The sequence below is a fragment of the Hyla sarda genome, chromosome 1 (genome assembly GCF_029499605.1).
Source record: "Hyla sarda isolate aHylSar1 chromosome 1, aHylSar1.hap1, whole genome shotgun sequence".
NCBI classification, from domain to species: domain Eukaryota; kingdom Metazoa; phylum Chordata; class Amphibia; order Anura; family Hylidae; genus Hyla; species Hyla sarda.
Window position 1 is genome coordinate 10,364,074 of NC_079189.1, and position 144,179 is coordinate 10,508,252.

At 45.2% G+C, this 144,179-nt stretch overlaps 2 protein-coding genes and 1 long non-coding RNA gene across 13 annotated transcripts; 2 read left to right on the forward strand and 1 right to left on the reverse strand.

Annotated features, from left to right (window-relative positions):
- Positions 1–5,268: 5,268 nt before the first annotated feature.
- On the reverse strand, positions 5,269–30,036 carry LOC130301647 (zinc finger protein 391-like). Of its 8 annotated transcripts, none has more exons than XM_056551642.1 (8): positions 29,571–30,036; positions 23,248–28,635; positions 15,184–15,320; positions 15,003–15,094; positions 12,749–12,824; positions 8,792–8,883; positions 8,537–8,648; positions 5,269–6,845 (listed from the first exon to the last, which is right to left on the reverse strand). In XM_056551642.1, exons 3-8 carry the CDS (start codon positions 15,269–15,271, stop codon positions 5,848–5,850), a joined length of 1,458 nt encoding a protein of 485 aa, XP_056407617.1. In that variant the 5' UTR covers positions 15,272–15,320; positions 23,248–28,635; positions 29,571–30,036; the 3' UTR covers positions 5,269–5,847. The 8 variants fall into 8 exon arrangements, with proteins under 8 accessions (XP_056407617.1, XP_056407610.1, XP_056407634.1 ...); XM_056551635.1 differs by having other exon boundaries at positions 23,248–28,651; positions 28,797–30,036; XM_056551659.1 differs by having other exon boundaries at positions 23,248–23,448; positions 26,269–30,036.
- Positions 30,037–30,062: 26 nt separating this feature from the next.
- LOC130301200 (zinc finger protein OZF-like) lies at positions 30,063–83,927 on the forward strand. Of its 4 annotated transcripts, XM_056551614.1 has the most exons (6): positions 30,394–30,419; positions 32,861–32,902; positions 33,155–33,281; positions 71,917–72,957; positions 77,809–77,932; positions 81,739–83,927. In XM_056551614.1, the coding sequence occupies exons 3-6, from the start codon at positions 33,204–33,206 to the stop codon at positions 82,644–82,646; spliced, it is 2,151 nt and encodes a 716-aa protein (XP_056407589.1). In that variant the 5' UTR covers positions 30,394–30,419; positions 32,861–32,902; positions 33,155–33,203; the 3' UTR covers positions 82,647–83,927. The 4 variants fall into 4 exon arrangements, with proteins under 4 accessions (XP_056407602.1, XP_056407584.1, XP_056407589.1 ...); XM_056551627.1 differs by lacking the exons at positions 30,394–30,419; positions 32,861–32,902 and adding an exon at positions 30,063–30,268; XM_056551609.1 differs by lacking the exon at positions 32,861–32,902 and having other exon boundaries at positions 30,342–30,419.
- Positions 83,928–95,324: 11,397 nt separating this feature from the next.
- On the forward strand, positions 95,325–99,843 carry LOC130302501 (uncharacterized). Its single transcript, XR_008852750.1, has 3 exons — positions 95,325–95,387; positions 97,995–98,062; positions 99,683–99,843. It is a non-coding gene; the product is annotated as an uncharacterized LOC130302501 (long non-coding RNA).
- Positions 99,844–144,179: the final 44,336 nt, after the last annotated feature.

A 144,179-nucleotide genomic window follows, 5' to 3' on the forward strand; every position in this document is an offset into this window, starting at 1 on the left:
ACCTCTGGTAGGCTGTGAGAACTTGGGACGGTTGATGTGGCAGCTCCTACACCACCAGGCACCTGGCTGCTGTTGCTGCTACCTGTACTGGTGCTTGTATTGCCACCAACATTCTTATTGGCAGAGGACATGGCAGGGGTCTTTTCTCCTCTATTCCGCCCAACAATTATTTTACCAAACATAGTTTTGGAGGTTAGTTTTCTTGCAACTACCTTCTCACAACCAAGTAGGCGTTAGTGTGATTAACCCAAAAATGTAAACGTTCAGTCGCTTTAGAAGGCTTATGTGTGTGGAATGCAGACGCCTTTTAGTGGGCTAATATGTCCCAAACAGGAAGATATAATGCGTGTTGGATGAAACCAATAATATTCACATGTTACATGCACGTCATTTTTACTTTGCTGCTATTTAACAACTAGGGAGATATAATGCGTTTCTTTGAACAAGAAAAATAAACTGTGCAGAGGAAAAAGGTGTCTAGTTTCCCATAGCAGCCAATCAGATTGATTCTTTCATTTTGCAGAGGCCTTGTTATTAATAAAAACAATCTGATTGGTTGCTATGGGCAACTGAGCATATTTTTTTCTGCAGTTTTTGATAAATCTCCCCCAGGGTCTCTTTAGAAGGCTGGTGCATTTTAATTGCACACGCTTTTTAGTCCGCTGCTATGTAACAACCAGTCTGTATACTGTTTTTGCAGTAATCCCTGTAGATGTGAGTAAAGGTGCTATGCTATATAGGCACAGGAGGGTGGGGCTAGAGCAGAAAAGGGGTTAATCTGCTTTAGTTTCACAATCTATATACTACTGCTGCTTTGCTTCTCTCTCCTCCGATCACTGAACTAGCGAGACACTGCTACCAGGCCCCACCTTAACTGAGAGACAGACCTATAGGAGCGATCACTGGCGGGGGACTGCTGCGATTGGTCCATGGCCGGCTTTATCATAATCATGTTACCACCTTCCTTAACGTACGTGTAAGTAATTTTGTGGGAAGAGGTTTAAGGGAGTACTCTGGAAGAAATAAATGTTTTCAAGTCAACTTGTGCCATAGGTTTGCTATGGGGATTAACAAGTTCAGATATTTAAAAGTTGTGTGTCTTTGCGTGTGTATATGCATGTGCCCAGGTCTGCAACGATTTATCAATGTTTTCGATTAAAATCGATAATGAAAATAATTCTCAAAAATTTCCATCAGGAAATTGGCTGTAGCTAGGGAGCCTGGTCATTAGGGGTGTGGCCTAGCAACTAACAGATTCTGAGACCACGGCCTGGAGTGCAGTCTGGAAGCCGATGCCAGAACCATCAGTGCCACAAGAAGTCTTCGCTCCTGGCACCTGCCAGAAGGTCTGTGAACTGTACCTTCTGCCTTACAGTGAGGATCTGCCTCATAGGTTAACCCTTCAGGGCTGTCCCCTCTATCTTATCCCCATTAACTATTCAGGTACTATCCCCTCTCTTTCTCCCCTGTTAACCCTTTGGGTCTGTCCCCTCTTTCTCCCCTGTTAACCCTTCAGGTGCTGTCCCTTCTCGTTTCCCCATTAACGCTACATGTTGCGGTTTCCACTTCCTCCTTTAAGGCTTTTTGAGCAAAAGTCAGAAGTGGATCAAGCATGTATACGTCTTTCATTTATATTCTCCAATACTTTTGAATATATTTCTGGCTTTGGCTTAAAAACTGCAATGGTAGATGTACAAAAAAAAAAAAAAAAAAGCCAGAAAAAACCTGTATGGAAACGTACATATAAAATAAAATTAATTTCTACTTACCTCCAGCGTTCCCGCTATGCCTCAGTTGTCCTACTCCGGTACTCTTCCTGAGATGCAGCGTGATGCTTGGGCCCAGAGTGTCATACTGCTACAGTGATGGTGGGCTCGACTAGTTATTGACTGAGTGGTAATATGAGACACTGGGCCCCGGTGACACTCTGAGCCCAAGCATCAAGCTGCAGTTCAGGAAGAGGATAGCAGTCGGGGACCGAAGTTGGCCCCCAGGGCACCAGAGAAGTGATGATGGGTCATGTGACTATACAATAAAGATGGGAACACTTATTTATAATTGTACTCGGGGCTTCACTCGTGCTTGTGGCTGCAGGCGTTGCATACAAACTTATGTATATAAACATTAACTTACCGAGCAGTTTGAGTTTTCCATTAACCCCGTCCGAGGGTACGCCTATAGAGGGAAAAGATCAACCTAGTAGGATGAATGACAATGTAGATGGTTATGACAACAAACTCAACACACTAGCCGCATCAAGCATCCCTTACCCTGTACTTAACTCTACCTTGCGTGACAGAAAGGTTGCAACTAGCAACCATGTGAGGCGGTACCTGTTACTGAGAAGCTGTAGTAGTCACGTCCGATCTAGGAATGACCCAACACTAAAACAGGACCAGGCTGACCTACTGGCTGATAAATACATATTACAAACTTACCTCTGACATTATGGCAAGAGGAAAACCGATAGATGCTTGTCAAGCATAACATAGCCCCTGCTATTAAGAGGCAAAATGGCACAGTTAGTTAAATTGACAAGCAAAGGACCTAACTACATGTCAGACCTTTGGTGATAACGATTTTGTGGCGCCATAACTCCCGAAGACCAAACAACTGATGCAAGCCCCTTACATGGAGACTTAACCAGACAGTACCGTCTGTCACGCCCTAAACTGTACATTACGGCCCAAACTGGTCTCGAGAGTGATGGGCCACTGCAGGTGACGGGTCCCTTTTTCACCATCGTGCCTGTAAAATTGAAAGGCCTTGTGTAACCATTGAGCCTGTAGACTTGACAGGTATTTGTATAACCACTGTGCCTGTAGACATGACAGGTCTTTGCATGACCATCGTGCCTGTAGATGTAACAGGTCTTTGCATGACCATCGTGCCTGTAAATGTGGCATGTCTTTGAATAACCATCATATCTGTAGACATGATAGGTCTAGCCATGTTTTTTTTTTTTCCCCCACCTGTGAGTCATGAAAATATCGCTCTATAACCTTGTGTCAGGAAGAAAACTACGCAGTATGCATAGTATGATACTACAATGCTATGATTGCATGCACAGTATAAATGATAAGGACGTGAGCATAGTAGGAATGATATGACCGTATACACAGTATGGAAGCTATAAATGTGTGGACAGTATAAATATACAGTGTAGATGCCCATTATAGATACTATGCATGTATACATGATATAAATCATATGAATTAATGCACAGTATGAACACTATGAATGAATGTGGTATAACGCTATGAACTAATGCACGGTATAAATGCTATGAATGAATGCACAGTGTAAATGCACGGTATAAATGCAATGAGCGAATGCACGGTATAGATGCAATGTATAATGCTATGAATAAATGCACTGTATGAATGCTATGAGTGAGTACATGGTATGAACGCAATGTAAAATGCTATGAATTGTGTAAGGTATAAATGCTATGCATGGTTTAAATCCCGATATAAAGTTATGAGTGAATGCACAGTAACATGCAATGTATAATGCTATGAATTAAGCATGGTATGAAAGCTATGAGTGAATGCGCAGTATAAAAGCAATGTATAATGCCATATATTGTGTATGGTATGAATGCTATGAGGGAATGTCCAGTATAAAGCATGGTATACATGCTATGAATGAAAAAACACTGTGTAAATGCCCTGTATAATGTTATGGATTAAAGCACGGTTATAAATGCTATGATGAACGAAATGTGCAAATACTATGAACTGATGCACGGTGTAAATCCTTATAAATGAAAGGACATCATAATGCTATGAAATGAAAGCACAGTGTAAATGGACCATATAAATGCTACAAGTGAATGCACGGTATAATGCTGTGAGCGAATCCACAGTATAAATGCAGTAAGCGAAACACAGGACCGATGCTTGGTGTAAATGCGCCATATAAATGCTATGAGTAAATGCACGGTGTGACGCTATGAGTGAATGCACATTATAAATGCTGTGAGCGAATGAACAGTATAAATGCGTGGTATAATGCAGTGGATTAATGCACATTGTGATCCATAGGTGCAGGTCCTCCACTCCAATGTAGGTGCACAACTGCACTTGGAGTTGAGCACTTTGTATCACCTTAGATCACATCAAATTAATGCAGTAAATGCATGGTATAGATGCTACAAATGAAATGCACAGTATAAATGCCCCATATAAACGCTATGAGTGAAGGCATTGTATAGATGCACTGAATGAATGCACTGTATAAACCTTATGCAATGAACGCATGCTATAGATGCACATTATGTAATGGTGAGAGAAATGCATGGAATAAATATTTAGAATGAATGAAACGGTATAAATGCAATTTCAATGCTAATAAGCGTATGAACCGTACAAAGCTGCAATCTTGAATACAGAAAAACTACCAGCGAGTGCAGTGTTAATGCAATGAGCATCTTGAACAGAATAAAACTACGAGCATGTGAACAGCTAGATGCTACAGGTATGTACCGCACAAAACGCCACCAGCGTATGCACAGCACAAATACCATAAGCGCATGCACTGCAATGCTACACAACAATATAATAATACACTTTATATATATAGTACTATTTAACATTATTAGCTTAAATGCAGTGCCGTGGAGTGGCCACTAGGGGCTGGAGTAGAGACAGGCGCCGTTCTGATAAGGCTGGACCGCTGCCGAGCCCTGGACGGACGGGCGGGACAGACAGACAGACAGACAGACAGACAGACAGACAGACAATCTCCCTGCTTGTGCCTAAGAACCAGCAGCGAATGCCTAAGTGCAACCTGATTTAAGACCCCCGCCGAGAGGACGGACCCCGCAGCTCAGCCAGATAAGCTACAGCATTATTAAGAACAGTCACCAGCTGCCAGAATACCCCCGCACTTTCTGTGGAGCATGCGGCCGCTCACCCCATACCCGTTGCGGCAGATTTAAGACCAAAAACTCCGCTGCTGTGGTACACCACGGAGCCCGGCCTCTCCCCCAAGCTTAATGCGGTCAGAAAGTACTACCGATACATAGAAAGATCCCACCTGTTATGGGGAGACCACTACCGCTTGCCTGATTGTGTCTCCCGCTTCTGACAATGTATTCGGAACTCCCGCCAGCTCAGAGTCCTTCCGCAAAGCGTCACGTACGCCCCGCCTGGATGGTGCAGGGGGCGTTTATATACTCACGCCCCCTGCATGCTTCCTATACGCCCCTCGCACAAATACAGCCTCACAGGCTTAAAGCCTATAAAGAGGTAAATGATTTTAGTAATAAGAAAAAAAACAGGCAACATGTGTTTTTTATTGTTACCTACAAGTAACGTCTCCATCTCGACAAGGACTCACAGTGACCACCTCTTAGTTATAAAGGCCGGGTTCATCAAAGGATTGTACTCAGAATTTCTTAGCCAAAAACAGGAGAGAAACCGACACCAAGAAAAACTAGAATTTAAAAATTTGCAGATTTTTCTGTGTTTTGAACCCATTCCTGGTTTTGCTTAAAAATACCGACCACAATTCTATGTGCGACCCTGGTCTAAGGTTTATTGGTGACATTCCAGAAGTCTAATCCTCACAGGACTGAAATGACACATGACATACAATCACTTATAGGAGGTAATACATAATAATCCACCAAACATATAAATCATCCAATAATACTGAACAGCTAAGTCCCTACTACATGACACATAATAGTATTACATTACATATTACTGTTATTTACCTATGAAGGTCACATGACCCCAGGGTGTGCTGACCAAGAGTTTATGTTGGATTTAGCTTCTGCTTAGGTTTAAATATGAAGTTTTTCATATGCCATAAACGGTAATGATCACAGCAATTCATGGGTTAAATAACGGATATCAGCAAGTCTCTTGTGTGAATTTTCTCATGTTTAAGAAGATGTGATGTATCTCCAAAAGTTTTCCCACATTCTGAACATGAATACGGCCTCTCTCCTGTGTGAGTTCTCTCATGTATAACAAGCTGTGCTTTCTGTATAAAACATTTTCCACATTCTGAACATGAATATGGCTTCTCGCCTGTGTGACTTTTCTCGTGTGTAACAAGATACGATTTACGTGCAAAACATTTCCCACATTCTGGACATGAATATGGCTTCTCTCCGGAGTGTCCTTTCTCATGTCTACCAAGATCGGATGTACTTGTAAAACTCTTCCCACATTCAGAACATGAATATGGCCTCTCTCCTGTGTGAACTCTCTCATGTATAACAAGATGTGATTTCCGCAAAAAACACTTCCCACATTCTGAACATGAATATGGCTTCTCTCCTGTGTGACTTCTCTCATGTATAGCAAGCTGTGATTTCTGTATGAAACATTTCCCACATTCTGAACACGAATATGGCTTCTCTCCTGTGTGAATTCTCTCATGTTTACCAAGATCTGATTTACTTGTGAACCATTTCCCACATTCTGAACATGAATATGGCTTCTCTCCTGTGTGAGTTCTCACATGTATTACAAGATTTGCTTTCTTGTTGAAGTGTTGCCCACATTCTGGACACACATACAGCTTCTTTGTGTGACTCTTTTTGTGTGTGACAAGAGCTGATTTTTTTCTAAAAAGTCCTCCACATTCATCACAATGAAAACCTTTACCATGTATTGGATCTTTCCTTGTGTTAACAATGTGTGGTTGGTCAGGAGAAGGTTCCTCATGATCAGGGGGATTATTATGAGATAGATCTGTACTGTGAAGTTCTGGATGGACATTAGGGATAAGGAGGTCTTCTCCTGAGGAACGGAGCATGATATCTTCATCTTCTAATTTACAATTAAGGGATAACATGAAATTTCCCTCAGGGTTCCTACTGAGATTCTCTGTTGGGATAAAAATGTATTATAAAACTTTTGGCCTAAACCACAAAGTAGAGAAATGTATAAAATATTATTAGGGTGCGTTCACACGCTAGTAACCAGCAGCGGGTTTCCCGCTGTGAGTTATGCTATCATTCATTTGAATGGGTCAGCGGACAGTCCGCAAATCTGACACTATTGCGGACTGTATGTGGACTAATTTAAATAAATGGTAGCGTAACTCACAGCAGGAAACCCGCTGCTAGTAATAGCGTGTGAACGCACCCTTAGGTTGGAAACACACGAAGTTCTGATGCAGTTTTTGTCCACCTGACCCCAGAAGAGAATACAAAAGAGGAGATGATCCCCCACTTTATAGATTCATTCTTTTTGAGGTAACTCCTGGCCTTGACTATAGGGAATGTTCACCTGAGATTTTTCTGTTTATAACAGCATTTACATATATCCCCGCCCATGAGGAACCAATAGACTGGAGGGGGCCCTAATGACTTCTTTTCGAGGCATGCTTTGTGACCTGTATTCAAACCTTTGGCTATAATACATGAAATTTAGTGCTTGGCTCCTCCCGTTTGGAAAGGCAAAGCCCTGTTTATATAAGGTCTCACAGCTGACAATACATATTAGAACAAAGACCAAGCCAAGAGCGGGAAAGGACTGCCCATTGAGCTCAGACACTGGGTTGTGTGGAGGCACAGATCTGGAGAAGGGAATAAAAACAATTCTGCTGTACTGAAAGTTCTCAAGAGCTAAGTGGCCTCTATAATTCTTACACTGGAGAAAGAGGAACAATCAGGATTTTTCCTCAAACTGTCGTCCAACTAAACTAAGTAACCAGGGAGAAGGGCCTGGGCAAGAGAGAAGACAAAGAACCCAATGGTCACTCTGCCAGAGCTTCGAAAGATATTGAAAACAAATAGGAGAAACTTTCAGAATGTCAACTGTCCTGTGATGGTTGACCTTCTGAGATGTTCTCCAATCTAGAGGAAAAACATCCAATGAACTCTTGATTTTTGTTGATTTTAGCACAAGGAGTAGCATAACAAAATGTGAGAGAAGATAAAGGGTCTAAAGACCTTCCAAATGCATGGTACATATATTGTGACTCTCGAGAAGGCATAAGTATGGCTCCCATTCCAAGCCCTCTATGCCTTCCTGAACCAAATTAGGCTAAAAGGAGTCACCAGAGGGAGCTATGTAAGGGAAGGCTGAGCACCAGGAGCAACTAAGTAAGAAAAGGCCGAGCCACCAGCGGTAGCTATGTAAAGGAAGTCTGAGCCACCAGGGGGAGCAATGTAAAGGAAGGCTGGGCCACCAGGGGAAGTTATGTAAAGCAAGGCTGGGCCACCAGAGGGAGTTATGTAAAGGAAGGCTGGGCCACCAGGGGGAGTTATGTAAAGGAAGGCTGGGCCACCAGGGGGAGTTATGTAAGGAAAGGCCGAAGCAGCAGGGGACCTATGTAAGGGAAGGCTGAGTCTTTTAGGTGACAGGTATGTTAGTTGAAGGCCAGAGAGCTTGGAATTATTTTGCAACTGATGTGTGAACTGTGACCCGTTTACTTTGTTCATATACGCACATCTCTAGGATCTCACTCTCCAGGTTATTTCAGGTGGAGCCTCCCCTGAAGAAACCTCTGAATTCCTATGTAAATCCATTATTACATACCTGGGGTAACACCTGCTGGAATTATTACATACCTGGGGTAACATCTGGAGTTTCCTCCTTCACTTCCCTCATACACAGGTGATGGCCCCACGTTCTCTCTTCTTCTGCTTCCTCCTCCACTTTATTATAAGTCAAATCTCCCCCCTGATGTGACATATAGAACAATTCACTACAATACAGCAGACAGGAGGAAACATCTAACACATCAAGACCCCCCCAAATCTATCCCCACATCTATGACTGCAGGACCCCCTATAGAGATGTGGTATAGGATCAGCCTCACCTACCTGATGGTTCTTTGGGACATTTGCCTCTGGACAGTCCTGGGAATACAGAGGACAGGGCCACCTCTCTGGTGGATTTCTATCCATGACTCCATCTGTAGGGAACACACAGTGATGGAATAGATTGTTTGCGTGCGATGATAAAATGATGTATCTAGGGGATCCTCAAAAAGTTGGTTAAGACTTACCGGTAATACGGTTTCTATAAATCCTGCATGACAGCACCCTAGGATTTACACCTTCATTGAACTTAGGTTATTGCAGGTAATTCAATTCCTTGAGACCTGTAGTGGTTTTATATCAACTAAGGAGGGATCATCCAATATTGTCAAAGATGGCCTATCTGTTGTGATAGGTACGAGAAAAATAGTTTTTCTTGTTCTACTGTTGATGGTTGTTGTAAAGTGTAAATTAAAATTTAGTAAGACCTTACAAAACTAGGTTTAGATCCCACTTAGGCACCAGATTTGAAGCTCAATTCGATAGCTGCGAAGCTCTGGGTCCACCTGTGGGATGCAAGCTCGGAGTCTTATTATTTCTGAAAGGGCCGACATTTTTTACCTTCACATTGTTTGTCTTCCAGCCCTTTTTTTAAAGGCCTGCTTGAGGCAAATCCTTATTTTTTTGAAATATCAGGTTTACTTATTGCTGAGGATGAAAGAACACAAAAAGATACAAATATATAAAATTATATATATATATATATATATATATATATATATATATATATATATATATATATGTTTTGCTGCTGTAACTGGTTTATGGCTCGTTTGTAGAGTTTCTATGACCTTTGCTTAGAGTCTCTGACTTAGAAGTCTGGGCTTCCCAGGATCTAGGCAGAGACATTAAAATTCTGGGATTCTGCATGTCGAACTGGATCCTGCCTCAGAAGATCCTTGTTGAGAGGTAAGATCAGCTATAGACAGCTTTTCAAATGCCCCTGAACCAACCTCTTTTTGGCCAAAGTGGACATACTAGGATTATGGTTGTCCTTCCTATTCAATTTTGAATTACTCTTGTGAGAAGTGGTGTGGGAGGAAGGGCGTGAATGTCTACCCCACGTGTTCTCAGGAACACCTTTTGATTTTCCGAAGTAAGGCAAGATTTTTCCATATTTGCTATTCTTTCCAAGAAATTAAGGAAATTCCTTGTTTGAGAGACATGGGGGGGGTAGTCTGCTATCAGTAGAAGATTAAACAAAGAAACCATGAAAATAAGCGTGTAGCGATCAAATTGGTATAAATTTTATTAAACATATACAGTGGTCCCTCAACATACGATGGTAATCCGTTCCAAATGGACCATCTTTTGTTGAAACCATCGTATGTTGAGGGATCCGTGCAATGTAAAGTATAGGACAGTGGTCTACAACCTGCGGACCTCCAGATGTTGCAAAACTACAACACCCAGCATGCCCGGACAGCCGTTGGCTGTCCGGGCATGCTGGGAGTTGTAGTTTTGCAACATCTGGAGGTCTGCAGGTTGAAGACCACTGGCATAGGAAGTTGTACTCACCTGTCCCCGCCGCTCCGGAAAGTCACCGCTGCCCTGGATTGTCGCCTTCCATCGCTGTCGCCGCGACCCCGGGGTGTCACCGACGCTCCGGCAAGGCCTCGGCTTCCCCGGCATCCTCGCTCTCCGTCGCCGCCATCACGTCGCTACGCACGCCGCTCCTATTGGATGACGGGACGGCGTGCGCAGCGACGTGATGACGATGATGGGGAGCGCCGCCGATGCAGGGGATCCCGAAGAGGACGCGCTGGAGTCCCAAGGACAGGTAAGTGATCGTCAGTGGACCACACGGGGCACTGTAAACGGCTATCCGGTGGCAGCTGAAGAAGTCTGCGCTGCCGCATAGCCGTTTATGCGATGGCCCCCGACATACAAAAGCATCGTATGTTGATGCTGCCTTCCACATGCGTTGGCTTCGGAGAGTGATCGTATGCTGAAATGATCGTATGTCGGGGCCATCGTAGGTCGGGGGGGGGGGGGGGGTCACTGTATTATGTTAGGGACTGATGGTTCGAATCAGAAGATTGTCTATATAAGGAAATACGTGAATGTTTGGTAAATGTAGGGCCGCCATCACTTCTGCCATATTTCGGACGTCGTACACATGAAAATGGTGGAGTCTCATAAAATTCATAAAAACCCCAAGTTAGTTTTGATATTTTGTACAGTTTGGAATGTGGTAGTATGTGAATTGAAGATCTATTGTAGACATTGCCGCATTCTGATCAGCGGTATTGTGGGTTTTAGAGACTCCACCTTGAACCTTCTGTGTACAAAAAACCGACTGAGAGGTTTTAGGTTGATAATTGTTCTGAAACTGTTTCTCAGTAGAAATAGGGAAGAATAGGGATTCGTTCTTCTTCTGATGGAACTGAAGGTATAGCTTTCTTTTAGGAGTTTGAAAACTCTTCAGCTTTACCTTGAAGGATGGAAGAGGAATGTTTTACACATTTTCTTGGAGGTAAAACTTGAATTTGAACCCCTCCTGAATCCCCTGAAGAACCACGAAATATTGTGCCAAAGTGAAAGGTGCACTGAGACTGGTTTCTTTTCGGGCACCTAAAGAACCCCCATAAGCATTTCGGTATAGAAATAGCATAACGTGCATGCAGCATTATACTCACAGCACCCTGGGTTTTCGTTTCTGCTTTATCCCATATGGAGGGTTCAGATTTGGGCATAATACAGGTGACCCCCTAACTTAAAACATCTTCCTTAAATATATTTACCAGTCAGGCGGTTTGAAAATGTGCGCGAAAGACCAGAATTAAACGCAAGGGACCACGGAAGACTCACCATGCATAACGGTCTTAGGGATGTGCGCGCATGTCGTAGAGGAAGCAACTGCGCGGACGGCGCACACATGATGTCAGACACCAACCAAGACTCCTGGGATGTCGGTGGTGACCTCCAGTAATGCCCATACACCCCCCCACCCCCCCGCAGTGGGAGGCTCCGAACGCTAGAGCCGGGAGCTCTTGATGTCACAGCCCCACCCCCTCATGATGTCACACCCCGCCCCCTCAATGCAATTCTATGGGAGGGGGCGTGACAGCCGTCACGCCCCCTCCCATAGACTTGCATTGAGGGGGCAGGGCGTGACGCAGACCAGAAAAACACACGGGACCCCGGAAGACTCACCATGCATAACGGTCTTAGGGATGTGTGCGCACGTCATAGAGGAAGCAACTGTGTGGATGGCGCACACATGATGTCAGACACCAACCAAGACTCCTGAGATGTCGGTGGTGATCTCCAGTACCGCCCGTACACCCCCCCCCCCCCCCCCACCGCAGTGGGAGGCTCCAAACGCTAGAGCCGGGAGCTTGTGATGTCATAGCCTCACCCCCTCATTATGTCACACCCCGCCCCCTCAATGCAATTCTATGGGAGGGGGCGTGACAGCAGTCACGCCCCCTCCCATAGACTTGCATTGAGAGGGCAGGGCGTGACGCAGACCAGAAATAAACACACGGGACCCTGGAAGACTCACCATGCATAACGGTCTTAGGGATGTGCGCGCACGTCATAGAGGAAGCAACTGCGTGGATGGCGCACACATGATGTCAGACACCAACCAAGACTCCTGAGATGTCGGGGGTGACCTCCATTACACCCACCCCCCCAGTGGGAGACAATGGATAAACATTCAGGAGGAGGGATTAAGATCACCGTCCACAGAGAGATACTAGCCTGAGCCCCACTCTCTCCCACTGCTGGTAATTCTGTTATCTTCAGGGATTCCATAACAGGTTCTCTCTTGTGCCAGTCCCTATTAGAAACAGCAAAAAACACTGGTGATGGTCCTAAGGGGATGGGGTTTTAACCTCTTGTGCGTTTTTCCTGTCCCTTCTAGGACTAATCGTGTAACTCTTAGGGTGCTGTCATGGAGATGAAGTGTTAATCCGGTTTTACTTTAACAACCATTGAAAGCCTCCTCCTTACACTGCTGATGGGCCCAGAAATCAGTCTCCTCCTCTTCTTCTTCTTTAACCTCAACCTTTATAATAAGATTTTCACCCTAAACATACAAGAAAACACATGTTTAATGGTCATCTTCAGTTTAATTGCTTTATGGCAGTGGTTCTCAACCGGGGGTACAAGTACTCCCAGGGGTACTTAGCAGTTCTCCAGGGGGTACTTAAAAGGGGTACTCCCATGGCAAACATTTATTTTATTTTATTTTTTTAAATCAACTGGTGGCAGAAAGTTAAACAGATTTGTAAATTACTTCTATTAAAAAATCTTAAACCTTCCAGTACTTATTAGCTGCTGAATACTACAGAGGAAATGGTTTTGTTTTTGGAACACAGAGCTCTCCTCTGACATCACGAGCACAGTGCTCTCTGCTGACACCTCTGTCCATTTTAAGAACTGTCCAGAGTAGGAGAAAATCCCCATAGCAAACAAATGCTGCTCTGGACAGTTCCTAAAATGGACAGAGGTGTCAGCAGAGAGCACTGTGGTCATAATGTCAGCAGAGAGCTCTGTGTTCCAAAAAGAAAATAATTTCCTTTGCAGTATTCAGACCCTAAAAAGTACTGGAAAGATTAATATTTTTTAATAGAAGTAATTGACAAATCTGTTGAACTTTCTGGCACCAGTTCATTTAAAAAAAAAAAAAAATCAGTAATGGCAGCCACAGCCACTGGTTACTGGTCTGGACCACTTTGAAAGAAATGGTAGGCTGATGTCACTGTACCGAGGAGCGGAGAGGAGGACAGGAATGGGGAAGCGCGGGCACCCGGCTGCTGTGGGCAGTAACTACAATCAGCTTTGTTGCTCCACTGCCCCTGCAGACCGGGACCGACTGTTATGAGCCACAGCAATAGGTCCCCAGACCAGAGGAGCAGTGGAGCACCAAAGTGGGAGAGTATGGCGGCCTACAACTATATATGGGGGCCTACAGCTATATTTGAGGGCACAGAGGGGGCCTAACAACTCTATGAGGATTCCCCCTGAGGAAGCCTATGTGAGCGAAACATATGTTGGGGTTGTTACATGACTGGTAAGGCTTGTTTGACTCATAGACACTGGGATCTCCTTATGCTATTATACTACTCTTTCATAATACTTGACTATTTCTATGTCTTTATGTATTAGCTATGCATATTCCTGCGTGTGACCATTATGGAATGATATATCCATCTCCCACTAGCGGTATCATGTCATGTAATTCAGAGAAGTTGTTATAGGGGCCAAATTTATTTTAATAGCTTTTATAAATTGTTTGTAATATGTCTTATAAAGATTCTTGATTTTTGAGCATAACTTTTGTGATAGTGTTTGCATTTTTGGGGTAGAGTTGTTTACATAACACTTCACTAACCTACTCTGACAGGGGTTGTCTATACCCCGATTGTTCTCTTTTGGGTGTATACCTTTATGGGGATGCAAAGTGGGTACTGTTCCTGTGTGTGACAAACATGGGGAGTCTGTAAATATTTGGGTATTGTACTGCAGAAAGAAGCCTAAAATGTTTGGGTTCTGTGGAGAAGTCTTGTATGGGTGAAATCTTAAAGGGGTATTCTGGGCAAAAACCATCTTATCCCCTATCCAAAGGATACTGGATAAGATGTTTGATCGCGGGGGACCCCCTGCGATCTCCCTGCAGCACCCGCATTCTATGGAGGCGTGACGTAATGCCCCACCCACTCCATTCATGTCTATGGGAGGGGGCGTGATGGCCATCACGCCCCCTCCCATAGACATGAATGGAGAGGGCATGGCATGACGTCACGTCCCCAGTTCCGGAAACACAGAGGTTTCCGAAACTGGATACGCAGCCCCGCATAGAACGCAGGTGCTGCAGGGAGATAGCGGGGGTCCCAGCAGCGGGGCCCCCGTGATTAGATATCTTATCCTCTATCCTTTGGATAGGGGATAAGATGTTTTTGCCCTGAATACCCCTTTAATGGCAGTCTAGGCCAGATAGTGAAGAAAAGAAAAGTAAAGTAAACAACTCCGGTTAGACAAGATGTCACCAGTAAAATTGGGGGATTGGGGAGATAGGGAGAGGAACAAGGGGCCTGTTATAGAGGAAAGTAAAGCATATGAATTATACTATAATCATTACAAAATGTCACTAATATGGGAGGTACAATTTTTTGGGAATGAGCTGTCAAGGGGTACTCAGGCAAAGAAGATTGAGAACCACTGCTTTATGGTCATATTTTGGGAAGACTTCAACATCATCTACCTGATGGTTCTCTGGGACATTTCCCTCTGGACAGTCCTGGGAACACAGAGGACGGGGACACCTCTCGGGTGGATTTCTATCAATGACTTCATCTGTGGGGAACACACAGGGAATGAATACATCATCTGCTGGACAGATTTCTATGGTACTAGATGATATCTATATATATGTCTCTTCTTACCTTGTGATGTGAGGGGCCGGTGATCCTCCATCATGACTACGTCCAGGAAAAGATCCTTGTGTCCTTCTTCATGATCCCACTCCTCCATGGAGAAATAGACAGCGACGTCCTACTGGGGTCAGTTCTGGAGACCTCACCTACAAAAATACATAGATATAAAAGAGCGGGTCCAAAGACAAAGACTCATGAGAAAATTAGGGAAATTACAGTAAATGTGGCTAAACCTGAACCTGTACCTAGCAGCTTAGCCCATTATCCCTCATACTATTTGATTTACCATATATACTCAAGTATTAGCCGTTCCGAATATAAGCCAAGGCCCCTAATTTCACCCCAAAAACCTAGGAAACGTTATTGACTCGACTATAAGCCTAGGGTGGGAAATACATTATCCCCCTCATATCATCCCCCCATCATCATCCAGACCCCTGTCATTAACACCCCCTTCATTATCACCTCCATCGGCTGTCCGGGCATGCTGGGAGTTGTAGTTTTGAAACATCTGGAGGTCCGCAGGTTGAAGACCACTGCGGCCTTCGTCATCATCCAGACCCCCCTTTTGTTTTCTACTCACCTCTCCACAAAGGGTGAGCTGGTCCGGGCCTTCCATCTTCGGCCATCTATGCTGCGGTGACCGTCCAGTGGGGAGGGTTAGTCGTTCCGGGCTGTCCACCTTCACCGGGAGGTCCTCTTCTCCGCTCCTGGCCGGCCACGGACTGGTGATGTTGCGTTGACGACAATGCGTAGGGACGTCCGTCCGCGGTGGCGTCAATGAAGCGTCACTAGTTCGGGGCTGGCCTGGAGCGGAGAAGAGGGCCTCCCGATGAAGATGGACAGCCCGGAACGACTAACCCTCCCCACCAGATGGTCCCTGCAGCATAGATGGCCGAAGATGGATGGCCCGGACCATCCCCTCAAAGCTAAGCCAGAAATTTTTTTTGTTCAATTGAGTATAAGCCGAGGGGGGAGTTTTCAGCACGAAAAATCGGCTTATACTCGAGTATATACGTTAGTTTAATTCAAATATTGGTGATCCCCATACTTGTGCTTTGTATGCGGATGACATTTTGAAACCTCTCTGTCCCAAGTCTCCATACGTGACAACTTACTAGATGATTGAACTGCAGTAAATCCAAAAGAGAACATAAGGAAATGTCACACAGGGGCCTTTATAGGTGGCAGAATGGTAATAACTGAAGGATTTCAAAGAAGTAAAAAAGGCAAAAAAGGTCAAATCTTAACCCCTTAAGGTCTCCGTCCATTTGGGCCTTAACCTCTTAAGGACTCAGCCCATTTTGGCCTTAAGGACTCAGACAATTTCATTTTTACGTTTTCATTTTTTCCTCCTCGCCTTCTAAAAATCATAACTCTTTTATATTTTCATCCACAGACTAGTATGTGGACTTGTTTTTTGCGCGACCAGTTGTCCTTTGTAATGACATCACTCATTATATCATAAAATGTATGGCGCAACCAAAAAACACTATTTTTGTGGGGAAATTAAAACGAAAAACGCAATTTTGCTAATTTTGGAAGGTTTTGTTTTCACGCCGTACAATTTATGGTAAAAATGACATGTGTTCTTTATTCTGAGGGTCAATACGATTAAAATGATACCCATTATTATATACTTTTATATTATTGTTGTGCTTAAAAAAAATCACAAACTTTTTAACCAAATTAGTACGTTTATAATCCCTTTATTTTGATGACCTCTAACTTTTTTATTTTTCCGTATAAGCGGCGGTATGGGGGCTCATTTTTTGCGCCATGATCTGTACTTTTTTTTGATACCACATTTGCATATAAAAAACTTTTAATACATTTTTATAAAACATTTTTTTAATAAAATGTATTAAAAAAGTAGCAATTTTGTACTTTTTTTTTTTTCGTTCACGCTGTTCACTGTACGGGATCATTAACATTTTATTTTAATAGTTCGGACATTTACGCACACGGCGATACCAAATATGTCTATAAAATTTATTTTTTACGCTTTTTGGGGGTAAAATAGGAAAAAACGGACGTTTTACTTTTTTATTGGGGGAGGGGAATTTTCACTTTTTTTTTACTTTTACTTTTACATTTTTTTTTACACTTGAATAGTCTCTATAGGGGACTATTCATAGCAATACCATGATTGCTAATACTGATCTGTTCTATGTATAGGACATAGAACAGATCAGTATTATCGGTCATCTCCTGCTCTGGTCTGCTCGATCACAGACCAGAGCAGGAGACGCCGGGAGCCGCACGGAGGAAGGAGAGGGGACCTCCGTGCAGCGTTCTGAATGATCTGATCCCCGCCCTGCGGGCGATGCGATCATTCATTCAAATCGCGCACTGCCGCAGATGCCGGGATCTGTATTGATCCCGGCACCTGAGGGGTTAATGGCGGACGCCCGGGAGATCGCGGGCATCGGCCATTGCCGGCGGGTCCCTGGCTGCGATCAGCAGCCGGGATCAGCCGCGCATGACACAGGCATCACTCCGATGCCCGCGGTTATGCACAGGACATAAATGTACGTCCTGGTGCGTTAAGTACCACCTCACCAGGACGTACATTTACGTCCTGCGTCCTTAAGGGGTTAAGGACCAAGCGTTTTTCCGTATTTTGCATTTTCGTTTTTTCTTCCTCACCTTTTAAAAATCATAACCCTTTCAATTTTGCACCTACAGACTCATATGATGGCTTGTTTTTTGCGCCACCAATTCTACTTTGTAATCAGCCATTTTACCCAAAAATCTACAGCGAAACCCAAAAAAACATTTGTGGGACAAAATAAAAAAAAAATTATGTTGTAGGTTTTGGGGGCTTCCGTTTCTACGCAGTGTGTTTTTCGGTAAAAATGACACCTTATTATTCTGTAGGTCCATACGATTAAAATGATCCCCTACTTATATAGGTTTGATTTTGTCGCACTTCTGGAAAAAATCATAACTACATGCAGGAAAATGTATACGTTTAAAAATGTCATCTTCTGACCCCTATAACTTTTTTTATTTTTCGGCATACAGGGGACTATTTGATCACCTTTTATAAAAAATTTTATGGTATAAAAAGTGACCAAAAATACGCTATTTTGAACCCCATAGGGTACTATAAACATACAATACCTAGATTGCATACACTGATCAATGCTATGCCATAGAATAGCACTGATCAGTGTTATCGGCGCTCTGCTCCTCCAGCCTGGATCTCAGGCACGGAGCAATGGATTGGCAATCGGACAACGAGGAGACAGGTAGGTACCCTCCTCATGTCCGTACAGCTGATCGGGACACCGCGGTGGTCACGCTCAGCCCAGCTGCTGGGAATGTTTTTTTATTTTTTTTAACTTTAGAAGCGGCGATCGACCGCATTGGAAGGTGTTCTTTTCCATGCAGTGCACACTTTTCGGTAAAAATGACACATTGGCCCTGATTTACTATTGTAAACCCGACTTGTTTTGTCGGGTTGTGCGCCAGAAACTTGCGCATTGCACCAGAAATTCTGTCTGCGCCAGAAATGAAAAACCTGACTAACTCTCCATTTTACCGAGAAAGCCCGAAAAAGGGGCATGTCTGTCGGGAAAGGGGGCACGCCCCCTCCCATAGTCTTGCATTGAGGGGGTAGGGTGTGACATCATGAGGGGCGAGGCTATGATGTCACAAGCTCCCGGCGCCGGCTCTAAGCATTCGCTGAGCAGCGGAGTACCCCTTTAACTCTTCAGCATTGATCAGTGTTATCAGCGCTCAATGGAAAACTACAGCCTGTCCTCGTGGGGGTGGAGCCTCGTTCTGCCGGATGTTGACCTGGTTGGCCGGGAAACATGTTTTGGCCCTGACCTTAGTTACTACTCCAGGTATCTACTGTGACATGCACTGTGCTGTATACAGACATCTGCCTGCAGTGGGCCACCCTCTCCGCCACATGATTAAAGGGGTTCTCCGGTGCTTACACATCTTATCATGCACTCGGCACCCCGTTTGTAATCAGTCCCCGGAGCGTGTTCATTCCGGGTCTGATTAAGGTCGACCACAGGGCCAGCGGTGTGTGACGTCACGCTCCGCCCCCGTGTGACGTCATGCTCCGCCCCTCAATGCAAGCCTACGGGAGGGGGCGTGATAGCTATCACGCCCCCTCCCGTAGGCTTGCATTGAGGGGCGGAGCGTGACGTCACACGCCGCCGGCCCTGCGGTCGACCGTGGGACTGATTACAAACGGGGTGCCGCCTGCATGATCCAGGGGGTCCCCAGCTGCGGGATTCCCGCGATCAGGCATCTTATCCCCTATCCTTTGGATAGGGGATAAGATGTGTAAGCACTGGAGTACCCCTTTAAAAAGGGTGTTCCTGTCTTGCACAGAGAACTAATGGTGACCAGGTAGGTACTACATGGAAGTATCCCATTAGTTGCCTTAAAGGGGTTCTCCACCATAAGGTGATTTTAGTAGGTACCTGGCAGACAGTAATGGACATGCTTAGGAAGGATCCGCACTTGTCTTGGGGATAAATGGCTATGTTGTGAGATTACCATAACACTGGGGCTAGCTTTTTGTGAACTTGTATTTCCTGTTTGACTAATGTTTTTTTGACTACAAATCCCACAATGCCATTTCCTCCCTCCCACACATCAGCCACCTCACCCATTGAAACAAAAGACCTGTGGTTTTCAATCAGGGTGCCTACAGCTGTTGCATTAGTTGCAGATTGATCCCTCCACGCATTGAAGCAGACAGGCTCCCTGTCATCAGCTGACTAGTGAGTCAGGTCTCGGCCGCATTGCAACCTGGGAAAAATCCAAGACAACAGTCATTTTGTATGCTGGTAAAAATAAATATTGGGGTGAAAATCACAGAAGAATTGTGAGAAAACTGTCACACACAGGTACAGACACTATATTGTGAACTACACCAACTTTACAGCCACTGTAGCATAGTCAAATAAAAAAAATTCTGGAATACCCCTTTAAGGTTGTGGAGACAACCAGATCTAACGGCAGCAACTGCAACAACTTGGTAGAGGACCATAAAGAGCTGAAAGTACACAGCCTGACAGCCGTGCTCTGACCGTGCCCCACTACCCACCTGCTCCGACCCTGTCCCCACTACCCACCTGCTCCGACCCTGTCACCACTACCCACCTGCTCCGACCCTGTCACCACTACCCACCTGCTCCGACCCTGTCACCACTACCCACCTGCTCCGACCCCGTCACCACTACCCACCTGCTCCGACCCCGTCACCACTACCCACCTGCTCCGACCCTGTCACCACTACCCACCTGCTCCGACCCTGTCAACACTACCCACCTGCTCTGACCCTGTCACCACTACCCACCGGCTCCGACCCTGTCACCACTACCCACCTGCTCCGACCCTGTCACCACTACCCACCTGCTCCGACCCTGTCACCACTACCCACCTGCTCTTACCCTGTCACCACTACCCACCTGCTCTGACCCTGTCACCACTACCCACCTGCTCTGACCCTATCACCACTACCCACCTGCTCTGACCCTATCACCACTACCCACCTGCTCTGACCGTATCACCACTACCCACCTGCTCTGACCGTATCACCACTACCCACCTGCTCTGACCGTATCACCACTACCCACCTGCTCTGACCGTATCACCACTACCCACCTGCTCCGACCCTGTCACCACTACCCACCTGCTCTGACCCTATCACCACTACCCACCTGCTCTGACCCTGTCACCACTACCCACCTGCTCTGACCCTGTCACCACTACCCACCTGCTCTGACCGTATCACCACTACCCACCTGCTCTGACCGTATCACCACTACCCACCTGCTCTGACAGTATCACCACTACCCACCTGCTCTGACCCTATCATCACAACCCACCTGCTCTGACCCTGTCACCACTACCCACCTGCTCTGACCGTGTCACCACTACCCACCTGCTCTGACCCTGTCACCACTACCCACCTGCTCTCACCCTATCACCACTACCCACCTGCTCTGACCCTGTCACCACTACCCACCTGCTCTGACCCTGTCACCACTACCCACCTGCTCTGACCATATCACCACTACCCACCTGCTGTGACCCTGTCACCACTACCCACCTGCTCTGACCCTGTCCCCACTACCCACCTGCTCTGACCCTGTCCCCACTACCCACCTGCTCTGACCATATCACCTTTACCCACCTGCTCCGACCGTGTCACCACTACCCACCTGCTCCGACCCTGTCACCACTACCCACCTGCTCCGACCCTGTCACCACTACCCACCTGCTCCGACCCTATCACCACTACCCACCTGCTCTGACCCTATCACCACTACCCACCTGCTCTGACCCTATCACCACTACCCACCTGCTCTGACCGTATCACCACTACCCACCTGCTCTGACCCTATCATCACAACCCACCTGCTCTGACCCTGTCACCACTACCCACCTGCTCTGACCGTGTCACCACTACCCACCTGCTCTGACCCTGTCACCACTACCCACCTGCTCTCACCCTATCACCACTACCCACCTGCTCTGACCCTGTCACCACTACCCACCTGCTCTGACCCTGTCACCACTACCCAACTGCTCTGACCCTGTCACCACTACCCACCTGCTCTGACCCTGTCACCACTACCCACCTGCTCTGACCCTGTCACCACTACCCACCTGCTCTGACCCTGTCACCACTACCCACCTGCTCTGACCCTGTCACCACTACCCACCTGCTTTGACCCTGTCACCACTACCCAACTGCTCTGACCCTGTCACCACTACCCAACTGCTCTGACCCTGTCACCACTACCCACCTGCTCTGACCCTGTCACCACTACCCACCTGCTCTGACCCTGTCACCACTACCCACCTGCTCTGACCCTGAAACCACTACCCACCTGCTCTGACCCTGAAACCACTACCCACCTGCTCTGACCCTGAAACCACTACCCACCTGCTCTGACCCTGTCACCACTACCCACCTGCTCCGACCCTGTCACCACTACCCAACCTGCTCCGACCCTGTCACCACTACCCACCTGCTCCGACCCTGTCACCACTACCCACCTGCTCTGACCCTGAAACCACTACCCACCTGCTCTGACCCTGAAACCACTACCCACCTGCTCTGACCCTGAAACCACTACCCACCTGCTCTGACCCTGTCACCACTACCCACCTGCTCCGACCCTGTCACCACTACCCACCTGCTCCGACCCTGTCACCACTACCCACCTGCTCCGACCCTGTCACCACTACCCACCTGCTCCGACCCTGTCACCACTACCCACCTGCTCTGACCCTGTCACCACTACCCACCTGCTCCGACCCTGTCACCACTACCCACCTGCTCCGACCCTGTCACCACTACCCACCTGCTCCGACCCTGTCACCACTACCCACCTGCTCTGACCCTGTCACCACTACCCACCTGCTCGGACCCTGTCACCACTACCCACCTGCTCCGACCCTGTCACCACTACCCACCTGCTCCGACCCTGTCACCACTACCCACCTGCTCCGACCCTGTCCCCTCCCCAGCACCACATCATAGTCCTCCTCATCATCCCTGTCCCTCCTCTCATCTGTTCTCGCCGGCTCCTTTCTCCCTCACAATACCCACCTCCATGACGGACACTATCTACTGCTGCCTATACTGGGCCTTGACAGGTGTTACTGCGAGCAACACAATGGGGGAGATCAAAACCTGTCCAGAGGAAAAGTTGCCCATAGCAACCAATCAGATCGCTTCTTTCATTTTTAGAAAAGACCTCTGAGGAATGAAGGAAGCGATCTGGTTGCTATGGGCAACGTTTCCACTGTACAAGCAATGATAAACCTCCCCCAATAAAACAAAAACTCCTCATAGAAACTCACCACCTCTTCTCCTCTATGCAGCTAGACTCCACCCACTCCAGTCACATGATCGTGACATCGGCACAGGTCCTTCACCACTTATGTTCTCCTAAAGCTGAGCACCAACCCCCTCCTCTGACATGAACATCCTCACAGGTCCTTCAGCACCACTTATCTTCACTTAAGGCTGAGCTCCGCCCACTCCTGTCACATGATCAACCTCACAGGTTCTTCATCAACACTTACCTTCTCTTATGGCTGAGCTCCGCCCACTCATGTCACATGACAATCCTCACAGGTCATTTGGACAAAATATCTTCTATCCTGCTGAGCTCCGCCCCAACATCTACTGGTCACATGATTATGACATCATCACAGGTCCTGCACCTCCATGATGTAGTATACACGGAGCAGGTCCTGGTCGAGCAGCAACTTCTGTTGTGTGTCCTCCTCATATAATCAATCTCCTTACTACTGGGGTGACACACTGTAACAAACCTCCTTATGTAATCACCTTACTACTGGGGTGACACACTGTAACAAACCTCCTCCTCGTGTAATCTCCTTACTACTGGGGTGACACACTGTAACAAACCTCCTCCTCGTGTAATCTCCTTACTACTGGGGTGACACACTGTAACAAACCTCCTTATGTAATCACCTTACTACTGGGGTGACACACTGTAACAAACCTCCTCCTCATGTAATCTCCTTACTACTGGGGTGACACACTGTAACAAACCTCCTCCTCATGTAATTTCCTTACTACTGGGGTGACACACTGTAACAAACCTCCTCCTCATGTAATCTCCTTACTACTGGGGTGACACACTGTAACAAACCTCCTTATGTAATCACCTTACTACTGGAGGGACACACTGTAACAAACCTCCTCCTCATGTAATCTCCTTACTACTGGGGAGACACACTGTAACAATCCTCCTCCTCATGTAATTTCCTTACTACTGGGGTGACACACTGTAACAAACCTCCTCCTCATGTAATCTCCTTACTACTGGGGTGACACACTGTAACAAACCTCCTTATGTAATCACCTTACTACTGGGGTGAAACACTGTAACAAACCTCCTCTTCATGTAATCTCCTTACTACTGGGATGACACACTGTAACAAACCTCTTTATGTAATCACCTTACTACTGGGGTGAAACACTGTAACAAACCTCCTCATGTAATTTCCTTACTACTGGGGTGACACACTAACAATCCTTATCATGTAATCTCCTTACTACTGGGGTGACACACTGTAACAAACCTCCTTACGTAATCACCTTACTACTGGGGTGAACCTCCTTATGTAATCACCTTACTACTGGGGTGAACCTCCTTATGTAATCACCTTACTACTGGGGTGACACACTGTAACAAACCTCCTCCTTATGTAATCACCTTACTACTGGGGTGAAACACTGTAACAAACCTCCTCCTCATGTAATCTCCTTACTACTGGGGTGACACACTGTAACAAACCTCCTCATGTAATCTCCTTACTACTGGGGTGACACACTATAACAATCCTCCTCCTCATGTAATCTCCTTACTACTGGGGTGACACACTAACAATCCTCCTTATGTAATCACCTTACTACTAGGGTGAAACACTGTAACAAGCCTCCTACTCATGTAATCTCCTTACTACTGGGTGACACACTGTAACAAACCTCCTCCTCATGTAATCTCCTTACTACTGGGGTGACACACTGTAACAAACCTCCTCCTCATGTAATTTCCTTACTACTGGGGTGACACACTGTAACAATCCTCATCATGTAATCTCCTTACTACTGGGGTGACACACTGTAACAAACCTCCTTATGTAATCACCTTACCACTGGGGTGAAACACTGTAACAAACCTCCTCCTTATGTAATCTCCTTACTACTGGGTGACACACTGTAACAAACCTCCTCCCCATGTAATTTCCTTACTACTGGGGTGACACACTGTAACAATCCTTATCATGTAATCTCCTTACTACTGGGGTGACACACTGTAACAAACCTCCTCATGTAATCTCCTTACTACTGGGGTGACACACTATAACAATCCTCCTCCTCATGTAATCTCCTTACTACTGGGGTGACACACTGTAACAATCCTCCTTATGTAATCACCTTACTACTAGGGTGAAACACTGTAACAAGCCTCCTACTCATGTAATCTCCTTACTACTGGGTGACACACTGTAACAAACCTCCTCCTCATGTAATCTGATTACTACTGGGGTGACACACTGTAACAAACCTCCTCCTCATGTAATTTCCTTACTACTGGGGTGACACACTGTAACAATCCTCATCATGTAATCTCCTTACTACTGGGGTGACACACTGTAACAAACCTCCTTATGTAATCACCTTACCACTGGGGTGAAACACTGTAACAAACCTCCTCCTCATGTAATCTCCTTACTACTGGGTGACACACTGTAACAAACCTCCTCCTCATGTAATTTCCTTACTGCTGGGGTGACACACTGTAACAATCCTTATCATGTAATCTCCTTACTACTGGGGTGACACACTGTAACAAACCTCCTTATGTAATCACCTTACTACTGGGGTGAACCTCCTTATGTAATCACCTTACTACTGGGGTGAAACACTGTAACAAACCTCCTCCTCATGTAATCTCCTTACTACTGGGGTGACACACTGTAACAAACCTCCTCCTCATGTAATTTCCTTACTACTGGGGTGACACACTGTAACAATCCTCCTCATGTAATCTCACTACTGGGATGACACACTGTAACAATCTTTATCATGTAATCTCCTTACTGCTGGGGTGACACACTGTAACAAACCTCCTCCTCATGTAATCACTTTACTACTGGGATGACACACTGTAACAAACCTCCTCCTGATGTAATCTCCTTACTACTGTGGTGACACACTGTAACAAACCTCCTCCTCATGTAATCTTACTACTGGGGTGACACACTGTAACAAACCTCCTCATGTAATCTCCTTACTACTGGGGTGACACATTGTAACAAACCTCCTCCTCATGTAATCACCTTCCTACTGGGCTGACACACTGTAACAAACCCCCTCCTCATGTAATCTCCTTACTACTGGGGTGACACACTGTAACAATCCTCCTCATGTAATCTCCTTAATACTGGGGTGGCACACTGTAACAAACCTCCTCCTCATGTAATCTCCTTAATACTGGGGTGACACACTGTAACAAACCTCCTCCTCATGTAATCACCTTACTACTGAGGTGACACACTGTAACAAACCTCCTCATATAATCTCCTTACTACTGGGGTGACACACTGTAGCAAACCTCCTCCTCATGTAATCTCCTTACTGGGGTAACACACTGTAACAAACCTCCTCCTTATGTAATCTCCTTACTACAGGGGTGACACATTGGAACAAACCTCCTCATGTAATCACCTTACTACTGGGATGACACACTGTAACAAACCTCCTCCTCATGTAATCTCCTTACTACTGGGCTGACACACTGTAACAAACCCCCTCCTCATGTAATCTCCTTACTACTGGGGTGACACACTGTAACAATCCTCCTCATGTAATCTCCTTAATACTGGGGTCACACACTGTAAAAAATAAACCCTCCTCATGTAATCTCCTTACTACTGGGGTGACACACTGTAACAAACCTCCTCCTCATGTAATCTCCTTAATACTGGGGTGACACACTGTAACAAACCTCCTTACTAATGGGGATGACACACTGTAACAAACCTCCTCATGTAATCACCTTACTACTGGGGATGACACACTGTAACAAACCTCCTCCTCATGTAATCTTACTACTGGGGTGACACACTGTAACAAACCTCCTCATGTAATCTCCTTACTACTGGGGTGACACATTGTAACAAACCTCCTCCTCATGTAATCACCTTACTACTGGGCTGACACACTGTAACAAACCTCTTCCTCATGTAATCTCCTTACTACTGGGGTGGCACACTGTAACAAACCTCCTCCTCATGTAATCTTACTACTGGGGTGACACACTGTAACAAACCCCCTCCTCATGTAATCTCCTTACTACTGGGGTGACACACTGTAACAATCCTCCTCATGTAATCTCCTTAATACTGGGGTGGCACACTGTAACAAACCTCCTCCTCATGTAATCTCCTTAATACTGGGGTGACACACTGTAACAAACCTCCTCCTCATGTAATCACCTTACTACTAAGGTGACACACTGTAACAAACCTCCTCATATAATCTCCTTACTACTGGGGTGACACACTGTAGCAAACCTCCTCCTCATGTAATCTCCTTACTGGGGTAACACACTGTAACAAACCTCCTCCTCATGTAATCTCCTTACTACAGGGGTGACACATTGGAACAAACCTCCTCCTCATGTAATCACCTTACTACTGGGATGACACACTGTAACAAACCTCCTCCTCATGTAATCTCCTTACTACTGGGCTGACACACTGTAACAAACCCCCTCCTCATGTAATCTCCTTACTACTGGGGTGACACACTGTAACAATCCTCCTCATGTAATCTCATTAATACTGGGGTCACACACTGTAAAAAATAAACCCTCCTCATGTAATCTCCTTACTACTGGGGTGACACACTGTAACAAACCTCCTCCTCATGTAATCTCCTTAATACTGGGGTGACACACTGTAACAAACCTCCTCCTCATGTAATCTCCTTACTATTGGGGTGACACACTGTAACAAACCTCCTCCTCATTTAATCTCCTTACTAATGTGGATGACACACTGTAACAAACATCCTCCTCATGTAATCACCTTACTACTGTTGTGACACACTGTAACAAACCTCGTCCTCATGTAATCACCTTACTACTGGGTTGACACACTGTAACAAACCTCCTCCTCATGTAATCTCCTTACTACTGGGGTGACACACTGTAACAAACCTCCCCCTCATGTAATCTCCTTACTACTGGGGTGACACACTGTAACAAACCTCCTCCTCATATAATCTCCTCAATACTGGGGTGACACACTGTAACAAACCTCCTCATGTAATCTCCTTACTATTGGGGTGACACACTGTAACAAACCTCCTTACTAATGGGGATGACACACTGTAACAAACCTCCTCATGTAATCACCTTACTACTGGGCTGACACACTGTAACAAACCCCCTCCTCATGTAATCTCCTTACTACTGGGGTGACACACTGTAACAATCCTCCTCATGTAATCTCCTTAATACTGGGGTCACACACTGTAAAAAATAAACCCTCCTCATGTAATCTCCTTACTACTGGGATGACACACTGTAACAAACCTCCTCCTCATGTAATCTCCTTACTACTGGGCTGACACACTGTAACAAACCCCCTCCTCATGTAATCTCCTTACTACTGGGGTGACACACTGTAACAATCCTCCTCATGTAATCTCCTTAATACTGGGGTCACACACTGTAAAAAATAAACCCTCCTCATGTAATCTCCTTACTACTGGGGTGACACACTGTAACAAACCTCCTCCTCATGTAATCTCCTTAATACTGGGGTGACACACTGTAACAAACCTCCTCCTCATGTAATCTCCTTACTATTGGGGTGACACACTGTAACAAACCTCCTTACTAATGGGGATGACACACTGTAACAAACCTCCTCATGTAATCACCTTACTACTGGGGATGACACACTGTAACAAACCTCCTCCTCATGTAATCTTACTACTGGGGTGACACACTGTAACAAACCTCCTCATGTAATCTCCTTACTACTGGGGTGACACATTGTAACAAACCTCCTCCTCATGTAATCACCTTACTACTGGGCTGACACACTGTAACAAACCCCCTCCTCATGTAATCTCCTTACTACTGGGGTGACACACTGTAACAATCCTCCTCATGTAATCTCCTTAATACTGGGGTGGCACACTGTAACAAACCTCCTCCTCATGTAATCTCCTTAATACTGGGGTGACACACTGTAACAAACCTCCTCCTCATGTAATCACCTTACTACTAAGGTGACACACTGTAACAAACCTCCTCCTCATGTAATCTCCTTACTGGGGTAACACACTGTAACAAACCTCCTCCTCATATAATCTCCTTACTACAGGGGTGACACATTGGAACAAACCTCCTCCTCATGTAATCACCTTACTACTGGGATGACACACTGTAACAAACCTCCTCCTCATGTAATCTCCTTACTACTGGGCTGACACACTGTAACAAACCCCCTCCTCATGTAATCTCCTTACTACTGGGGTGACACACTGTAACAATCCTCCTCATGTAATCTCCTTAATACTGGGGTCACACACTGTAAAAAATAAACCCTCCTCATGTAAACTCCTTACTACTGGGGTGACACACTGTAACAAACCTCGTCCTCATGTAATCACCTTACTACTGGGGTGACACACTGTAACAAACCTCCTCCTCATGTAATCTCCTTACTACTGGGGTGACACACTGTAACAAACCTCCCCCTCATGTAATCTCCTTACTACTGGGGTGACACACTGTAACAAACCTCCTCCTCATATAATCTCCTCAATACTGGGGTGACACACTGTAACAAACCTCCTCATGTAATCTCCTTACTATTGGGGTGACACACTGTAACAAACCTCCTTACTAATGGGGATGACACACTGTAACAAACCTCCTCATGTAATCACCTTACTACTGGGGATGACACACTGTAACAAACCTCCTCCTCATCTAATCTCCTTACTACTGGGGATGACACACTGTAACAAACCTCCTCATGTAATCACCTTACTACTGGGGTGACACACTGTAAAAAACCTCCTTATGTAATCACCTTACTACTGGGGTGACACACTGTAACAAACCTCCTCCCCATGTAATCACCTTACTACTGGGGTGACACTGTAACAAACCTCCTTATGTAATCACCTTACTACTGGGGTGACACAGTATAACAATCCTCCTCCTCATGTGATCACCTTACTATTAGGGTGACACACTGTAACAAACCTCCCCCTCACGTAATCACCTTACTACAGGGGTGACACACTGAGGAGCAGAGATCTCCACACAACCCAACAGCAGTGACTGCAGACCAGGACCTGCTCCGTATATACTACATGAGGAGGTGTAGGACCTGTGAAGATGTCACAATCATGTGACCAGTACATGTGAGGCGGAGCTCTTCCCGGTAGAAGAGGTTTTTGCTAAAGGACCTGCGCGGATGATCATGTGACTGGATTGGGTGGACCTTAGGAGCATAGAAGAGCTTTTAGGCTAAAGGACCTGTACGTATGGTCATGTGACATGAGTAAGCAATAGTAGAGGAGATTGCAGCTAAAGGACCTGGGATGATGTCACAATCATGTGATCTGAGTGGTCGGAGCTTAGCTGTGTAAAGGAGACATCATGAGTTAAATATGTTTATAAGAGGAGAAGGTTTGTTTCATTGTGTTGCTCTTCTGTGATTCAGGTTTCTCCTCTTCTTCTAGGTTAGAGTCCTCAGCTGACCCAGTTCTCTCCTCTTCTTCTAGGTTAGAGCCATCAGCTGACCCAGTTCTCTCCTCTTCTTCTAGGTTAGAGCCATCAGCTGACCCAGTTCTCTCCTCTTCTTCTAGGTTAGAGCCATCAGCTGATCCAGTTCTCTCCTCTTCTTCTAGATTAGAGTCCTCAGCTGACCCAGTTGTCTCCTCTTCTTCTAGGTTAGAGCCATCAGCTGACCCAGTTCTCTCCTCTTCTTCTAGGTTAGAGTCCTCTGCTGACCCAGTTCTCTCCTCTTCTTCTAGGTTAGAGCCATCAGCTGACCCAGTTCTCTCCTCTTCTTCTAGGTTAGAGTCCTCAGCTGATCCAGTTCTCTCCTCTTCTTCTAGGTTAGAGTCCTCAGCTGACCCAGTTCTCTTCTCTTCTTCTAGGTTAGAGCCATCAGCTGACCCAGTTCTCTCCTCTTCTTCTAAGTTAGAGCCCTCAGCTGACCCAGTTGTCTCCTCTTCTTCTAGGTTAGAGCCCTCAGCTGACCCAGTTCTCTCCTCTTCTTCTAGGTTAGAGTCCTCAGCTGACCCAGTTCTCTCCTCTTCTTCTAGGTTAGAGCCATCAGCTGACCCAGTTCTCTCCTCTTCTTCTAGGTTAGAGCCATCAGCTGACCCAGTTCTCTTCTCTTCTTCTAGGTTAGAGCCATCAGCTGACCCAGTTCTCTCCTCTTCTTCTAGGTTAGAGTCCTCAGCTGACCCAGTTCTCTCCTCTTCTTCTAGGTTAGAGCCATCAGCTGACCCAGTTCTCTCCTCTTCTTCTAGGTTAGAGCCATCAGCTGACCCAGTTCTCTCCTCTTCTTCTAGGTTAGAGTCCTCAGCTGACCCAGTTCTCTCCTCTTCTTCTAGGTTAGAGTCCTCAGCTGACCCAGTTCTCTCCTCTTCTTCTAGGTTAGAGCCATCAGCTGACCCAGTTCTCTCCTCTTCTTCTAGGTTAGAGCCATCAGCTGACCCAGTTCTCTCCTCTTCTTCTAGGTTAGAGCCATCAGCTGATCCAGTTCTCTCCTCTTCTTCTAGGTTAGAGTCCTCAGCTGACCCAGTTCTCTCTTCTTCTTCTAGGTTAGAGTCCTCAGCTGACGCAGTTCTCTCCTCTTCTTCTAGGTTAGAGCCATCAGCTGACCCAGTTCTCTCCTCTTCTTCTAGGTTAGAGCCCTCAGCTGATCCAGTTCTCTCCTCTTCTTCTAGGTTAGAGTCCTCAGCTGACCCAGTTCTCTCCTCTTCTTCTAGGTTAGAGTCCTCAGCTGACCCAGTTGTCTCCTCTTCTTCTAGGTTAGAGTCCTCAGCTGACCCAGTTCTCTCCTCTTCTTCTAGGTTAGAGTCCTCAGCTGACCCAGTTCTCTCCTCTTCTTCTAGGTTAGAGCCATCAGCTGATCCAGTTCTCTCCTCTTCTTCTAGGTTAGAACCATCAGCTGATCCAGTTCTCTCTTCTTCTAGGTTAGAGCCATCAGCTGACCCAGTTCTCTCCTCTTCTTCTAGGTTAGAGCCATCAGCTGACCCAGTTCTCTCCTCTTCTTCTAGGTTAGAGTCCTCAGCTGACCCAGTTCTCTCCTCTTCTTCTAGGTTAGAGTCCTCAGCTGACCCAGTTCTCTCCTCTTCTTCTAGGTTAGAGCCATCAGCTGACCCAGTTCTCTCCTCTTCTTCTAGGTTAGAGCCATCAGCTGATCCAGTTCTCTCCTCTTCTTCTAGGTTAGAGTCCTCAGCTCACCCAGTTCTCTCCTCTTCTTCTAGGTTAGAGTCCTCAGCTGACCCAGTTGTCTCCTCTTCTTCTAGGTTAGAGCCATCAGCTGACCCAGTTCTCTCTTCTTCTAGGTTAGAGTCCTCAGCTGACCCAGTTCTCTCCTCTTCTTCTAGGTTAGAGTCCTCACCTGACCCAGTTCTCTCCTCTTCTTCTAGGTTAGAGTCCTCAGCTGACCCAGTTGTCTCCTCTTCTTCTAGGTTAGAGCCCTCAGCTGACCCAGTTCTCTCCTCTTCTTCTAGGTTAGAGCCATCAGCTGACCCAGTTCTCTCCTCTTCTTCTAGGTTAGAGCCCTCAGCTGACCCAGTTCTCTCCTCTTCTTCTAGGTTAGAGCCCTCAGCTGACCCAGTTCTCTCCTCTTCTTCTAGGTTAGAGCCCTCAGCTGACGCAGTTCTCTCCTCTTCTTCTAGGTTAGAGCCATCAGCTGACCCAGTTCTCTCCTCTTCTTCTAGGTTAGAGCCCTCAGCTGACCCAGTTCTCTCCTCTTCTTCTAGGTTAGAGCCCTCAGCTGACGCAGTTCTCTCCTCTTCTTCTAGGTTAGAGTCCTCAGCTCACCCAGTTCTCTCCTCTTCTTCTAGGTTAGAGTCCTCAGCTGACCCAGTTCTCTCCTCTTCTTCTAGGTTAGAGTCCTCAGCTGACCCAGTTGTCTCCTCTTCTTCTAGGTTAGAGCCATCAGCTGACCCAGTTGTCTCCTCTTCTTCTAGGTTAGAGTCCTCAGCTGACCCAGTTCTCTCCTCTTCTTCTAGGTTAGAGCCATCAGCTGACCCAGTTCTCTCCTCTTCTTCTAGGTTAGAGCCATCAGCTGACCCAGTTCTCTCCTCTTCTTCTAGGTTAGAGCCATCAGCTGACCCAGTTCTCTCCTCTTCTTCTAGGTTAGAGTCCTCAGCTTACCCAGTTGTCTCCTCTTCTTCTAGGTTAGAGCCATCAGCTGACCCAGTTCTCTCCTCTTCTCCTGAATGAAGGATGGAGGAGGACAGGAATGAGAAGACTAAGAGGATATTACACTTCATCTTGGAGATCCTCCACCTGCTGACTGGAGAGGTGAGGTGACCCATCTACGTTTATATCATCTTTATCATTTTCAATTCCCGTCCTCTCAGATGGGGGAGGGTAAGGGTTCATTTAACTCTAATACGTTTTAGTTGACATTTCATGGGAATATATCCATTTATTTGGAAGTCATGCTGGAGCACACATCCACACATACACCACACTCACTTCACAAAATCACCCCCCCCCTCACACACATTGCACACCCCCCCCCCTCACCTCACACACTCACTTCACACTCACACACACCCTCACACACACATTGCACACACTCGCCTCACCCCCCCCATCACACACATACACATTGCACACACAACCTCACACACAAACCCCTCACCTCACACCCCCCTTCACACACCCACACCCCTCAAACTCACACCTGTCGGACACACAACTCACACCCCACTCACCCCCACACCACTGACACACCCCCTCACACATACATACACACTCACCCACACCCCTTGAACACTTACACACCCCTCACACATACATACACACTCACACCCCTTGAACACACACACCCTTCACACATACATACACACTCGCGCACACACCCCTCATACAGACACTACTCTCACACATACATACTCACATACACTCGCACACACATGCCCACACACACCTCACACTGTTCTGTATAAGATCTTTAGGACATCCAAAGTGAAAGGAAGAACCGAGCAGCAGAAAATGTGAAGATCAGCACCGATATTGTCAGTCAGGGATCAGGAGAACTAATGGACCAATAGTGATGTTATGGGAGAAATGAGAATGGCAAGTAGGGAGGATAAACAGAGGAGGAGAGGAGCAGGAGGATCAGATGGTGGAGTGTGACCTGGAGGAGAGGACCTCCATCTATCGAGAGATGGAAGATGATGGAGGAGGAGAGCACATGGTCCATCTGTATATAGATAGAAGATGATGGAGGAGGAGAGCACATGGTCCATCTATATATAGATAGAAGATGATGGAGGAGGAGAGCACATGGTCCATCTATATATAGAGATAGAATATGATGGAGGAGGAGAGCACATGGTCGTGATGATGGAGGAGGAGAGTACATGGTCCATCTGTATGTGGATAGAAGATGATGGAGGAAGAGAGCACATGGTCCAGATGATGGAGGAGGAGAGTACATGGTCCATCTATATATATATAGATAGAAGATTATGAAGGAGGAGAGCACATGTCCATCTATATAGATAGATCGAAGATGATGGAGGAGGAGGAGAGCACATGGTCCATCTATATATAAGATAGAAGATGATAGAGGAGGAGGAGAGCACATGGTCCATCTATATAGAGATAGGAGATGATGGAGAAGGAGGAGAACACATGGTCCATCTATATATAGATAGAAGATGATGGAGGAAGAGAGCACATGGTCTAGATGATGGAGGAGTAGGGCACATGGTCCATCTATATAGAGAGATACAAGATGATGGAGGAGTAGGGCACATGGTCCATCTATATAGAGATAGAAGATGATGGAGGAAGAGAGCACATGGTCCAGATGATGGAGGAGTAGGGCACATGGTCCATCTATATAGAGAGATACAAGATGATGGAGGAGGGAGCACATGAGCGCATATTTTATATAGAGATAGAAGATGATGGAGGAGGTGAGCACATGGTCCATCTATATATAGATAGAAGATGATGGAGGAGGCGAGCACGTTACCTCTTGTCTTTCATATTTTATATAGACTTGTGCAGAGAAAAAGTTGCAGTTGCCCAACAATCAATGAGATTCCAGCCTACATTTTTCAGAGTTCCTTTTCTACTATTCCTCTTCATGAGTTTTGATGCCCACCCCTCCTAATACTGTTCATTTTCCATTCACATTGTCACGATGCCGGCTGGCAGGTAGTGGATCCTCTGTGCCAGAGAGGGATTGGCGTGGACCGTGCTAGAGGATCGGTTCTAAGTCACTACTGGTTTTCACCAGAGCCCGCCGCAAAGCGGGATGGTCTTGCTGCGGCGGTAGTGACCAGGTCGTATCCCCTAGCAACGGCTCAACCTCTCTGGCTGCTGAAGATAGGCGCGGTACAAGGGAGTAGACAGAAGCAAGGTCGGACGTAGCAGAAGGTCGGGGCAGGCAGCAAGGATCGTAGTCAGGGGCAACGGCAGAAGGTCTGGAATCACAGGCAAGGAACACACAAGGAACGCTTTCACTGGCACTAGGGCAACAAGATCCGGCGAGGGAGTGAAGGGGAAGTGAGGTGATATAGGGAAGTGCACAGGTGTAAACATTAATTGGAACCACTGCACCAATCAGCGGTGCAGTGGCCCTTTAAATCGCAAAGACCCGGCGCGCGCGCGCCCTAGGGAGCGGGGCCGCGCGCGCCGGGACAGAACTGACGGGGAGCGAGTAAGGTACGGGAGCCGGGGTGCGCATCGCGAGCGGGCGCTACCCGCATCGCGAATCGCATCCCGGCCGGAGGTGGTAACGCAGCGCCCCGGGTCCGTGGAACCGACCGGGGCGCTGCAGTGAGGGAAGTGTAGCGAGCGCTCCGGGGAGGAGCGGGGACCCGGAGCGCTCGGCGTAACAGTACCCCCCCCCTTGGGTCTCCCCCTCTTCTTGGGGCCTGAGAACCTGAGGATCAGACTTTTGTCCAGGATATTGTCCTCAGGTTCCCAGGACCTCTCTTCTGGACCACAACCCTCCCAATCCACTAAAAAAAAAGTTCTTCCCCTGACCTTTTTAGAGGCCAAAATCTCTTTAACAGAGAAGATGTCCGAGGAGCCGGAAACAGGAGTGGGAGGAACAGATTTAGGAGAAAAACGGTTGAGGATGAGAGGTTTAAGAAGAGAGACGTGAAAGGCATTAGGGATACGAAGAGAAGGAGGAAGAAGAAGTTTGTAAGAGACAGGATTAATTTGACACAAAACTTTAAAAGGACCAAGATAGCGTGGTCCCAACTTATAGCTCGGGACACGGAAACGGACATATTTAGCGGAGAGCCATACCTTGTCTCCAGGGGAAAAAATGGGAGGAGCTCTTCTTTTCTTATCTGCGAATCTCTTCATGCGAGAAGAAGCCTGTAAGAGAGAATTTTGGGTCTCTTTCCATATGGTGGAAAGATCACGAGAAATTTCATCCACAGCGGGCAGACCAGAGGGCAAGGGGGTAGGGAGGGGGGGAAGAGGGTGACGGCCGTACACCACGAAAAACGGAGATTTGGAGGAAGATTCAGAGATTCTGAAATTATACGAGAATTCGGCCCAAGGTAGAAGATCTGCCCAGTCATCCTGGCGGGAGGAAACAAAATGTCGTAAATAGTCACCCAAGATCTGGTTAATTCTCTCTACTTGTCCATTGGATTGAGGATGGTATGCAGAAGAAAAATTTAATTTAATCTTGAGTTGTTTACAGAGAGCCCTCCAGAATTTAGACACAAATTGGACGCCTCTATCCGAGACGATCTGTGTAGGCAACCCGTGAAGACGAAAAATGTGTACAAAAAATTGTTTAGCCAACTGAGGCGCTGAAGGAAGACCAGGAAGAGGGATGAAATGTGCCATTTTGGAGAATCGATCAACGACCACCCAAATAACAGTGTTGCCATGGGATGGGGGTAAGTCAGTAATAAAATCCATACCAATCAGAGACCAAGGTTGTTCGGGGACAGGTAGAGGATGAAGAAAACCAGCGGGCTTCTGGCGAGGAGTCTTATCCCGGGCACAGATAGTGCAGGCTCGCACAAAGTCCACCACATCAGTCTCTAGAGTCGGCCACCAATAGAAGCGAGAGATGAGTTGCACAGATTTCTTGATGCCCGCATGACCTGCGAGATGGGAGGAGTGACCCCATTTGAGGATCCCAAGGCGTTGGCGTGGAGAAACAAAGGTCTTTCCTGGAGGAGTTTGCCTGATGGAGGCTGGAGAAGTGGAAATCAGACAGTCAGGAGGAATGATGTGTTGAGGAGAGAGTTCAATTTCAGAGGCATCTGAGGAACGAGAGAGAGCATCGGCCCTAATGTTTTTATCAGCAGGCCGAAAGTGAATTTCAAAATTAAATCGGGCAAAGAACAGAGACCACCTGGCCTGACGAGGATTCAGCCGTTGGGCAGACTGGAGGTAGGAGAGGTTCTTGTGATCGGTGTAAATAATAACTGGAAATCTTGATCCCTCCAGCAGATGCCTCCATTCCTCAAGTGCTAATTTAATGGCTAGAAGCTCTCGATCCCCGATGGAGTAGTTCCTCTCCGCCGGAGAGAAGGTCCTGGAAAAAAAACCACAAGTAACAGCATGCCCGGAAGAGTTTTTTTGTAGAAGGACAGCTCCAGCTCCCACTGAGGAGGCATCAACCTCCAATAGGAAGGGTTTAGATGGGTCAGGTCTGGAGAGCACGGGAGCCGAAGAAAAGGCAGACTTGAGTCGTTTAAAGGCGTCTTCCGCTTGAGGAGGCCAAGACTTGGGATCGGCATTTTTTTTTGTTAAAGCCACAATAGGAGCCACAATGGTAGAAAAATGTGGAATAAATTGCCTGTAATAATTGGCGAACCCCAAAAAACGTTGGATGGCACGGAGTCCGGAGGGGCGTGGCCAATCTAAGACGGCAGAGAGTTTATCTGGGTCCATTTGTAGTCCCTGGCCAGAGACCAAGTATCCTAGAAAAGGAAGAGATTGGCATTCAAACAGACATTTCTCTATTTTGGCATAGAGTTGATTATCACGAAGTCTCTGAAGAACCATACGGACATGCTGGCGGTGTTCTTCAAGATTGGCAGAAAAGATCAGGATATCGTCCAGATATACAACAACACAGGAGTATAGTAGATCACGAAAAATTTCATTAACAAAGTCTTGGAAGACGGCAGGGGCGTTGCATAGACCAAAGGGCATGACCAGATACTCAAAGTGTCCATCTCTGGTGTTAAATGCCGTTTTCCATTCATCCCCCTCTCTGATGCGGATGAGATTATAAGCACCTCTTAAGTCCAGTTTGGTAAAAATATGGGCACCTTGGAGACGATCAAAGAGTTCAGAGATGAGGGGTAGGGGGTAGCGGTTCTTAACCGTGATTTTATTAAGACCGCGGTAGTCAATGCAAGGACGTAGAGAGCCATCTTTTTTGGACACAAAGAAAAATCCGGCTCCGGCAGGAGAGGAGGATTTACGGATAAAGCCCTTTTTTAAATTTTCTTGGACGTATTCAGACATGGCAAGAGTCTCTGGGACGGACAGAGGATAGATTCTGCCCCGGGGTGGAGTAGTGCCCGGGAGGAGGTCAATGGGACAATCATAAGGCCTGTGAGGAGGTAGAGTCTCAGCTTGTTTTTTGCAAAAAACGTCCGCAAAGTCCATATAGGCCTTAGGGAGACCGGTTACATGAGGAAGCACAGGGACACGGCAAGGTTTACTGGGAACCGGTTTTAAGCAGTCCTTGGAACAAGAGGGCCCCCAACTCTTGATCTCCCCAGTGGACCAATCCAGGATTGGGGAATGGAGTTGAAGCCAGGGAAGTCCAAGAAGGATTTCAGAAGTGCAATTGGGGAGGACCAACAGTTCAATCCTCTCGTGATGAGATCCGATGCACATTAGAAGGGGCTCCGTGCGGAAACGTATAGTACAGTCCAATCTTTCATTGTTTACACAATTGATGTAGAGGGGTCTGGCGAGACTGGTCACCGGGATGTTGAACCTGTTGACGAGAGAGGCTAAGATGAAATTTCCTGCAGATCCAGAGTCCAAGAAGGCCACAGCAGAGAAGGAGAAGGCAGAGGCAGACATCCGCACAGGCACAGTAAGACGTGGAGAAGCAGAGTAGACATCAAGGACTGTCTCACCTTTGTGCGGAGTCAGCGGACGTCTTTCCAGGCGGGGAGGACGGATAGGACAATCCTTCAGGAAGTGTTCGGTACTAGCACAGTACAGGCAGAGATTCTCCATGCGGCGTCGTGTCCTCTCTTGGGGTGTCAGGCGAGACCGGTCGACCTGCATAGCCTCCACGGCGGGAGGCACAGGAACAGATTGCAGGGGACCAGAGGAGAGAGGAGCCGGGGAGAAGAAACGCCTCGTGCGAACAGAGTCCATATCCTGGCGGAGCTCCTGACGCCGTTCGGAAAAACGCATGTCAATGCGAGTGGCAAGATGGATGAGTTCATGTAGGTTAGCAGGGATTTCTCGTGCGGCCAGAACATCTTTAATGTTGCTGGATAGGCCTTTTTTAAAGGTCGCGCAGAGTGCCTCATTATTCCAGGATAATTCTGAAGCAAGGGTACGGAACTGTACGGCATACTCGCCAACGGAAGAATTACCCTGGACCAGGTTCAACAGGGCAGTCTCAGCAGAAGAGGCTCGGGCAGGTTCCTCAAAGACACTTCGAATTTCCGAGAAGAAGGAGTGTACAGAGGCAGTGACGGGGTCATTGCGGTCCCAGAGCGGTGTGGCCCAAGCCAGGGCTTTTCCAGACAGCAGGCTGACTACGAAAGCCACCTTAGACCTTTCAGTGGGGAACTGGTCCGACATCATCTCCAAGTGTAATGAACATTGGGAAAGAAAGCCACGGCAAAACTTAGAGTCCCCATCAAATTTATCCGGCAAGGATAGTCGTATTCCAGAAGCGGCCACTCGCTGCGGAGGAGGTACAGGAGCTGGCGGAGGAGATGATTGCTGGAGCTGTGGTAGTAACTGTTGTAGCATAACAGTCAGTTGAGACAGCTGTTGGCCTTGTTGCGCAATCTGTTGTGACTGCTGGGCGACCACCGTGGTGAGGTCAGCGACAACTGGCAGAGGAACTTCAGCGGGATCCATGGCCGGATCTACTGTCACGATGCCGGCTGGCAGGTAGTGGATCCTCTGTGCCAGAGAGGGATTGGCGTGGACCGTGCTAGAGGATCGGTTCTAAGTCACTACTGGTTTTCACCAGAGCCCGCCGCAAAGCGGGATGGTCTTGCTGCGGCGGTAGTGACCAGGTCGTATCCCCTAGCAACGGCTCAACCTCTCTGGCTGCTGAAGATAGGCGCGGTACAAGGGAGTAGACAGAAGCAAGGTCGGACGTAGCAGAAGGTCGGGGCAGGCAGCAAGGATCGTAGTCAGGGGCAACGGCAGAAGGTCTGGAATCACAGGCAAGGAACACACAAGGAACGCTTTCACTGGCACTAGGGCAACAAGATCCGGCGAGGGAGTGAAGGGGAAGTGAGGTGATATAGGGAAGTGCACAGGTGTAAACATTAATTGGAACCACTGCACCAATCAGCGGTGCAGTGGCCCTTTAAATCGCAAAGACCCGGCGCGCGCGCGCCCTAGGGAGCGGGGCCGCGCGCGCCGGGACAGAACTGACGGGGAGCGAGTAAGGTACGGGAGCCGGGGTGCGCATCGCGAGCGGGCGCTACCCGCATCGCGAATCGCATCCCGGCCGGAGGTGGTAACGCAGCGCCCCGGGTCCGTGGAACCGACCGGGGCGCTGCAGTGAGGGAAGTGTAGCGAGCGCTCCGGGGAGGAGCGGGGACCCGGAGCGCTCGGCGTAACACACATCTCTTACAATTTTGCTTTAATATCTACTTCTGTACACACAGGATTATACAATAGTGATGAAAACATTGGGTGAATATGGTGCCTCCAGTGACCATCTTCATGAGTCAGGAGGATGGAGCAGGGCACGGGGACTCCTCATGGAGCCTTCACCTCACTCACTGATACATGAGAGGACGATCCTAGAACTCACCCACAGGATCACTGAGCTGCTGACTGGAGGGGTGACACTGCTGGGACATTATACAGTAATGGGGGGTCTGGTGATGACTGGAAAGGTGACAGTGCTGGGGCATTATACAGTAATGGAGGGGTCTGATGACTGGAGAGGTGACACTGCTGGGACATTATACAGTTATGGAGGGGTCTGGTGAGGATTAGAGAGGTGACACTGCTGGGACATTATACAGTAATGGAGGGGTCTGGTGATGACTGGAGAGGTGACACTGCTGGGACATTATACAGTTATGGAGGGGTCTGGTGATTAGAGAGGTGACACTGCTGGACATTATACAGTAATGGAGGGGTCTGGTGATGACTGGAGAGGTGACACTGCTGGGACATTATACAGTAATGGAGGGGTCTGGTGATGACTGGAGAGGTGACACTGCTGGGAATGCTGGGACATTATACAGTAATGGAGGGGTCTGGTGATGACTGGAGAGGTGACACTGCTGGGACATTATACAGTAATGGAGGGGTCTGGTGATGACTGGAGAGGTGACACTGCTGGGACATTATACAGTAATGGAGGGGTCTGGTGATGACTGGAGAGGTGACACTGCTGGGACATTATACAGTAGTGGAGGGGTCTGGTGATGACTGGAGAGGTGACACTGCTGGGACATTATACAGTAATGGAGGGGTCTGGTGATGACTGGAGAGGTGACACTGCTGGGACATTATACAGTAATGGAGGGGTCTGGGGATGACTGGAGAGGTGACACTGCTGGGGCATTATACAGTAATGGAGGGGTCTGGTGATGACTGGAGAGGTGACACTGCTGGGACATTATACAGTAATGGAGGGGTCTGGGGGTGACTGGAGAGGTGACACTGCTGGGAATGCTGGGACATTATATGGGATTTTCAGAGGAATTTCAGAGGTTTCTTCAGGGGAGGCTCCACCTTAGAGCTACATTACAGTAATATTACTGATGGATTGTAACTGGTCAACCACGAAGTGCAGTTTGAGGGTCTCATCTGTCCTCTCACCAGTGACCATTGTCACCTCCATGACCACTGGGTCTATTACATGGGGCTGATCATTGTCCCGAGGGCCTGAAGCCACTATAGTTCCTCTTTATCGTTTGAGCCTATTTTTACATTAGAGGCCATAGGAATTTTGTTATTTTCCTATTGCTGTATCCAGAGAGCTTTACAATTATTAATGTTCAATTATGTTTTTTCATAAATTCAGTCTTTTTTAGACACGAGAAAATTCACACAGGTGAGAAATCATACAGGAGAAAAGCCGTATTTATGTTCAGAATGTGGGAAATATTTTACCAGTAAATCCAATCTTGTTAGACATGAGAAAAGTCACACAGGGGAGATTCCATATTTATTTTCAGAATGTGGGAAATGTTTTACAGATAGAGCAAAGCTTATTGAATTATTTTTTTCATTTCCTCTAGAGGACTTTACATTCTGTCTTTAGTAAAACAAAACAGTATTGCCAGTTGGTGACAATCTGTTAAACCAAACCTTTTTGACATCTTCCATCAGTAATAAACTTACCCTCTCATGTCTGTGTGACGCTACTAACTGTGATATCAAAGGGATGTAAGAACATGGATGAGTGTTGTCATTGATCTCGGCCATTGCAGCGGGTTGTTGGTTGTATATTACAGCCACACCTATTGCTCATAGCTCCTGTGCTGGTGCCATCCAGGGCCAGCCCTACAATGGGTCCCGCTGGGTCCATTGGACCCAGGTGGCACCTTCAGAGGGGCAGAAAATTGCCACCCCAAGATTTTTGACGCCTTCACAACCCATGATGTACCTAGTCCTTCATGGTGCCACTCAGGGTGTATGGAGCGGGCTCCTGACTTGTGCCTGCTCCATACCCAGCGCCCCCCAGCTGATTCCTGTGGCTAGGGACCCGGGGCGATCGCCGCGGGCAGCTATTAACCCTTTAGATTGCCGCTGTCAAAGCTGACAGCGGCGTCTAAAGGGAGCTTTAAATAATCCACTGTAGAGGTAGCCGGAGGAGTGGAGTGCAGAGCACACAGTGGAGTGCAGAGCACACAGATCAATTGAGTTCAATAGAACTGCATTGATCTGTATGAGGAAACTAATCATTCCTCCAAAAGTCCCCTAAGGGACTAATAAAGTAAAAAAAAAATAATAATAATTAACCCCTTCCATATTAAAATTCCAAATAACCCCCTTTCCCCATTTTTCACATAAAAAACATGTAAACATAATAAAAATAAACATATAAGGTATCACTGCGTGCGTAATTGTCCCAAATATCAAAATATAACATAAATCCAGTACGGTAAATGACGTATACCGTATTTTTCATCCTATAGGACGCACCGGCGTATAAGGCGCACCCAATTTATAGGTGCAAAATCTAAAAAAATAAAGATTTTGAACCCAATAGTGGTCTTCAACCTGCGGACCTCCAGATGTTGCAAAACTAAAACATCTGGAGGTCCGCAGATTGAAGACCACTGCATAGGAGGTAATACTCACGTGTCCCTGCCGCTCCGGACCCGTCACCGCTGCCCTGGATGTCGCCGTGCATGCTGGGAGTTGTAGTTTTGCAACATCTGGAGGTGCACAGATTGAAGACCACTGCATAGGAGGTAATACTCACGTGTCCCCGCCGCTCCGGACCCGTCACCGCTGCCCGGGATGTCGCTCCATCGCTGTCGCCGTGTCCCCGTCGCTCCGGAACGTCTCTGCTGCCGGCCGGGTATCCTCGCTCTCCGTCGCCGCCATCACGTCGTTACGCACGCCGACGCACGTACGCGACGACGTGATGATGAGGAAGGAGAGCGCCGGCCATACAGGGGATCCCTGAACGGAGAAGACACCGCGGAGGCAGGTAAGGTCCCTCCCGGTGTCCTGTAAGAACTAACCCGGCTATTCAGTCAGGCTGTTCGGGACCGCCGCGGTCCCGAACAGCCCGACTGAACAGCCGGGTTAGTGTCACTTTCCCTTCAGAGGCGGCGGTCAGCTTTGATCGCCGCGTCTGAAGGGTTAATACGGGGCATCACCGCGATCGGTGATGTCCTGTATTAGCCGCAGGTCCCGGCCGTTGATGGCCGCAGGGACCGCCGGGATAGGGGTGTATTCGCCGCATAAGACACACCGACTTTCCCCCCCCCAGTTTTGGGGAAGAAAAAGTGCGTCTTATATGGCGAAAAATACGGTAAGTAACAAAATACAAAACCCCAGAATTGCATTTTTTTGATCATGTCCTCCTAAAATGCAATGACAGGACCAATCCTTTTGGTAGACGACAGACTCGATGGCCTGACCTGGTTTTACCTTCCTAAATTTTAATTGATAAAGTCTAGGTATATGTAATAAATGTGGCCTTTGGGTTAGGCACAGACTCCTGGGAATTGTAGTTGACAGATTTTGAAGTATTATGCAAAGCTTTATAAGGCTGAAACCACACATGCAGATTTTTCTTTTGCATTTTTGATGCAGTATTTTTAGCTAAAGCAGCAGTGTGTTTGAAAGATATGGAAAATATAAAAGAAGAGAAAGAAAATAAGAACTCTGGTGGAAACTTGGCATCATCTCTAAATTGTACAGTAGAAGATGAAGATATGATGGAGCGCTCCTCAGGAGAAGACCTCCTTACCCCTTATGTCCATCCAGATCTATCTTATAATATTCCCCCTGATCATGAGGAACCTTCTCCTGACCAACTACAGATTGTAACCACAAGGACCGAGAAGAGAGGGAAGAAAAGGTTTCATTGTGGTGAATGTGAAAAAATGTTCAATAAAAGATCAAATCTTGTTACACATGCGATAAGTCACACAGGAGAGAAGCCCCATTCTTGTCCAGAATGTGGAAAACGCTTTACACATAAATCATCGCTTTTTAGACATGAGAGGTTTCACACAGGAGAAAAGCCCCATTCCTGTCCAGAATGTGGGAAATGCTTTACATATAAATCCGATCTTGATAGACATGAGAGAATTCACACAGGAGAGAAGCCGCATTCATGTCCAGAATGTGGAAAATGCTTTATTTATAAATCAGAGCTTGTTAGACATGAGAGAATCCACACAGGAGAGAAGCCATATTCATGTCCAGAATGTAGCAAATGTTTTACAAATAAATCACAGCTTGTTGTGCATGAGATAATTCACACAGGAGAGAAGACATATTCATGTTTAACATATAGATCTAATCGGGCTGCACATGAGAAAATTGGCACAGTGGAGAAATCCTATTCATGTTCAGAATGTGGAAAAAGCTTTACATATAAATCAGAGCTTATCAGACATGAGAAAATTCACACAGGAGAGAAGTCATATTCATGTCAAAAATGCGTAAAACTCTTTATATATAAATCGGAGCTCGTCAGACATGAGATAATTCACACAGGAGAAAAGCCATATTCATGTTCAGAATGTGGGAAAGGTTTAATACATAAATCACATTTGGTTAATCATGAGAGAATTCACAAAGGAGAGAAGCCACATTCATGTTCAGAATGTGGAAAATGTTTTATAACTAAAGAAAAACTAAGGATGCATCAGAGAAGTCACACAGGAGAGAAGCCATATTCTTGTTCAGAATGTGAAAAATGTTTTGCACATAAATGTAATCTTGTTAGACATGAGAAAAGTCACACAGGGGAGAAGCCATATTTATGTTCAGAGTGTGGGAAATGTTTTGTAACTAAAGAGAAACTCATGATTCATCAGAGAATCCATACAGGTGAGAAGCCATATTCATGTACAGAATGTGGAAAATGTTTTGAAGATAAATTCAATCTTGTTAGACATGAGAAAAGCCACACGGGAGAAGCCATATTCATGTTCAAAATGTGGGAAATGTTTCGCTCGTAAATCCAGTCTTGTTAGACATGAGAAAAGTAACACAGAGGAGATGTCATATTCATGTTCAGAATGTTGAAAATGTTTTACAGTTAGAGCAAAGCGTATTGTTCATCAGAAAATCTGCACAGAGAAGTTATAATCATGTTCAGAATGTGGGGAATGTTTTAATACCTGAGGCTAACTGAACATCAGAGAATTCACACAGTTGAAAAGCAGTTTTGATGTTTTACTTTTAATATATGTGGATATATATGTATTTGAATTTTATGTATACAGGACATAAAGATCACAAGAAACAACAATTCAAATTTGACTTTTTTTCTGTGGCTCATTCACATTTGTGTATTTTGGCATTTGTATATTTTTTTAGGGGACCTAGATCATTCTTTGCACTTCAGCTTGTTATATATGTACGGGTAGAGAAGAGCGAGCTGAGCCTGGCAAACCTAGTCTTGCTTTATTCTTTAGGCAAAATGAGGCTCCCCAACACTAGAACTTTACCAGGCTTGGATCCCGAGTCTGGCAATGGTGATATTATAGCAGAAGGGATGAGGAACACATGTTGTTTTGGTGCCAAGTCAGCTTAAAGGGGTACTTTGTCCCTAGACATCTTATCCCGTGTCCGAAGGATAGGTTATAAGATGTCTGATCGTGGGGGTCCCACCACTGCGTTTGTTTAGAGCTTCGGGTGCAGCGCTGGAGGCCCGTTATGTCGCGAGCCTCATCGCCAGTCATCCAGCATGGAGCGAAGTTCGCTCCGTGCACCAGATATCTGGGGTGCCGCAGCCAAGATCGCGAGGGTCCCCAGTGGCGGAACCCCTGCGTTTAGACATCCTATCCTTTGGAAAGGGGATAAGATGTCTATGGGCAGAGTACCCCTTTAAAATGTTGAAATAGGAACACTGAGACGACATCAAGGTAGCCTAGCATACTTTACATTTAGTAGCAAGATCACATGACCGCAGGTTAGCCAAATCATTACTTGCATGCAGCTCTCTGGCCAGGTAACATAGGAGTGGGTCTAAGACTCTATGCACTACTTTTGGGCCACCATCTTGGAGAGGAAGCTAACCAGTGAGTAGTGCACAGAAGAAAGTAATAATTATACCAGCGCTTCCTATGTGGAATACCCTAGAAAGAGATAGCTGCCAGGTATTTTTATGGATCCCTGTAGAGTGTAGCTCTAAAAATAGATAAAATATCAGTGCTATATAAATAATCAATATGTTTTATTTTATTTGAGAGAAAATGATAAAAAGATATGAAATATCTACAGTAGCAACAACGAGGAGGGGTGATGTAGGGCTCAATTAGCCAATGTTATTCCCGATGGTTGAAGTGAGGTAGCTACAAAGGGATAAATATTGGGAATGAGTGAGAATTAAGTTACTCTAGAGGTGTATATATAACAATGCTAATATAACAGTAGAGGTATGTTTACATACCTAGTTGGGCGATGGACTTATGTGGCCACTAATGTCCCTACTGAGGAAGCTGCATACAGAGGTAAGAAGGTGCAAAAGTGCGAGCCTTAATGAAAATAAATAGATATAAATATGCAATGTTCTCCCAATTTTATAAGTGAATAGGTTAAACCCCCCCAAAGGACGAGGGGGCACTCCCCCCGTCTGGAGAAGAAAAGGTTTAGTCTCAAGGGGCGACACGCCTTCTTTACCATGAGAACTGTGAACTTATGGAACAGTCTACCTCAGGAACTGGTCACAGCAGGAAAAATTAACAGCTTTAAAACAGGGTTAGATACATTCCTGGAACAAAATAACATTAATGCTTATGAAGAAATATAAAATCCCATCCCTTCCCCAATATCGCGCCACACCCCTACCCTTCAATTCCCTGGTTAAACTTGATGGACGTATGTCTTTTTTCAACCGTATTAACTATGTAACTATATATATATATATATATATATATATATATATATATATATATATATTTTTTTTTTTTTTTTTTTTAAAGCAAGTCTAAATCCTGTAATCCGTACCTATTGTTGCCATAAGAAGATAGGACAACAAAAAGCACGGTATTTTTCCAATGTTGATAGTTGGGATGTTCTGCAGTGGATTTATCTATAAATGATGTAGGATTTTAGTTTTATAAACAAGCAGTGATTAAAAAAAAAAAGGGAAAATGTCTACCAAAAAGCCACGTACTGTAAGCATGGGCGACTATGGGGGTAGGGAGAGGGCAGATCACAGGGCCAAACTACTGGGCGATAACTTCAGGGGGGCATGGGGAAGCAAAGGAGTCTTAACTCTGCTTCTTCATCGACATCCTTGCTGTCCAAGATGACATAGTCTCCTGCAGCAGTCCTGGACAGACATGTTCTCCCTATTGATGATGAGTCTGTTCCTGGCCAGCCAAACAGCGCCCTTAAAACAGTTCATAAGTCCTCTTGGAGACCGTTGAGCACCAAATAGTACGATAGGCTCATAGACAACCACCCACGATCCCAAAAAAAGAGATAACTTTTTAGTGCTTACAAAAGCAAATTCTTTTGGACTATTTTAAGACACCAATCTTGCTGCTACTCCCAAAAAGGGAGAATCTTAGGAAAATGCCGTTGCATTTTCCGATACCTACGTGTGCATTTAACACCGGCAGGCATCTACCGTCAACCAGGGATACTTTATACAGCTAAAAAGCATACAAAATCCGCTAGCACAGTGCGTAAAGCCAAAAGATGGAGTAGGTCCTAAACAATGAACATATGCAGATGTTTTCTTTGTGTTTTTTTTTCTGCTTATCTTTCAATCCTCATTAGGTGTTGCTGCTACAGAAATGTACACACATAAGGTAGACAACGCAAGTATAGGGGATAAGATGTCTGATCGCGGGAGGGGGCCACGCATTTGTTCAGAGTGTCAGGTGCAGTACCGGAGGCTCGTTGTTACATCACGGCCACGCCGAGCTCGTGACGTCACAGCCACGCCCCCTCAATGCAAGTTTATGGCAGGGGGCGTGACGTCCGTCACGCCCCCTGCCATAGACTTGAATTGAGGGGGCGTGGCTGTGATGTCACAAGCTGGGCGTGGTCATGACGTCACAAGCCTCTGGCCCGCATCGCCAGTCATCCGGCACGGAGCGGAGTACCCCTTTAAGTAGACATAAAACCAATGGGGATCTTATAAGTAGCATAAATCATTATGGTTGGAATACCGTATCTGATGTTGTTGATGGACTTTTTTTTTTTTTGTCTGGCGTGGGTAATAATTTTATACTATTTATGTGACAAAACTATTACGATGCCTTAAAACAAGCAATTCATCCTCTCCCCTCATTTGACAGGACTTCTCTAGTTTTGCACCCTTCCTGCAGAAGTTCTTGGTACACACCATTCTAGCCTTCTGAAGTAAGCCCTAAAACTCATTTCATAACTTGTCGTATAAACATATACAACCAGACATGGTCAATGTATTTCCACTCAGTGTCCTTATGTCACCTTGTTACATAACTCTGTACTTTAACCCTTAAGGACCGACCGTTTTTCCATTTTTGCACTTTCATTTTTTCCTCCTTACCTATTAAAAATCATAACCCTTTCAATTTTGCGCCTAAAAATCCATATGATGGCTTCATTTTAGCGCCACCAATTCTGCTCTTTAATGACATCAGTTATTTTGCCCAAAAATCTATGGCGAAATTAAAAAAAAAATCATTGTGCGACAAAATTGAAGAAAAAAAAGCCATTTTGTAACTTTTGGGGGCTTCTGTTTCTATGCAGTACATTTTTGGGTAAAAATAACACATTATCTTTATTCTGTTGGTCCATATGATTAAAATAATTCCCTACCTATAGGTTTGATTTTGTCTTATTTTGTCTTATTTCTGGAAAAAATCAACTACATGCGCGAAAAATAATATGTTTAAAATTGTCATCTTCTGACCCCTATAATGTTCTTAATTTTCTGCGTATGACCCTGAATGCTGGCAACACCACCTCCCACGTCACTCTCCTCATCACTACTTGGCCACCTAGCGGAGGAAGCGGCAGATGTCTCCTGTCCAGTAGCTGCTGACTGCAGATGTCACGTGTGATGAAGTGGAGGACCGTGTTAACCAATCGATGATGGCAGATGGATTGCGGGTCGAGACACGACCTCTAGCTGATACCGGGAGATCAGGCCTCTCGCTTCGACTCCTGCCCCTAGTCTGCTGCAACCTCTGCCTGCGCCTGAAGTATTTAGGCCTCTTCCACTCCTCTGTGCATGTCCTGGCGCTTCTCTGCCTGACATACTTAGTGCGTATATGAGGGGAGTACAATACGCTTCACTACACTTACAACAGTATTTGTCTAGAACAGCAGCAGGTGTGTACTTTCAGCTGGCTTTTTACAGTAACTAGGCCCTTAAGACTTTATCAGGAACAAAATGGTACAAAACTTAGATGTACATATGTGGTATGCATTTAAGAGGGCAGTAGAATGCGCTCCACTACGCTTAACAGCATTTGTCTAGAACAGCTGCAGGTGTGTACATTTGGCTGTCCTTTCACAGTATCTAGGCCCTTGAGAGTTTAACAGGTACAAAATAGTACACCACTTAGATGTAGGTTTGTGATATGCACTTATGAGGGCAGAAAAATGCGCTACAGTACACTTAAATAAGTATTTGTGCACAATACCAGCAGTACACAACAGTGCTGCAGCACACAGTCGCTGTGTACTAAACCCAAAATTGCACTCTCTCTCTCAGTCTCACTCCCTTCCCTATCAGTGTTTTAGGCAGGATGTGTGCTTGAGCTGAATTGCTGCTGTTGTTCTGTGCAACACACAGCTCTCTGCCCCTCTCTGTTATACCTCAACAACACCAAAAAAAGTCCCCAGAGGATCTGAGGGACAACTATAGAAAATACAACTCCTTGGGGAATTACTCCCTCAGGGATAACCTTCACTAAAGACCCACCTAAATAATATTTAAAACTTAACCTTTATTTTAATGGTAAAAAGCTGAAAAAATGTGCCCAGTGGCCACTAGATGGCAGTGGTGGTTTAAAATTACAACTACTGTGTACTTTTTACGTTCCTCTAATCAATTTCTTTTGAGTCTGTTACACAGACTATTAGGAATGGACTGCTGGGTATGTATTATACCGTTTACAGACTAGTATAACCAGCAGACCATTTGTTGTGGAACAAAGACACAGAGTTGTTCTTAAAACATATTCCTCCCTCCTCTCCTAACGTTTCTCCAGCTGAGCCAGCTTGTCCAAACTTATGAGGCAACACACAGCTCTCTGCCCCTCTCTTTAATACAATGCTGTAGAAAGTGACTGGGAGGTTAATCGCTGCAGTAAGAAATATTTTCTGTGAAAAACACACTGCTATCTGTCCAACAGAACGTTGAGGTGACTAGGAGGTGAAACGCTGCTGGAAAAAGCTTTTCTGTGTAACACACAAAGCGATGACAGTCCTATCTCTCTGCAGTAAAAGGATGAAGCGACTAGCCGGAATATGGCTGCAGATTATATAGGGCTGTGACATCACAGGGGTGACTGGCTGCTGAGGCTGCATCCTGCATGTGATTCAGGGTCATCCCTCCTAACCTTGTTCCCGCCTTCCCAGGATCCCTTGCCGCATGTCCCCACATGTGGATCCGCCATTTTAGATGCCCTGGAGCCTGGACTGCACTAAATGGAGTTTAATGAACCGATTTGCGTGATTCACATTTGTTACGAATCATATTTTTCATGAAATTCGTAAAAACAAATTCGTATTCGGCAGATCTGATTTGCTTATCTCTATTTATAACATAGAAACATAGAATGAGTAGGCAGATAAGAACCATTTGGCCCATCTAGTCTGCCCAATAATCTGAATATTATGAATGGTCCCTGGCCCTATTTTATATGAAGGACAGCCTTATGCTTATCCCATGCATGCTTAAACTCCTTCACTGTATTTGCAGCGACCACTTCTGCAGGAAGGCTATTCCATGGATCCACTACTCTCTCAGTAAAGTAATACTTCCTGATTTTACTTTTAAACCTTTGCCCCTCTAATTTAAAACTATGTCCTCTTGTGGTAGTTTTTCTTCTTTTAAATATGCTCTCCTCCTTTACCGTGTTGATTCCCTTTATGTATTTTAAAGTCTCTATCATATCCCCTCTGTCTCTTCTTTCTTCCAAGCTATACATGTTAAGGTCCTTTAACCTTTCCTGGTACGTTTTATCCTGCAATCCATGTACTAGTTTAGTAGCTCTTATTTGAACTCTCTGTAGAGTATCTATATCCTTTTGGAGATATGGCCTCCAGTACTGCGCACAATACTCCAAGTGAGGTCTCACATAAGGAAAATCAGGGCCGCCATCAGGGGGGTACAGCCAGTACTCCAGTAAGGGGCCCCGGCTGCTCCCCCCTGCAGCAGCCCCAGCACAGAATACTGCTGTTTTCACTGGCAGCTGCAAAATACTTCCTGCCATCTGTCCTCTCCTCCCTGGATAAGGCTCTTACAGAGGACAGCAGCACAATGGAGCGATAACTGCCGAACATCGGGCCGTGTATGGGAGGCAGAGGACCTTTGGTGATGTAATTACCATGTGATCAGTCACATGGGTGGGAGGAGCCTGACTACTATGCAATGGAGGCCCAGGAAGAAGTTCCTGTATAGGGGAATGTGTATCATGTGAAGGTAACCTATACTACATACTCACATACAAACTACTATGTCTGTGTTTTCCAAACAGTGTGCCTCAAGCTGTTAAAAGACTACAACTCCCAGTATGCCCAGAAAGCCAACAGCTGTCTGGGCATGCTTGGAGTTGATGTTTTGCAACAGCTGGAGATACATTGTTTGGAAAACACTGCACTATATAATTCCCACACACTGCATTTAACACACCCACCACATTTATTGATTTAAGAATCAATAAATAAATGTCCAAACTATTCCAATATAACGTTAATTATCCCACACGGTCAATGGCATAATTGTTAAAAAATACCAAAGTCCACAATTGCTAATTTTTAGTCATTTCATATTCCGTAAAAAATAAATTAAAAAAAGCGATCGAAAAGTCGCATCAAAACAAAAATGGTACCAGTAAAAACTACAGATCAAAGCGCAAAAGATGAGTCCTCACACATCCCAGTATATGGAAAAATGCTAAAGTTATAGGGGTCAGAAGAGGCGGATTTTAAGTATATTACTTTTTGTATAAACGGAAGCCCCCAAAAGTTGCCAAATGGCGTTTTTTTTTTTACTGTGTATTTCATGGTAGCATGATTGATGCCATTACAAACTAAAATTGGTGGCACAAAAAGCAGCAAGCCTCATATAGGTCTGAAAGTTGAAAATGAAAAGTATTCTGGCTGTAATACACAAGTGGTATAAATATCATGGTCGCAGCTGTCACAATCATGATGGCGCCCCCTGTGACCGCCCACCACTGCTGCCACAATATCTGGCTGATCTGAAAGCGACTGTAAGGCTGGGTTCACACTACGATTTGTAACTACGGTTCCCGTATACGGATGGGAGGAGGGGGGGCGCGGCTTAATTGTGGTCGACCACGTTTTTGCCTGCGGTCGGGCAGGGGGATCAGAGGGGGGATAAAGTGGCAGGGGGGGATCAGTCGGGGGGGAATAAAGTGGCAGGGGGGATCGGGGGGGGGGATAAAGTGGCAGGGGGGATCGGGGGGGAATAAAGTGGCAGGGGGGATAAAGTGGCAGGGGTGGGATCAAAGGGGGGAATAAAGTGTCAGGGGGATCAGAGAGTGGAAATAAAGTGGCATGGGGAGGATCAGGGGGGTGGCAAATGATATAGCACATTGGGGAGTGGTTGAAATGGCACAGGAGGTTGATCAAGGGGGAGAATGCATGGGGGTAGCAGCCCAATTTGTAATGCTGATACTGGTATCATGTTATACGTCGTAGGACGCGCAACGCAATATGTGCAATTGGCGGTACTGTGAGGGGTGTCCAGGGGGCCCAGGCCTGAGCTGTGTAAGGGGCCCCGAAATTTATGATGGCAGCCCTGAGGAAAATGTATTTCTTTTTATCTTCTTCTTTTTCTTCAATTCTCTATTGTAAGGACAGTTTAGGCCACGGTCATCTGGGAGCAGATCCAGAATAATGTGTGATGAGATCAGACAATGTAAAATATTTCCCATCCAACTGTATAAGAAGAGGAGAGATGAGATCAGTCACCATAATATCACTGATACTATGAGCTGCCGTCTTCTCTGTGTCTCTGATGTTCTTCTTACTTCCATTCACCATTTATTACTTAGAATACTTTATACTTTATCATCCTTTCACTATAAGAAGACATATATTTTCCACCTTATGTTGGTTCTTCAATGGCTTCATTCAACACAATCGTCCTGTAATCTCTTCATAAGAACTGTTGGTAATGATTTACAGGAATGTTACCGGGATGGAGACCTCATCATTGGGGGATTGCTCACACTGTATACAATTACAATAGATAATGAACATCCAAGGACATTTTACACAGGGATACTATGTGCAGAGTAAGTCATATCTCATGTATGTATTGTCTATAGGAAGAGTGATGAGAATAATGTGACTGCTGCAGACAAAGCTTCACAGATCTATAGACACAGCTCAGACTTTTCTGTTTATGTCCCAGTAATAAATGATGAGGTTTATGGGTCCAGGGTTGGCAAAGAAGAAAAAATGATATGTCTGTGATTCCAGAGGAGCTTGTGCAGTTTATTGTGATTGTAACAAGTGTGGTATGGGGTCTGAGATTCAGGGCAGATGGAATTACCCTAGGGGCAGATGGCATTAACCCCTTGTATTCGTAACGCATGGGCGTGGTTTATCCTCAATACCACCCGAAGGTATACCGCTGGATCCTGGGCTAGGCACGGGGGCTATAATGATTGTGACGCAAAGTTGCGGACAACGGTAACTTTACTGAGTGACAGATGGTACAGTCTATACAGTGTAGTCGGGCCCACGGAGATGACCAGTGACTTCAGAGACCTTAACCCCTTAAGGACTCAGGGCGTACCTGTCCCGTTCTATAATGCTTAGGGTGGCCCCGCCTCATAGCGGGTCGGGCTCGGCCTCTAACAACGAACGATACCCGTGGCTAACAGCGCACGGCACTGATCGTGGTGCAGCGCGATATTAACCCTTTAGACACGGCATTCAAAGTTGATCGCCGCGTCTAAGGGGAAAGTCAACTATCCCCGGCTAGCTCAGCGGGTTGTTCGGGATCACCACCGTGAAATTGCGGCATCCCGAACAGCTGTAGGACATGAGGAGGGTCTCCTACCTTGCCTCCTGGTGTCGGATCGCCGAATGACTGCTCAGTGCCTGAGATCCAGGCAAGAGCAGTCAACGTCAGAATCATTGATCAATGGTTTCCTATGAGAAACCATTGATCAGTGTAAAAGATCAGTGTGTGCAGTGTTATAGCCCCCTAAAGATCATTTAACACCTTCCCTAATAAAATTTTAAATAAATCAGTGTAAATAAAAATAAACATATGTGGTATCGCCGCGTGAGGAAATTTCCAAATTATAAAAATATATTGTTAATTAAACTGCACGGTCAATGCTGTACGCGCAAAAATTTTTTGGGGTAAAATGACTTATGTCATTGCAAAGTAGAATTGGTGGCGCAAAAAATAAGCCATCTTATGGATTTTTAGGGGCAAAATTGAAAGGGTTATGATTTTTTAAAGGTAAGGAGGAAAATACGAAATTACAAAAAAGGAAAAACGCTCAGTCCTTAACCCTTTAAGGACAAGGCCCATTTTGGCCTTAAGGACCAGAGTGTTTTTTGCACATCTGACCACTGTCACTGTTTAAGCATAAATAACTCTGGGTGCTTTTACCTTTCATTCTTATTCCAAGATTGTTTTTCGTGACATATTCTACTTAATGTAAGTGGTAAAATGTAATCGATACTTGCATCATTTCTTGGTGAAAAATTCCAAAATTTGATGAAAAAATTGAATTTTTTTTATTTTTCTAACTTTGAAGCTCTCTGCTTGTAAGGAAAATAGACATTCCAAATAAATTATATTTTGATTCACAAATACAATATGTCTACTTTATGTTGGCATCATAAAGTTGAAATGTTTTTACTTTCGGAAGACATCATAGGGCTTCAAAGTTCAGCAGCGGGCGAACTACAATGCTCAGAAGAGAAGGATTCACATTTGGCTTTTGGAAAGCAAATTTTGCTGAAATGGTTTTTGGGGGGGCATGTCACATTTAGGAAGCCCCTATGGTGCCAGAACAGCAAAAAAAAAAACACATGGCATACTATTTTGGAAACTACATCCCTCAATGAACGTAACAAGGGGTACAGGGAGCCTTAACATCTCATAATTGTTTGATGACTTTTTGTTAAAGTTGGATGTGTAAATGAAAAAAAAAGTTTTTTCACTAAAATGCAGTTTTTTTCCCCAAATTTAACATTTTTACAAGGGGTAATAGGAGAAAATGACCCCCAAAATTTGTAACTCCATTTCTTCCGAGTATGGAAATACCCCATGTGTGGACGTCAAGTGCTCTGCTGGCGAACTACAATGCTCAGAAGAGAAGGAGCGCCATTGAGCTTTTGGAAAGAGAATTTGTTTGGAATGGAAGTCAGGGGCCATGTGTGCTTACAAAGCCCCCCCCCCCCCCCCCCGTGGTACCAGAACAGTGGACCCCCCACATGTGATCCCATTTTGGAAACTACACCCCTCACAGAATTTAATAAGGGATGCAGTGAGTATTTACACCCTACTGGCGTTTGTCAGATCTTTGGAACAGTGGGCTGTGCAAATGAAAAATTGCATTTTTCATTTTCACGGACCACTGTTCCAAAAATCTGTCAGACACCTGTGGGGCGTAAATACTCACTGCACCCGTTATTACATTACGTGAGGGGTGTAGTTTCCAAAATGGGGTCACATGTGGGGGGGGGGGTCCATTGTTATGGCACTATGGGGGTTTTGTAAACACACGTGGCCATCAATTCTGGACAAATTTTCTCTTCAAAAGCCAAATGGTGCTCCTTCTCTTCTGAGCATTGTAGTTCGCCCGCAGAGCACTTTACATCCACATGTGGGGTATGTTCTTACTCAGAAGAAATGGGGTTACAAATTTTGTGGGGCTTTTTTCCTACTTTCCCTTGTGAAAAGGAAAAATTTTGGGTAACACCAACATTTTAGTGAAAACATTTTTTTTTCATTTTCTCATCCAAATTTAACGAAAATTTGTCAGACACCTGTGGGGTGTTAAGGCTCACTATACCCCTTGTTACATTCTATGAGGGGTCTAGTTTCCAAAATGGGGTCACATGTGGGTATTTATTTGTTTGCGTTTATGTCAGAACCGCTGTAAAATCAGCCAACCCTGTGCAAATCACCAATTTAGGCCTCAAATGTACATAGTGCGCTCTCACTCCTGAGCCCTGTTGTGTGTCCACAGAGCATTTTACGCCCACATATGGGGTATTTCTGTACTCAGGAGAAATTGCATTACAAATTTTGGTAAATAGAAAGTATGGGGCAACACCAGCATGTTAGTGTAATTTTTTTATCCTTTTTACACTAACAGGCTGGTGTAGACCCCAATGTTTCCTTTTCATAAGGGGTAAAAGGAGAAAAAGCCCCCCAAAATTTGTAGTGCAATTTCTCCCGAGTACGGAAATACCCCATATGTGGCCCTAAATTGTTTCCTTGAAATACGACAGGGCTACGAAGTGAGAGCGCCATGCGCATTTGAGGACTAAATTAGGGATTGCATAGGGGTGGAAATAGGGGTATTCTATGCCAGTGATTCCCAACAGGGTGCCTCCAGCTGTTGCTAAACTCCTAGCATGCCTGGACAGTCAGTAGCTGTCCGGAAATGCTGGAAGTTGTTGTTTTTCAACAGCTGGAGGCTCCGTTTTGGAAACACTGCTGTACAATAAGTTTTTCATTTTTATTGGGGGGGACAGTGTAAGGGGGTGTATATGTAGTGTTTGACCCTTTATTATGTATTAGTGTAGTGTGGTGTTTTTAGGGTGCATTCGCACTGGCGGGTTACAGTGAGTTTCCCGCTAGGAGTTTGCGCTTCGGTGAAAAATTTGCCGCAGCTCAACATTGAAGCAGGAAACTCACTGTAAACCCACCGGTGTGAATGTACCCTGATGGGGAGTGACACCCGCTGTGATCTGTCCTCAACTGCAGGTACTACTGCTCCCAACATGGAGCACACTCTGCTCCATGCTGGGAGCTGTAGTACCTGCATTAATAGACAGATCGCAGCGGTTGTCACTTCTGACACCTGTTGCGATCTGTCTATTAATGCAGGTACTACAGCTCCTAGCATGGAGCAGAGTGTGCTCCATGTTGGGAGCCATAGTACCTGGAGGTAAGGAAAGATCCTGTCACTCCTGACACCCACTACGATTGTCCTGTATAATGTATAGATGTGGGTGGCTGGCCGCTCTTCTCTGGTCCCACTGTAGTATGAGCATATGCTGTATATATACCTATTATTCATATTTCCCACAGAGAGTTGTGATTGGCTTGCACCATCAGGCCAATCACAGCTCTCTGTGGGAAATATGAATAAATGATGTTCAGAGATGCGAGCGCAGGAGATATCCGCTCCATCTCTGCAATAGAAAGGACAATTGCATCGGGTGTCAGGAGTGACAACCAAAGCGATCAGTCTGTTCCATGCTGGGAGTAGTAGTACTACCTAAAAAATTTTTTAAAATATTGAAAAAAAAGTGAAACACATACACACACTTTATTAAACTTACTATTAAAATACATTACTAACAAAAAACATTTAAAAAAAATTATTATTAAAAATATATTATTTTTACATTTAAATGGCCCCTTTCTACATTTTTATTATTGTCGGCATTTTTAGGTCCCTGCCCATCCACATAAATTGATCCCTGTTTAAAAATTAATATTATCATTTTTTTTTCTTTCAATTTTTGGAGTGTGCAGGGTCCGGAAAATTCAGCGCTCAATATTAAAAATGAATAAGGAGTGCAGTTCATAATTTTTTTTCTAGTTTTCGTTCTAAATCATAATTTTTTTTTTCACTTTTTTTTTCACTTTACGTTTATAGCCCCATTTATTTTATTTTTTCTGGTATTTAGATGTGCTGTCATGAATAATTGCGGGGGTCAGAGACGAGATGAGGACAGGGACATCCGTAATACGTATGATACAGTAGGCATAGAAAAGTTTCCCTAATTTACCAAAAATCCATAAATTTACAGAGGTCTTCTATCAAAAATTAGAGATACTTCAAATTGTAATTTGTGGAGGCAGATGGCCGGGACAATAATGTATGTATGTATTTAATATAATTGTGAAGGACGATGTAATTGTAATTATACAATATGAGCTTGTTTTAAATGACAAATAACTGCAAAACTGGATGGATGGGAGCTATAATTTCAGTAGGATGGAAAGGACTTTTTTGTTGCTGTAAGCTGTAGAAGGGAATATGTAACCATGGATGTGGGATGTGGGATTACCATTTTATAAATGTGAAAAATCATTTAATTTTTATGTAGGGGATGATGGGAGTTGTATGGGGTTTGACCATAATTGGCTGTGGTTTCATTATTCAATTAATGCCTTTCCCTCCTATTTCCTGATCTTTATTCATCTGTCTGCTGTGTGAGCGAAAAAAATAAATAATATATATATATATAGATATATGATTTATATATGTATCTATCTATCTATATGTTCTGTATATGTATGTATATATATATATATATATATATATATATATATATATATATATATATATATAGCAAAAAATGGAAGCTAGCGGCACTCCAGCATTCAGTGAAAACCCAGTGAGGGTGTATTTATTCACACATCTGTACACATTCACATCTGTATTGCAGATGTGTGAATAAATACACCCTCACTGGGTTTTCACTGAATGCTGGAGTACCCACGTGGATCTTAGAATCCTTGGCTACAGCCACGCATGGTGCTCCTTCTCCTCCATTTTCTCTCTCTCTCTCTCTCTGTATATATATATATATATATATATATATATATATATATATAGATATATATATAGAAAAACAGATTTGCTGCAACACGCGAAAGTAGTGACAAGTGGTTTATTTCATTCCAATTGCTACGTTTCAGCCACGCATGCGGCCTTTTTCAAGCACAAGTGAACAGTGACCATAGGGCAAGTTATATGCAGTGTTTAATAAAACATCAATTACATAATTAAATATGACAAATATACAAAAAACATACATGACAAGTGTACAAAAGATGCAATACATATAGTATTACAATTCAGTGGGTACACCATATATGTACCCATAAAGTGCATGGCAATATATGTCAAAACTGTTGCAGGACCCAGCATATTGAGTATATGTGCCATATGAATAATATGTAATAATATATACTGTAGATGTATGTAGATGTAGACTTTTACATCTGATTATATATATATATATATATATATATATATATATATATATATATCCATATATCTATATGTCTCTCTCTCTCTCTCTCTCTCTCTCTCTCTCTCTCTCTCTCTCTATATATATATATATATATAGATAGATAGATAGATATAGATATATAATCAAATGTAAAAGTAGATAGATACAGTATATAAATCATATATCTGTATATATATAAATCTTTTCGCTCGTGTAAATGTAGATGTAAACTTTGACTTTAGATATATATATTGTGGCAGTGTGGCAAGGAAAGGGTGTATTTCCTTGGCTCACCCTGCAGAAGCTCTCGCCTGCTTCTTAAGTAATGAGGCAGGAGGGAAGGGAAGTGTATATGAGATGGAGACTCAGTGTAATGGGGGCTCTTCCTAGGAGACAGCATGTGGGCTGTACGGGAGAGACAGAGCCTGCTGAGGAGTACACAGCCCGAGCTATGAGTGGCTCAAAGAAAGTGATAAGAAATGTGAGTAGAAGGTTGCAGGGGACATATGTTTAACCGGCTGAGGGAAGGTCAGCGGTTGTTAGTCAGGACAAGCTGATCTGTTTAGTCAGTGACCAGACGGTCTAGGATTTTGTTTTGTTCCTGCTTTTTGTTTATTTTTTTCCCTGCAACCTGTCTAATAAAAACTGGCAAGGTGCCAGATTTGCATTATAAGCGTTTGTTTGCTGGTTTATTGAGAAGAAACGCATCCTGTGGCGTGGTCCAGGACGATCCCAGAGCTAATCCCCAAGACGGATCGTCACAATAGATATATATATTTATATTTTTTTTATTTTAATTTTTTTTCGCTCACACAGCAGACGATGAATGAAGAACAGGAAATAGGAGGGAAAGATCTTAAAGGGTTACTCCGGTGAAAACCTTTTTTCTTTTAAATCAACTAGCGGCAGAAAGTTAAACATATTTGTAAATTACTTCTATTAAAAAATATTAATCCTTCCTGTACTTATTAGCTGCTGAATACTACAGAGGAAATTCTTTTCTTTTTGGAATGCTCTCTGATGACATCACGACCACAGTTCTCTCTGCTGACATTATTATTATAATAATAATGCTTTATTTATTGTTGTCCTTAGTGGGATTTGAACCCAAGTCCCCAGCACTGCAAGGCAGCAGTGCTAACAACTGAGCCACCATGCTGCACTTAGCATACATCTGCATGGATGCTAAAATGGACAGAGATGTGAGCAGAGAGCACTGTGTTTGTGATGTCATCAGTGTTCCAAAAAGAAAGGAATTTCCTCTGTAGCATTCAGCAGCTAATAAGTACTGGAAGGATTAAGATTTTTTAATAGAAGTAATTTACAAATATGTTTAACTTTCTGCCACCAGTTGATTTAAAAGAAAAAAGGTTTTCACCGAAGTACCCCTTTAATTATATAAGGAAACCACAGCCAATTATGGTCAAATCACTTGACCTGCATTCCTTTGTTCTCTTACCTATTTGACCTTAATTGGCCGTGGTCTCATTATTCAATTAACCTTAATTTGCTCCAATTAGAGCAGCTACTGTATATTTCAAAACTTTCTTTCTTCCATTCATACGGTCCCAGTGACTCCCTGCCGCTCCCCGCTGCAACCACTTTGATTGCAAGTGGGTAAAACTGGAATTCAAGAATTACAACTCCCATCATCCCCTACATAAAAAATAAAAGATTTTTCACATATATAAAAAGGTAATCTAACATCCATGGTTACATATTACCTTCTATAGCTTACAGCAATGAAAAGTCCTTTCCATCCTACTGAAATTATAGCTCCCATCCATGTTTTCCTGCATATGCAGATACATTGGAATTACAAGAAGAGTTTTGCAGTAATTTGTCATTAAAACTAGCTCATATTGTGTAATTACAATGACATTGTCCTTCGCAATTACATTAAATACATACATACATTATTGTCTCGGCTATCTGCCTCCACAAATTACAATTTGAAGTATCTTTAATTTCTGATAGAAGACCTCTGTAAATATATGGATTTTTGGTAAATTAGGAAAACTCAACCTTTTTTTGCCTACTGTACTATACATATTACGGATGTCCCTGTCCTTGGCTCATCTCTGACACCCACAATTATTCATGGCAGCACATCTAAATGCCCAAAAAAACTGCCCGAAAGTGTTTTCTAACCAGGGGGACTCAAGCTGTGGCAAAAATACAATTACTTGCAGAATGACCTCCCTCTTACTCAGCTTTCGCTCCACCCATCGAAGCAGGACAGGCTCCTTGTTATCACCTGACTAGTGATGTAATGTCTCAGGCTGCACTGCAGCCTGGGAAACCTAAAACGATGCTCATTTTTTATGCTGTTAAAAATAATCTTTGAGGCAAAAATCACAAAAGAATTGCAAGACTACCATGAAACACAGGTACACACTATATTGTGAATTACACTAACTTTAACCTCTTGGGGACGCAGGGCATACGGGTACACCCTGCATCCATGATCCTTAAGGACTCAGGGCGTACCTGTACGCCCGTGGGAATTCCGGTCTCTGCCAGTCTGCTGAAATCGTGCCAATGCCTGGGGGGGTCCTGAGTCAGTTCAGAACGGTGATCTGAGGAGATTAAAGTTTGGTTCCCCCTCTCTGCCCACCCAAGGTATTCCGGGCAGAGCAGAGCGGGGGAACTGTCCTGTGAGCGGCAGCTGAGGTCCATTACCGGCGGCGAGCGGCCATCCTCCTTTGTGTGCAGCGGCAGCGATCCTGCTGACGACGGAAGCCAGTAGGTGAGTTGTTGCCGAGCAACATCTGGAGGGCCGCAGTTTGGAGACCACTATACAGTGGTCTCTAAACGGTAGCCCTCCAGATGTTGCAAAACTCCCAGGATGCCGAGACAACTGTTTGGGCATGCTGGGATTTGTAGTTTTGCAACAGCTGGAGAGCTGCAGTTTGGAGATCCCTGTGCAGAGGTCTCTAAACTGTGGCCCTCTAGATCTTGCAAAACTACAACTCCCAGCATGCCCACACAGCAGTTTGCTGTCTGGGCATGCTGGGATTTGCAGTTTTGCAACATCTGGAGGGCTACAGGTTGGAGATCCCTATGCAGTGGTCTCTAAACTGTACCTCTCCAAATCTTGCATTACCACAACTCCCAGCATTCAGGAACAGCAAACAGCTGTCTCCACATGCTGGGAGTTGTAGTTGCGTGACTTCAGCTGTTGCATAACTACATCTCCCAGCATGCCCTTTGGCATTCAGTAAATGCTGGGATTTATAGTTTTGCAACAGCTGGAGGCACACTGGTTGGAAAATATTGAGTTAGGTAACCGAATCTAACTCAAGGTTTTCCAACAGTGTGCCTCCAGCTGTTTCAAAACTACAACTCCCAGCATGCACTGACAGACCATGCATCCTGGGAGTTGTAGTACAGGGTACATTCACACGGGCAGGTTTGCAGTGAGTTTCCTGCTTCAAGTTTGGGCTGCGGCAAATTTTCCAATGCAGCTCAAACTCCTAGCGGGGAGCTCACCATAAACATCCATCCAATTGTTTCCTAAAAACACTACACTACACAAATTAAAGGGCAAAACACTACATACACACACGCATACACTGCCCCCCCCCCCCCCCCCAATAAAAATTAAAAACGTCTGGTACGGTAGTGTTTCCAAAACAGAGCCTCCAGCTGTTGCAAAACAACTCTGAGCATTGCCGGACAGCCACTGACTGTCCAAGCATTTTGGGAGTTTAACACAAATAGAGAAACACAGCCACAAATCCACCATTTGTATTTTGATCTTCTTGCTTCTCAGCATAATTTTAAAAACGAACAGGTTGCTAGTATAGATTTTGATCAAAAAGTACAAGCCCACTCGCCGGGTCAAGGCCACCTAGTCAGAGTGAGTCCCTAACCTAACACTAACGTAGCGCCGAGCAGCCCCACTCCTGGACAACCAGGCCACTAGCATTCACCCGCAGGTTCTAAAGGAGTTAAGTAATGTAATAGACAGACCCCTTTTTCTAATATTCAAAAACTCTATAGTGACAGGGACTGTTCCCCAGGACTGGTACATAGCAAATGTGGTCAAAAAGTGACCCCGGGAATTATAGGCCTCTCAGTTTAACCTTCATTGTATGTAAATTGTTTGAGGGTTTTCTAAGAGATGCTATTTTGGAATATCTTGATAAAAATAAATGTATAACTCCATATCAGCATGGCTTTATGAGGGATCGGTCCTGTCAAAATAACTTGATCATCTTTTATGAGGAGGTGAGCTCCAGACTGGACCAAGGGAAGCGCTGGATGTCGTATAACTTGATTTTCAGGATTGGGCTGGAGGAAAATGTGTGTAAGTGGGTAAGTAACTGGCTCAGTGATAGGAAACAGTGGGTGGTTATTAATGGTGGTTATTAACCTCTTAATGACCAGGATGTAAATGTACGTCCTGGTGAGGTGGTACTTAACCCCATAACGACGCAGGACGTATATTTACGTCCTGCGTCTGCTCCCGCGATCACATCGCGTCGGTCCTGGCGCTCATCAACAGCCGGGACCCGCGGCTAATACCACACATCGCCGATCGCGGCAATGTGTGGTATTAACCCTTTAGAAGCGGCGGTCAAAGCTGACTGCAGCTTCTCAAGCGAAAGTGAAAGTATCCCGGCTAGTCAGTCGGGCTGTTCAGGACCGCCGCGGTGAAATTACGGCGTCCCGAACAGCTTACAGGACACCGGGAGGGCCCTTACCTGCCTCCTCGGTGTCCGATCAACGAATGACTGCTCCGTGCCTGAGATCCAGGTAGGAGCAGTCAAGCACCGATAACACTGATCTCAAGTGTGTTAATACACGCCAGTGATCAGCATAGGAGATCAGTGTGTGCAGTGTTATAGGTCCCTATGGGACCTATAACACTGCAAAAAAAATAGTAGAAAAAAAGTGTTACTAAAGGTCATTTAACCCCTTCCCTAATAAAAGTTTGAATCAACCCCCTTTTCCCATAAAAAAAATAAAACAGTGTAAATAAAATAAAAAATAAACATATGTGGTATTGCCGCGTGCGTAAATATCCGATCTATAAAAATATATAATTAATTGAACGTATGGTCAATGGCGTACGCGCAAAAAAATTCCAAAGTCCAAAAAAGCGTATTTTGGTCACTTTTTATAGCATTAAAAAATGAATAAAAAGTTATCAAAATGTCCAATCAAAACAGAAATCATACCAATAAAAACTTCATATCACGGCGCAAAATATGAGTCCTCATACCGCCCTGTACGTGGAAAAATAAAAAAGTTATATGGGTCAGAAGAGGACATTTTTAAACGTATAAATTTTCCTGCATTTAGTTATGATTTTTTCCAGAAGTACGACAATATCCAACCTATATAAGTAGGGTATCATTTTAACCGTATGGACCTACAGAATAAAGATAAGGTGTCATTTTTACCGAAATATGCACTGCGTAGAAACGGAAGCCCCCAAAAGTTACAAAATGGCGTTTTTTCTTCGATTTTGTCGTACAATTTTTTTTTTTCCATTTCGCCGTAAAATGACTAATGTCACTGGAAAGTAGAATTGGTGACGCAAAAAATAAGCCATAATATGGATTTTTAGGTGGAAAATTGAGGGGGTTATGATTTTTAAAAGGTAAGGAGGAAAAAACGAAAGTGCAAAAGCGTAAAAATCCTGAGTCCTTAAGGGGTTAAGGCACCAGGACGTACATTTACATCCTATACATAACCGCGAGCAGCGGAGCGATGCCCGGATCATGCGATGCAGGTCCCGGCTGCTGATAGCAGCCAGGGACCCGCCGGTTATGGCCGACATCCGCGATCGCATGGATGTCCGCAATTAACCCCTCATATGCCGTAATCAATACAGATCACGGCATCTGCAGCATTGCGGTCACTAAAATGGATGATTGGATCACCCGTAGCGGCGATACAATCATCCACAACGGCAGACTAAGGTCCCCGCACCTGCCTCCGCTGCCTTCCACGGGTCTTCTGCTCTGGTCTGCGATCGAGCAGACCAGAGCAGAAGATGACCGATAATACTGATCAGTGCTATGTCCTATGCCCCTATGGAGACTATTAAAGTGTAAAAAAAAAAAGTAAAAAAAAAAGTGAAAACCCCCTCCCCCAATAAAAACGTAAATTGTCCAATTTTCCCTATTTCACCCCCAAAAAGTAATATACATATTTGGTTTCGCTATGTGCGTAAATATCCAAACTATTAAAATAAAATGTTAATGATACAGTACGGTGAATGGTGTGAACGCAAAGAAAAAAATACTAAATTGCTGCTTTTTTATAACATTTTATTCCCCAAAAAATTGATAAAAAATGTATTAAAAGTTTTATATAAGCAAATATGGTATCAATAAAAAAGTAAAGATATTGGCACAAAAAATGAGCCCTCATACCGCCGCTTACAGAAAAATGAAAAAGTTATAGGTCTTATAGGGATAGTTATCGGGATTTTAAACATACTAATTTGGTTAAAAAGTTAGCAATTTTTTCCATTAAGTGCAACAGTAATGGAAAAGTATGTTACCATGGGTATCATTTTAATCGTATTGACCCAAAGAATAAAGAACACATGTCATTTTTACCGTAAATTGTACGGCATGAAAACAAAACCTTCCAAAATTTTCAAAATTGCGGTTTTCTTTTTAATTTCCCCACACAAATAGTATTTTTTTGGTTGCGCCATACATTTTATGGTAAAGTGAGTGATGACATTACAACGGACAACTGTGATGATCAGTGTGGGTTTAGAAGGGGCTACTCTACAGCTGATAATGTGAGGTTATTTGCCAATTTGCAGGAAGAGAATGGGCGGGGCCACTCCATTCTGTCACTTGACGTGGTTAAAGCATTTGACAGAGTGGAGTGGCCATACCTGTGGAAGGTTTTGGAGGGTTTTGGGGTAGGAACATTTTTTATAAGATGGATGAGATACTGTATAAGCACCCCATGGCCTCGGTTTTGGTCAATGACTCTGAAACAGAAAGTTTTATGTTGACCAGAGGAGCGAGACAGGGGTGTCCTTTCTCCCTCTCCCCACATCTTTGCCCTGTACATAGAACCACTTGCGAGAAAGATCGGGAGCATGAATGAGTTGAAGGGCTTTGGAAGTCGGGGGGGGGGGGGAGAGGACAAAATTTTGCTGTTCGCGGACGACATCCTCATATATTTGGCCAATACAGGGGAAAATTTAGATAAGATGATTAAGGTGATAGAGGAGTTTGCCCAGAATCTGGGATAAGACTTTTTTTCAAGTGCAGTAGTAATGGAAAAGTATGTTATCATGGGTATCATCTTAATCGTATTGACCCAAAGAATAAAGAACACATATAATTTTTACCGTAAATTGTACGGCATGAAAACAAAACCTTCTAAAATTTGCAAAATTGCGGTTTTCTTTTTAATTTCCCCACACAAATAGTATTTTTTTGGTTGCCATACATTTTATGGTAAAGTGAGTGATGACATTACAACGGACAACTGTGATGATCAGTGTGGGTTTAGAAGGGGCTACTCTACAGCTGATATTGTGAGGTTATTTGCCAATTTGCAGGAAGAGAAGGGGCGGGGCCACTCCATTCTGTCACTTGACGTGGTTAAAGCATTTGACAGAGTGGAGTGGCCATACCTGTGGAAGGTTTTGGAGGGTTTTGGGGTAGGAACATTTTTTATAAGATGGATGAGATACTGTATAAGCACCCCATGGCCTCGGTTTTGGTCAATGACTCCGAAACAGAAAGTTTTATGTTGACCAGAGGAGCGAGACAGGGGTGTCCTTTCTCCCTCTCCCCACATCTTTGCCCTGTACATAGAACCACTTGCGAGAAAGATCGGGAGCATGAATGAGTTGAAGGGCTTTGGAAGTCGGGGGGGGGGGGGGGGGAGAGGACAAAATTTTGCTGTTCGCGGACGACATCCTCATATATTTGGCCAATACAGGGGAAAATTTAGATAAGATGATTAAGGTGATAGAGGAGTTTGCCCAGAATCTGGGATAAGACTTTTTTTCAAGTGCAGTAGTAATGGAAAAGTATGTTATCATGGGTATCATTTTAATCGTATTGACCCAAAGAATAAAGAACACATATAATTTTTACTGTAAATTGTACGGCATGAAAACAAAACCTTCCAAAATTTGCAAAATTGCGGTTTTCTTTTTAATTTCCCCACACAAATAGTATTTTTTTTGTTGCCATACATTTTATGGTAAAGTGAGTGATGACATTACAACGGACAACTGGTCGCACGCAAAAAAATCCCTCATACTAATCTGTGGATGAGAATATAAAAGAGTTATGATTTTTTGAAGGCGGTGAGGGAAAAACAAAAAATAAAAAATAAAATTGTCCTTAAGGCCCAAATGGGCTGAGTCCTTAAGGGGTTAATGGTACTTATTCTGATTGGGTGACTGTTACTAGTCAGTTTTGGGTCCTTTTCTATTTAATATATTTATTATTGACCTTGTTGGGGGATTGTATAGTAAAGTAGCAATCTTTGCAGATGATACTAAACTCTGTAAAGCGGTAAACACAATAGAGGACAGTGCACTGTTACAAATGGATCTGGATAGGTAGGAGGTTCGGGCTGGGAAGTGGCAAATGAAGTTCAACACGGATAAATGTAAGGTAATGCACATGGGGAAGAAAAATCAGTGCTGGGATTATGTATTAAAAGGGAGAACACTTGGGACGACTGACCTGGAAAAGGACTTAGGAGTTTTAGTTAATAGGAAATTTAACTGTAGTGACCAGTGTCGGGCAGCTGCTTCCAAGGCAAATAAAATCATAGGGTGCATCAATAGGGGCATAGATACCCATGACAAGGAAATTATTCTACCACTGTACAAATCACTAGTCAGACCACTCATGGAATACTGTGTACAGTACCTGGCACCAAAAATGATGATAGATGATCAGTGTGGGTTTAGAAGGGGCTACTCTACGGCTGATAATGTGAGGTTATTTGCCAATTTGTAGGAAGAGACTGGGCGGGGCCACTCTATTCTGTCACTTGACATGGTTAAAGCATTTGGAGTGGCCATATCTGTGGAAGGTTTTTGGAGGGTTTTGGGGTAGGAACATTTTTTATAAGATGGATGAGATACTGTATAAACACCCCAGGGCGTCAGTTTTGGTCAATGACTCCGAAACAGAAAGTTTTATGTTGACCAGAGGAGCGAGACAGGGGTGTCCTTTCTCCCTCTCCCCACATCTTTGCCCTGTACATTGAACCACTTGCGAGAAAGATCGGGAGCATGAAGGAGTTGAAGGGCTTAGGATGCAGGGGGGGCGGCCGGGAGAGGACAAAATTTCACTGTTCGCGGACGACATCCTCATATATTTGGCTAATACAGGGGGAAATTTAGATAAGATGATTAAGGTGATAGAGGAGTTTGGCCAGAATCTGGGATAAGACTATATTGATGCTCTTAAACAATGAAGTTACCCATCCAAATATAAAGGTATTAGGAGAGCATGATTCCTTTAGATATCTGGGGATCCAGATTGCAAGAGATGTGAGTAGATATGTAGAATTTAATTTGAAACCTTTGTTGCAAAAGATTAAGACTAAGTGTAAGATCTGGTGTGGTCTTCCCCTGAGTATGGCGGACAGAATACATTTGGTTAAGATTGCCCCAAGTGCTGTTTATCCTCACAAACAGTCCAATATGGCTAGGAGAAAGGATTTAAAAAAAAATTTGAATCTGTAGTAAGAGATTTTATTTGGAGTTGGGAGAAGACCTAGGATTAAGTTAGAGTATATGATGAGAGATGAAAATTATGGAGGATTGTCAGTACCGGACTTTCGAATGTATTTTCATGCATCACAGTTAGTCTTTCTGAATAAGTGTAAGAACGTTGACTATTTAGAAAAAGGTGGTGGGTGGGTTTTACACCCATCTGGTGATGGAGTTGGGATAGTCAGGTTGAGGCTGGTTACCGAGAGGGCTTAGTTTCGGCCTGGCGAGTTGGGGAAGGAGAATTATCAGGTGATTATGATAAGATAAATGAAGGAAAAGAGAGAATAAAAGGGGAGAAGAGGAAGAAAAGGAAAGAAGGAGGAAAAAAAGAGAGAGAAAGAGAGAGAGAGTAAAAAGGGAGTGATTGTTAAAATGAATTGAGAGATGCGGGGAGAGGTGAAGAGGAGAGAAAGAGATAGGGAAAAGAAAATTATTTTTAAAAATAATTTTTTTTTTGGTAGATTTTTGGGATTAAAGGAAAGAAGAAGGAAAGGAAAAGGAAAATTCCTCTAGATCAACTTAGTTAGAACCCGATGGACTCTGTTTTTTCAACCTTATGAACTGTGTAACTATTTAACTTACCTGTTTTTGTGTAGATTTTAGACTTGTGCTATATATGATCCTGTTTGAAGTAAATGTAAAGAAAAATATTAAAAACAAGCAAGAGGGCAAATAAATTTTATTGCATTATATAAGATAAAGCTAATGAAGAATCAACAGAAATATTTCAAGACCAGATCTCTAGTCAATCACTCATCTTTATATACATTTATCTATTTATAGGCCAGATGTACAAGGATTTATACATTCTCTGATTTTATTCCTTGCCATTGATAATATAAACCTGAATCCTGACATCTTACCCAATATTACCCTGGGATATCATCTTTATGATTCATGCCTAGATGTAAGTTTGGCCGCACAACGTGTTTTATATCTTCTATCTGGCCAAGGGAAGATGATACCGAATTACTCCTGTAGGAGCCATGGTCAGCTGGTTGGTATCATTGGAGATCGACACTCGTCTACCACTATCTCAGCAGCACAAATCCTTGGACTATATGGATATCCTCAGGTATTAGAAATACTGAAGGCAAAAATGGAATACTTGCATAAAAACACTTTGTTAAAAATTATGTTATAATATTTTTTCCATTTTTATTGAAGTATAATTAATAGCTGTACTTAAAATAATTGTTGATTGCTAATTTAGTTAGTTCTGCAGCAATATACAACTTATTCCCATAGGGAATAATTGTCTGATCGGGGTGGGGGAGGGTGACCGCGATCTCCTGTACGGTGACCTTGCATTGCCGCAGCTCTGTGCAGCTAATTTTCATGTTGTGGACCTCACTGAGATCAACAAACATGCCCCCTCCACTAAGCTCGGGAGAGTCGAGGATACACTATCGCTGAATCTCCGCCTCTCCCATAGAGATACATGGAGCGGCAGAGCCGGGGCCGCATACAAGAGATCAAAGGGGGTCCCAACAGTGGGACACCTCGCAATCAGACACTTATCCACAGGACACACCACACATGGCACTTAAGCCCCTTTTGTACGACCAAACTGTAATTAGCTACCTTGTACCCCCACATAATAATTAGGCCTCCATATGCCCCCTCTGTACACCCACTTAATAGGTAATCCCCCACTGCACTTCCTAATAGTAATTAGGCCAACTCAATCCTTCCTACATTATAGTTAAGGCCCATCTGTGCCACCTATAAGTAAGGATTTTTCTGTGTCCCAAACAATTGTTAGACCCCATCTGTGCCATCATAATAAAAAATGCCCCTAAAATACTTTCTGTATCCATATATTAGTTATGGTCCCTCTGTGCTCCCATATCATAGTTAGGCTTCCTCTCTGATTCCATCTAGTAGTAAGGCCCTCTTTATACCCCATATAGTAGTTGGGACATGTTAGTTTCCCTCTGTGTTTTGCAGATCAGCTATGGAGCCACCGACCACTCACTATCTGATAGACGCATCTATCCACATGTTTTCCGCACAGTCCAAAGTCACCACGTCCACAATATGGTAATAACCAAACTATTGAAGCGCTTTGGCTGGACCTGGGTTGGGATTTTAGTATCGGATGATGATGCGGGAGAGAATGAACTACAGATACTAACAAAGTACATGAGAGAGCACGGGATCTGTGTCGCCTTCACCATAACACTATCAGAGAAAAATGTCCTCAATAATGAGCAGACTTCCCAAAACTTACAGAATCCACAAGTCAGTGTCATTATAGTATGTGGGACCTACTCAGATTATGGAAAGTATGTACTACTACTTGTTTCTGATTTTGAAATTTTAAACAAAACTCTCATCCTCCCTCCATCCTGGGCTTTCAGTCGCATCACTGCAGAATACCCATATCTAGCATTAAATGGAAGTTTCGCAGTGGACTTCTTACAACCTTTTCTTGGAGTGGAAAATTTTGTGGAAAACTACAGAAAACTTCCCAATATCTACAATGATGAGATATTCTGGATACAATTAGATATAATAGCTAGAAATGAGGATAACGTTTCCTTCATTACATATACTATTACTGATGAAATATTTAACAAAAGTATAAATGATACTTTGCCAAGCCTGAGGACTTACCTCTCCTCGGGGGTCTCTTCAAGCTTGTATTCTGCAGTACAAATTCTGGCAAAAGCTCTACATGAAATGTTATTATATATAAAAGACAAATATCAAGGAAATCCAATAACTGGACTTATACAACACAGACGGAAGTTACAGCGCTATATACAGACGATGAAGAGTTCACTGGATCCAATGAGACCTTCATATTACTTTTCTGACCAAGGAGAAGCCGTACATCCATATAAGATAATACAGTGGATATATAGAAATGAGACCACACATATGGATGTACAAATGGTCGAAGTGGGAAATTTTACACCTTGGGCGATCAGTGGTCAAGAGCTTTACATGAATCCCCAGTCTATAACCTGGAAGGACACACAGAAGGTAAGAAGCCTTATATAAGCTCCACTTACTCGCCAAAAGAGGCAGCAAGGCTCCAAATCCTAATTCTGATGAGTTGCTCATGGTGTTGGCTGCAGAATCACCTCCGCTCTCCAGTATGATCCACAAGCAAATATCCAAAGGTGTCAGATCTTCTCCACTATCCCTCAAGAATGTTGGCCACAAAATAGCCATACAGTATCTAATCATTAACCCCTTAACCTCTTCAGGACACAGGGCGTATGGATACACCCTGCATTCCGAGTCCTTAAGGACACAGGGCGTATCCATATGCCCGTGGGAAATCTGGTCCCCACCGTTAGCCGGTTGGGGACCTGAGCCGGATGCCTGCTGAAATCGTTCAGCAGGCATCTCGGCATATCACCCAGTGGGGTCATCATCACCCCCCATGTCCACGATCGCAGCACATCGCTTATCAATTCAGACGAGCGATGTGCTGCGATTCCGTTCCCCGCCGCTCACGGGGTGGGTATCGGAGCCGGATGTCTGCTGATTTCAATCAGCAGACATCCCGGCAGTGTGCCGGAGGAGGTCCGGAGGACCTCCTATAACGGCGATCGCTGACGCCTTAAGTATTAACCGGCGTTCTGCAGCTATTCCGCGTCATCAGGGTCACGTGTGACCCTGTGACCCGGATATAGATGGTGACTGGTGGTGTAATATACACCACCAATCACCATCCGTGCTGTACTGGGGGCTGGCATTGTGGCCACCCCCCTCAGTACAGTTGTGATTGGGTGGCCAAAGTGGCCACACCAATCACAGTGTAATGGGAGGGGATGGTGGGGGCTAGGAGCATGTTGCTCCGTTCTGCCCGCCATTTCTGCCCGCCATCTGACGAGCAGGACGGAGCCCCGTGCTGCCACCATCCCCTCACTGTAAAAAAAAGTGCCCCTTGCCTCCTTTCTGTGGCCCCTTGGCACAGAAATCCCCAGGGTTAGCTTTAGATTTAGGTAGGGACAGGATAGGGTTAAAAAAAAGCGCACAAGCGCTAATCAGTGATTAGATAAACACTTTTTTTTTGCGCAGGGCTTTTTTGCGCTAGAAGTCCCTTTTTTTTTAAAGTCCCCTATTTTTTTTCTGTCAGGGCGGGTTAGTTTAGTTAGGTTAGGGAGGGTTAGGGCGGGTTAGGGAGGTAGTTTCGCACCACACCACACACAGCACATACACCAATAAAGTTTCCCCCCCCCCACACACACACACACACACCCCCATCCCCATTAGAGTAGGGAAATGGCCCGCAGAGCGTTTTCAGCGGGGGAGGCATATGCCATAATTGCCTCCGACACCGAGAGCAGCTCAGAGGACGATGAAGACCCCACCTTCCTTATTTCATCGTCCTCCTCATCATCTAGTTCTCATGATGAGCCACCAAGGCGGCGGAGACGCCACCGTGCGGCGCCGCAAAGCTCCTCTGTCCTTGACCCTGTGCCCCATGCTAGTATGAGTCCCCCTGGCACTCATACTAGTGAAGCCCCCCTGACAAGGTCACTGATACCTTGTACCGGAGAACTTGTCTGGGCTGAGCCAGCGGACCATGAGCCCGTGATTCCTGAGTTTGTTGGCGACTCAGGAATCAAGATTAACATCGCCGGGTTCACTGAAAAGGACTTTTTCGGTAATTTTTTCAGTGACGACTTTGTTAATCTAATGGTTACACAGACGTATATGTATGCCCAACAGTTCGTTGCCGCTAACCCGGGCTCATTTTTAGCTAGACCCGGCGGCTGGACTCCAGTCGATGCAGCCAAAATGAGGACCTTTTGGGGCCTTGCGCTGCATATGGGTCTAGTTAAAAAACCCAGTGTCAGGCAATATTGGAGTGGGGACGTCTTTTACCAGACCCCGCTCTACAATATGGCCATGGCACGTTCCCGGTTCGAGGCCATTCGGAAATGTTTGCATTATGCTGATAATGGGGCATGTCCCCCCCGAACTGATCCCGCGTATGACCACCTGTATAAAATCAGGCCGGTCATCAATCACTTCGGGCCAGGTTTTGGGAGGCCTATGTCCATGGAAGGGAGGTCGCTATTGATGAGTCTCTCATCAGCTTTAAGGGGAGACTCAGCTTCCGGCAATACATCCCTACCAAGCGGGCGCAGTATGGCGTAAAGATGTATAAACTTTGCGAGAACACCTCCGGGTACACTTGCAAGTTTATGGTGTATGAGGGATGAGATTCCCGCATTGATTGTTCCTCCACTCTGGGTGTTAGCGTTAAAATCGTTTGGGGCCTTATGCACCCATTGCTAGATAAAGGTTACCACCTTTATGTGGATAACTTTTATACTAGTCTCCCTCTCTTCATATCCCTCGCCTCCAGATCCACGGTTGCTTGTGGGACAGTCCGGAAGAATCAAAGAGGCCTTCCTTCCTATCCCCTGCAGACTCCTATCCCCCGGGTGAGTCCCGTGCCTTTTCCCATGAGAACCTGTTGTTGGTCCAGTATAAGGACAAGAGGGATGTCCTTATGCTCACCACTATTCATAGGAATGGCAGCACCCCTGTCCCTGTGCGAGGTACCGTGGGACTGATCCTCAAGCCCGATTGTATTCTGGACTACAATCGATATATGGGGGGAGTTGATCTTTCTGATCAAGTCCTCAAGCCATATAATGCCATGCGGAAAACAAAGGTATGGTACAAAAAAGTTGCGGTCTACATGGTACAGGTTGCCATGTACAACTCTTTTGTACTGTACAAGTACGCTGGCAACACAGGGACATACCTGGAGTTCCAAGAGGAAGTTCTAAAAGCCCTCATCTATGGTGACCGCCAAAGAGCGGGTCAGAGCACCTCTGGAACTTCAGGTCCCCAGATTGTCCCCGGCCAACACTTTCCAGGTGTGATCCCCCACACTGGAAAGAAGGGACGATCCCAGAAGAAATGCAGAGTGGGGGATTCGGAAGGACGCCACCACTCAATGCGACACTTGCCCAGATAATCTGGGCCTCTGCATAGACTGCTTCAGGGAGTATCACACTTCCATGGAGTACTACATTTTCCATCCTTTGCCTTAATTTTCATTCCCCAAAATTCAACTCCAATGTACCAGTCCAGGGTACATTGTCTCCTAAATTTTATACCCCCCCCCCCCCCCCCAAAAAAAAAAAAAAATAAATAAAAAAACTTTTTCCCAATACCCCCAATATCTTTTTTTCTCTCTTCCCCCTAAAAAATGGGTCATGGGACACAGAGTCAACAGCATTGGAGGTTTGCCGTTGCCTCAAATGTGCAACACTCTCTCCCCAACTGAGCGGGTTGCGCATTTGAGGTAACAGAATAGGGACGGCCCCACACATCCCCTTCCCAGAATGATGATTCAGAGTATATGGTTTGGGGCGGGCATCATTTTTACTTTTGGCTGTACTCTGGGTCATCATTCTGGAAAAATAATTGGCATATCAGTACTAAAATTGCAATTTTCTTTCCCCCATAGTACACTTCATCCATTCCTGGAAAATAAATTAAGGGAACACCCGTCTGTTCCAAATCTCCACTTCACCCCTTCCCTAGGGGGTGTAGTTTCTAATAGGTTCACATGTGGGTGCTCCTTTCTTGTATTTTCCTCGGAATGTATGTAACTGTTAGGTCCGTAACAAACATCCGCCTCAAATGCGAAGAGTTCTCGCTGAGCTCTGTCGTATTTCCAGGCGACAATTCGGAGTCACATGTTAGTTGTTCCCAGAAAAATGAAGCAGAGCATAGGTTGAAAATTGCAATTTTCAAAAGCTACCCTTCGTCCATTCCTGGAAAATAAATTTAGGAAACACATGTGAGTTCAAAATGTCCTCTTTACCCCTATACCCATTCCTCTTTACCCCTATACCCATTCCTTTTTTTACGTTTGCGACTTTGACCGTGCGGAAGTGCTTTCAGTGTATCAGTGTTTGAGTGTCTCTCGAAGTGCCACAATTGCTTGGAAGAATTCAAGATGAAAGTGCAGAAAGTGGATCTTCAGCGACATATCACAACCTAACTCTTGGTAAACACAGAATGTGCCGGCAGATAAGAACCATTCAGCCCATCTAGCCTGCCCAATATTCTGAATACTATCAATAGTTACTGGCCCTATCTTATATGAAGGATAGCCTTCTGCCTATCCTTCATAAAATATAGGGCAAGGGACGAGTCATAGTATTCAGAAAATTTGGAGGACTAGATGGGCTGAATGGTTCTTATTCGCCGGCACATTCTGTGTTTACCAAGGGTTAGGTTGTGATATGTCGCTGAGGATCCACTTTCTGCACTCATCTCAAATTCCTTCCAAGCAATTGTAGCACTTTGAGTGACAAACACGGAGAGTGCTTCCATCAATTGGTATGTCCTCAGAAGTTCATTAGAACTTCAAATACAGCAATTCACTGAGAAGTAAGAGCAGATAGGCTTCCCAGAGCTAAACAAACTACGTTTATGTAAATAATATGACTTTTCTATGAACAAAATATAGTTCACGCAGTGTTGCCAACCTGCATTTGTAACAAAATAAAAAATTACCAACTATATAATATTTCCCTTTATCATAAAAATAAGAAACCTTGTATTTCTAGAGAAAGAGCTAACTAAACATTTTAAACATCATATTTGTTTATTTCCCATTAGGAAATAACTATGTTTGAAAGATTTTGAGTGTAGACCATTGTTATTTGTCCACCATCAGGGTCTATGGCTTATCCATTTAGCTGCTATGGTGATGTCAGGTGGATATACTTCACATGAATGGACACCCCACTATCTGTACTTCACCCTCCTAGGTCATCTCATCACTATTATCATACATGTACATTTAGTCTTTGTCAATTTACTAAAGGTTCTTGTCCTTTCATTTAGGTCCCAGTATCCCGATGCTCAGACCCTTGTTTACCTGGAAGCCGGAAAAAAGCAAGACCAACAATCCATACCTGCTGCTATGACTGCGTCCTATGTTCTGAGGGAGAGATATCCAATATGACTGGTACATGGTAGTGTCTGTTGTAGTACTGTCTTACCAATGGTGATAAAGATAATCAGGCACCCCATGGTTGTTGGTGAGGCACAGCTGGGGAGGCAGTTTTCACTGAAATGACAATAAGATGTAGATTCCTTTCTCTGGCTGCGACAATCCCTGGTGTATATGTAAATTTCAACATGCGTCATGCGTGGCTGAGACAGCAACACCAGATTCATTAAGAGACCATAGCTGTGTTAAATGCTAATCTAAGTAAATTTTCCCCATAGTATGTATCACGCTGGGCAGGAATAAGTGCAGCTCTGAAAGGACATACACCATCCATCCCTTCAGTTGGGTAAATGTCACAATGCAAAAACACAAGTGTGGCCCTGAATCGACATAAACCCTCTGTCCCTGCCTTTTGGGTTCCCAAGCTACGTAATAAAGTGACCCCAACCATTGTGTCAGTCCCTACACTACTAAGGTACAGGACATAGCTACATGTAAGTCAAAACAATGAAACAAAACACAGTACAAAAAGTAAGAGATCAGGTCAGGGCAAAATGTGTTAAACAGAATACCAAAACAGGGAATGAACAGACAGACAGTTAAGAGATGTCAGGGAGATAAAGTCAAAATGGAAATAGCAGCAAGGTACAAAATCAGTTAGAAAGAGAATATTTAAAGAGCAAGCCAAGGTAAAAAATTCTGAGACATAAGTAATTAGAAGATATAAAGTCAGTAACAATAGTAGGATCTCTATCACAGGCAATGAATGGGGTAAATGACTGTAGTATAAATAGCCAAGCCCAAGGAGGGTGTGGATGGCGAGGCCAAATATCATTGGTTCACTGTCCATGCTCCTAATTGGATCCTAATTGGCTAATCTCAACCAGTGATAGAGGTAGTTCTGATAGATTGATATATATATATATATATATATATATATATATAATTATCCAAAAAAAGCACATCCAACACCGCACACTCCAATCTTACCACATGTCACATCTAACCACAGGCTCAGCACAGCCGCTGACCTCAATAGTCTCAGGAGGGTGTTCAGTTGTATGAGAGATATAGCAACAATTAACCAGTAGAATAATGAAGTTGATGACACTCACCCGATGTGTGGACCCGCTTATTCAGGGGGTTGTGGGTATTGACAAACAGCAAGTACATTCCAATAAATTAGAGAGAGAGCAATGGCGTTTCACGATGACTGCTTCTTCTGGCTCACTGATTCTCATGGCATTGGCGCGGCTGAAACACCTCAGCACAATGTTATGGCAATCATATACAAACCTGACTAACACATGCACAAAGAATAATGCAAGAAAGAAACAGCTAATTCTTATAAAAGATACTCATATCATTCTAATGCTTAAAGGGGTACTCCGCCCCTACACATCTTATCCCCTAATGATTAACAGTGACCTGATCGCCGCCCTTGCGGCGCAGTATGTGAGGCTGAAAATGGTGCCCTGCCCGAGAGAAGATCTGGCCCGGGAAGCTTTTACCCCCTTGTCACCCCTATCCACCACTCTGACCCCCTGTCTCCCATGTCCACACTCGTGTCATCCATGTCCACCTTGGCCACTCCCCTATCCACCCCTCTGTCACCCCTGTCCATTCCCTGTCACCCATGTTAATCCCCTATTGTCCACCCCTCTGACCACATCCTTATCACCCATGTCCACCCCCTATTGACCCCTCTGTCCCTTTGTAACCCCTGTCCACCCCTATGTTACCATTTTGTCACTCCTGTCCACCCCTCTGTCACCCATGTACACTCCTCTACACCCCTCTGTCACCCATGAACACCCCTATGTCACCCATGTTAATCCCTCTACCTCCCTCTACCACCCATGTACGCTCCTCTACACCCCTGTCACCCATGTACACCCCTATGTCACCCATGTACACTCCTCTACACTCCTGTCACCAATGTACACTCCTCTACACCCCTTTGTCACCCATGTACACTCCTCTACACCCCTCTATCAGCCCTCTACACCCATGTACACCCCTCTGTTACCCATGTACACTCCTCTTTCACCCCCTACACTCCTCTGTCACACCCTATGCCCCTGATACCCATGTACACTCTTCTACACCCCTCTGTCACCCACGTACACCCATCTATCATCCACATACACTCCTCTACACCCTTCTGTCACTCATGTTCACCCCTCTGTCACCCATGTACACTCCTCTATACCCCTCTGTCACCCATGTACACCCCTCTACACCCCTCTGTCACCCATGTACACCACTCTGTTACCCATGTACACTCCTCTACGCTCCTCTGTCACCCATGTACACCCCTCTACACCCCTCTGTTACCCATGTACACTCCTCTACGCTCCTCTGTCACCCATGTACACTCCTCTACACCCCCAACACCCCTCTGTCACCCATGTACACCCCTCTATCACCCCCTACTATGTCGCCCCCCCCTGTCACCCATGTACACTCTTGTACTCCCCTCTGTCACCCATGTACACCCATCTATCACCAATGTACAATGCTCTACACCCCATCTGGCACCCATGTACACTCCTCTACACCCCTCTTTTACCGCTTTACATCTATACGCCCCAGGTTTAACAGTGAAATGGTGAAGAATTGTGGTGATGATGGCCCAGAACAGATGGAGAAGAAAAGGTAACAATACTGATTAGAGAAGATGTCATTTGTGAGTTGCTGTGTAAAACAGCACTATAATCTACATACCCACAGATAAATAGATATTGTGTATTGCATTGGCTTTTTCCCTTTTTCTTTATTTTCTTTTTTTTTTTGCTCGTCAACTTCGGTAGGAGTGCCCTGCGAAAAAAATTTTTTTCATGGGATGTCCGAGCCAAAAAAGGTTGGGAAACACTGCCCTAGACAATAGGGAACTGCAGTCATTCGTTAATTTAATGTTAGTAAGAATTATAACATTATAAATAGGGGGCTCACCAGTGTCATGCCTTACTTCCAGGACACTTGCTTCCTTTTTTTGGCCCCACGATTGTTTTCTTACGGCACCCCCGCACATCCTCCTACTAAAGGAAGGATCTGTGAGGCAGCCTGTTGCCAGTTCTTAACATGTGAGGTAAATGGCTGACTTTCTGATACACTAGAGTCTGAGTCAGACATCCAAAATTCTTAATGTTTCTTAGTGAACCATGCATATCTACTCTGCTGTTTATGGTTACTGCAGTCGAATCTACGATCAGAATCAACCTTGCCACAGATAAATGTATCCTATTTTCTCTGCTTAAGCTTGTGCGGATAAAAAACTCTTTTCCAGTTTTTTAGAAAAAAATTATGTTCTCCATTTAACCGCATTTGTAACTCTGTTTTGGCTTTAAACAGACATAAGGTGGTCTGTTCATATTTGGTTTGATTGCGTTTTAAAATATTTGCAATAAATTCAAAGAAAGCTCCAGGTACGATTTCCTCTGTTCACTGAGGAAAATATTATCTTCCAGAGAATGTGACGGATCATTATATGGTATCAAGTCTCTGAGCACACCTCGGCGCTCATAATGGGATCATAATGAGTTAATAGACCAGAACAACCGGACATCTTTTTTTGGCCAAAAAAACAACTCTTGCCTCTAATGATTTAGAACTTAATAGCTATCAACAGACCAAAAAAAAAAAACGCACCAGCCTCCGTACACTCCACATCCAGTGCTGCCTGCTAGCATCCTGTGGTGGTTCACTTTCCATCTCCAAGGATGTGATAAAACAACTGTATCAATAGATATGAGATAGATAAATAGATAGATAGGTAATATAACATTTTAACATGTATCTTTTCTGAAATCTTCCTACAGACTCTGACATCTGCTTTAAATGCCCAAGTGATGAATGGCCAAATGAGAAGAGAGACCAATGCCTGCCCAAAGTCATGGATTTCATCTCTTACCAGAATGACACAATGGCTTCTGTATTCTCCTGTGTCTCCATCTTCGGATGTATTGTGACTGGCTCCATATTTGGAATATTTATTTTCTACCGGGACACTCCTATTGTTAAAGCTAATAACAGGAACCTGAGTTATCTCCTCCTGGTCTCCATCCTCCTCAGCTTCCTCTCTGTCTTCTTATTTCTTGGTCGTCCCAGTGATGTCACTTGTAGATTATGTGAAACCAGTTTTGGAGTCTTCTTCTCAGTAGCCATCTCTTCCCTTCTTGCCAAGACTGTTATGGTTTGTGTTGCTTTTAAGTCTGCAAAGCCAGGAAGCCCCTGGAGAAAATGGCTGAGTGTGAAGCTGCCCTATACCATAGTGATGTTGTGTTTATCCTTTCAAGTTGTACTCTGTGTTATCTGGTTGTCTATCTCTCCCCCATTCCAGGACCTGGACACTCAGTCTTATCCTGGGAAGATCATCATTCAGTGTAATACAGGGTCAGGTATCTGGTTCTACTCCATGTTGGGTTATCTGGGGTTCCTGGCAGTGGTGAGCTTTGTTCTGGCTTTCATGGTGAGGACATTACCGGACACTTTCAATGAGGCCAAGTACATCACCTTCAGCATGCTGCTGTTCTGCAGTGTCTGGATCGCCATGATCCCGGCTTATCTGAGCACCCGAGGGAAATCCATGGTGGCTGTGGAGATCTTTGCAGTGATTGCGTCCAGTGCTGGACTTTTAGGGTGTGTGTTTTTCCCAAAATGTTTTATTATTTTATTTAAATCTAAAATGAATAGGAAAACTAACCTGCTGGGGAATAGGAAGCAATGACTGTAAAATCTAAAGTCTTACAGTAAACATAGACTGAACATTACACATGTAGATAAAAAAAGGCACCTGAAAAGGGCCAAAAGGCACCTGAAAAGTTCCAGTTACAATGTCCTCTTTCGCCGGAGCTACTTTGGAACCGAAAGTGATCCCGGCGGACAACTAGACGTTAATCAGGTTGTTACCAAGGAACTAGTAAAACCAGTTTTGCATCCTGACGAAGCAAGGTTGCCATGGGGTATAGCAGGGAGGTGAGGAACCTCATAGCCACACCCCCCCCCTAGACCGGTAGGAGGGACACCCAGTAGGGCTACCACACCCTACCAAATCCTTGTGAACGAACAGAACTCAAAACGTGGACACAGTGCTATAGACAACAGTGTGTAAATCATTATGTGGACACAGTCTGATATATATATATAAATTCCATGGAACATGCAGTGCTATGGAGAAAATTTTTTATATCACCACATGAATACAGGACAGGGGATAACTTCACAGTGTAGCACCTACCGACCTATAAAAAGTTTCTAGAATTTGACCTACTTTATGCTGCCCAAATCACGGGCAACGTGAAAGAGGTGCAGGACCCAGGTAACTAGTCACTTGGTGGTTCATGGTGGCTGTTCTCCGCCTATACACAGATAGGGAGAGACACGCCTCTAAGGGCTGGCTGACCAAGAAATTTAGAGTAAACGATAGTGTGTCTGGATTGAACTCTTTGCATCTGTTTCATGCTGCACATGGTTTGGAAAGCATAAAACAGATTCCCTTTAAAGAACAAGAAAAAGTTATATCACAGGTCTCGACACATATTCCTCAAGCAAAATGGGTTAATCAGGAGTCATCAGTACTGGGACATTTCAAAAACATTGGCTATATCAATATCAGAATCAATAGTATAGTGTAATATCAAGAATAGATATACAGCAAAGATTTGATAGCCCATGAGTAGATGAATATCAGCCAGGCTCAAATAAGCCCTTCCCTCAGTCCCCATGCCTATGGATAAGATGAAATAGAATGGGCACACCCCTCTCTGTACTTATGATCATGTGCTGGTCAACCTACAGAAGCTTGCACCTGTGAGTGGTAAGTGGGAATTATTTTTATGGGTTAATTCTAACCCTGAGCTTTCTATTGGATGTTATCTATCAGGCGACTTCCACTACTAAACCACAAAGTAATTAAGAAAAAAAAAAATTATTGAAATAACTTCCCCTGCCAAAAAAAAGTCCCTAATAACCCTTTTATTCAAGGTGTACTCCACTGGTGCCAGAAAGTTAAACAGATTTGTAAATTACTTCTATAAAAAATATTAATCCTTACAGTACTTATCAGCTGCTGTTATGATCCACAGGAAGTTCTTTTCTTTTTGAATTTCCTTTCTGTCTGGCCACATTGTTCTCTGTTGACACCTCTGTCCACTTTGGGAACTGTCCAGAGCAGGGTAGGTTTTCTATGGGGATTTGATCCTACTCTGTACAGTTCCCAAAATGGACAGAGGTGTCAGCAGACAGCACTGTGGTCATGCAGAATGGAAATTCAAAAAGAAAAGAACTTCTTGTGGAACATACATCAGCTGATAAGTACTGGAAGGATTAAGATTTTTTTAATAGAAGTAATTTGCAAATCTGTTTAACTTTCTGGCACCAGTTGATTAAAAAAAATGTTTTCCAGTAGAGTACCCCTTTAAGTAAAAAAAAACTAAAAACTACTTATTTCTCCTACTTACTACTCTCCTGCGCCATCTGTGTTCATGCCATGGAGTTTAACAGGCACATAGCCCAAAAAAAAGAGTAGGGTTAAAATGTTATGGTTGGTCAGTGTATGTGTAAGGTTTATGTGTACAGAAGGGAATTAGCCTTCAGGTCTCCTGCAGAGTATGGGGATATCTTGGTATCAACTGATCAAGTTTAAAAACAGTAATACATCTTTTTGTTCTCACTGAAATATATGTTACAAGATGATATACTCAATAAATAAATAAAGACTTAACCCCTTTAGGACAAATCAATTCTGGCCTGACCTTTTTACCTATCGTACCAATTCTGAGATAGTTTTTTCGTGACATATTCTACTTTGTTATTTCATATTGATTCACATATACAATATATTTACTTTATGCTGGCTTTATTAAGTAAACATGGTTTTACTTTCTGAAGATATTAGAGGGCTAAAAATTCTAGCTGCAAATTTTCACAGAAATTAGCACCCCAAAAGAGACCATATAGTGGCTGAATGAGACAGCCTGAAGGTGGCGGCAGCAGGAGGAGACCATAGGGCTTCACAATCCCTAAGATTAAAAGAGGACTTTTCATATTAAAATTTAAGATTTATGGTAGCTAATGCTACCATAACAATTTTTAGGTAATTTCACTGGCTCAGCAACATCAGTAAACCATATAGGGCTGAATGACACAGCTTGGAGCTGGCAGCAGCATGAGGAGACAATAGGGCTTCACAATCCCTAAAATTAAAAGATGAATTTAAAAATGTAAATTGAAGATTTATGGTAGCTAGTGCTATCATAAACATTTGTAGGTAATGTCCCAGGGCCAGCAGCATCAGTAAACCATATAGTGGCTGAATGACAAAGCCTGGAGCTGGGGGCAAAATGAGGAGACAATAGGGCTTCACAAACCCTAAGATTAAAAGATGAATTTTCAAATTTTAATTGAAGATTTATGGTAGCTATTGCTACCATAAAATTATTTAGGTAATTTCCCAGGCACAGCAGCATCAGTAAACCATATAGTGGCTGAATAGCACAGCCTGGAGTTGGCAGCAGCATGAGTAGAACATATAGTGGCTGAATAGCACAGCCTGGAGTTGGCAGCAGATGGGGAGACCATATAGTGGCTGAATGACAAAGCCTGGAGTTGGCGGCAGATGAGGAGACCATATAGAGGCTGAATAACACTGCCTGGAGTTGGTGGCAGCATGAGTAGAACAAATAGTGGCTGAATGACAAAGCCTGGTGTTGGCGGTAGATGAGGAGACCATATAGTGGCTGAATGGCACAGCCTGGAGTTGGTGGCAGATGAGGAGACCATATGGTGGAAGAATGAGACAGCCTGGAGGTGGCAGCAGAAGCTTCAGGAGTCCTGAAAGTGACCCGGTGACAGAGTGGTGCGGTGAGTGGCAATACCAGTACCCGGTGACGAAGGTGGCTGAAAAAATGTCTGATGCGGGGGAATGTTTGTAACTGGGGAGCAGCTCCTTAAATCTGTTTGGCACTATACATATTTGTGAAATGTTGGTGTGGCACCAGGGTCAATCTACTATGATGCATCAGACATTGGTGGGTGGAAATCCTGGCTGATCCATGCCTGATTCATCTTCACAAAGGTCAGTCTCTCCACATTTTTCGTGGACAGATGATTTCTCCTTGGGGTGACTACGGCCCTGCCGCACTAAACACCCGCTCTGATGGCGCACTACTCGCCGGGCAGGACAGCTTTTCCAGGGCAAACTCTGCTAGTTGCGGCCACAAATCAAGTTTGGCTTTCTAGAAGTCCAGCGGATCTTGAAGGTGTGTTGGCATGGGCATGTGAAGGTATGCCAGACTTGCGAGAGGATGGACGATGGCGCCGATTGGTATCGGCCAAATGACTATGTAGGATGTCTCTGTAGTAGGTCAGTTTGTCCTCCCTCTTAGTGGGTGTAAAAAAGGCCCCATTTTGTGGCGGTAGCGAGGGTCCAATAAGGTGAAGAGCCAGAAGTCATCCCGCTGCCGAATGGTGACAATACGGGGGTCACTACGCAAACAAGTGAGCATGCATTGTGCCATTTGTGCAAGTGACTCGGAGGGACTCCCTGACTCCATCTCCACTCCATACTGCCACGGTGTGTCTGGGTCCTCTGCCTTGCCTTCCTCATAACCCGGCTGCTCCTGCTCCTCCTCTCCTGTCAGATAACTAGAAAAACCACCCATTACGCGAAACAGGGCTCATGTGGCCATGAGATGTAGGCGCCACGTCTCCATTACCCTGACCAGCCATTGTTTCCAACAAGTGTTGTATGAAATGAAGAAGTGGAATGACGTTGTTCATCCTGTAATCCTGGCGACTGATTAATAATGTGGCTTCCTCAAAGGCCTGAGCAAATGGCAGGTATCACGTATGAGCTGCCACTGGTTGACATTGAACTTACACAAGGGTGTCCCCATATCCGCTTGGATCATCAAGAAATCGGTGATGGCTTTCCTCTGTTCGTATAGTCTGTCCAACATATGAACGGTGGAATTCCAACGCGTAGCAACACCGCAAAGCAGACTATGTTGGGGGATACCGTTCTGACGCTGCAACTCAAGGAGGGTGTGCTTTGCGGTGTATGAGTGGCTGAAGTACATGCAAAGTTTCCTTCCCATTGTTAGGATGTGTTGCAAATGGGGGGAACACTTCAGGAACCGCTTGACAACCAGATTGAACAAGTGTGCCGTGCAGGGCGCATGGCTCAGCCTTCCTTGTCGCAGCGCAGACGAGATGTTCTTCCCGTTGTCAATCACCATGGTTCCCATTTCCAGTAAGCCATGCTCCGACTTCTTTATGAATGACTTTTAGTAGTTCCTCCCCTGTGTGACTCCGTTCGTCAAAGCAAACCATGTGAAGAACAGCGTGACACCGCTGTGCCCTGCACACATGGTATGCTGATGGGGCACTGAGACTTGTCTGTGCAGTGGAGGCTGAGGTCACAGTGGATGATGAAGGGGCAGAGTCGCACACTATCGCAGTACCAACGGCCTGAGAGTGTGGAGGACAAAGTGGTGTGACCTGTCCAAGTTGGTGTTGTGGCTGCGCAAGAACCCCATTCACCCAGTGGGCCGTAAAGGACATGTACTGTCCCTGACCATAGTTACAGCTTCAGACAGGTTCAAGGACTGGCCCATCTTCTCTTCCATAAAATTGTGCAGGGCTGGTACTGCCTTCTTCACAAAGAAATGAAGGCTTGTCACTCTCCACCACAGCTCGGCACAAGCCATCAGTTCTCTGAAAGGTGCAGAGGCAACCACTTGAAAAGGGAAGGACTGCAGCACCAGCAACTTGGACAGGAGCACATTCAGCTTCTGCACCATTGGATGAGTGGGTGTATACTGTTGTCTCTTGGCAATGGCTTCGCCGATGGATTGCTGGTGGAATAACTGGCTAAAAGTAGGAGGAGCATGAGCATCTGGAGCGACAGAAGGAGGGTATGACACACAGCTCCCTTCGGCTGAGGTGGTGGAGCCTTGGCTAGCTGAAAGAGGGCGCGGCGTGCCACTGGGTGATGCAGCAGGCTGGACCACTACATTGGAGCCACGGTTCTCACAGGCTGCTTTATGGTGGCGCAGCATATGTTGACGCAGTGCTGTGGTGCCAACATTGGGACCCTGGCCACGCTTCACCTTCTGCCGACATAACTTGCATGTGGCTATGTTAATCTCCTCCGGTTACTTGATAAAAAACTGACACCCCACCCAGTAGCTGCTTTTCCCACCAATAGTCTGCACTAATTGACTGCTACTGCTGCCGTCTCCAGGAACCCCAGTTCCACTAACTCCCGGAAAGGTAGGCTATCATGAAGCAGGTGGTCTCCCCCGGGCACGTTTGGCTCCTGAATTTCCATTTCTGCCACTATGCTGACTGCCAAGCATGTTACTACCTTGCTGGCTCAGCTGCTGCCTCATGGGCCACTGGCAACCCTCACCCCGGATGATGATGAAGCCCCTTCTTCACCCGGCTCCCAATTGCGATCGGTTTTATCATCATCAACAAGTGTCTGCACGACACTGATGTCCTCCTCAGGTTCCTCAACAGTATCTGCTTCCGGACCCTGATCCCTGGCAACACCGCCTCCCACGTCACTCTCCTCATCACTACATGCCCGCCTAGCGGAGGAAGCAGCAGATGTCTCCTCCACTTCTTGGCTGGGCAGTAGCTGCTGACTGTCCTCTATTAGATAGTCCTCACTGAATAGTGGAGCTAAGCCCACAGTATAAGTTACTTCTTTAGGGGAGGGAACAGCATTGGACAGAGGCAATGGGAGGACAGGGACTGCTCCTGGGCCATGCCAACTGAGGGTTGTGTCTGAGGAACCCACCGACTGTTTACTGGGGGGTATCAGATGTCACTTGTGATGAAGTAGATGACCGTGTTAACCTCTGCCTGTGCCTAATGAATTTAGGCCTTTGCCACTCCTCTGTGCACATCCTCTGCCTGATATACTTAGTGTGTATATATGAGGGGAGTACAATATGCTTTACTACGCTTAAGACAGGACTTGTCTAGAACAGCAGCAGGTGTATACTTTTGGCTGTCCTTTCACAGTATCTAGGCCCTTGACAGATTAACAGGTAAAAAATAGTACACTACTTAGATGTATGTATGTGATACGTACTTATGAGGGCAGAAAAATGCACTACAGTACGCTTAAAAAAAGTATTTGAGTACAACACCAGCCGGTGAGTACTTTTGGCTGTACTTTCACAGCATCTAGGCCCTTGACAGATTAAAAGGTACAAAATTGTACACTACTTAGATGTAGGTATGTGGTATGCACATATGAAGGCAGAAAAATCCGCTACAGTACACTTAAAGAAGTAGTGGAATAAAATACCAGCAGGTGATTACTTTTTCCGGGACTTTCACAGTATCTAGGCCCTTGACAGATTAACAGGTACAAAATAGTATACTACTTAGATGTAGGTATGTGGTATGCACATATGAGGGCAGAAAAATGCACTACAGTACGCTTAAAGAAGTAGTGGAGTAAAACACCAGCAGGTGATTACTTTTTCTGGGACTTTCATGGTATCTAGGCCCTTGAATGATTAACAGGTAAAAAATAGTACACTACTTAGGTGTTTGTATGTCATATGCCCTTAATGGGGCAGAAAAATGCACTACAGTACGCTTAAAAAAGTATTTGAGTACAACACCAGCTGGTGAGTACTTTTGGCTGTCCTTTCACAGCATCTAGGCCCTTGACAGATTAAAAGGTATAAAATAGTACACTACTTAGATGTAGGTATGTGGTATGCACTTATGAAGGCAGAAAAATGTGCAACAGTATGCTTAAAAAACTTATTTTTGCACAACACCAGCAGTACACAACAGTGCTGAAGCACACAGTCGCTGAGTACTAAACCCAAAATTACACTCAAAGACTATTAGGAATGGACTGAAGGTATTATACCATCTACACACTAGTATAACCAGCAGACCATTTGTTGTGGAAGAAAGACACAGAGTGTGCTGAAAAATTATTCCTGCATCCTCTGCTAAAGTTTCTCAAGCTGAGCCAGCTTATTCAAATGTATGAGGCAACACACAGCTCTCTGCCCCTCTCTGTAAGGCTGGGTCCACACTACGTTTTGTCCCATACGGGAGCGCATACGGCAGGGGGGAGCTAAAAGCTCGCGCTCACGTATGTGACCGTATGCGCTCCCGTATGTCATTCATTTCAATGAGCCGACCGGAGTGAAACGTTCGGTCCGGTCGGCTCATTTTTGCGCCGTATGCGCTTTTACAACCGGACCTAAAACCGTGGTTGACCACAGTTTTAGGTCCGTTTGTAAAAGCGCATACGGCGCAAAAATGAGCCGACCGGACCGAACGTTTCACTCCGGTCGGCTCATTGAAATGAATGACATACGGGAGCGCATACGGTCACATACGGGAGCGCGAGCTTTTAGCTCCCCCCTGCCGTATGCGCTCCCGTATGGGACAAAACGTAGTGTGGACCCAGCCTAATATACTGCTGTAGAAAGTGACTGGGAGGTTAACGGATGCAGTAAAAATTATTTTCCGTGAAAAATGCACTGCTCTCTGTCCACCAGAACGCTGACATGACTAGGAGGTGAAACACTGATGGATATGGCTGCTGATTATGTAGGGCTGTGACATCACAGGGGTGACTGGCTGCTGATTATGTAGGGCTGTGACATCACAGGGGTGACTGGCTGCTGATAGGCTGCATCCTGCATGTGATTCAGGGTTATCCCGCCTATCCTTGTTCCCGCCTTCCCAGAATTTTTTGCCCCATGTCCTCACATGTGGATCCGCCATTTTAGATGCCCTGGAGCCTGGACTGCAATAAATGGAGTTTAATGAAGCGATTCGCATGATAGAATTGCGGCGATATTCGCATTCATTGCGAATCAAATTTTCCATGAAATTCCTAACAAATTCGGATTCGTCAGATCCGATTCGCTCATCTCTAATGAAGATACATCAACCAAAATGGATGTACAATGGATAATTGGTAGAAGTGTATTTTATTATAAAATTATATCACATATAAAATTTGTATAAAATTAGTCACAGGGCCCATGTGATGTACAAATAACCAATCCAAACTTATAAAAGGAAAAAAGGGGCCTGGATACAACCTGCAAAGGAAAAAAGACCTAAAATGTCCCAATGTACAACAATATAGTCCTGTATTGCAAGAAAGAAATCCTATAGTAGAGTAGTAGTCTTAAATTACTGTAAAATGACCATACTAGAGAATCCAAATACAGTTCAGTGATCCGTAATGAAATATGACCTGCAACAGTGTCACCGCATATGATACATAATGATTGGTACTAAGTACCGCTCACCACTCCAGATATAAATGCTGGCTGTTAACTCCGCTGGTGATATAATATAGTTGCCATTGCTGGATAAGAGGCGTTTTGGTATGGACGATGTCTAGTCACAGCAATCGGTCCTCAACCCGGAGAAAAGACGGCAAGTCTCGGCAAAGACAGCAATTTGTCCTCAGCCCAGAGTAAGTCTCTGCAAAGAAATGTTTTCAAAACAAAAAAAAATTTCTAGTCCTTAACCACTTAAGGACCCAGGGCGTACAGGTATGCCCTTGCTCCCTGGTACTTAACCCCTTAACCTGTTGGGGACGAAGGGCGTATGCATACGCCCTTGCGTCCTGGTACTTAAGGACGAAGGGCGTATCCATACGCCCGTGGGAAAATCGCATCCCGCCGCTAGCCGGAACGGGATCGGAACGGGGTGACTGCTGAAATCATTCAGCAGGCACCCCGGCACATCGCCGAGGGGGGTCCCGAGACCCCCCTATATCGGCGATCGCCGCAAATCGCCGGTCAATTCAGACCGGCGATATGCGGCGATTCCGGTCCCCGCCGGCGCTTCGGGCGGGGATCGGAACGGGATGTTTGCTGAATTCATTCAGCAGGCATCCCGTATCATCGCCAGGGGGGTCCCTGAGAACCCCCCATATCAGCGATTGCCGCAAATCGCCGGTCAATTCAGACCGGCGATCTGCAGGCGATTCTGGGGCATTCGCGTCTATAGAGACGCGTTGCCCCGGAACAAGTAGATGATCTGGTGACGTAACAGAGTCACCAGATCAGCCAGTAGTATAGACTGTGAGATGGAGCAGTAATGCTCCTCCCACAGCGATTTGATTGGACAGGTCTTTTTGGACCGTCAAATCAAATCTTTTGGCTGGAGTAGAGCACTGCCTTGGTCTCCTCAAAGCTCTGCTCTGCCCAGTAAAGTGTTTTCGGTGAGCAGACCACAGCTTGAGAGGAGACCAAAAGTAAGATCCCCCATTCTGTGCCCCAGCGCCCCTCAGAGACCCACTTTAGCCCCCTGCCCCCTTGTCCAGTCAGGGAAAGTTTGTGCTAGGCATGGGCAGAGTTTTATTCAATAAAAATAAAAAGTAACATTTTTTTTATTTCTGTGCAGCGCCCGCTGTTTTATTTCTGTGCAGCGCAATTTTTTTGTGCCAAAACCCTTACAGGGACGCTGGGCTTACCCCCATAATTTTTTTTGGGGTGTAAGTAATTTTTTTTTTCTTTTTTTTTTTTACCTTATTCGCTAACTTTGGCCGGACCCCTTTCCCTGTAGAAAGAGTGTCCGGCCACTGTTAGCGAATTTCCCACCCCACCAGGCTTTTTTTGGGGGGGAGTTTTTTTTTTTTTTTTTTTTTTTTAGCACCTTTTTTGGGGATTAGCGGTCCGTGCCAACAGCAGCAGGTCCGTGCTGTGTGGACGGACCGTGCCCCTGTGTGCGCCTGCCCTGACCGCTGACAGTAATATATAATTGATCAGCGTTTTTTTTAGGGTTCAGGCAGGTGCTTTTTTTATTTCCCCCCCTTTTAGCATCTTCTGCGCCCCCTGCCGCCACTGAGCCCTAATCAGTGGCGCACACAACTGATTAGGTACTCTCTCTTTGGCGCAGGTTTTTTTTGCGTTAGAAGTACACCCTTATTTTTATTTTTTATTTTTTTGGTTAGTGGGTTAGGTATAAAGTAGAACCCCCCCTACACATATACACAAAGTAAAAAACACAAACACACACACACACTACCCCCCCCCCCCCATAAGTGTTAGGCAATGGCTCGCAGGGCGTTTTCAGCGGAGGAGGCATATGCCATAATTGCCTCCGACTCTGAAAGCGCCAGTGAGGGCGATGAAGACCCCACTTTCCTGGTCTCTTCATCGCTCTCCTCATCATCAAGTTCTGATGATGAGCCCCCAAGGCGGCGGACCCGCCGCCGTGCGAGGCCAGATACTCCCCATGCAACTGACCCTGTGCCCCATACTAGCACTAGCGACCATGTCGCCTGTACTAGAATGCCGGCCCACCAGGCAAGTCCACCGGTACCCTCTACCGGTGAACCTGTCTGGGCTACCCCAGAGAACTTTGAGTCCGTGATTCCTGGGTTTGTTGGCAACCCAGGAATCCAAATTGACATCGCCGGGTTCACTGAAATAGACTTTTTTAGTCAATATTTCAGTGACGACTTTGTCAACATAATGGTGACACAGACAAATCTGTACGCCCAACAGTTTGTTGCCGCTCACCCGGGCTCGATTTTGGCCAGGCCCAACGGATGGTACGCTGTCAATGCAGCCGAAATGAGGACATTTTGGGGCCTCGTGCTGCATATGGGCCTGGACAAAAAGCCTAGTGTCAGGCAGTACTGGAGCGGGGACATACTATACAAGACCCCGCTTTACAGTATGGCCATGACACGGGAACGTTTTGAGGCCATAAGGAAATGTCTGCATTACAATGATAATGCAGCATGTCCTCCCCAAGGTGATCCTGCCTATGACCGGCTGTACAAGATACGGACGATCATAGATCACTTTGGGGCCAAATTTATGGAGGCCTACGTTCCCCAAAGGGAGCTCTCTGTAGATGAGTCTCTCATCAGTTTTAAGGGGAGACTCATTTTCCGCCAATACATCCCATCCAAGCGGGCGAGATATGGCGTGAAGCTGTATAAACTCTGTGAGAGTACCTCCGGGTACACTTACAAGTTTAGAATATACGAGGGTCGAGATTCCCGGATTGAACCCCTAAAATGTCCCCCCACTCTGGGTGTCAGCGGGAAGATCGTGTGGGACCTTTTGCACCCACTACTAGATAAGGGTTACCACCTGTACGTAGATAACTTTTATACTAGTATCCCTCTGTTCAAATCCCTCGCCGCCAGATCTACGTCTGCTTGTGGGACCGTGCGGAAAAATCAGAGAGGCCTCCCGACCTATCCCCTCCAGGTGCCAATCCCCAGGGGTGAGTCCCGTGCCCTTACCCATGATAACCTGTTGCTGGTCAGGTATAAGGACAAGAGGGATGTTCTTATGCTCACCACAATTCATGGGAATGGCACCACCCCTGTCAGTGTCCAAGGTACCGCGGCACCGGTCCTCAAGCCCGATTATATTGTGGACTACAATCGGTATATGGGGGGAGTTGATCTCTCTGATCAAGTCCTCAAGCCATATAATGCCATGCGCAAAACCCGGGCATGGTACAAAAAAGTTGCGATCTACATGGTCCAGGTTGCCATGTACAACGCATATGTACTATACCGGAGCGCTGGCAACACTGGGAGATTTATACTTTATACAGTTCCAGGAGGTGCTCATAAAGGCCCTGATCTTTGGTGGTCAGGGGGAAGCGGCCCCGAGCACTTCCAGAACTGTATGCACCAGGATCGTCCCTGGCCAACACTTTCCAGGTGAGGTCCCTCACACTGGAAAGAAGGGACGATCCCAGAAAAAATGCAGAGTGTGTCGCAGGAGGGGGATACGGAGGGACACCACCTATCAGTGCGACACTTGCCCCGATCATCCGGGCCTCTGCATTAAGGATTGCTTCAGGGAGTATCACACTTCCATGGAGCGCTAAATTCTCCTTTCCAAATGTTAATTCCCCTTGACTTGACACCAATGTACACCTGTCCACAGTACATTGTCCTCGAAATCCCCCCCCCCCCAAACAAAAAACCCAAAACCCATTAACATAATAGCCCAGTTAAGACCTCTGGTGGTATTGGGTCATGTGTCAGAGTCTTTTGCATCGGGAGTTTTCAGGTTGCCTCAAATGTGCAGCGCTCTCTCTACACCTGAGCGGGGTGCGCATTTGGGGTAACAGAATAGGGACGGCCCCACACATCACATTCCCAGAATGATGAATCAGAGTATAGGGTTTGGGGTGGGCATAATTTTTACTTTTGGCTATACTCTGGGTCATCATTCTGGGTACCCAATTTTTTTATATTAGGAAAATTGCAATTTTCTTTTTTCAAAAAAACTACCCTTCATCCATTCCTGGAAAATAAATCTAGGAAACGCCCGTCCATTCAAAATATGGTCACATGTGGCTGTTTCTTTTTTTTATTTTCCTCTGAATGTATGTAACTGTCAGTTACTGATATGTCAGTTAGAAACAGAGGACTCAAATGCACAATGCTCTCTCCTCCCCTGAGCGGTGTGCACATTTTCAGGTAACAGTTTAGGGACGGCCACCCCACAACACATTCCCATAATGATGAAGCAGAGCATAGGGTTTGTGGCGGGCACACATTTTACTTTTGGCTATGCTCTGGGTCATCATACTCCGTACACAGATAGCATATCAGTTGGAAAATTGCAATTTTCCATTTTCCTAAACTACACTTCATCCATTCCAGGAAAATAATTATAAGAAACACCCAACCGTTCCAAATGTCCACTTCACCCCTATACATATTCCTCAGGTGGTGTACTTTCTATAATGGTGTCATGTGTGGGTGTTTCTTTTTTTATCTTCCTCTGAATATATGTAATCACCAGGTAATGAAATGTCATAGCCCTCAAATGCAAACATGGCTCTATGAGTCTTGAGTCCCATTATTTGCCTACACAGCAAGTTACGTCCACATATGGGGTATTTTTTTTACTCTTGAGAAATTGAGCTAAACTTTTTTGGGTCTTTTTCTCTTATTAGCCCTTGTGAATTTGCTACATTTTGTGTAACACCAACATTTAAATGAAAAAAAAATCTTTTTGTTAACATTTACTGGCAACTGTTCCAAAAACCTGTGAGCTGTAAATACTCACTGTACCCCTTGTTACGTTCCTTGAAGGGTGTATTTTCAAAATTTTGGTCACTTGCCATTTTTTTATTTTAGATTTTGGGTCTAAAACTCTGCCACTGCAGGGCAAATCACCACCTTAGGCGTCAAAAGTGCCCAATGCTCTTTAGCCCTGTTTTTCACCTGCACAGCACTTTACATCTACATATGGGGTATTTCCTTACTCTAACGAAATTGGGCTACAAATTTTGGGGGGCATTGGTTACTATAATGCCTGTTAAAAAACAAAAAATGGTCTAACACTAGCAATTCAGTGTCAAAAATCAGATTTAAAATTATTACGGCCCACTGTTCAAAAAAACTGAGTTGGAAATACTCACTGTACCCCTTGTTATGTTCCTTGAGGGGTGTATTTTCCAAAAAGATGGCACAGTTGGGGGGATCCTCTGTTCTGCCACCATGGGGGCTTTGAAAATGCACATTGCCCCCAACTACAATTCCAGCCAAAACAGCGCTCCTTCTCTTCTGAGACCTGTAGTGCGCTCACCGAGCAATTTACGTCAACATATAAAGGTATTTACTTATTCATGAGAAATTTGGCTACAAATTTTGGGGGGATTTTTGTTCAATTTCACCTTGTTAAAATGAAACATTTGGGGTAACAGAAAAATTTTCGTGTTAAAAATCTAATTTTTCACTTTTACAACCCACTGTTCAATAAACCTGGGAGGTTTAAGTTCTAACTGTAATGCTTATTACGTTCCTTGAGGGGTGCAGTTTCTAAAATGGTGTCACATGTGGGGGGTTTCCGCTGTTCTGGCACCATGGGGGCTTTGGAAATGCACATTGCCCCCAACTTCAATTACAGCAAAATTCTCTCTCCTACAGCCAAACAGCACTCCTTCTCTTCTGAGACCTGTAGTGCTCTCGCCAAGCAATTTACCTACACATATGAGGTATTTACTTATTCGTGAGAAATTGGGCTACAAATTTTGGTGAGAATTTTGTTCAATTTCACCTTGTTAAAATGAAAAATTTGGGGTAACACAAAAATTTTCGTGTTAAAAATCAAATTTTTCACTTTTACAACCCACTGTTCAATAAACCTGGGAGGTTTAAGTTCTAACTGTAATGCTTATTACGTTTCTTGAGGGGAGTAGTTTCCAAAATGGTGTCACATGTGGGGGGTTTCCGCTGTTCTGGCACCATGGGGGCTTTGGAAATGCACATTGCCCCCAACTTCAATTACAGCAAAATTCTCTCTCCTACAGCCAAACAGCGCTCCTTCTCTTCTGAGACCTGTAGTGCTCTCGCCAAGCAATTTACCTACACATATGAGGTATTTACTTATTCGTGAGAAATTGGGCTACAAATTTTGGGGGGATTTTTGTTCAATTTCACCTTGTTAAAATGAAAAATTTGGGGTAACACAAAAATTTTCGTGTTAAAAATAAAATTTTTCACTTTTACAACCCACTGTTCAATAAACCTGGGAGGTTTAAGTTCTAACTGTAATGCTTATTACGTTCCTTGAGGGGTGCAGTTTCCAAAATGGTGTCACATGTGGGGGGTTTCTGCTGTTCTGGCACCATGGGGGCTTTGGAAACACACATTGCCCCCAACTTCAATTACAGCAAAATTCTCTCTCCTACAGCCAAACAGCGCTCCTTCTCTTCTGAGACCTGTAGTGCTCTCGCCAAGCAATTTACCTACACATATGAGGTATTTACTTATTCGTGAGAAATTGGGCTACAAATTTTGGGGGGATTTTTGTTCAATTTCACCTTGTTAAAATGAAAAATTTGGGGTAACACAAAAATTTTCGTGTTAAAAATCTAATTTTTCACTTTTTCAACCCACTGTTCAATAAACCTGGGAGGTTTAAGTTCTAACTGTAATGCTTATTACGTTCCTTGAGGGGTGCAGTTTCCAAAATGGTGTCACATGTGGGGGGTTTCCGCTGTTCTGGCACCATGGGGGCTTTGGAAATGCACATTGCCCCCAACTTCAATTACAGCAAAATTCTCTCTCCTACAGCCAAACAGCGCTCCTTCTCTTCTGAGACCTGTAGTGCTCTCGCCAAGCAATTTACCTACACATATGAGGTATTTACTTATTCGTGAGAAATTGGGCTACAAATTTTGGGGGGATTTTTGTTCAATTTCACCTTGTTAAAATGAAAAATTTGGGGTAACACAAAAATTTTCATGTTAAAAATCAAATTTTTCACTTTTACAACCCACTGTTCAATAAACCTGGGAGGTTTAAGTTCTAACTGTAATGCTTATTACGTTCCTTGAGGGGTGCAGTTTCCAAAATGGTGTCACATGTGGGGGGTTTCCGCTGTTCTGGCACCATGGGGGCTTTGGAAATGCACATTGCCCCCAACTTCAATTACAGCAAAATTCTCTCTCCTACAGCTAAACAGCGCTCCTTCTCTTCTGAGACCTGTAGTGCTCTCTCCAAGCAATTTACCTACACATATGAGGTATTTACTTATTCGTGAGAAATTGGGCTACAAATTTTGGGGGGATTTTTGTTCGATTTCACCTTGTTAAAATGAAAAATTTGGGGTAACACAAAAATTTTCATGTTAAAAATCAAATTTTTCACTTTTACAACCCACTGTTCAATAAACCTGGGAGGTTTAAGTTCTAACTGTAATGCTTATTACGTTCCTTGAGGGGTGCAGTTTCCAAAATGGTGTCACATGTGGGGGGTTTCTGCTGTTCTGGCACCATGGGGGCTTTGGAAACACACATTGCCCCCAACTTCAATTACAGCAAAATTCTCTCTCCTACAGCCAAACAGTGCTCCTTCTCTTCTGAGACCTGTAGTGCTCTCGCCAAGCAATTTACCTACACATATGAGGTATTTACTTATTCGTGAGAAATTGGGCTACAAATTTTGGGGGGATTTTTGTTCAATTTCACCTTGTTAAAATGAAAAATTTTTGGTAACACAAAAATTTTCGGGTTTAAAAATCTAATTTTTAACTTTTACAACCCACTGTTCAAAAATATGTGAGGTATAAGTTCTTACTGTAATGCTTATTACGTTCTTTGAGGGGTGGAGTTTCCAAAATAGTGTGCCATGTGGTTTTTTTTTGCTGTTAGGACACCATGGGGCTTCCTATATGCGACATGCCCCCCAAAAACCATTCCAACAAAATTCTCTCTCCAAAATCGCAAAGTTGCTCCTTCCCTTGTGAGCCATGTGGTGCGTCCGCAGAGCACTTAACATCCACATATGAGGTATTGCCATACTCGAGAGAAATTGGGCTACACATTTTAGGAGTCTTTTTCTACTTTAACCCCTTGTAAAAAGTCTAAAAATGGGGCTACAAGAACATGTTAGTGTAAAAAAATGAGATTTAGATTTTTTGCCTCCACTTTGCTGCCATTCCTGTGAAACACCTAAAGGGTTAACAAAGTTTCGGAATGTCATTTTAAATACTTTGAGGGGTGCACTTTTCATAATGGGGTCCATAATGGGGAGTTTCTCACAGAAAGGTCCCTCAAATCCACTTCAAACTTAACTAGTCCCTGAAAAAATCACATTTTGAAATTTTCAAGAAAATTTAGAAAATTGCTTCTTTACTTTGAAGCCCTCTAATATCTTCAAAAAAGTAAAAACATGTCAAATTTATGATGCCTACATAAAGTAGACATATTGTATATGTGAATCAACATATAATTTATTTGGAATGTCTATTTTCCTTACAGGCAGAGAGTTTCAACGTTAGAAAAATGCTAAATTTTCAAAATTTTCATCAAATTTTGGAATTTTTCACCAAGAAATGATGCAAGGAACGCCGAAAATTTACCATTAACATAAAGAAGAATATGTCACGAAAAAACAATCTCTGAATCAGAATAAAAAGTAAAAGCATCTCAGAGTTATTAATGCTTAAAGTGACAGTGGTCAGAATTGCAAAAAATGCTTACGTCCTAAGGGTTATAATGGGCTCCGTCCCCAAGGGGTTAAGGACCAAGCCCATTTTGAACTCAAAGGGGTACTCCGGTGAAAAACTTTTTTTTTTTTTTAAATCAACTGGTGCCAGAAAGTTAAACAGATTTGTAAATTACTTCTATTAAAAAATCTTAATCCTTCCTGTACTTATTAGCTGCTGAATACTACATCGGAAATTATTTTCTTTTTGAAACACAGAGCTGTCTGCTGACATCATGAGCACAGTGCTCTCTGCTGACATCTCTGTCCATTTTAGGAACTGTCCAGAACAGCATATGTTTGCTATGGGGATTTCCTTTTACTCTGGACAGTTCCTAAAATTGACAGAGATGTCCGCAGAGAGCACTGTGCTCATGATTTCAGCAGACAGCTCTGTGTTTCAAACGGAAAATAATTTCCACTGTAGTATTCAGCATCTAATAAGTACAGGAAGGATTAAGATTTATTAATAGAAGTAATTTACAAATCTGTTTAACTTTCTGGCACCAGTTGATTTAAAAAAAAAAGTTTTTCACTGGAGTACCCCTTTAAAGGGGTACTCCGCCCCTAGACATCTTATCCCTATCCAAAGGATAGGAGATAAGATGTCAGATCGCCGCGGTGCCGCTGCTGGGGACCTCCGGGATTGCCGCTGTGGCACCCCGCTGTCATTACTGCACAGAGCGAGTTCACTCTTCACGTAATGAGGGGCAGTACAGGGGCCGGAGCATCGTTACATCATGGCCCCGCCCCTCGTTATGTCACGCCCGTCCCCCTCTATACGAGTCTATGGGAGGGGGCGTGGCAGTCATCACGCCACTGCCATAGACTTGTATTAAGGGGGCAGGCCGTGATTTCACGAGGGGCGGAGCCATGACGTCACACTGCTCCGTCCCCTGTATCGCCCGTCATTACGCACAGAGCGAACTCGCTCTGTGCAGTAATGACAGCGGGGTGCCGCAGCGGCGATCCCGGAGTCCCCAGCAGCGGGATAGGGGATAAGATGTCTAGGGGCGGAGAACCCCTTTAAGGACCAGGCCAATTTTATTTTTGCATTTTCGTTCTTTCCTCCTCATCTTCAAAAAATCGTAACTCTTTTATATTTTCATCCACAGACTAGTATGAGGGCTTGTTATTTGCGTAATCAGTTGCCCTGCCTAATGACATCACTCATTTTACAATAAAATGTATGGTGCAACCAAACAAAATTCTATTTGTGTGGGCAAACTAAAAAGAAAACTGCCATTTTGCAAATTTTGGAAGGTTTTGTTTTCACGCCGTACAATTTACGGTAACATTGACATGTGTTCTTTATTCTGTAGGTCAATACAATTAAAATGATACCCATGATTATATACTTTTCTATTATTGTTGTGCTTAAAAAAAAACAGCAAACTTTTAAATCAAATTATTATGTTTAAAATCCTTCTATTTTGAGGACCTATAACTTTTTCATTTTTCCAAATAAGCGGCGGTATAAGGGCTCATTTTTTGCACCATGATCATTACTTTTTATTGATACCACATTTGTGTTTATAAAATTTTTATTCATTTTTTTAATTCTTTTTTTATTGAATAAAATGTGACAAAAAAGTAGCAATTTTGCACTTTTTTATTTTTACGTTCATGCCGTTTACCGTACGGGATCAATAACATTATATTTTAATAGTTTGGACATTTACGCATGTGGCGATACCAAATATGTGTATTAATTATTTTTTTACACTTTATGGGGGGGGGGGATGGGAAAAAAGGACATTTTACATTTTTATTGGGGAGGGGGATTTTTCACGTTTTTTACTTTACTTTAACGTTTTACTTTAACGTTTTTTTACTTTCAATTTTACACTTTGATAGTCCTCATAGGGAACTATCTATAGCAATCGTTTGATTGCTAATACTGTTCAGTGCTATGTATAGGACACAGCACTGATCAGTATTATAGGTGATCTTCTGCTCTGGTCTGCTTGATCTCAGACCAGAGCAGAAGACCCCTGGAGACGGCCGGAGGCAGGTGAGGGGACCTCCGGCCGCCATGCTGGATGATCGGATCGCTGCGGCAGCGCTGTGGGCGATCCGATCATCCATACAAAGTATCGCACTGCGGCAGATGCCGTGATCTGTATTGATAACGGCATCTGAGGGGTTAATGGTGGACATCTGCGCTATCGCGGATGTCGGCCATTATCAGCGGGTCCCCGGCTGCTGCTAGCAGCCGGAATCTGCCGTGTATGATGCGAGCACCCTTCCGATGCTCTCGGTCATGCACAGGACGTAAATGTATGTCCTGGTGCGCGAAGTCCCGCCAAACCAGGACGTACATTTATGTCCGTGGTCGTTAAGGGGTTAAGGACCCAGGGCGTACCTGGGATGACTACTAATATCGATCAGCATGCACCCGGTGCAAATCCCTGGGGGGTCCTGAGACCCCCCCCATATTGGCGATCGCCCAAATCTGTGGCGATTCCGGTCATCAGGGTCTCCGGTGACCCAGAAAAAAAGGGGGATTGGGGCTGTCCAAGACAACCACAATCCCCCTGAAGGGATAGGAGTGGTGTGGCAGGGGTGCCACCCCTCTCATCCCTGCTATTGATCAGACAGAAGCGACCGACCAATAGCAGATCGGGGGTTGGGGGGTTTAAAGTTCGGTTCCCCCGTTCTGTCCACCCACGGCAATCTGGGCAGAATGGGGGAACTGTCCTGTGACAAGCAGCGACGTTGGAAGTCCACTTACCGGTGGCGATTCTCTCCCTGGTTTCGGCGATCCTGTGACTATGGAAGCGGTGAGTTGTTGCTGGCAACATCTGGAGGGCTACAGTTTGGAGACCACTATACAGTGGTCTCTAAACTGTGACCCTCTAGATCTTGCAAAAATACAACTCCCAGCATGCCCACACAGCAGTTTTTCCTGCCGCAGCGCAAAATCCTTGCGGGAAACGAACTGTAAACGCCCGCCCGTGTGAATGTACCCTAAAAACACTACACTACACTAACACAAAATAAAGGGTAAAACACTACATATACACCCCCTTACACTGCCCCCCCCCCATAAAAATGAAAAACGTATCGTACGGCAGTGTTTCCAAATCGGAGCCTGCAGTTGTTGCAAAACAACAGCTCCTAGCATTTCCGGACAGCTACTGACTGTCCAGGCATGCTGAGAGTTTAGCAAACAGCTGGAGGCACCCTGTTTGGCAATCACTGGCGTAGAATACCCCTATGTTCACCCCTATGCAATCCCTAATTTAGTCCTCAAATTTGCATGGTGCTCTCTCACTTCGGAGGCCTGTCGTATTTCAATGAAACAGTTTAGGACCACATATGGGGCCACATATGGAGCAATTGCGTTACAAATTTTGGGGGGCTTTTTCTTCTTTTACACCTTATGAAAAGGAAAAGCTGGAGTCCACACAAGCCTGAAATAAAAATGTTTACACTAACATGCTGGTGTTGCCCCATACTTTTTTTTATTTTCAAAAGAGGTAAAAGGAAAAAAAGACCCCCAAAATGTATAAGGCAATTTCTCCTGAGAACGGAAATACCCCATATGTGGGCGTAAAATGCTCGGCGGATGCACAACAACGCTCAGGAGTGAGAGCACCATGTACATTTGAGGCCTAAAATGGTGATTTGCACAGGCGTGGCTGATTTTACAGCAGTTCTGACATAAACGCAAAAAAATAAATACCACGTGTGACACAATTGTGGAAACTGCACCCATCACTGAATGTAACAAGGGGTATAGTGAGCCTTAACGACCCACAGGTGTCTGACAGATTTTTGGAACAGTGGTCCGTGAAAATGAAAAAAAAAAATGTTTTAACTAAAATGCATTTTTACAAGGGAAAATAGGAAAAATAAGCCCCCCAAAATTTGTAACCCCATTTATTCTGAGTATGGAAATACCCCATATGTGAATGTAAAGTGCTCTGTGGGCGAACTACAATGCTCAGAAGAGAACGAGCACCATTCGGCTTTTGGAGAGAAATTTTGTCCGGAATTGAAGGCCATGTGTGTTTACAAAGCCCCCATAGTGCCAGAACAGTGGACCCCCCCCCCCCCACATCTGACCCCATTTTGGAAACTACACCCCTCATATAATGTAATAAGGGGTACAGTGAGCATTTACACCCCACAGGTGTCTGACAGATTTTTGGAACAGTGGTCTGTGAAAATGAAAAATTTGATTTTTCATTTGCTCAGCCCACTGTTCCAAAGATCTGTCAAACGCCAGGGGGTGTAAATGCTCACTGCACCCCTTATTAAATTCTGTGAGGGGTGTAGTTTAAAAAATGGGGTCACATGTGGGGGTCCATTGTTCTGGCACCACGGGGGGCTTTGCAAACGAACATGGCCCCCGACTCCTATTCCAACCAAATTTTCTCTCCAAAAGCTCAATGGCGCTCCTTCTCTTCTGAGCATTGTAGTGCGCCAGCAGAGCACTTGACGTCCACACATGGGGTATTTCCATACTCAGAAGAAATGTGGTAAAAAAAATTTTTGGGGGGGGGTCATTTTCTCCTATTACCGCTTCAACAAATGTAAAATTTGGGGAAAAAACAGCATTTTAGTGAAAAAATTTTTTATTTACACATCCAACTTTAATGAAAAGTCGGACCCCTTGTTACATTCCTTGAGGGGTGTAGTTTCCAAAATAGTATGCCATGTGGTTTTTTTTTTTTTTTTTTTTTTTTGCTGTTCTGGTACCGTAGGGGCTTTCTAAATGTGACATGCCCCTCAAGAACCATTTCAGAAAAACTCACTCTCCAAAATCCCATTGTTGCTCCTTCCCTTCTGAGGCCTCTAATGCACCCACAGAGCACTTGACACACACATATGAGGTATTTCCTTACTCAAAAGAAATTGGGTTACAAATTTTAGGGTGATTTCTCTCCTTTTACCCCTTGTAAAAATTCAAAAACTGTGTCCACAAGAACAGGCGAGTGTAAAAAATGAAGATTTTTAATTTTTTCTTTCACTTTGCTGCTATTCCTATGAAACACCTAAAGGTTTAACACACTTTCTGAATGTCATTTTGATTGGGGTGCAGTTTTTATAATTGGGTCATTTATGGGGTATTTCTAATATGAAGTCCCTTCAAATCTACTTCAAAACTGGACTGGTCCCTGAAAAATTCTGATTTAGAAAATTTTGGGACAAATTGAAAAATTACTGCTATACTTTGAAGCCCTCTGATGTCTTCTAAAAGTAAAAACATGTTAACTTTATGATACCAACATTAAATAGACATATTGTATATGTGAATCAATTTATCATTTATTTGGGATGTCCATTTTCCTTATAAGCAGAGAGCTTCAAAATTTGGGAATTTTTCATCAAATTTTTGAATTTTTCACCAAGAAATTAGGCAAGTATTGACGACATTTTACCACTAACATAAATTATAATATGCCACACAAAAACATTCTTGGAATCAGAATGAAAAGTAAAAGCATCCCAGAGTTATTAATGCTTAAAGTGACAGTTGTCAGATGTGAAACAAATGCCCGGGTCCTTAAGGTGAAAATGGGCTGGGTCCTTAACCTCTTAAGGACCCAGCCATTTTACACCTTAGGACCCAGCCATTTTTTGAACATCTGACCACTGTCACTTTAAACATTAATAACTCTGGAATGCTTTTAGTTATCATTCTGATTCCGAGATTGTTTTTTCGTGACATATTCTACTTTAACATAGTGGTAAAAAAAATTGTAACTTGCATCCTTTCTTGGTGAAAAATTTGAAAATTTTAGGAAAAATTTGAAAATTTTGCATTTTTCTAACTTTGAAGCTCTCTGTTTGTAAGGAAAATGGATATTCAAAATATTTTAATTTTTTTTTCACATATGCAATATGTCTACTTTATGTTGGCATCATAAAATTGACAAGTTTTTACTTTTGGAAGACACCAGAGGGCTTCAAAGTTCAGCAGCAATTTTCCAATTTTTCACAAAATTTCCAAACTCCCTATTTTTCAGGGACCAGTTCAGGTTTGAAGTGGATTTGAAGGGTCTTTATCTTAGAAATACCCCACAAATAACCCCATTATAAAAACTGCACCCCCCCAAAGTATACAAAATGATATTCGGTCAGCCTTTTAACCCTTTAGGGGTTTCACAGGAATAGCAGGAAAGTGAAGGAGAAAATTCACAATCTTCATTTTTTACACTCGCATGTTCTTGTAGACCCAATTTTTGAATTTTTACGAGGGGTAAAAGGAGAAAATGTATACTTATATTTGTAGCCCAATTTCTCTCGAGTAAGCACATACCTTCTATGTCTATGTAAAGTGTTCGGTGGGCGCAGTAGAGGGCTCAGAACCGAAGGAGCGACAAGGGGATTTTGGAGAGTACGTTATTCTGAAATGGTTTTTGGGGGGCATGTTGCATTTAGGAAGCCCCTATGGTGCCAGAACAGCAAAAAAAAAACACATGCCATACCATTTTGGAAACAAGACCCCTTGAGGAACGTAACAAGTATTTAAGTGAGCCTTAATACCCCACATGTGTTTCACGAATTTTGCATATGTAAAAAAATAAAATAAAATTTCACTAAAATGTGTGTTTCCCCCCAAATTTCACATTTTTGCAAGGGTTAATAGCAGAAAATACCCACCAAAATTTGTAACCCCATCTCTTCTGAGTATGGAGGTACCCCATAAGTTGACCTGAAGTGCACTACAGGCGAACTACAATGCTCAGAAGAGAAGGAGTCATATTTGCCTTTTTGAGAGCAAATTTTGCTAGGGGGCTTGTCCCATATAGGAAGCCCCTATGGTGCCAGGACAGCAAAAAATACCCACATGGCATACCATTTTGGAAACTAGACCCCTTGAGGAACATAACAAGGAATTAAGTGAGCCTTAATACCCCACACGGGTTTCACAACTTTTGCATACGTAAAAAAAAAAAAAAAATTCATTAAAATGGGTGTTTCCCCCCCAAATTTCACATTTTTGCAAGGGTTAATAGCAAAAAATACCCCCCAAAATTTGAAACCCCATCTCTTCTGAGTATGGAGGTACCCCATAAGTTGACCTGAAGTGCACTACGAGCGAACTACAATGCTCAGAAGAGAAGGAGTCATATTTGGCTTTTTGAGAGCAAATTTTTCTCGGGGGGGATGTCGCATTTAGGAAGCCCCTATGGTGCCAGGACAGCAAAATAACCCCCACATGGCATACCATTTTGGAAACTAGACCCCTTGAGGAACGTAACAAGGGGTACAGTGAGCATTTACCCCCACTGGTGTCTGTCAGATCTTTGGAACAGTGGTCTGCACAACATTTTTAATTTGCACAGCCCACTGTTTCAAAGATCTGTCAGACACCAGTGGGGTGTAAATTCTCACTGCACCCCTCATTACATTCCGTGAGGGGTGTAGTTTTCAAAATGGGGTCACATGTGGGGTTTTGTTTTTTTTGCGTTTGTCAAAACCGCTGTAACAATCAGCCACCCCTGTGCAAATCACCTCAAATGTACATGGCGCACTCTCCCTTCTGGGCCTTGTTGTGCGCCCCCAGAGCACTTTGCGCCCACATATGGGGTATCTCTGTAGTCGGGAGAAATTGCATTACAAATTTTGGGGGGCCTTTTTCCCTTTTACCTCTTGTCAAAATGAAAAGTATAGGGCAACACCAGCATGTTAGTGTAAAAAATTTATTTTTTTACACTAACATGCTGGTGTAGACCCCAACTTCACCTTTTCATGAGGAGTGAAAGGAGAAAAAGCCCCCCAAAATTTGTTAGGCAATTTCTCCCGAGTACGGCGATACCCCATATGCGGCCCTAAACTGTTGCCTTGAAATACGACAGGGCTCCAAAGTGAGAGAGCGCCATGCGCATTTGAGGACTAAATTAGGGATTTGCATAGGGGTGGACATAGGGGTACTCTATGCCAGTGATTCCCAAACAGGGTGCCTCCAGCTGTTGCAAAACTCCCAGCATGCTTGGACAGTCAACGGCTGTCCAGCAATACTGGGAGTTGTTGTTTTGCAACAGCTGGAGGCTCCATTTTGAAAACAGTGGCGTACCAGACGTTTTTCATTTTTATTGGGGAGGGGAGGGGGGCTGTGTAGGGGTATGTGTATATGTAGTGTTTTTTACTTCTTATTTTATTTTGTGGTAGTGTAGTGTAGTGTTTTTAGGGTACAGTCACATGGGCGGGGGATTACAGCGAGTTTGAGCTGCCGCGCAAAATTTGCTGCATCGCAAACTTGCAGCCTGATACTCACTGTAAGCCCCCTGCCCATGTGAATGTACCCTGTACATTCACAAGAGGGGACCTCCAGCTGTTGCAAAACTACAACTCCCAGCATGCACAGTCTTTCAGTGCATGCTGGTAGTTATAGTTTTGCAACAGCTGGAGGCACACGGGTTGGGAAACACTGAGTTAGGAAACAGACAATGTTTCCCAACCAGTATGCCTCCAGTTGTTGCAAAACCACAACTCCCAGGCATGCTGGGAGTAGTAGTTGGCAACATCTTTAGAGCCAGATGTTGCCGAACTACAACTCCCAGCATGCTTGGAGTTGTAGTTTTGCAACATTTGGGGGACTACAGTTTGCAGACCACTAATACAGTGGTTCCCAATCTGTGCCCTTCCAGATGTTGCAAAACTACAACTCCCAGTAGGCCAAAACTGTCCAGGCATGCTGGGAGTTGTAGTTCTGCAACATCTGCAGGGCCAGATGTTACAGAACTACAACTCCCAGCATGCCTGGACAGTAAGGGCATGCTGAGGATGTGTAGTTTTGCAACATCTGGAAGGACACAGTGGTCTCCAAACTGTGGACCTCCAGATGTTGCAAAACTGCAACTCCCAGCATGCCCAGACGCCAAGGGCTGTCTGGGCATGCTGGGAGTTGTAGTTTACAGGGTCCCATTACAGCAATGCATGTCGCTTTACGGCGACGTGCATTGCTGTAAAGGGCCCGACCGCGGCTGTAGATCTACTCATCTGTCGCCGCCGCCGTCTCCGCCGCCAGGATCCGGGTCTTCAGGGACGAGGTAAGTACCGGGGCCGGTCCCCAGCACTCCCCTGTCCCCCGCCGCGTCCTCCGGTCTTCCTCCCGTCCTCTCCGGACTTTCAGGGGCCGGGCAGGACGGGAGGAAGTAACCGCCCCCCCCTCCTGCGATTGGTCGGTTAACTAACCGACAGATCGCAGGGTATAGGAGGAAGTGGCCGGCTTGCCACCTCGCTCCTATACGTTAGCATGGTCCTGGCTGTCTGTGACAGCCGGGATCATGCGAAATTACCGGGCGGTCGGGTCCCAGAGACCCGATCAGCCCGGTATCGCCGCAGATCGCAAGGGCGATTTCCCTTGCGATTTGCGGCGATCGCCGACATGGGGGGCCTACATGGCCCCCCTCGGCGTTTGCCCTGGATGCCTGCTGAAGGATTTCAACAGGCATCCAGTTCCGATCTCTGCCCGGCGCGCGGCAGAGACCGGAAAACGCCAGGGCGTATGGATACGCCCTGGGTCCTTAAGGCCCAGGGTGTGAGGGCGTATCCATACGCCCTGGGTCCTTAAGAGGTTAAGGGGTTAAAGGAATACGCCGGTGGAAAACTATTTATTTTATATCAACTGGTGCCAGAAAGATAAACAGATTTGTAAATTACTTCTATTAAAAAAAAAAAACCTTAATCCTTCCAGTACTTATCAGTTGCTGTTTACTACAGAGAAAGTTATTTTCTTCATGAATTTCTTTTCTGTCTGACTACAGTGCTCTCTGCTGACACCTCTGTCCATGACAATGCACAGGTGCACGCTGCTGTGGCAAATACAAAGTATACAAAAAAGAAGGTTGCAGCAGCACTCTTGGTCAAAAAATGGAGGCTCAGTGCACTGTTTGATCAAAACGTGTCCCCATCCACAAGCAGAGGTGAGTGGATTAAGCATGTTAGGGTCCCATCCGTCAAGAGGCCACCTCTACGTTTTGATCAAAAAGTGCGCTAAGAGCCTCCATTTTCTGACCAAGAGTGCTGCTGCAACCTTCTTTTTTGTGTACTATGTATTTGGTATCAGCAGACATAAATTATATCTATACCAAGAGGCAAACTTGTAGTAATATCACAGCTCTAAAAAAGCCCTTGTTTTCAATACACATAAAACTAAATTTTTATTGATATGCATTAATACGGGGTAAATAGCACACGTGAATAATAATAATAATAATAATAATAATAATAAACCCTTGACACCTGTTGTGACCCCCTATGAACCTGAGAAATATAAACAATAATGATAATACACAAGTGAGTGAAACCATAGATAGAGATATTTTCTTAAATGTACAGATGGTCGTTTATGATCTCTCACATTCAATAATAGACAACCACTACAGAGAAAAAAAAGGAATAGAAAAAACAGCTCACCACCTTATAGTTGTATGGGGAGGATAATAACGATGGTCATGGAGCACGGAGTAAGAATCCAAGCCGCATCTTGGCAAGATTGATGAAAAACAAATCCAAAAGTGTGGAACTCCAGCTCCCAAAGGAAAAAAAATGTAGATAGAAGTCCAAACTTTAATTCATTACATCAAACCCAGAAATAATGTACGAATGGAAGCACACCAAAAATTATTCAATTAATGCAAATTATAACAATCTTTATTAGGAACACATGATTGACGTAACAAAAAAACACACAACACAATAAAGACAGACACAAAGGAAATATGTTTAAAACCACTTAAAAAGGCCCATATCGGGCCACACCACACAGATGAGACATGGTATATGTCTCATCCGGACCAGGGCTAAAGAAATATGACTCTCCTACCGCAAATAAAGTGATAACAGCACACTATGCCCCCGTCTGACCTATATCACACAAGCACACAATAAAGTGACATATGCTAAATATGCAAAAGGAACCTATATACAGAGGTGTCACAGTGAAAAACAGAGATGTCAAGGAATCTCTAGAAATTAATTGCCAAGCAGTCAATAAATGTAAACAAATTGTCACGATGCCGGCTGGCAGGTAGTGGATCCTCTGTGCCAGAGAGGGATTGGCGTGGACCGTGCTAGTGGATCGGTTCTAAGTCACTACTGGTTTTCACCAGAGCCTGCCGCAAAGCGGGATGGTCTTGCTGCGGCGGTAGTGACCAGGTCGTATCCACTAGCAACGGCTCAACCTCTCTGGCTGCTGAAGATAGGCGCGGTACAAGGGAGTAGACAGAAGCAAGGTCGGACGTAGCAGAAGGTCGGGGCAGGCAGCAAGGATCGTAGTCAGGGGCAACGGCAGGAGGTCTGGAACACAGGCTAGGAACATACAAGGAAACGCTTTCACTGGCACGATGGCAACAAGATCCGGCAAGGAAGTGCAGGGGAAGTGAGGTGATATAGGGAAGTGCACAGGTGATAACACTAATTGGAACCACTGCGCCAATCAGCGGCGCAGTGGCCCTTTAAATCGCAAAGACCCGGCGCGCGCGCGCCCTAGGGAGCGGGGCCGCGCGCGCCGGGACAGGACTGACGGAGAGCGAGTCAGGTACGGGAGCATTTTTCTAACTTTGAAGCTCTCTGTTTGTAAGGAAAATGGATATTCAAAATATTTTAATTTTTTTTTCACATATGCAATATGTCTACTTTATGTTGGCATCATAAAATTGACAAGTTTTTACTTTTGGAAGACACCAGAGGGCTTCAAAGTTCAGCAGCAATTTTCCAATTTTTCACAAAATTTCCAAACTCCCTATTTTTCAGGGACCAGTTCAGGTTTGAAGTGGATTTGAAGGGTCTTTATCTTAGAAATACCCCACAAATGACCCCATTATAAAAACTGCACCCCCCCAAAGTATACAAAATGATATTCGGTCAGCCTTTTAACCCTTTAGGGGTTTCACAGGAATAGCAGGAAAGTGAAGGAGAAAATTCACAATCTTCATTTTTTACACTCGCATGTTCTTGTAGACCCAATTTTTGAATTTTTACGAGGGGTAAAAGGAGAAAATGTATACTTATATTTGTAGCCCAATTTCTCTCGAGTAAGCACATACCTTCTATGTCTATGTAAAGTGTTCGGTGGGCGCAGTAGAGGGCTCAGAACCGAAGGAGCGACAAGGGGATTTTGGAGAGTACGTTATTCTGAAATGGTTTTTGGGGGGCATGTTGCATTTAGGAAGCCCCTATGGTGCCAGAACAGCAAAAAAAAAACACATGCCATACCATTTTGGAAACAAGACCCCTTGAGGAACGTAACAAGTATTTAAGTGAGCCTTAATACCCCACATGTGTTTCACGAATTTTGCATATGTAAAAAAATAAAATAAAATTTCACTAAAATGTGTGTTTCCCCCCAAATTTCACATTTTTGCAAGGGTTAATAGCAGAAAATACCCACCAAAATTTGTAACCCCATCTCTTCTGAGTATGGAGGTACCCCATAAGTTGACCTGAAGTGCACTACAGGCGAACTACAATGCTCAGAAGAGAAGGAGTCATATTTGCCTTTTTGAGAGCAAATTTTGCTAGGGGGCTTGTCCCATATAGGAAGCCCCTATGGTGCCAGGACAGCAAAAAATACCCACATGGCATACCATTTTGGAAACTAGACCCCTTGAGGAACATAACAAGGAATTAAGTGAGCCTTAATACCCCACACGGGTTTCACAACTTTTGCATACGTAAAAAAAAAAAAAAAATTCATTAAAATGGGTGTTTCCCCCCCAAATTTCACATTTTTGCAAGGGTTAATAGCAAAAAATACCCCCCAAAATTTGAAACCCCATCTCTTCTGAGTATGGAGGTACCCCATAAGTTGACCTGAAGTGCACTACGAGCGAACTACAATGCTCAGAAGAGAAGGAGTCATATTTGGCTTTTTGAGAGCAAATTTTTCTCGGGGGGGATGTCGCATTTAGGAAGCCCCTATGGTGCCAGGACAGCAAAATAACCCCCACATGGCATACCATTTTGGAAACTAGACCCCTTGAGGAACGTAACAAGGGGTACAGTGAGCATTTACCCCCACTGGTGTCTGTCAGATCTTTGGAACAGTGGTCTGCACAACATTTTTAATTTGCACAGCCCACTGTTTCAAAGATCTGTCAGACACCAGTGGGGTGTAAATTCTCACTGCACCCCTCATTACATTCCGTGAGGGGTGTAGTTTTCAAAATGGGGTCACATGTGGGGTTTTGTTTTTTTTGCGTTTGTCAAAACCGCTGTAACAATCAGCCACCCCTGTGCAAATCACCTCAAATGTACATGGCGCACTCTCCCTTCTGGGCCTTGTTGTGCGCCCCCAGAGCACTTTGCGCCCACATATGGGGTATCTCTGTAGTCGGGAGAAATTGCATTACAAATTTTGGGGGGCCTTTTTCCCTTTTACCTCTTGTCAAAATGAAAAGTATAGGGCAACACCAGCATGTTAGTGTAAAAAATTAATTTTTTTACACTAACATGCTGGTGTAGACCCCAACTTCACCTTTTCATGAGGAGTGAAAGGAGAAAAAGCCCCCCAAAATTTGTTAGGCAATTTCTCCCGAGTACGGCGATACCCCATATGCGGCCCTAAACTGTTGCCTTGAAATACGACAGGGCTCCAAAGTGAGAGAGCGCCATGCGCATTTGAGGACTAAATTAGGGATTTGCATAGGGGTGGACATAGGGGTACTCTATGCCAGTGATTCCCAAACAGGGTGCCTCCAGCTGTTGCAAAACTCCCAGCATGCTTGGACAGTCAACGGCTGTCCAGCAATACTGGGAGTTGTTGTTTTGCAACAGCTGGAGGCTCCATTTTGAAAACAGTGGCGTACCAGACGTTTTTCATTTTTATTGGGGAGGGGAGGGGGGCTGTGTAGGGGTATGTGTATATGTAGTGTTTTTTACTTCTTATTTTATTTTGTGGTAGTGTAGTGTAGTGTTTTTAGGGTACAGTCACATGGGCGGGGGATTACAGCGAGTTTGAGCTGCCGCGCAAAATTTGCTGCATCGCAAACTTGCAGCCTGATACTCACTGTAAGCCCCCTGCCCATGTGAATGTACCCTGTACATTCACAAGAGGGGACCTCCAGCTGTTGCAAAACTACAACTCCCAGCATGCACAGTCTTTCAGTGCATGCTGGTAGTTATAGTTTTGCAACAGCTGGAGGCACACGGGTTGGGAAACACTGAGTTAGGAAACAGACAATGTTTCCCAACCAGTATGCCTCCAGTTGTTGCAAAACCACAACTCCCAAACATTCTCAGGCATGCTGGGAGTAGTAGTTGGCAACATCTTTAGAGCCAGATGTTGCCGAACTACAACTCCCAGCATGCTTGGAGTTGTAGTTTTGCAACATTTGGGGGACTACAGTTTGCAGACCACTAATACAGTGGTTCCCAATCTGTGCCCTTCCAGATGTTGCAAAACTACAACTCCCAGTAGGCCAAAACTGTCCAGGCATGCTGGGAGTTGTAGTTCTGCAACATCTGCAGGGCCAGATGTTACAGAACTACAACTCCCAGCATGCCTGGACAGTAAGGGCATGCTGAGGATGTGTAGTTTTGCAACATCTGGAAGGACACAGTGGTCTCCAAACTGTGGACCTCCAGATGTTGCAAAACTGCAACTCCCAGCATGCCCAGACGCCAAGGGCTGTCTGGGCATGCTGGGAGTTGTAGTTTACAGGGTCCCATTACAGCAATGCATGTCGCTTTACGGCGACGTGCATTGCTGTAAAGGGCCCGACCGCGGCTGTAGATCTACTCATCTGTCGCCGCCGCCGTCTCCGCCGCCAGGATCCGGGTCTTCAGGGACGAGGTAAGTACCGGGGCCGGTCCCCAGCACTCCCCCGTCCCCCGCCGCGTCCTCCGGTCTTCCTCCCGTCCTCTCCGGACTTTCAGGGGCCGGGCAGGACGGGAGGAAGTAACCGCCCCCCCCCCTCCTGCGATTGGTCGGTTAACTAACCGACAGATCGCAGGGTATAGGAGGAAGTGGCCGGCTTGCCACCTCGCTCCTATACGTTAGCATGGTCCTGGCTGTCTGTGACAGCCGGGATCATGCGAAATTACCGGGCGGTCGGGTCCCAGAGACCCGATCAGCCCGGTATCGCCGCAGATCGCAAGGGCGATTTCCCTTGCGATTTGCGGCGATCGCCGACATGGGGGGCCTACATGGCCCCCCTCGGCGTTTGCCCTGGATGCCTGCTGAAGGATTTCAACAGGCATCCAGTTCCGATCTCTGCCCGGCGCGCGGCAGAGACCGGAAAACGCCAGGGCGTATGGATACGCCCTGGGTCCTTAAGGCCCAGGGTGTGAGGGCGTATCCATACGCCCTGGGTCCTTAAGAGGTTAAGGGGTTAAAGGAATACGCCGGTGGAAAACTATTTATTTTATATCAACTGGTGCCAGAAAGATAAACAGATTTGTAAATTACTTCTATTAAAAAAAAAAAACCTTAATCCTTCCAGTACTTATCAGTTGCTGTTTACTACAGAGAAAGTTATTTTCTTCATGAATTTCTTTTCTGTCTGACTACAGTGCTCTCTGCTGACACCTCTGTCCATGACAATGCACGGGTGCACGCTGCTGTGGCAAATACAAAGTATACAAAAAAGAAGGTTGCAGCAGCACTCTTGGTCAAAAAATGGAGGCTCAGTGCACTGTTTGATCAAAACGTGTCCCCATCCACAAGCAGAGGTGAGTGGATTAAGCATGTTAGGGTCCCATCCGTCAAGAGGCCACCTCTACGTTTTGATCAAAAAGTGCGCTAAGAGCCTCCATTTTCTGACCAAGAGTGCTGCTGCAACCTTCTTTTTTGTGTACTATGTATTTGGTATCAGCAGACATAAATTATATCTATACCAAGAGGCAAACTTGTAGTAATATCACAGCTCTAAAAAAGCCCTTGTTTTCAATACACATAAAACTAAATTTTTATTGATATGCATTAATACGGGGTAAATAGCACACGTGAATAATAATAATAATAATAATAATAATAATAATAAACCCTTGACACCTGTTGTGACCCCCTATGAACCTGAGAAATATAAACAATAATGATAATACACAAGTGAGTGAAACCATAGATAGAGATATTTTCTTAAATGTACAGATGGTCGTTTATGATCTCTCACATTCAATAATAGACAACCACTACAGAGAAAAAAAAGGAATAGAAAAAACAGCTCACCACCTTATAGTTGTATGGGGAGGATAATAACGATGGTCATGGAGCACGGAGTAAGAATCCAAGCCGCATCTTGGCAAGATTGATGAAAAACAAATCCAAAAGTGTGGAACTCCAGCTCCCAAAGGAAAAAAAATGTAGATAGAAGTCCAAACTTTAATTCATTACATCAAACCCAGAAATAATGTACGAATGGAAGCACACCAAAAATTATTCAATTAATGCAAATTATAACAATCTTTATTAGGAACACATGATTGACGTAACAAAAAAACACACAACACAATAAAGACAGACACAAAGGAAATATGTTTAAAACCACTTAAAAAGGCCCATATCGGGCCACACCACACAGATGAGACATGGTATATGTCTCATCCGGACCAGGGCTAAAGAAATATGACTCTCCTACCGCAAATAAAGTGATAACAGCACACTATGCCCCCGTCTGACCTATATCACACAAGCACACAATAAAGTGACATATGCTAAATATGCAAAAGGAACCTATATACAGAGGTGTCACAGTGAAAAACAGAGATGTCAAGGAATCTCTAGAAATTAATTGCCAAGCAGTCAATAAATGTAAACAAATTGTCACGATGCCGGCTGGCAGGTAGTGGATCCTCTGTGCCAGAGAGGGATTGGCGTGGACCGTGCTAGTGGATCGGTTCTAAGTCACTACTGGTTTTCACCAGAGCCTGCCGCAAAGCGGGATGGTCTTGCTGCGGCGGTAGTGACCAGGTCGTATCCACTAGCAACGGCTCAACCTCTCTGGCTGCTGAAGATAGGCGCGGTACAAGGGAGTAGACAGAAGCAAGGTCGGACGTAGCAGAAGGTCGGGGCAGGCAGCAAGGATCGTAGTCAGGGGCAACGGCAGGAGGTCTGGAACACAGGCTAGGAACATACAAGGAAACGCTTTCACTGGCACGATGGCAACAAGATCCGGCAAGGAAGTGCAGGGGAAGTGAGGTGATATAGGGAAGTGCACAGGTGATAACACTAATTGGAACCACTGCGCCAATCAGCGGCGCAGTGGCCCTTTAAATCGCAAAGACCCGGCGCGCGCGCGCCCTAGGGAGCGGGGCCGCGCGCGCCGGGACAGGACTGACGGAGAGCGAGTCAGGTACGGGAGCATTTTTCTAACTTTGAAGCTCTCTGTTTGTAAGGAAAATGGATATTCAAAATATTTTAATTTTTTTTTCACATATGCAATATGTCTACTTTATGTTGGCATCATAAAATTGACAAGTTTTTACTTTTGGAAGACACCAGAGGGCTTCAAAGTTCAGCAGCAATTTTCCAATTTTTCACAAAATTTCCAAACTCCCTATTTTTCAGGGACCAGTTCAGGTTTGAAGTGGATTTGAAGGGTCTTTATCTTAGAAATACCCCACAAATGACCCCATTATAAAAACTGCACCCCCCCAAAGTATACAAAATGATATTCGGTCAGCCTTTTAACCCTTTAGGGGTTTCACAGGAATAGCAGGAAAGTGAAGGAGAAAATTCACAATCTTCATTTTTTACACTCGCATGTTCTTGTAGACCCAATTTTTGAATTTTTACGAGGGGTAAAAGGAGAAAATGTATACTTATATTTGTAGCCCAATTTCTCTCGAGTAAGCACATACCTTCTATGTCTATGTAAAGTGTTCGGTGGGCGCAGTAGAGGGCTCAGAACCGAAGGAGCGACAAGGGGATTTTGGAGAGTACGTTATTCTGAAATGGTTTTTGGGGGGCATGTTGCATTTAGGAAGCCCCTATGGTGCCAGAACAGCAAAAAAAAAACACATGCCATACCATTTTGGAAACAAGACCCCTTGAGGAACGTAACAAGTATTTAAGTGAGCCTTAATACCCCACATGTGTTTCACGAATTTTGCATATGTAAAAAAATAAAATAAAATTTCACTAAAATGTGTGTTTCCCCCCAAATTTCACATTTTTGCAAGGGTTAATAGCAGAAAATACCCACCAAAATTTGTAACCCCATCTCTTCTGAGTATGGAGGTACCCCATAAGTTGACCTGAAGTGCACTACAGGCGAACTACAATGCTCAGAAGAGAAGGAGTCATATTTGCCTTTTTGAGAGCAAATTTTGCTAGGGGGCTTGTCCCATATAGGAAGCCCCTATGGTGCCAGGACAGCAAAAAATACCCACATGGCATACCATTTTGGAAACTAGACCCCTTGAGGAACATAACAAGGAATTAAGTGAGCCTTAATACCCCACACGGGTTTCACAACTTTTGCATACGTAAAAAAAAAAAAAAAATTCATTAAAATGGGTGTTTCCCCCCCAAATTTCACATTTTTGCAAGGGTTAATAGCAAAAAATACCCCCCAAAATTTGAAACCCCATCTCTTCTGAGTATGGAGGTACCCCATAAGTTGACCTGAAGTGCACTACGAGCGAACTACAATGCTCAGAAGAGAAGGAGTCATATTTGGCTTTTTGAGAGCAAATTTTTCTCGGGGGGGATGTCGCATTTAGGAAGCCCCTATGGTGCCAGGACAGCAAAATAACCCCCACATGGCATACCATTTTGGAAACTAGACCCCTTGAGGAACGTAACAAGGGGTACAGTGAGCATTTACCCCCACTGGTGTCTGTCAGATCTTTGGAACAGTGGTCTGCACAACATTTTTAATTTGCACAGCCCACTGTTTCAAAGATCTGTCAGACACCAGTGGGGTGTAAATTCTCACTGCACCCCTCATTACATTCCGTGAGGGGTGTAGTTTTCAAAATGGGGTCACATGTGGGGTTTTGTTTTTTTTGCGTTTGTCAAAACCGCTGTAACAATCAGCCACCCCTGTGCAAATCACCTCAAATGTACATGGCGCACTCTCCCTTCTGGGCCTTGTTGTGCGCCCCCAGAGCACTTTGCGCCCACATATGGGGTATCTCTGTAGTCGGGAGAAATTGCATTACAAATTTTGGGGGGCCTTTTTCCCTTTTACCTCTTGTCAAAATGAAAAGTATAGGGCAACACCAGCATGTTAGTGTAAAAAATTTATTTTTTTACACTAACATGCTGGTGTAGACCCCAACTTCACCTTTTCATGAGGAGTGAAAGGAGAAAAAGCCCCCCAAAATTTGTTAGGCAATTTCTCCCGAGTACGGCGATACCCCATATGCGGCCCTAAACTGTTGCCTTGAAATACGACAGGGCTCCAAAGTGAGAGAGCGCCATGCGCATTTGAGGACTAAATTAGGGATTTGCATAGGGGTGGACATAGGGGTACTCTATGCCAGTGATTCCCAAACAGGGTGCCTCCAGCTGTTGCAAAACTCCCAGCATGCTTGGACAGTCAACGGCTGTCCAGCAATACTGGGAGTTGTTGTTTTGCAACAGCTGGAGGCTCCATTTTGAAAACAGTGGCGTACCAGACGTTTTTCATTTTTATTGGGGAGGGGAGGGGGGCTGTGTAGGGGTATGTGTATATGTAGTGTTTTTTACTTCTTATTTTATTTTGTGGTAGTGTAGTGTAGTGTTTTTAGGGTACAGTCACATGGGCGGGGGATTACAGCGAGTTTGAGCTGCCGCGCAAAATTTGCTGCATCGCAAACTTGCAGCCTGATACTCACTGTAAGCCCCCTGCCCATGTGAATGTACCCTGTACATTCACAAGAGGGGACCTCCAGCTGTTGCAAAACTACAACTCCCAGCATGCACAGTCTTTCAGTGCATGCTGGTAGTTATAGTTTTGCAACAGCTGGAGGCACACGGGTTGGGAAACACTGAGTTAGGAAACAGACAATGTTTCCCAACCAGTATGCCTCCAGTTGTTGCAAAACCACAACTCCCAAACATTCTCAGGCATGCTGGGAGTAGTAGTTGGCAACATCTTTAGAGCCAGATGTTGCCGAACTACAACTCCCAGCATGCTTGGAGTTGTAGTTTTGCAACATTTGGGGGACTACAGTTTGCAGACCACTAATACAGTGGTTCCCAATCTGTGCCCTTCCAGATGTTGCAAAACTACAACTCCCAGTAGGCCAAAACTGTCCAGGCATGCTGGGAGTTGTAGTTCTGCAACATCTGCAGGGCCAGATGTTACAGAACTACAACTCCCAGCATGCCTGGACAGTAAGGGCATGCTGAGGATGTGTAGTTTTGCAACATCTGGAAGGACACAGTGGTCTCCAAACTGTGGACCTCCAGATGTTGCAAAACTGCAACTCCCAGCATGCCCAGACGCCAAGGGCTGTCTGGGCATGCTGGGAGTTGTAGTTTACAGGGTCCCATTACAGCAATGCATGTCGCTTTACGGCGACGTGCATTGCTGTAAAGGGCCCGACCGCGGCTGTAGATCTACTCATCTGTCGCCGCCGCCGTCTCCGCCGCCAGGATCCGGGTCTTCAGGGACGAGGTAAGTACCGGGGCCGGTCCCCAGCACTCCCCCGTCCCCCGCCGCGTCCTCCGGTCTTCCTCCCGTCCTCTCCGGACTTTCAGGGGCCGGGCAGGACGGGAGGAAGTAACCGCCCCCCCCCCCTCCTGCGATTGGTCGGTTAACTAACCGACAGATCGCAGGGTATAGGAGGAAGTGGCCGGCTTGCCACCTCGCTCCTATACGTTAGCATGGTCCTGGCTGTCTGTGACAGCCGGGATCATGCGAAATTACCGGGCGGTCGGGTCCCAGAGACCCGATCAGCCCGGTATCGCCGCAGATCGCAAGGGCGATTTCCCTTGCGATTTGCGGCGATCGCCGACATGGGGGGCCTACATGGCCCCCCTCGGCGTTTGCCCTGGATGCCTGCTGAAGGATTTCAACAGGCATCCAGTTCCGATCTCTGCCCGGCGCGCGGCAGAGACCGGAAAACGCCAGGGCGTATGGATACGCCCTGGGTCCTTAAGGCCCAGGGTGTGAGGGCGTATCCATACGCCCTGGGTCCTTAAGAGGTTAAGGGGTTAAAGGAATACGCCGGTGGAAAACTATTTATTTTATATCAACTGGTGCCAGAAAGATAAACAGATTTGTAAATTACTTCTATTAAAAAAAAAAAACCTTAATCCTTCCAGTACTTATCAGTTGCTGTTTACTACAGAGAAAGTTATTTTCTTCATGAATTTCTTTTCTGTCTGACTACAGTGCTCTCTGCTGACACTCTTTTTTTATTATAAAAGTACAAAACTTATACAAAAACACAAAACAAGCTTAACCAGCTATAACATAAATAAGAAATACACTGGTACCAAAGAACAAAAACAAAACCCTGCCTAACCGGCCAGCCCAGCTTTACAAAAACCTAAAATATGCCAACCCACCTAACCGAACCACACTCACACACATAACAAAAATGAACAAAAAAAAAAAATAGCGCTTGGCTTATCAAAATATGAAAATAAAATTTAGCACTACCTGGCTACAACTCAAAATCATCCATATTCGGGAAACACAAACAAAAAAAAATAAAAAAATAAAATATTATAAATTAAAATTAAAATACAAAAGCACAACTTGGCGTAGCAAAATATAAACATAAACATAAAATTTAGCACTACCTGGCTACAAAAAAATAAAAAATAAAAAATAAATAAATTAAAATAAACAACGTAACAACATGAGAAAATCAAGTAAACCACGTAACATAATAACTGGTCCGACTGCCATGACTACTGTAATGCTGTAATATAGAAACAAAATGAAAACAATATATAAACAATATACATACAAAATCACATGAACATAACAATATAGTATTTAACTAAAAATAAATATATATACACTAAAGAAAACCTACAAAAACAATAGAAAACCCTACCAAAATCCCTACACTAAAACTGTACCCTCTCCCACACCACCCCTCCTGCACATGGGTCAGAGTCCATACCGTTCGTACACAAAGTCCTGTCCCTAACTGACCCATGTCAGGTCCCCAAAAGAAAAGCAAACACCACCACCCACAAATACACCCTCCCCACCTAGCACTCCTCCCAACCAACTTACACACAGACTTATACATACTAACATATACACACTAAACCAAAGCTACCTTTGGCCCAAGTTTGGTCGCCTGTAAGCCCTTCATACCATATCAGCTTAAAACAAAACAAAAAGCTAGCGTGTGCATGCATTAGCCCACCACCAGGAAGAAAGATGGCAGACTTGATACATCAAAATAATTTTAAACTCTTTCCCTAACTCCCCCCTACAATTTTCCCTAATTCTATCCCTCCATTAAAACTGACCCTGCTCTCACCCTATCACTATCCCTATAACACTGCCCCTAACCAAAATAAAGGTACTCTACCTAAAAAGGTCTAGTACCTAGGGCACATCAAAAGAAAAACCTCTCCACAGGAGAGAAGCCCTACTGGTACCAAGACTGCCATACTCCAAAGACCTGATCTTCCCGAGGTCACCGGTGATGTTCCTACAGACCTCCACCTCGGAGAGGACTTTCTGTTGGGTCGACACTAAACACCGTGCGTTCCACGTGTAGTACCTAACCACTAAGCTAACTAAAAATAAAGTGCCCCGATCTCGGCCACCGAGGTTCCTGAATGCCCCATAAGCCCACTCCGGATAGGTTAGGCCGGCAAGTTGACTCCAGCCGATGGAAGCGCCCACCCTGTTGTAAACCCCTATATTAAAGGGACAATGAAGCAGGAAGTGGTCCATGCTTTCCAGCGTGTCCCCGCACTCTTCTCGGGGACATCCCCGGTCATCAGAGTTCCTGCACTTCAGGTTGTCCCTTACATATAGCTTCCCCTGAAAGCAGCGCCAGGCCAAGTCCCAAAACTTCTGGGGGATCCTTTTCATGTTTAAAAGGTACAACCCCACCCTCAGATCCCGACCTGGGCAGTCCCTGAGCGCCAGAGGCTTCTGGAAATGGGTCAACAGAACCCGTTTGTCAAGGAACTGCCTTGACTGGGTCCTGATCTCCCACACTCCCAGACCCCACCGACGTATCGCCTTCAGAGTCGGGGTAGCATAAGCCGGAAGATATCCATGGGGCGTGCGGAGGTCCTTCACTCGCCCTCCTCTCTCCCATTCCTGGAAGAAAGGCCGAAACCATTCCCTGCAGGAGAGTACCCACGGAGGAGCCCTCTCTTTCCAGAGGTTTGCGATGTTAGCTTTCAAGAAGGTGTTCGTAAAGAACACCACAGGGTTTACCATAGATAAACCCCCTAGTCTCCTCGTGTGGTACGTAACCTCCCTCCTGACTAGGTTCATCCTGTTCCCCCATAACAGTTGGAAAAACAGGCTGTAGATCCTAGTGTAGTAAGCCTCTGGCAAGATACATACGCTGCCCAGATAGATAAACAAGGGGAGCAGGTACGATTTGATCAGGTGTACCCTTTCCCTGAGGGTCATAGACCAACCCTTCCACTGGTCCACCTTCTGAGCGGCATCCTGGAGCTTACCATCCCAGTTTTTGGTGGGATAATCATCCTGGCCGAATGTGATGCCTAAGACTTTTGCTGATTCTTGGGGCCCTGGAAGGGTGTCCGGGAGATCAAACGTGGGATCCCCCCCTCCCAGCCAGAGACTCTCACACTTATCCCGGTTGATCTTAGACCCGGATGCCTCCGAGTAGCGGTCCACCTCCGACATCACCACATCGACCTCCTCCTGTGAGGAGACGAAAATAGTGACATCGTCAGCGTACGCCACCACTCTCTGGGTGACATCCAGCTCCGCCAGACTCATCCCGACTCCCGCCAACGGCCCACAATCTACCCTCCGGACGAAGGGATCGATTGCAAACACGTATAAAAGCGGGCTCAAAGGACAACCCTGACGGACTCCGGACCCCACCTCAAAAGAGCGGCCAGACCAACCGTTCACCAGTGGGAAACTCTCTGCCCCTGCATACAAGATCTTAAGCCAATTAACAAAAGTACTCGGTAAGCCATATCTCAGGAGGACGGACCAGAGGTACTCGTGGTTCACCCGATCAAACGCCTTGGCCTGATCCAGGGACAGCAAGTACCCCTTCCAGAAACCCGCACTACTCCGCTCCACTGCCTCCCTGACACCAAGGACAGCACTTAAGGTGCTTCGGCCTGGAACAGAGCAGTGCTGAGTCCCCGAAAGGAGCCGGGGTGCAAACTTCACCAGCCGATTAAACAGTATCTTGGCCAGAAGCTTCCTGTCCGTATTGAGAAGAGCTATGGGCCTCCAATTCTCAATTCGGCTGGGATCTTTACCCTTTGAGAGAAGAATCAGGGCTGACCTCCTCATTGACTTCGGCAGAGTGCCCGAGGAGAGACACTCATTGAATACCTCAGTCAAGAGGGGAGCTAAAGACTCCTTAAAGGTCCTGTACCACTCGGATGTTAAGCCATCCGGACCTGGCGACTTCTTGGGGGCAAGCCCCTCGATCGCCAGTCTCACTTCCTCTTCCCTGATTTCTTCTGCCAAAACAACAAGAGAGGGGTCTACCCCTGGCTCAGGAATGGTTTCAGCCAGGAAAGCCGACATCCTGTCTCGATCTAGATCCTTCCTTCCCAAGAGGTGCGAGTAGAAGGATCTGACGACCTCCAAGATCCCTGATCTGGACCGATTCAGAGATCCCGTACTATCAATCAGTCCTGAAATGACTTTACTACTCACTGACATCTTACAGTTTCTGTAAGGGTCGGGCGAGCGGTACTTCCCGAAATCCCTCTCAAAAACCAAAGATGCGTGCCTATCGTACTGACACCTCATCAGCAAGGATTTCACTCTGGAGATATCCTCTCGGCTACCTCCAGTCGAGACGAGAAGCTCGAGTTTCCTCCTCAGACCCTGATACAAGCGATACCTGTTCAGGGACCTGAGGCTCGAGAGCTGGCGGAAGAACCCCGCAACCCGCTTCTTGAATATCTCCCACCACTCTGACTTACTACTACAAAGGTCCAGTAAGGGTACCTGACTCTGAAGAAAATCCTCAAAGGACTGTCTTACCTCCGCTTCCTCCAGGAGGGACGAATTCAGCTTCCAATAACCTTTTCCCATCCGGGGGGTCTCTGAAACATTCAGGGAAAACAAAATCATACAGTGATCGGAGAACTCCACCTCAACCACGGACACTGCGGAAGAGACGGCTTCCTCCTTCAAATAAAACCTATCTATTCTAGACCTGCGACTACCTTGATGATAGGTGAAACCCGCGTGGCCCGAGGGGCTCCGGATGTGGGCATCCTCTAGGCGAGCTTCTCTAGTTATGCTAATCAGTGCCACACTATCGCAAGTCAGCGGACCATTGGAGCCTCTCCTATCTTGGGACCTCGTGACATTATTGAAGTCCCCTCCAAAGATCACCTGCCGACTCGTAAAAAGAAAGGGCTTAATCCTCATAAAGAGATCTTTACGGCCCCGCTTAGTTTGCGGGGCGTAGATGTTAATGAGTCGGAGCTCTTGTCCCTTCATGAAGACATCTAAGATCAGGCACCTCCCCATTTCTAATTCAATAACCCGTCGGCATTCAACAGGAGCGGTAAAAAGGACCGCCACCCCACTATACGACTCAGCCGCAAGAGACCAGTGGGAGGGCCCGCGCCTCCACTCTCTCCTGGCTTTTACCAGGGAGGCTAGATCTGACAACCTGGTCTCCTGCAGATACAAAATGTCGGCTTCAACACGGCCGAGAAAATCAAAGGCTGCAAATCTAGCCGTATCCGACTTTATGCTGGCACAATTAATAGATGCCAGCGTCAATGGGGTGAGTGCCGCCATACAGGGTGATTGAATTAGATGGCCTCACCCTTTATTTCTTTTTCCCCTTCTTTTTAGCCCCCTCATCCCCCGAAGACGACGAAAGGGCAGGACCACTCTTACATCTTTTTTTAGACTCCGATTGGTCCATAAGGTCCCCGTGTCCGTCCGGCCCCGGTCTAGCCCTGCCCTCTGAGGAAGGTGCCTCGACAGGACAGGGCCCAGTTCCCCCCAGAGGCTCTTTCTCCCGAGGCACCCCGCCCTCACCTTCCCCCTCCAAGGAGGGGGAGGAGATGGTATCGAGGACGAGGTACCGGTTTGACAGGTCAATCAGAGGGGGGGCAGCCAGGCTTCCGCTTTGGACCTGGCCCGTAGTACCAGGAGCTTCAGAGGGCTCTGACCTCTTCTTTCTCCCTTTCCTTTTGCCCTTTTCTTTCTTTTTGGGCCTCACCCCACTTTCCTCATCCACACTTTCATAGTGGGAGGAATCGGAAGGGTCGGCCATATTGCTTTCCTCTCTGTGAAGTCTCCTGATCTCCTCATCCAGCACATTCTCCACCAGGGCTTCAGCAGTTACAGGGCCAGCTTCAGGAGCAGGGACTGAAGCTACCCCCGCCACCTGGGCACTCTCCAGCTCCCTACTCCTTCTACGATTTTCCTCCCGCCTTAGTTGGGCAGGGCCCTTTTTCCTCCTCACTAGCCCTGTTGCGCCCCCATCCCTGCCCGTACCCTCCCCAGCCGAGGCAACGTCACAGCTCTCCTCAGCTGGAGCGGCCGCCGCATGGGCGAAGGCGCTAGGACAACGGCTGAAAGGGTGTCCGAGGACACCACACAGGTGGCACCGGATCTGCCGACAGGATGCGGCCAGATGACCCACCCCACCACACAAAGCGCAGACCTGCACAGTACAGGCTGCGCTAAAGTGGGTGGGGCTGCCACACCTGTGACAGACCTTAGGCTGCCCCTGGTAGAAGACCTGGATCCTATCACGTCCAAGGAAGGCGGCTGACGGAATGTGGGCAACCGTACTCCCTGAACGCTTGAGTTTGACGGAAAACGTCCAGGCCCCGGACCAGATCCCGTGCTCATCCAAGTTTTTCTTGGGCATGTCCGTCACATCCCCATACCGTCCGAGCCAGGTCATGATATCATAACAAGAAAGTGACTCGTTACGGGTCAAAACGGTCACCTTCTTGACAGCATTCTGACGGGAAATCGCCTTTACGGCGAACTCCCGCCAGCCGGGCTCGTTTTTTGCCACTTCGTAGTTCGACCAGAAGAGTTCAAGACCCTCCGGCCGAACGAAACTGACATCAAACTCAGACGAACCATAGGGGTGAATCAGAGCAAAGATGTCATTCGCCCTGAATTCCATCTGCAGGAGGAGCTCAACCACTTTTGCGCGAGGTGGGCACGCATCCTCGCCCCTCCAAATCAGACGAACCACATTCCTACGGTTATTGTCCTGCCCGGATGTCGGGAGGGACCAGACCACCTCCCCATTCCTCTCTCGGAAAGCCCCCAAACCATGCCTCTCTATCCAGAAAGACAGGTCGACCTCACCCCTTCCCTCTACCTGGATCGACCTGTCACCCCTGCGTAGAGCCTCCAGGAGGCACTGTTGCAAATGGCCCCCAGGGCCGGACGGAGACGAGGACCCCCCTGAACCCCCGGCAGTGACATTAGCATAGCTCCTAGGAGCAGTCACTACCGGGGGGGCAGCCGGACCAGACCCAGAACCAGAACCATCAGCATAACCACTCACACCACTACTCCCATCTTTATTTACATCCATACAAGACCTCCCATTCATACCACAACTACTCCCACCATCCTTCACTCCACTGACACTCCTCTTATCCACAAGACTTCCACACTCATTCTCACATCCTGCACTCTTATGCTGACTAACAGATTCTGGGCTGGCTGGGACTTGTAGTGTTGCAGGTTTTATCACACTTTTCTTTTCTGGCTTAGCTGCCGGGGTCGATGCTGATAGTTCCTTCTCCTTGGCTGAAGTCACTTCCGGAGTCCGGGGCTGCATCTCCGGGCACACCCCAGCTCCTCCCACAGTGCCAGCACCTGCTTTGCCCGACTGCACGGGCTCTGTGGATGATGCCGGCGCACGGACACTCCCCCCCCTCACGGAGGAGTGCCCCGCAGCGCCCACAGAATACACAGTACTTGGAGGACCGCCCCCCGAGCACACAGACCTACCATTCTCCTCCACCGGCACCCGGACACTCCCCCCCCTCACAGGGAAGTGCCCCGCAGTGCCGGTAATGCCCACAGCACTCAGGGAACCGCCCCCCGAGCACACGGCAGCATAGCTTACCCCGCCACTGCCCACCATGAGCCCATCCTGCCCCTTCCTACTGGCAAGATGGGTGGGCTTCATATCTATTGCGTCCGCAGCCTTTTCTGACGCCATGCTGTATCCCCTATGCTGGCTCCGTTCCACCACAGAAACAGAGTCTGGCAGTCTGGGGGACCCAGCAGCCTGAACCAGCTTTGCAGCTGGCCCAGACTGCTGGAAAGGAACAAACACGTACTGCACTGTTTCCTGGGTCTTTTGTTTCTTTGCCTTACGTTTCACCACCACATCCTCACACTGGTCGTCCCCAAAGGTAAAGTTCTGGAGGTGGGCTGGGGACTCCTGCATAACAATCGCCCTTAATAAACCCCCAGCCGCACTCTCCACATCATCCTCCTCACTATCACTTGATGGTAGTGCCACCTGTGCTGGCTCGATGTAGCTGTCTTGGGTGTCACAGGGAGTAGCTACAGGAACAGCATCCATCTCCACCACTTGTGAATTTTCTTCCACCTCCTTTACACCTTCACCACCATCCTCACTTTCTTCACCGCCACTACTCTCCCCATCATCCACCTCCTCCTTACCTGGGGATTTCATGGCGGCAAACCGGTCTCCATTCACCAGCTTCTCCTTTAAGAGACCGCTCCCCTCAAGTATCTCTGCTCTCCTCTCGTCCAGCTTTGCAATCTCACTCTTCAGAGCCGTAATCCTCTTTTTCAGCTCTGGCCTATTCTTTTTGGATGCTGTGTTCGCCAGGTTCTGAGCAACACGAAGATCCTCTCTGGCCATCCTCATCTCCTTGCCACACTGGTCATATTCCGCAAACCGTGCGGCCATGCGGGAGCAGTATATTGCGCTCGATTCCTTGGGCCCTCTCTCAGCCCACATTTCCAAGCTTTTCCTCCGTGCCTTCCTTCCACCAGATTTCTGGCTTGCACCCGTTGCCGGGGGAGCAGAGCCTGCATTACTGCAGACTCTGCCAGATCTTCTCCCCCGGGCCGGAATGGCTGTTGCTGTTTGCTCTCCACCCCCCGCCAGCCTTGAAGAACGGGAGGTGGAGGCCCTGGGCTCCATGCAGGGAGGCTCTCCCCAGGAGCCTGACACACTCCTGGGAAGGCAGATGGATCACCTGCTCTGGTCTGATCTGCTGGAAGTTTGTGGAGCTCAATAAGGGACACACCCGCACGCTGCTCACACTGAACTGTTGTGTTCACAGGAAGTGCTCTCTGCTGACACCTCTGTCCATGACAATGCACGGGTGCACGCTGCTGTGGCAAATACAAAGTATACAAAAAAGAAGGTTGCAGCAGCACTCTTGGTCAAAAAATGGAGGCTCAGTGCACTGTTTGATCAAAACGTGTCCCCATCCACAAGCAGAGGTGAGTGGATTAAGCATGTTAGGGTCCCATCCGTCAAGAGGCCACCTCTACGTTTTGATCAAAAAGTGCGCTAAGAGCCTCCATTTTCTGACCAAGAGTGCTGCTGCAACCTTCTTTTTTGTGTACTATGTATTTGGTATCAGCAGACATAAATTATATCTATACCAAGAGGCAAACTTGTAGTAATATCACAGCTCTAAAAAAGCCCTTGTTTTCAATACACATAAAACTAAATTTTTATTGATATGCATTAATACGGGGTAAATAGCACACGTGAATAATAATAATAATAATAATAATAATAATAAACCCTTGACACCTGTTGTGACCCCCTATGAACCTGAGAAATATAAACAATAATGATAATACACAAGTGAGTGAAACCATAGATAGAGATATTTTCTTAAATGTACAGATGGTCGTTTATGATCTCTCACATTCAATAATAGACAACCACTACAGAGAAAAAAAAGGAATAGAAAAAACAGCTCACCACCTTATAGTTGTATGGGGAGGATAATAACGATGGTCATGGAGCACGGAGTAAGAATCCAAGCCGCATCTTGGCAAGATTGATGAAAAACAAATCCAAAAGTGTGGAACTCCAGCTCCCAAAGGAAAAAAAATGTAGATAGAAGTCCAAACTTTAATTCATTACATCAAACCCAGAAATAATGTACGAATGGAAGCACACCAAAAATTATTCAATTAATGCAAATTATAACAATCTTTATTAGGAACACATGATTGACGTAACAAAAAAACACACAACACAATAAAGACAGACACAAAGGAAATATGTTTAAAACCACTTAAAAAGGCCCATATCGGGCCACACCACACAGATGAGACATGGTATATGTCTCATCCGGACCAGGGCTAAAGAAATATGACTCTCCTACCGCAAATAAAGTGATAACAGCACACTATGCCCCCGTCTGACCTATATCACACAAGCACACAATAAAGTGACATATGCTAAATATGCAAAAGGAACCTATATACAGAGGTGTCACAGTGAAAAACAGAGATGTCAAGGAATCTCTAGAAATTAATTGCCAAGCAGTCAATAAATGTAAACAAATTGTCACGATGCCGGCTGGCAGGTAGTGGATCCTCTGTGCCAGAGAGGGATTGGCGTGGACCGTGCTAGTGGATCGGTTCTAAGTCACTACTGGTTTTCACCAGAGCCTGCCGCAAAGCGGGATGGTCTTGCTGCGGCGGTAGTGACCAGGTCGTATCCACTAGCAACGGCTCAACCTCTCTGGCTGCTGAAGATAGGCGCGGTACAAGGGAGTAGACAGAAGCAAGGTCGGACGTAGCAGAAGGTCGGGGCAGGCAGCAAGGATCGTAGTCAGGGGCAACGGCAGGAGGTCTGGAACACAGGCTAGGAACATACAAGGAAACGCTTTCACTGGCACGATGGCAACAAGATCCGGCAAGGAAGTGCAGGGGAAGTGAGGTGATATAGGGAAGTGCACAGGTGATAACACTAATTGGAACCACTGCGCCAATCAGCGGCGCAGTGGCCCTTTAAATCGCAAAGACCCGGCGCGCGCGCGCCCTAGGGAGCGGGGCCGCGCGCGCCGGGACAGGACTGACGGAGAGCGAGTCAGGTACGGGAGCCGGGGTGCGCATCGCGAGCGGGCGCTACCCGCATCGCGAATCGCATCCCGGCTGGAGGCGGTATCGCAGCGCCCCGGGTCAGTGGATCTGACCGGAGCGCTGCAGTGAGGAGAGTGTAGCGAGCGCTCCGGGGAGGAGCGGGGACCCGGAGCGCTTGGCGTAACAGTACCCCCCCCCTTGGGTCTCCCCCTCTTCTTAGAGCCTGAGAACCTAAGGAGCAGACTTTTGTCTAGGATGTTGTCCTCAGGTTCCCAGGATCTCTCTTCTGGACCACAACCCTCCCAATCCACTAAAAAAAAGGTTTTCCCTCTGACCTTTTTAGATGCCAGAATCTCTTTGACGGAGAAGATGTCCGAGGAGCCGGAAACAGGAGTGGGAGGAACAGATTTGGGAGAGAAACGGTTAATGATAAGTGGTTTAAGAAGAGAAACGTGAAAGGCATTAGGAATACGAAGAGAAGGAGGAAGAAGAAGTTTGTAAGAAACAGGATTAATCTGGCACAAAATTTTGAAAGGACCAAGATAGCGTGGTCCCAACTTATAGCTAGGGACACGGAAGCGGACATATTTAGCGGAGAGCCATACCTTGTCTCCAGGGGAAAAAATGGGAGGAGCTCTTCTTTTCTTATCCGCGAACTTCTTCATGCGTGATGAAGCCTGTAAGAGAGAATTTTGGGTCTCTCTCCATATGATGGAAAGATCACGAGAAATTTCATCCACAGCGGGCAGACCAGAGGGCAAGGGGGTAGGGAGGGGGGGAAGAGGGTGACGGCCGTACACCACGAAAAATGGGGATTTGGAGGAAGATTCAGAGACTCTGAAGTTATACGAGAATTCGGCCCATGGTAGAAGATCTGCCCAGTCATCCTGGCGGGAGGAAACAAAATGTCGTAAATAATCACCCAAGACCTGGTTAATTCTTTCTACTTGTCCATTGGATTGAGGATGATATGCAGAAGAAAAATTTAATTTAATCTTGAGTTGTTTACAGAGAGCCCTCCAGAATTTAGACACGAATTGGACGCCTCTATCCGAGACGATCTGCGTGGGCAACCCGTGAAGACGAAAAATGTGTACAAAAAATTGTTTAGCCAACTGAGGCGCTGAAGGAAGACCAGGAAGAGGGATGAAATGTGCCATTTTGGAGAATCGATCAACGACCACCCAAATAACAGTGTTGCCATGGGATGGGGGTAAGTCAGTAATAAAATCCATACCAATCAGAGACCAAGGCTGTTCGGGGACAGGCAGAGGATGAAGAAAACCAGCGGGCTTCTGGCGAGGAGTCTTATCCCGGGCACAGATAGTGCAGGCTCGCACAAAGTCCACAACATCCGTCTCCAGAGTCGGCCACCAATAGTAGCGAGAGATGAGTTGCACAGATTTCTTGATGCCCGCATGACCTGCGAGATGGGAAGAGTGGCCCCATTTGAGGATTCCGAGGCGTTGGCGTGGAGAAACAAAGGTCTTTCCTGGAGGAGTTTGCCTGATGGAGGCTGGAGAAGTGGAAATCAGGCAGTCAGGAGGAATGATGTGTTGTGGAGAGAGTTCAACTTCAGAAGCATCCGAGGAACGAGAGAGAGCATCGGCCCTAATGTTCTTATCGGCAGGCCGAAAGTGAATTTCAAAATTAAATCGGGCAAAGAACAGAGACCACCTGGCCTGGCGAGGATTCAGCCGTTGGGCAGACTGGAGGTAGGAGAGGTTCTTGTGATCGGTGTAAATAATAACTGGAAATCTTGATCCCTCCAGCAGATGCCTCCATTCCTCAAGTGCTAATTTAATGGCTAGAAGCTCTCGATCCCCGATGGAGTAGTTTCTCTCCGCCGGAGAGAAGGTCCTAGAAAAAAAACCACAAGTAACAGCATGCCCGGAAGAATTTTTTTGTAGAAGGACAGCTCCAGCTCCCACAGAGGAGGCATCAACCTCCAATAGGAAGGGTTTAGATGGGTCAGGTCTGGAGAGCACGGGAGCCGAAGAAAAGGCAGACTTGAGCCGTTTAAAGGCGTCTTCCGCTTGAGGAGGCCAAGACTTGGGATCGGCATTTTTTTTGGTTAAAGCCACGATAGGAGCCACAACGGTAGAAAAATGTGGAATAAATTGTCTGTAATAATTGGCGAACCCCAAAAAACGTTGGATAGCACGGAGTCCGGAGGGGCGTGGCCAATCTAAGACGGCAGAGAGTTTGTCTGGATCCATTTGTAGTCCCTGGCCAGAGACCAAGTATCCTAGGAAAGGAAGAGATTGGCATTCAAACAGACATTTCTCTATTTTGGCATAGAGTTGATTGTCACGAAGTCTCTGAAGAACCATACGGACATGCTGGCGGTGTTCTTCTAGATTGGCAGAAAAAATCAGGATATCGTCCAGATATACAACAACACAGGAGTATAAAAGATCACGAAAAATTTCATTAACAAAGTCTTGGAAGACGGCAGGGGCGTTGCACAGGCCAAAGGGCATGACCAGATACTCAAAGTGTCCATCTCTGGTGTTAAATGCCGTTTTCCATTCATCCCCCTCTCTGATGCGGATGAGATTATAAGCACCTCTTAAGTCCAGTTTGGTAAAGATGTGGGCACCTTGGCGATCAAAGAGTTCAGAGATGAGAGGTAGGGGGTAGCGGTTCTTAACCGTGATTTTATTAAGACCGCGGTAGTCAATGCAAGGGCGTAGAGAGCCATCTTTTTTGGACACAAAGAAAAATCCGGCTCCGGCAGGAGAGGAGGATTTACGGATAAAGCCCTTTTTTAAATTTTCCTGGACGTATTCAGACATGGCAAGAGTCTCTGGGGCGGACAGAGGATAAATTCTGCCCCGGGGTGGAGTAGTGCCCGGGAGGAGGTCGATAGGACAATCATAAGGCCTGTGAGGAGGTAGAGTCTCAGCTTGTTTTTTGCAAAAAACATCCGCAAAGTCCATATAGGCCTTAGGGAGACCGGTTACGGGAGGAACCACAGAGTCACGGCAAGGGTTACTGGGAACCGGTTTTAGGCAGTCCTTGGAACAAGAGGGCCCCCAACTCTTGATCTCCCCAGTGGACCAATCCAGGGTTGGGGAGTGAAGTTGAAGCCAGGGAAGTCCAAGGAGAATTTCAGAAGTGCAATTGGGAAGGACCAAAAGTTCAATCCTCTCGTGATGAGGTCCGATGTGCATTAGAAGGGGCTCCGTGCGGAAACGTATGGTACAGTCCAATCTTTCATTGTTTACACAATTGATGTAGAGGGGTCTGGCGAGACTGGTCACCGGGATGTTGAACCTGTTGACGAGAGAGGCCAAAATAAAATTTCCTGCAGATCCGGAGTCCAAGAAGGCCACAGCAGAGAAGGAGAAGGCAGATGCAGACATCCGCACAGGCACAGTAAGACGTGGAGAAGCAGAGTAGACATCAAGGACTGTCTCACCTTTGTGCGGAGTCAGCGTACGTCTTTCCAGGCGGGGAGGACGGATAGGACAATCCTTCAGGAAGTGTTCGGTACTAGCACAGTACAGGCAGAGATTCTCCATGCGGCGTCGTGTCCTCTCTTGAGGTGTCAGGCGAGACCGGTCGACCTGCATAGCCTCCACGGCGGGAGGCACAGGAACAGATTGCAGGGGACCAGAGGAGAGAGGAGCCGGGGAGAAGAAACGCCTCGTGCGAACAGAGTCCATATCCTGGCGGAGCTCCTGACGCCTTTCGGAAAAACGCATGTCAATGCGAGTGGCTAGGTGAATGAGTTCATGTAGATTAGCAGGGATTTCTCGTGCGGCCAGAACATCTTTAATGTTGCTGGATAGGCCTTTTTTAAAGGTCGCGCAGAGGGCCTCATTATTCCAGGATAATTCTGAAGCAAGAGTACGGAATTGTACGGCATACTCGCCAACGGAAGAATTACCCTGGACCAGGTTCAACAGGGCAGTCTCAGCAGAAGAGGCTCGGGCAGGTTCCTCAAAGACACTTCGAATTTCCGAGAAGAAGGAGTGTACAGAGGCAGTGACGGGGTCATTGCGGTCCCAGAGCGGTGTGGCCCAAGACAGGGCTTTTCCAGACAGAAGGCTGACTACGAAAGCCACCTTAGACCTTTCAGTGGGAAACTGGTCCGACATCATCTCCAGGTGCAGGGAACATTGGGAAAGAAAGCCACGGCAAAACTTAGAGTCCCCATCAAATTTATCCGGCAAGGATAGTCGTAGACCAGAAGCGGCCACTCGCTGCGGAGGAGATGCAGGAGCTGGCGGAGGAGATGATTGCTGAAGCTGTGGTAGTAACTGCTGAAGCATAACGGTCAGTTGAGACAGCTGTTGGCCTTGTTGCGCTATCTGTTGCGACTGCTGGGCGACCATCGTGGTGAGGTCAGCGACAACTGGCAGAGGAACTTCAGCGGGATCCATGGCCGGATCTACTGTCACGATGCCGGCTGGCAGGTAGTGGATCCTCTGTGCCAGAGAGGGATTGGCGTGGACCGTGCTAGTGGATCGGTTCTAAGTCACTACTGGTTTTCACCAGAGCCCGCCGCAAAGCGGGATGGTCTTGCTGCGGCGGTAGTGACCAGGTCGTATCCACTAGCAACGGCTCAACCTCTCTGGCTGCTGAAGATAGGCGCGGTACAAGGGAGTAGACAGAAGCAAGGTCGGACGTAGCAGAAGGTCGGGGCAGGCAGCAAGGATCGTAGTCAGGGGCAACGGCAGGAGGTCTGGAACACAGGCTAGGAACATACAAGGAAACGCTTTCACTGGCACGATGGCAACAAGATCCGGCAAGGAAGTGCAGGGGAAGTGAGGTGATATAGGGAAGTGCACAGGTGATAACACTAATTGGAACCACTGCGCCAATCAGCGGCGCAGTGGCCCTTTAAATCGCAAAGACCCGGCGCGCGCGCGCCCTAGGGAGCGGGGCCGCGCGCGCCGGGACAGGACTGACGGAGAGCGAGTCAGGTACGGGAGCCGGGGTGCGCATCGCGAGCGGGCGCTACCCGCATCGCGAATCGCATCCCGGCTGGAGGCGGTATCGCAGCGCCCCGGGTCAGTGGATCTGACCGGAGCGCTGCAGTGAGGAGAGTGTAGCGAGCGCTCCGGGGAGGAGCGGGGACCCGGAGCGATTGGCGTAACACAAATTAACTAGAGATGCCAGCAAAGGATGCCTAGATAAGGTCAGATGAACCTCCACGCGTTCCGTCACTGAGTGACTTCCTCAGGAGTTTTTGCATTTTCGTTTTTTCCTCCTTGCCTTTAAAAAATCCTAACCCTTTCAATTTTGCACCTAAAAATCTGTATCATGGCTAATTTTTTGCGCCACCAATTCTACAGTGACATTGGTCATTTACAGTGACATTAGTCATTTTACCGAAAAATCCACGGCGAAACGGAAAAAAAATTCATTGTGCGACAAACTTGAAGAAAAAATGCCATTTTGTAAATTTTTGGGGCTTCCGTTTCTATACAGTACATTTTTCAGAAAAAATGACACCTTATCTTTATTCTGTAGGTCCATACGGTTAAAATGATCCCCTACTTGTATAGGTTTGATTTTGTCGTACTTCAGAAAAAATCATAAATACATGCAGGAAAATTTATAAGTTTAAAATTGTCATTTTCTGAGCCCTATAACTTTTTTATTTTTCTGTGTTCAGGGCGCTATGAGGGCTAATTTTTTGCGCCGTCATCTGAAGTTTTTAGCGGTACCCTTTTTGTTCTGATCAGACTTTTTGATCACTTTTTATTAACTTTTTTGTGGTATAAAAAGTGATCAAAAATGCGCTATTTTGGACTTTGGAATTTTTATGCGTGTACGCCATTGAACGTGTGGTTTTAAAAGCAGTATATTTTTATAATTCGGACATTTCCGCACGCGGTGATACCACATATGTTTATTTTTATTTTTATTTACACTGTTTTATTTTGTTACTAGGAAATGCCGGGTGATTTAAACTTTTAATTCAGAAGGGAATACCTGGAGCAATCAATCAGAGCCGGGACGCCGACAGAAGAAGGTAGGGACCTTCTTCTCTCCGGGTAGCTGATCGGGGCATCGCGATTTTATCGCGATGACCCCGATCAGCCCGACTGAGCAGCCGGGAAGCATTTACTTTCACTTGCGATGCGGCGCTCAAAGCTGAGCGCCGCATCGCAAGTGAAAGTAAATGCTTCCCGGCTGCTCAGTCGGCCTGATCGAGGTCATCGCGATAAAATCGCATCGGAAGGGTAAATAGCACATGGCCGAACGATCGCGGCCACACGCTATTAGCCGTGGGTCCTGTCTGTGAATAGGCGCCGGGACCACCCCGCTTTATAGACAGGGAACGGACTTAGGACGTACTCATACGTCTTATGTCCTTAAGGGGTTAAAGACGAGAAAGTATATAAAAAACTGAGATGGGACCCTACTAGTCAATTTAGTCGGGATATCCCATGTATGTTAGGAAGCTGTGCAAAATGGTATTATTGATGCCACAACCCAACGGGCCCTGTTCAATAACCACCTTAGAACACCTATTTTGTATTTGCTCCCTAACATAAATATATGGAGAGACCCCCGGAACGCCCTATTGTTTCGGGGGTTGATTCCATTCTTCATCCCATACCGGTTTATGTAGATGGACTCTTACAGAAAATTGTAAAACAGCTGAGAAATTGTTTAAGTGACACTTATGAATTTCTGAACCATAATGAAGGTATAGAGGTAACTGATGACATGTTTTTATGTACATTGGAAACCAAGAGCCTCTATACTAACATACCAACTTAAGAAGGATTAATAGCAATGAGAGAAGAACTGATTAAGGACTCTGCTTTATGAAATGCTAGGATAAGATTTATTATGGACTTACTGGAGATGGTGCTGATGAAAAATTACTTTAGATTTGGCGAAGAGTATTTTCTACAGGTACAGGGGACATCGATGGGGTCCCCTGCGGCACCTAGTGTCGCAACTATTTTAATGGCGAAATTTGAGGAATTGTTCTTTCATTGTTTTCCATTAAGTGTACACATCAAGAAATGGGTCCGATATGTGGACAATGTGTTCCTATTATTGACAGGTTCTTGTGAGCAGCTTGAAGAATATGTTACACAACTAAATGATTGTCACCCACTTATTTAAGAAGTAGAAGTTTGTCTCCAGCGAATCTCTTACCTTGACATGGAAGTATATAAAAATGGCACACATCTTGAATCTACCCTATATAAAAAGGAGGCAGACAGGAATAATTTATAAAAACCACTTTAGAGGACAAAAGGTAAGCGGCACCAGCAATAAATATCTCAATCCACCTATGGACCAAGGACAGCTGTGGGGGTCTGAGTTCAACAACCCGCGGCGGTGCTAGGACGGAAGGTAAGTGTAAATCAATAGTAAGATCAAAGAAAAAGCAAATCCTGCACTCACCGCACAGTACGGGTATCGCGGCCTCGGATTCCGGACCTTCTCGGATGGCGTGGGAGTAACAGCCACTGCTGACAGCGCTCAGAAATGGGCAACAGCCGGCGGTTTCGCGTTACAATCAACGCTTCTTCCGGCCCAATGTAAACGTCATCGCGCTGGTTTTTTATCAGGTGATTACTGAATCATGTGAACAGGTGACGTGAACGGTGCAGAAAATAAGGAAGGAAAATAATGTAAGTATAACTCATACCTTAAACCAAAATGTAATAAACACTATTACTTATTCATTGTAGCACTCGTTATAAAAAGGGGGACATGTCTAGTCTGTCATTTAATCCAAGCGGACCTTGAGCTTCTAAGCGCAAGATCCACTTGGCCTCAGCTTGCAGCAGAGCCTGCCTTCTATTCATGTTGTTGCGGCACGATGTAACCAGTTCTATTCCTCCAAATCGGATATCAGCACAGTTTCCATTATGTTCGGATCGCATGTGTTCCACAAAACGAGGGGAACCACCTCCTTTTTTTTACCGAATATACATGCTCTCGGATTCTTATCCGTAATTGTCTTTCTGTTTTTCCAACATAAAAGTTGCCACATATAAAGAGCAAAAAATAAACTACAAAACTACTGCGACAGGTAATCAGCTCCTTCATCCTAATTGTATGGTCCCCCCAGCAGTACTGTATTTGAATTAGTATTCATGCTGCATTGGGTACATGATCCACATTTCTTATTTCCTTTTGGAAAGGGGGTAGTTAACCAGGTTTCTTGACCATTCTTCTTCTTAATTTGTTTTGATTTGTTTTTCAGGAATTCTTGAATAGTACCATTCTTTCTAAAAGTAACAATAGGTCTATTTATTGCTGTATCTTGTATATCAGGGTCTGCAAGCAGAAGATGCCAATTACTAGATATAGCTGTTTTAATCATGGAATTCAAAGGGCTATTCTTGAAAGCAAATATGAATCTTTTATTAGCTGGGTTGGTCTTCTTAGAACAATGTTTACTTTCCATAAGATCAGTCCTATTTTTAGATTCAGCTTTTCTATATGCTTGATTAACAATATTAGCAGGATAGCCCCTCGCTCTTAACCTTTCTGATAATTCAGCAGCTTGTTTTTTAAAACAATCATCTTCAGAATTATTTTTCCTTAATCTCAGGAATTGACTGTATGGGATCCCGTCTATGACTTGTTTCGGGTGTGAACTATCATAATGCAGGATGGCATTTTTTGCCACAGGTTTTCTAAAACCTTCAGTGATCAATTGGCCGTTTTTTACCACTAATCGCAGATCGAGAAACTCGAGAGTATCTCCTTCGTACACACTTGTAAACAGCATATTCATTTTGTTCTCCACATTGAGGAAAGACACAAAATCCTCAAACTCAGATTGGGTCCCCTCCCAGACCACTAACACGTCATCCATATATCTCATATACGCCTTCAGATATCCGACAAAAGGGTTTTTGGTACTGTAAATATATTGTTTCCCAAAAATAGATAGGAAGAGGTTAGCATATGAACATGAGGTCGGGCTCCCCATGGCAGTCCCTGTGCGTTGTCTGTACCATTGTGTATCAAATTTAAAGGTATTGTTGGTAAGTATGAACATTAACGCATCACAGATAAAGTTGATGTATGTCGGATTCTTATCTGTCTGATTAAGTATTGTGCGGACGGCCTGCACACCCGCATCGTGAGGAATGCGGGTGTACAAAGCCTCCACATCAATGGATGCTAAAGTATAAGAACTCTGCCAGCAAAAATCCTGCACAAATCTCAATACATCCCCTGTATCTTTTAAATAGGCTGGCATCTCAATCAGTAGTGGGCGTAGTGCCCAGTCCACATATTTTGAAAGATGCTCAGTAATTGAGCCCATTCCAGCCACAATGGGCCTACCTGGGGGGGAGGTATGGGATTTGTGCACCTTTGGGAGTAGATACCATTTAGGGTCATTAGGATTTTCAGGTATCAACCGTTCAGCCAGTCTTGTATCTATTGCTCCCGATTCCACATGCCCCCTAAGAAATGACCTCAATCTTTCTTTAGTTCTAATAGTAGGGTTCGCAACTAATTTTTCATAAGTAACAACATCCTGTAACTGGCGAAATGCTTCTTTATTATATTGTTCCTGAGACCACACTACAATACTTCCTCCTTTGTCGGCTCTGGATACTACAAGATCTTCCCGTTCTGCGATCCAGACTAAACATTCTTTTTCTTTTTGGGAGATGTTACAAATGGCTTGTGGGTATATTAGTGCTTTCATCTCGTTTCTGACTGCTTTGCTAAACAAATCTATGGGACTTCCTGGGATAACAGGAGGATTAAAAGAAGAAGGAACTCCCCCTGTAAACCGTGATAACTGAGTCTGAACACTCTCTTGTGGATCAGGTTCTCCTGCTGCTAAATTAGCTAATATTCTAGTAAATTCTAACTCTTCAGGAGCCATCCCTGAAATTGGGCAAAAGCCCAATGGACCCAATACACATGGAGAATTGTGATCTGCATTGGAACTAGATATTTTTTCTGGAACTTTAGCAAAAAACATTTCTAAATACATTTTTCTTATTGCTTTGAATAAATCAACCTCAAATGCAGTAAAATCAAAATTCTCCATTAAACCAAAGTTCAAACCCTTAGAAAGAGCAGAAATTGTATTTTCTGGAATGGTCACCTCCGATAGATTAACTACTAAATTAGGCGGTTCTAGTCCCTCCAAGACAAACAACCTACAAAATTAGCTCAAAATTATATTCAAAAATGTAATCTTTATTATGTATACAAAACAGGTAGAAAAAACACCCATAAAATGACCCACTCTTAAAAAAACACCAACAAAAAACTGAGCAGGATATCTATGGGATAAATACAAATATCACAATGTTGCCAATGACACAATCCTACAATATAGGTTAAGTCAGCGTATAATAGAACAATATCTCAAAACACTTTACCTAATTGTGACATGCTGACAGCCTCCCAGTGATAGTCCTGCGACCTCGACACGTGTTTCGGATAATTCCTTTCTCAAGAGGCGCTGCTTGAGGTGAGAACTACTGGCTCTTTATAATGGTTGCCCTCCAATGACGCATGTAGCGGAACCAGACGCCTGCCGACTTCCGGGTGGCGTCACCGGCGGATGCACGTCAGAACTTGAAACATATCCGCCCATAGTGACTGCCCTCCGAAAGACGGCACAGCGTCACGAATCCGCGCATGCGCTCCGGGCGTAACCATCCTCTTTGTGAGTATCACCCAGGGGAGCCGCGTCACATGTCCCAATAAGGAAAAAGTTATAAAACATTATCAATTGGCTATACTATATTCGAAAGAATAATAATGGTATATAAATAATAATAATATATAGGAAATGTTTAGTCATATATCAAAAGTAAGAATGCCATAGACTTGGATCCTGAATCAAACCGATTTCACAAAGTGGTTATAGAATAGCCCTCATTGTTTATTCCAGCATTATTCATACCCATATCTCTATCAATCATATAATCTATTCCTATTCCTCGCATTCATGTATCCTAATCCTAAGGGAGCCCCCTACAGACTATTGTGGGACCTACACATGAGTGCCAGCAGCCTCTACCCATATATCCTATGTCCAATCATATTTAGTCTAATCAAAAACATCCATTTCATGCATACCATTAGAAACCCATAAGTGGTATTGGTTCAAAAAATATATAAAATAATAGAAAATAATAAAAAAATCAATAATATATGAAAAAATATATATAAAAAAAAATAAATATATATATATATATATATATATATATATATATATATGTATATATATATATATATATATATATATATATATATATATGCATCTATGCCCACACCTGTGCACATGCCTACACCCATACACACATAACTAATCCTACACCCCATGCCCAGTGTAAAAGATGATAAATTGTACTAGTAATAATAGTAATAGTAGTGATAATAAAAATAATAATAACCCCAGAGGAGAGCCAAGGCTCAATACCCCACCAAGTGATGATACCACCCCCTATTATATGTGATATTATATGTGATAGTGATCACTATGTGAAAATAATAATAGAGTTGATTAAATAACAATAGTGAATGTGATTATATTTGTGTATATAAACGAAACCTCATTTAACCCTTTGGGGGTCATGGTATCCAACATCACAATCCATTTCGTTTCCTTACGTAGGAGGGCCCTTGTGGCATCACCTCCCCTATTACCCATATAAATCTTATCAATACCCTTAACTTTCAATAATCTCCAATTTGATTGGTGCATGATCTTAAAATGTCTGGCTAGAGGTTTCCCACGTGATCCACCCTCGTCTATCCAATCATCACGTGCGGAATTTTTAATGTCTCTGATGTGCTCCATCACGCGCGCTCTCAATTCCCGCGTGGTCATGCCTACGTAGATTTTATTACATGGGCAGCGCGCATGATAGACCACACCAGAGACACCACAGTTGATGGTATGGACGATCTTGTACTTTTTCATCCCGCTGGAGTTAACAAATTCCTGAGTTCTTTCCATAGCGGAACAAGCTCCACATTTACCACACGGATAGTTGGCCCAGGGCGGTCCCCTAGATCCAAATAAGTATTGTCCCGACCTAGGAGGGACATAGTGGCTGGTCACCAATAAGTCCCTAAGGTTGGGTGCTCTCCTGGGTGTCATAAGGGGCCTATCCGGTAGTAAATGTCTCAACTTGGCATCACTGTGTAAGACGTACCAATGGCGCGTCAAGATCCTCCGCATACCAGACCATTGTTTATTAAACTGGGATATAAACCTCGTGTGTCCCCTCCCCTCATCTTTCTTCTTCTCCTTCTTATTCATGAGTGTCTTCCTCGGTATTTGTTTCACCTGCAACAACTCCTGCACTATCTTATCACGTGGGTATCCCCTATTAGAGAATCGATTAACCATATCATCCGCTTATCTATTGAATAAGGTATCATTAGAGCATATACGCTTAGCCCGTATGAGTTGCCCCCGGGGAATTCCCCCAATCACATGGGGAGGGTGAAAAGAATTAGCCAACAGATAGGAATTGACGGAGGTCTCCTTCTTATGAATGTTGGTCGATATTGATCCATCCATTTCGACTATCAACTTAACATCCAAAAAGTCCATACTAGATCGACTCCATTTGCTTGTCAACCTAACATTCATAGGATTGTCCTGTAAATAAACTAAAAACCTTTCTAAGTCTTCTGTCGGTCCCTGCCATACAAAAATGATGTCGTCAATATAACGACGCCACATGATGATGCCTCGTCCTTCTCCTAAAGGGGGCCTCTGGGCACACTCCTCAGGGATACTAGTTTCCCTACTTGTCTCATCCGAGGCACTGGTATCGGACTCAGTCGTCCAAAAATCCTGACTACGCTCTTTCTGGCTAGGTCTCCTCCTATAAAATCTTCCTCCTTTTTTATTTTTAGAAGTATTCCATGAAAAGACGTTATCGGAGTTGTAATCTCGCTTGTCGCAAATAAATTTATCTCTTTTCTGCTCTTTAATTTCAATCTGAAATAATGCTATTTTTTTATCTAAATTTTTAAAAAATACTGTGCCCTGTGTTTCCAATAAACGTGAACGTAGCTCTAATCTGGATCTGCACAACTCCTCTGTGACCTTAGCATATTCGAGTCTATGCTGTTCCAAAACAATTTCTGCCAGCGTTGTGGCATGCACCCCTGAGGAAGTTGCCGACGGGCAACGGAACGCGTGGGGTCTTTAGGGGGGCACTTGCCTGGTAACACCTCCATTAACCGTCCTGTGTCACTT

What these genes read in the sequence shown, in the direction of transcription:
- LOC130301647 (XM_056551642.1), bottom strand. Translation starts at nt 15,271, where the DNA reads ATGGAGGAGTGGGATCATGAAGAAGGACACAAGGATCTTTTCCTGGAC. An exon ending in ATGTCCCAGAGAACCATCAG is followed by an intron (nt 12,825 to 15,002) that starts GTAGATGATGTT and finishes TTGTATGTTTAG; the next exon opens with GGTGAAAATCTTATTATAAA. An exon ending in TTTCTGGGCCCATCAGCAGT is followed by an intron (nt 8,884 to 12,748) that starts GTAAGGAGGAGG and finishes TGTTCCCTACAG; the next exon opens with ATGGAGTCATGGATAGAAAT.
- LOC130301200 (XM_056551627.1), top strand. Translation starts at nt 33,204, where the DNA reads ATGGAGGAGGACAGGAATGAGAAGACTAAGAGGATATTACACTTCATC. An exon ending in TCCACCTGCTGACTGGAGAG is followed by an intron (nt 33,282 to 71,916) that starts GTGAGGTGACCC and finishes TGTGTTTTGCAG; the next exon opens with ATCAGCTATGGAGCCACCGA. An exon ending in CCTGGAAGGACACACAGAAG is followed by an intron (nt 72,958 to 77,808) that starts GTAAGAAGCCTT and finishes CCTTTCATTTAG; the next exon opens with GTCCCAGTATCCCGATGCTC.